This window comes from Rattus norvegicus, chromosome 18 (assembly GCF_021556685.1).
Source record: "Rattus norvegicus strain SHRSP/BbbUtx chromosome 18, alternate assembly SHRSP_T2T, whole genome shotgun sequence".
NCBI classification, from domain to species: Eukaryota; Metazoa; Chordata; class Mammalia; order Rodentia; family Muridae; genus Rattus; species Rattus norvegicus.
The window spans coordinates 60,293,000-60,437,178 of NC_141551.1; the positions used below are offsets into that span (position 1 = coordinate 60,293,000).

General features: G+C 44.1%; 1 protein-coding gene, 1 long non-coding RNA gene and 1 pseudogene across 8 annotated transcripts in view; 2 read left to right on the forward strand and 1 right to left on the reverse strand.

Moving 5' to 3' along the window:
• The first annotated feature begins 8,392 nt into the window (after positions 1 to 8,392).
• Positions 8,393 to 67,225, forward strand: LOC102553083 (uncharacterized). Of its 2 annotated transcripts, none has more exons than XR_015643054.1 (3): positions 8,393 to 8,484; positions 9,549 to 9,655; positions 65,262 to 67,225. It is a non-coding gene; the product is annotated as an uncharacterized LOC102553083 (long non-coding RNA). The 2 variants fall into 2 exon arrangements; XR_015643053.1 differs by lacking the exon at positions 65,262 to 67,225 and adding an exon at positions 37,397 to 37,590.
• Positions 41,056 to 41,153, reverse strand: LOC120098341 (U6 spliceosomal RNA; annotated as a pseudogene).
• Positions 67,226 to 143,333: 76,108 nt separating the features above from the next.
• Positions 143,334 to 144,179, forward strand: part of Nedd4l (NEDD4 like E3 ubiquitin protein ligase) — a 332,826-nt gene continuing 331,980 nt past the window's right edge. For 5 of the 6 annotated variants that reach the window (XM_087592401.1, XM_087592381.1, XM_087592408.1 and 2 more), the window contains exon 1: positions 143,334 to 143,724. Coding sequence is in view for 5 of the 6 variants with exons in the window: in XM_087592381.1 (XP_087448507.1) it covers positions 143,677 to 143,724 (48 nt within the window). In the remaining variant the exon portion in view is untranslated. 6 annotated transcript variants of the gene reach the window in all.

Consider the following 144,179-nt stretch of genomic DNA (forward strand, 5'->3'; position numbering starts at 1 on the left):
CCCTCTACTAGACCATAGCAACCTTACACTGGTTACTACTACCTTAGGAATCCCATAACATTCTCAACCCTCTGCTCCCTTACAACTCTTACCACCATTGGTATCCCATATTGGACTCATAAAATATTTGTTCCCATGTGTCTGGCTTATCTCATTTTAGTGAGGTCATCAAGGTTCATCAATTTCTTAGAATTTTATTGCATTGCAAAGGTGTGTGTGTGTGTGTGTGTGTGTGTGTGTGTGTGTGTGTGTGACATGTATTCATGTATGTGACCAAGCCAGAAGAGGGCATCAGATCCTCTTGGAGCTACAGTTACAGGCAATTGTGAGCTACCTGATGTGGTGGATGCTGATAAATGAATGATAAATGAACTAGGGTTCTCTGGAAGAACAGCAAGTGTTCTCAACCACTGAACCATCTCACTAGCACCAACATTTTATAGCTTTTAAATCCAGAATAATATTCCATTGTGATTACATATCAAGTTTTATTTTTCCATTCATCCTCTGACCGCCACCTGGGTCGTTTTGACCCTTTAATGTATTATAATACTAGAGCTACAACTGTTAGCATGCAGATAACTGCTTGAGTCCATGTTCTTAATTCTTTTGTATAGGTGCTCAAAAACAGATTGTAAGTAATTCTATCTTTGATTTCTTGAGAAATTGTCAACTGTCTTTATAGCAATCCATACAATTTTTTTCTTCTAACAAGGCACAGATGTTACAGTTCTTCCATATCCTTGCTAGAATTTTTATTTTCTGTTTATTATTTTTATCATCATCATCATCATTATTATGTATAAGAGAGAGATTGAGAGAGATAGAGTACACTCAACCAGGTGTGAGTGGTATAGTATGTATATGAAGATAGAGGATACCTTTCACAAATCTGTTTTTACCTTCTATCTTGTTAAAACAACATCTCTCATTTCTGTTGCTGTGTAAACTGGAGCAGAAGCTCCCAGCCAGCTCCTGCCTCAGCTTCCCATCTCAGGATAGGAGTGCTGAGATTACAGATAGGCATGTCACTTATTCTGGCTTCTTACCTGGGTTCCTGTGATATTCAGTCTTGCACAGTTAGCACTTTTACCTGAAGTACCATCTCACCAGTTCATCATTCTGTGTGTTTTTAACAATAGCCATGCAGATGAGTTACACAGGCACATGTCATGATGCATGGATGTGGAGGCCAGATCAATGCTGGGTGTGTTCTTTGTTTGCTCCCTTTTTTTGAAATAGGGTCTCTCACTGAACACAGATCTCAATGAGTTGGCTAAACTGGTTGATCAATACTTGTTCCCTAGGGCTGGACTTTTATATGAGTTCTGGCCAGGTCCTAGAACTTGTGTGGCAAACACTTTACTCATTGATCCATTTCCTCAGCCTCTCACTGTAGTCTTAGAAGACATTTGGGCCTATTCAACAGTTTTATCAATAACTCAGGCAGAGACAAAGAACAGATGTGTTGATCAAAGGAAGAAGGGAACCATAACTGATGTGCTACGTGACACAATTGAGGAACAAAATTACATTGACTATTTACAGAGGGATTGCCAGACTCCAGCATGTAAGTGAATCTATCCCAATAAAGCAACTTGAGTACCTCCATTTGCTTATGCCTGTCTATGGATGCTTCACAATATAATGAAAAAGGTGATTACTTATGACAGACAAACAACCTGCAAAGCCTAAAATATTTACTGTTTTGCTCTTTTCAGAAGATATTTTCTACTCCCCGTGTAATGGAAAAAAGACAAATTAACCAAATTAATTTATAGAAGTATAAGGTATTATTTGCATCCAAGAAATTATCAAACCAAACATACAGCAAGAAACTGGGCATGCATGTTTCTTCCACATGAAAAGACAGTAATTTATTTTCTTAGCAGCGAAGTAAATATGACTGAGCATTGTGATGGATGAGATGAGCAGAAGCTGATTGCAATGGGAGACACCCCTACCAGAGACCAGCATCCTAGCATGCTGAATGCTGGCATTCAACCTCGGCTACCCAGGGGGATCCCCTCAACACTTAGCGACAGCAATGACAGATTCTTGGGGAGTCTGTTGAACCTGGGTAGATGGGTGGATGTCAAAGCTCCCCAGGAGACTGTAACACATAGGCATGACATTCTCATTCTGCTGATCACAGGGTCTCTCCGAATCTAGAGCCTCAGTCCATGTGTCCATATTCAGGGACACGAAGACAAGTTGACTCCTATTCAACGAGGAGTCTGAGTGGTGAGAGAACAAGAGCTCCTTTTGATAAGAACAACTGCAGAAGGCACAAAGCACAAAGCTCTGAGAAGACAACAGGATGTTTTTGACTTGTATGGAGCATGTGAAGGCTGTCTCATGCAAGGTAGTCAGATGTTTGCGTGGTGAGCCCCAGAGTAACAAATAGAGAAAAGAAGTTCCTAGCTCCTATTAATCATCTTTAGTATTATCCTCAAAATGGGGCTACTGAGGGAAAGGGTATCTCCTCTTGAGGGACCCATCCATTGGTCCCTGAACCATGTTAGAGAGCAAACTGGAACAGCCATATCCCGCACAAGCAGTTACTGTGATTTGTTGTAGCAGGAATTGTGCTAAGATCGTCATCATTCATGAGAGCTCATGCCATGCCCACAAGAGGGGAAGTCACCTTTCCAGTTCATGTTTGAGGAACTAGGAGCTCTAAGGTTTGCTCAATGTCACATGTAACGGGGCCCAGGAACACCATACATGGTCTTCTGCCTGGGCTCCTCTGTCACTAGGGTTATGAATAATTAGATCTGAGGCTGTGTGGGGAGTAATGAGGTTGTATTTTAAACAAGTCCTACAGCTCTGGGCTATGTAGAGGAGAGGTTATTCTCAAATGAGTCACCATTGAAACTTTCTCTTTGGAATCATCAAGGGCAAGGCTTCAAGACAACATGGGCCAATCTTGTCCATGCTCTTGCCCAACATACTGATGAAGAAACTAAGGAAAATGTGAGAAGGCATCCTGGGTTGCATATTTAATATCCAGAAAACCTCTAACTGCCTTAACCACTCCTCTCCCTGCTCAATGTATATATAGCTCATCTCAGACAACCACATTCAGAACAAACTCCACAGACATGTGAGAAAAATCAACCCCATTCACTTCATTGATATGTCTTGACTTGGAATCAAAACAGCATGGCTAAATCTCTACACTTGAGTCACACACACCATGCTTTTTAAGAGCTAACTTAGTCCATAAAGAATGTGCACTGACACCATCAGGGGATCACATAAAAAGAGTCTTTTGCTTCGGATTTACTTTGAAAATAATTTCCAGTGGGAAGTTGCCAAAGCTATGCTAAATGGTGTTGGTCCCATTGGCATAGAGGACCACTCAGGGAAATCACAGGGCCAGCTCAGCAGTTCTAGATGAACTCAGTCTGGTCTGTTCACCACTGATACCTACCAAAAAGTCTCTATGCTAGTTGCCTCCAAATCAGGAACTTTTCCTTGGAAAGAGGCTGCCCCACTGGAATGCACCAGTGAATAGGAAGAGAGTAAAATAGGAAGAGAGGGGACATGTGTGACTTCTGAGGAAAGATGATCAGGAGGCAGATAAGCATTCTCTCTACTTGATGGTTTCCTCCCAGGCACCTGGATGCAAATGACTCCCATGGAAGCCACAAGAGGGAAGAACCTGGGTTAGAATAGGTTTGTCTACCTTTAGGCCATTTTTTGGAATACATAATGTCCACCCCCAAAGCCCACACTTGAAGGCTGGTACCATTGGGAAGTGGAACTGGGAGAGTCTTTAAAGGTAGAGCCCAGTAGGAGGGAGTTGTATCATTGTGAGTATAACCTTGAAGGGTCTATTGAGACTCTGCTTCTTTCCGTCTCCTACACGTCCTAGCCTCCATGGATGGAGTGGACAGGTCTCATCTACCCCACACCCATTATGATGTACCCTGCCACTGTGGGCCCAGAGCAATAGGGCCAAGTGACTGTGAACTGAAACATGTAAGTGTGAGTCAAAATCAACCTTTCCTCTTTTTTTTTTTTCTTTTGGTTCTTTTTTTTCGGAGCTGGGGACCGAACCCAGGGCCTTGCGCTTCCTAGGTAAGCGCTCTACCACTGAGCTAAATCCCCAGCCCCCAACCTTTCCTCTTTATAAATCAATAAGCTCAGGTAGCTGTCAGTGACGTGTTACCTGAACAAAAACATTTTTATCTCTTGTTATCTGTCACAGCTCTAATTTAATATGATTGCACCAGAATATAGACACACTGATGCGGAGTACCAGGATACCTGGTGCACTGCATGCTGTACGTTTTGGGTAAATGAGTGAGTTAAAGACATTGTGGCTTAGTGAAGGGATGTTAAAGAAGGTTAGTAAGTGGTCTTTAGGGCGATGAGGATGTTTTCCCTTATGCTGAATCTTGGTGGTGGTTATTGTTGTTATTGTCTCCAACTATACTCAAGAGTAATGAGGGGTGAAGGATTGTAATCGCTTGCAAAAAAGACAGGCATATTATTGTCTGCCTTTCTTTAATCAAATCAGTTTGTCTTCACGGATGTATTGTGCAGGAGACCCAGTAAGCCACCTCTTCTATGAGATGAGTTCGGGATCTCCACTGGATTTTGTATGCTGTCCCATTTGTATTACTGCCATGATGTTCATTCTCTTGGAGACTGGAGATGGCACTGTTGAGCCTGTTCTTTACTTCACAGACAAGCAAGTCTAAGCCCAGGGAGGTAGATGACACACCCAGAGTCCATAGGATATCAGCTGCCCCACACCCAAGGCAGAGGGGCAGGGCCAAGGGTAAAGCAAGGGAACTAACTCTCCCCCTGCCTCTGTTTCCTCATCTTTAAAATGGGGGTGAGTTCAAATAGAACCTGCTTTGTGGGTCTGCCACAAATGTGAGTTCAGATGTTCGCAGTGCCCTGGATGAGCCTTGCTGTGTATGTAGGGACAATAGACCCTAGAAGCAGTAGGAAAGCATTAACAATTGTAGTTGTATGAATTATTTTTGAGCTCCTTTTCTTTTTTTTTTTTTTTTTTTTTTTGGTTCTTTTTTTCGGAGCTGGGGACCGAACCCAGGGCCTTGTGCTTCCTAGGTAAGCGCTCTACCACTGAGCTAAATCCCCAGCCCCTTGAGCTCCTTTTCACGTGTCATCGTCCTCAAGCTTTCCCAGAATGGAGACATTAAACACATATTGAGTGGAGAAGCATAATGAGCCAAAGCATGCCAGGAAGTTCTTATCCCAGATTCTCAGAACGCACAGCCTTAAGAAACTAAAGCTGCCTCATAAACCAAGTGTGAGCGGATATTTGGCACACAGAGATTAATTCATTAAGAGAGGAGGAATTCGGGATTTATTCATGTCTCAGGAACGCTCTAGCGGAGTATAAGCACACCATTGTTCTTTCTTGTGTAAAGGAAAAGAGAATGCAAGTGGTGTAAACTCAGTCCTGCCTGAGAGAGGGGATTAAACCCGAATGAAACATGGTGCTACTCGTCTTGGGTACAATCAAAAGACTTTGACTGTGAGGAGTTAGCCTCACAAAGGGGCTTGTTAGGGAGCTCTGGGAGGCCAAGTTTTCTTGAACTGCTCAGAATCAGTTGAGATTTTGCTGATCAAAGCTCCTATATCCTTCCATCAAGGTTCTCCTGGCCTAGCCATTTCAGGGCAGAATTCCTTAATATAGCCACAGCAGATGGTCACCAACTTCTGCTTGGACACTTGCTTGCCACCCACTCATGCTGGGCATCTTTGACTGTTATAGAATCCTTCCCTTGACTGAACCAACAATCTGTCTTCCTGGAATGTTGGTCTAATGTCCCTACATTTATTTCCTGGTATGAGGTATAATCTATCTTCTTGTTTTCTCCCTCTTGATGGACGGTGGGAGAAAAGAAAAAGCACTAGGTCTTCCTAGAAGGAATATCTATTTAACTATATCTTTTTAGCTATCAAACCTCAGCCAAGTTATCTACAGTCTCATTCTCTTGGTTTCCTTAGCTTTAAAGAGGATCACCTTAATTTTCCTAAGAGTCTTGTGAAAGTTAACTAACCATAATGTTCATGAAACAAGGAAGACAAAGCTTGGAACTATTTAGCCAATCAGTGATAGTAATTCATTGACAGTGTTCATCACCCTGTGCCTCTGTCAGCTAAGTGCCCCATGAGTCTCTTCTTATGGTGCCCCAGCCTGGTGGCCGGACCCAGCCCATTCTGCTTGTCTCTCTCAGAAACTGTCCACTTGCCCATCTACATGGGTTTTCATTCTAGGATGACTCAAAAATGACTGAAACCGACTGGTCACTGAAGTGGGGAAAACTAGAGGGGAGAGTTAAGCTTTCTCTCCCAAACTGCCCAAGTCATCTGTAAGGAACAAGAAGTCAGCTGGCACCAGCCAATACTCTGCCTCCAAGTAAGAAGCTTTGACGTTCGAAGTCACCTCCTGTATCTGTCTTCGGGTGCTGGTATATGAGAAGGAGCCTCTTGACGAGTCATATTTAATTTTCTCTCTTAATGTGGGCCCTATAGATTTATGAAAATAGCCTAGAACACCCATTCAGAGCCTGCCCCACATGTGGCCCATACATATACAGCCACCCAATTAGACAAGATGGATGAAGCAAAGAAGTGCAGACCGACAGGAGCCGGATGTAGATCGCTCCTGAGAGACACAGCCAGAATACAGCAAATATAGAGGCGAATGCCAGCAGCAAACCACTGAACTGAGAATAGGTCCCCTATTGAAGGAATCAGAGAAAGAACTGGAAGAGCTTGAAGGGGCTCGAGACCCCAAAAGTACAACAATGCCAAGCAACCAGAGCTTCCAGGGACTAAGCCACTACCTAAAGACTATACATGGACTGACCCTGGACTCTGACCCCATAGGTAGCAATGAATATCCTAGTAAGAGCACCAGTGGAAGGGGAAGCCCTGGGTCTGCTAAGACTGAACCCCCAGTGAACTAGTCTATGGGGGGAGGGCGGCAATGGGGGGAGGGTTGGGAGGGGAACACCCATAAGGAAGGGGAGGGGGGAGGGGGATGTTTGCCCGGAAACCGGGAAAGGGAATAACACTCGAAATGTATATAAGAAATACTCAAGTTAATAAAAAAAAATAAGTTTTTTGAAAAAAAAAAAAAAAAAAAAAAGAAAATAGCCTAGATTGGAGCTCCTTTCTCAGAGCCATCCCTGTGGTCAATTTTTGTGTAGATGGAGTCAGAATCAAATTGTAGGATATTCTTTGGGCATTGACAGGGAACTTGAGAGGTTTAGGTGTAGGAAAAACTCCTACACAGCTGATGTCAGATGTGATATTGTCGAGAAGTGCTAAGTGCTGTGTGTGTGTGTGTGTGTGTGTGTGTGTGTGTGTGTGTGTGTGTGTATTATGAAGAGACCAATCAGTAAAGAATAGGACACACAAATTTCATATACATCCCACATTTGTCACAGAAAACACTTGTTTTCTTGCTTTGACACAGCCTGTGTTTCCAGGCTCAGTTGGTATCCAATTTGCTATTTATAAGCCATATCCAAGGTGTTTTTATGAAGCTATACAAAACAGCATATTGAGTGGTGGCCACCTCCTCAGATGTATACATCCTAATTCCTAGAAGCATGGCTGTGACCTTTTTAGGGAAAAGTTGTTATAAATAAAGGATCTGAGGTGAGATTTTCCCGCATGGTCCAGGTAAGCCATTAATCCAATGAAAAATACCTTTATCAGAGAAAAATAGATGGGGGTTTAAGACACAGGGATGGGAAAGTCCTATGAAGATGGAGATGGGGGTATCACAGCCAGAAAACCTGAGGAGCTTTGGGGTTTAGCCTCCAGATGCTAAAAAGCAAGGAGGAGTTCTTTTCTTGAGCTTTGGGTCTGCATTCTTTATAGATACTGTGACAGTGTTGTCATATACCAAATTTCTGTGGGAACCACCTAGTAAAGTTATATCTAGAAAAGAAGCAATACTTAAGTCCTATGTTCTAAGCATGCTGAGTTTTGAGTTGGGCCACATTCATATCTGTTCCTGAGGGTTGGACACATCTGTTAGCCAAAACTTGAATGCAGGACTTCAGGCTTCTAGAACTGTGAAAGAATTTCTTTCCTTTGTCTTAAGTCAACATTTGAGCTTATCTGTGACAGTAACTCCAGACAAACACTGAAGGTACACCCTGTGAGGATCTCTGCTTTTTAGAGTCTGAAGGTCTTACCCAGGAACCTGAAACCACTCACAGGTCTGGCTCTCTCAGACCTGTGATGTCATAGGACTGAGGTTGGCAAGCCGGGGAAGGACCTGTGACATCACAGGAGCGAGGGTGGCAAGCAGTAAATGAACCTGTAACATCACAGGAGTGAGGCTGGCAGACAGTGAATACACCTGTGACATCATAGGAGAGAAGTCAGCTAACAGTGAAGGAGCCAGGGACATTACAGGAGCAAGGTTGGCTGGCAGGCGGTAGAGCAACATGAACAAGCTTTTAAGGAATTAATCTGGTGAGCGTGATGCATCTGAGTTCATGACAGTCGGGGAGGCCAGACAACCCTGAGTGTCACCAACAGGGATGGCACCCATACAGAAGTCCACGGGGAGGCAGTTGGAGTACCTGGTGTAGCCATCTTGGATCCCTGTGAGGTAGAAGGTGGCAGCCACTGTGGGAAACAGCTGTGGTGGTTGACTGAGCTTCCTTGTCAGCCCAGAAGGAGACATTTATCTTTCCCACTCCTTAAGAAGCCTAGCTTCTTATTTTGGAAAAAAATAATGATGTTCTAATTCTAAGAAGACTAATGCATGCTAATTTAGTCATGGCTGTGTCACACATAACCCTCCTCTCTTTTTTCTTAAATACAGTCTCTGATGTCACTTTTTATTAGGGCCATAAATATGCACAGATACCTCAAAGAAGCTGTCATTTTGAGCCTTGGTTTGATTGTTTCTTTGTATAAGTCAAGGTAGCCTGGCTTATGCTGTGGGGAAAAACAGCATTCAAGTCTCAGTGGCTTTAAGTACCAAAGATTGTTGTGTGCTGATCCACATCCCCTCAAAATTCATGTGTGGAAGTCTTAATTCCCCAATATGCCATAATGCTTGTCTATGTGGAAACAGTTTTTTAAGAGGTAATTAAGTGAAAATTAAGGCTGGATCCTTTTCCTATTGGACTGGTGTCCTTATGAACAGACATACCAGGGTCAGCGAGGAGAAGACATGGGCAGAAGTGTTCTCTAGTCATCTCATCTTACGAGCCCAAGAAAGAGGCCCCTCTCACAGCCTTGGGAGGAACCAGAGCTATCAACATTCTGATCTGACTTCCAACCTCCAGACTTGACAAACAACCTCATTAGAAGTGGAGGTTAGGGGGTTGTGCTGGGTTTGGCATTGCTTTCTCTAAACTCCCAGAACAAGATAGCATTGTAGATACTTAACATGTACTTGAATACATTTGATAATTTATGTTGAGGTCATAAGATAATAAAATTACGGTTGACACTGAATAGCTATGAGTTAAGAGTTTCTTCAAAAATAATATCTTTAAGCAATTTCTCTGAAATGATCGCTGCAGGTGTGGGAAACTGCTTCCTGGCAGCTCTGAGACTTGGGAGCTGAATATGTTGTTGTCTCTGCCCAGTCTAGAAGCAGATCATCTGTCCTTGTCAGGACTCCTGAGAGGTAAAGTAACAATGCCTAGCCCAATCTAGTTTAGAAATAGAAAGTTGTTTTCTTGTTGTTGTTTAAAGAAAGTTAAATAACCAGGTTCCAACCACAGAAACAACTGGAACCAGAGTTTTGAACAGAGTGAATGAAATAATTCTTTAAATAACATAATGTGTCTTACTCTTTCTGCCTCTCTTTTTCTGCTTCCCTGTCTCTTCTCTCTCTCTCTCTTTTTTTTCTCTCTCCTCTCTCATCTGGACGTCTTACTCCCTCCATAGCAACCTGTGCTGTCTCCTGCTGCACACTGGCATCCTCAGCTTCTTGGAACCTATCTGTTGGGTCCTTTCCTTGGGTCCTATTTGAAGACCCTCAAAGAAGCATTTTTGATTTGGGATAGATGGTCCATTGCCAAGTCAGCTGAGGCTACAGCACCTCATACTATTGCAACTCTTGTTTACTGATGTTTACTCTTGGTCAGGGCTTAAGTTGTATGGCAAAGACATGGCTACCAGCTTCTCAGTATTGTATTATAAGAGGGTTTTGTTTCTCAATAGTATTGATGCTTCCTAGATCCTTGTTCCCACTTCAGACTAGTTGTGTGATCAGCTTTGACAAGTGTCAGTCAATAGCCAGTCTCCTTGATTATTCTGACCCTTGCTAAGACATTTCCTTGACTACTGGAAGTGTCTGGTTCTTTAAAATCTGACCACTTTCAGCAGATCATGGTTTCAGCCTAGCACAAACGAAACAGAATCAAGTGTTTGCAAGGCATGAGATTTGGAGAGCCTGTGCTCGGTGGGCCTCAGTAAGCACAGTATTTTGTGAGAGGCGTCAGGCTTTGGGCAAGAGCAATCCAGAATCTCGTTTCTACAATCGGACCTTTGTTCTCTTGGTAAGTTTTCCTATCATAACTTTAAAAATAGAAACATGAATCATGCTTGAGCTCTGTTGTGCACAGGGTTATTTTGACTGTCCGTTCTTTCCTCTCTACTTGCTGTGCGAGCTCCTCTTTTCCAGCATCTAGCACAATGAATGAGTAAGTGAATGAGATGGGAGTGGCCAGGGCCTGGTGGCATGTAGCAGAGAAGGTATGAACTACACTCAAAGTGAAGGCAGCCTTCCTTTGGGAATGACCAGAACCTGAGTCTCGCTTAGGTGAGAATCATGTGTTAGAAAGGTGGGCACAGAATTACTAAGGAGAAGGAACAGTAGAGGTAAGTCCCCAAGGCAGAGGAGTCACACAGTAAATTTCTGGCTGAGCCAGGTCCCCACCCCCACCCACACCCTTTTTTGGGGGTTGGGGGTCACAGGAGATAACCAGGTTTGGTTCTGTTCTGCAGAGTGTACTAGGCTGATGGTTTTTCAAATGCAACATGGTTATAATCATCATCAGACAGTGCATCCTGCCTGTCAGGCCACTCTTGAGGTGGGAAATTCTAGTGAGATTCAAGAGGAAGGTAGAACTGCCTTTTAGTCATGTTGCCGCTGCTGCCCAATAAAGAGACAGCACATAGTCACGTTGCAGCTGCCGCCCAATCAGGAGAGACAGCACATAGTCACGTTGCAGCTGCCGCCCAATCAGGAGAGACAGCATATAGTCATGTTGCAGCTGCTGCTCAATCAAGAGAGATAGCACATAGTCATGTTGTAGCTGCTGCCCAATCAGTAGGGATGGCACGTAGTCATGTGGCAGCTGCCGCCCAATCAGGAAAGACGTCACCCATTCTTTGTGCACATCTCTCCATGTAATCACAAGGATGGATAAGAAAATGCTGATTGGCTTAGAAGCCAGAGTAAAGAAGAAAGTCAATGATCTTCTATTTGCGTGATATAATTGACTCAGAGTGGACTAAACACCACAAATGGATGCAGTTGATGACCTTGAAGTCCAGAAGAAAATCCTTTATCTGAGCCACCGGTGCTTGCTCAATGGAGTTCAGAGTTCATCTAACATAATGCTAAAGTGCACAAATAGGAACCGACGAATTTTCACAGGAAAGGTAAGGACAGAAGGAAACAATGGACATGCTCACTCCATGTAAGACCTATCCTGTGTGGACGAAGCCCTTCTCTTCTGAGTAGAAGCACAATTGCATTAAGACAGTGTGAATGGATGGGGTTGGAACAATGACTCAGTGGCCAAAGACAAGTGCTGCTCTTGCAGAGACAGCTCTGTTCCCAGCACCAGGTGGCTTACAACTCCCTCTAGTTCCAGCTCCAGAGAGATCCAACATCTCTTCTGACCAATGCAGGTACAGCACGAACGTGCACAAACCCACACTCAGATATACATGCATGCATATAGTTAGAAAAAGAAAGAAAATTAGAGCAGAGTTTACCACATGTCGGCTGGCCGCTGAGATGGCTCTATAGGTAAAGGGACCAATGGCCTGTGCTCTATCCTAGAGACTCACACTGGGGAAGGAAGAACTGACCCCAACAACTTTCCTGGAACCTTCACCTACTTACTGTGCATACCTCCCCCCAGAATAACATTTGTAAATTTTTTCTTAATAGACACTCTTTTGTAGCAGTCCTGAAAGACACCTTCGCATCTAGTTCTTGGACCTTTGGTCAGCTTCTTGAGTAAGAGAACAGTGTGAGTGCAGGTTTTATCCAGATCTCACAGCCCTGCCTTCCTGTTACTTTTTCAAGGGTGTGGAGACATTTAGCACGGCTTCGCGGTCTCCTTGGCTTGTCCCAGATCATTGCTTCTACCTTCTTTATCTTATCACTATTCCAGTTCAAGAAATAGTCTAGATCCCCAGACTAATAGGTATGGTGTTTTTGTTGTTTTTGTTTCTTGAGACAGGGTTTGTCTTAGTTACAATTTTCATTGTTGTGAACAGACATCACAACCAAGACAACATTTAATTGAGGCTGGCTTACAGGTTCAGAGGTTCAGTCCATTTTCATCATGGCAGGGAGTATGGCAGCATCCAGGAAGACACGGTGCTGGAAGAGTCAAGAGTTCTACATCTTGATCTGAAGGCATCCAGGATAAGACTGGTTTCCATTGGCAGCCGGGAAGAGACCCTCTGTCTGGGTAGAGCTTGAGCCTAGGACTTCAGAGCCTGCCTTCACAGTGACACACGTCCTTCAACAAGGCCACATCTACTCCAACATTGCCACAACTCCTAATACTGTTACTTCCTAAGCCAAGCACATTCAAACCACTACAGGTTTTCTCTGTGTAGCCCTGGCTGTCCTGGAATTCACACTGTAAACTAGGCTCCCCTCGAACTCGGACATTAGTCTGCCTCTGGGATTAAAAGGTATGCACCACCATGCCCAGCTTTTGGTACCCTTTAAGACCTTGCAGTCTAAAAACCTGTCCTTCTGAAAGTTCCCTGTGAAAACAGAGGGGCCTGGGGTTTACAAAGCGAAGTCCCTGAAAAGTTCTTACTTGCTTTCCACATATTTGCAGCATCACTACAACCAGGGCAAGTTCTGGAGCCCAAGGCCCTATTCTGTCTATACCGCTCTGTGATAATAAGTGTTAACTGTCAATGGGACACAGCCTAGAATCGGCTGAGAGAAAAGCCCTGCTTTAGGAATTAGACAGGTCAGATTGACTTGTGGGTCTGTAAGGGGTTATCTTGATTATAGTTGCTATAGGGGGGGGCTCAGCCCACTGTGGGCAGCACCATCCCTGGGTAGATTGTCCTGGGTTATGTAAGAAGGCTGATGAAGCAGGAGACTGGGAGCAAAAAGGAGAAAGAAAACCAGGAAGCAATGCTCCTCCACAGTTTCTGCTTCAAGTTACTGCCTTGACATCCTTCATTGATGGACTGTGACTCATGGATGTAAGGCCAGTAAACCCCCTCCTCCTCCAAGTTGCTGGGGGCAGAATGTATTTCTGTAGCAACAGAAAGGAACGTCTAGAGTGGGGTTTCGAAAGTTTTCTCTAAATTTCTGTCTCCAACATCTAGAGTCAAAGAGGCCATTGGGGCGAGTACCATTGGTAGTCGTGGTGATACTATACATTTAAGAGACAAGACCTGGACCAGGCAATACATGTAGATAAATTCCTGTTACTGATGAGAAGCTCATTATAAGCAAGGTGATATCACTTCATCTGGTACGGTGACCTGGATAACAGCTCCCAAAGACACAAGCTTCAATCTCCTGCTGTAAAGAGCACTGAAGACTGGCTAGTTTATAAATAGTGTGAGTCTACTTCACCTCTGAGGCTTCCAAGTTCCAGACTGAGAGGGCTGCTTCCGGTGAGGACTCTCTCCCTGTCATAAATCGGCAGAAGGCTTCATGTGGAGAAACAACCGGGGAAAGAGATATTGTTATATAAACACTGGCCCAATCACTAGGGTACTGTTCTAGTTTCCTTCCTGTTGCTGTGAGAAAATATTCTGACTAAAAGCAATTTAGGGAGGAAAGGGTTTATCCCAGACCACAAGTTATAGTGCACTATTGAAAGAAATCAGAGCAGGAACTCAAGCAGGAATTTGAAGCAGAAACCATGTAGTGATATTGCCTGTTCGCTCAGTCACTGGCTCATGTTTAGATACTTTTCTTACACAGCCCAGGCCTAACTGCCTAGGGATTGTGCCACCTATAGTGGGCTAGGCTCTCCTATATAATTAACAATCAAAATAGTCCCTAACACACATGTCCATAACCCAATCTAATCCAGGTAATTCCTCTATGCAGACTTCTCAGATGACTCGAAGTTGACAGCTGACAGTTAAGATTAATCAGGAAAGGTATTCACCATTATGTTCTAAACACCTTACCATAACCCCATATCCCGATATCATTCATTGGAGATTATTTTACCAACACACTTTCTGGAAGAAGACGTGTTGAAAATACAGCACTTATAAATATAACAGTTTGTGGGGGAATATCACTTATCACAGATGAGAGAACAGGAAGCATACTAAGATGAGGTAATTATCCTGGGCCCTCAAAGAAATCACGTTTATTGTTAGAAGGGGAAGCAGAGGACAATTTGGCACATAAGGGAAGGTGATGGAGAGGAGAAGCAGAGATTGGAGCCATGTGACCGAAAGTCAAAGAAGCAGTGTAGCCCCGAGAAGCTAGAGGAAGCAAGAGTGGACTCTTATACAGGAGCAAGCAGGCCAAACCTTGATGTCAGCTCAGACACTGATTTCCGTTCTGACCTGCAGAACTGAAGTTCTATTGTTCTGAGTCACCCAGTGTGTGCTGTGCTGTTATAGGAGAGGCAGGAAAATAGCGAGCCAGTTGTAGAGCATCAGCCAGGAGAAAGACACACCTTCCTCGTGTGGCCTTTCCCAGAACCAGGCGTGGCTGCTAAATTTTTATCACTTGGTGTCACACATTGAATGCTTGAGAAAGACACTGAGGATCTGTGAGGCTTTGTAAAGTCAACTACTAGACCAGTGGCAAGCAACCTAGGCCAGTCGATTTCTTAGAACGTGTGCTTCAGAAGACAGCCCAGGCAGGCCCGAGAGATGGAATCTCTGTCACTGCACCCCTGCCACTCTGAAGATTTCGTCACAAGTCCCTGGCCAATGACAACTTGTTGTCTGCAGCATTATAAAGACTCTTGTCCAAATTTGGAGCAGAGACTGAAGGAATGGTCATTCAGAGCCTGCCCCACGTGAGTATACAGCCCTTAAATATGCAGTCACCAAAACTAGATAATATTGATGAAGCTAAGGAGTGCATGCTGACAGGAGCCTGATATAGCTGTCTCCTGAGAGGTACAGCCAGAGCTTGTCAAATACAGAGGCAAATGCTAGCAGCAAACCATTGAACTGAGAACGTGGTCCCCGTGGGAGGAGTTAGAGAAAGGATTGAAGGAGCTGAAGGAGCTTGCAACCCCATAAGAACAACAACGTCAACCAACCAGAGCTCTCAGGGACTAAACCACCACCCAAAGAGCACACATGGACAGACCCATGGCTCCAGCTGCATATGTAGCAGAGGATGGCCTTGCTGGGCACCAATGGAAAGAGAAGCCTTTGGTCCTGCCAAGGCTAGAACATCCAGTGTAGGGGAATGTTGGGGGGAGGGCAGAAAGGGGGGGTGGTTGGGGAGGGAGAACACCCTTGTAGAAGAAGTGGAGGCGGTGGGATAAGGGGGCTTATGGCCAGGAAACTGGGAAAGGGAATAACATTTGAAATGTAAATTAAAAAATCCAATAAAAACAAAACAAAAAACTCTTGTCCAAGGGTTTTCTCTTCATCATCATACATCCAATGCATTGTTCAAAGGGTAAGCCTGGAACAGCCTTAAAGACTCAAATATTCAACAATGCAAAACCAAAGGTAAGGCCAACTGCTGATGATTGCTGGAGAAGGGCACAGGGCTGGTGCATCCCTAACAAATGTAGACAGGCAACTGAAGATGTGACTTTGCCTTTGAGTCAGGCATTGCCCTCTTTGGCTACCTATTAGAATCATTTGGGAAACTCTTGGAGAACTCAACATCAAAACCGTTACTCAGGGCCAGTTATGGAAGGGTCTTCTAGAAGTAGATACCTGGCACTGAGTGCTGATATGAAATGTCTCTCTTCCCATTTGACCCCAACTGGTGGCACCAGTTTGGAAGGCTGTGAATCCCTCAGATGGTAGGACTAGCTTGGCACAGTAGGCCAAAGGGGACAGGGCTAACACATCATAACCTGACCTTGCTTCTAGTCCCATCCTACTTCCCAATGCACTGAGCTGTGAGAGTCCCATCACATGTTCCTGCCATCACAGAGATGCTCCACTATTGCCTTCCCCTCTGATGAACTGTTCCCTTGGAAACCATGAGCCAAGAGAAAAACTTTTTCCCTTAAGTTACTTCTGCCAGGTCCTCTATTATAAGAGTCTTCCAAATTTTCCATCATTCTATGCTTATCAGAATATTTATTGAATGACTAGATGGATGAGTGTATATCTGTAACAGAAATGCAAAAGAGGACATAAGATCTAGAGATGGAAGCTGGAAATAGACTTTGTGGGTTACTTGCTCAGCAAACTGGAAGACCTGTGTGTGGATCCTAGCACCCATATTTTAAAAAAAGCCAGGAAGTCTGTATCCCCTATGGGACTTAGAGACAGATGGGAGGAGAGACAGATATATCTCTGGGGCTGGCCTGCTATCAGCCTAGCTCCACTTTCAGTAAGAGACTCTCAAAAGAATGAGATAGAGAGTGACAGAGGAAGACACCTGACATCCTCTTCTGGCCTCTTGTATACACAAGTCCAAGCAGTCATACACCACATGAATATTCCACACAAAGATCCAGAGAGCCTTACTTAGAGTGCGCACTCTTTATTTCTAAACTGGTGTGCAAAGTTTGTGTGTCAAGATTCTCAGCCACAATAAGGGCACAGAGGGCAGACTGCACCTATCTGGTTTTACAGTTTTTAAATTAGGGAGGAGAGTTTAAAGACAGCAGTAGAAAGGTGTCTTAGGGTTTTACTGCTGTGAAGAGACACCAGGACCAAGGCAACTCTTATAAAGGATAACATTTAATTGGAGCTGGCTTACAGGTTTAGAAGTTCAGTCCATTTTCATCATGGCAGGGAGCACGGTGCTGGAGGAGCTGAGAGTTCATCCAAAGGAAGCCAGAAGACTAGCTTCCTGGCAGCTAGGAGAAGGGTCTCCAAACCCACCCCTGCAGTGACATATTTCCTACAACAAGGCCACACCTACTACAACAAGGCCACACCTCCTAATAATGCCACTCCGTGGGCCAAACATATTCAAACCACCACAGAAGGCAAAAGTGGAACACCTTGAAAGTCAACAGAAACCCTAAAAGCAGAGAGACAACTCCATGAATTCTCAGGGTCCATCTCATACCAGGCCAAAATGGCCCAATCATACATATTCCCCTGAATGTGACATTGTTTTAGAACAGCGTAACTATGTCAGTAATAAACAAGACACTATCAAGGTGACATTCTGCTCCCTACACCATCTAAGGAGCCACAAGAGTCCAAGCAAAGCACTAGGCCTGGGTAACCAGGGTATCACAGGCTCTATCTTTGGAAACGCCATTGGGTTTAATAGTTGGCAGAAGCACTCACTATCTTGGAGATAACAGAAAAGCATAACCTATATCCTAGATGTACTTCCTAAGAGGCTCAGGGGAATTGTCTCAGGGAGCAGGCTGTCCCTCCTGTGTGTCTGGAAAGGCCTCCTATGGGGCAGAGCAAAGAAGGAGAACAGACCTCTCTGGAGAGAACATCCAGGTTGAGCAAAATGGTATATGAACAGATTCTTTGAAGAGGCTGGCTTTTCTCCCTTCTTACAAAATGCCAAAGAAAGTACCTTTCATTTGGAAAGGTTTGTTGCTTTCCTAGGGGGAGTTAGATTGCTTTCAAGCTGTATGGTGTTGCTTTGTTCTTGAGATCTGTGCTTGTCTGGGGGAAAGCAGGTCTAGACTTGGATTTCCATGGGAACAGGAATGGGCCAGGGAGGAGTCTGTAGACTTTAAGTTGACCCCACACTGAGGAAAGATTGTATAAAGGAAGTGGACTTACCTCAGATGCAGAGTCATTGAGATCTGGATACGCCAGAATGCAGGGACAACCCTATTACAGGTCCACCACAGGCCTACACAAGGCCTTATTGCAAGTTCTTTGTGGGGAAGGAGGTTTACTGAGTGCAATGGCTATTCCTGTGGGCCAGTCAGGAATCCTACCAGTCAGGAAGTCAAAACCTGAAAGGTAAACTTTAGCCTAAGGAAGGAAGAAAATTTCTTTCCTCTTCCTCTTCTGAGTCTTTGTCAATCTGGATGTAGTGGATGGCAGGATGGGAGCTCACCTGCAGAGGGCAGCGGTGCGCAAAAGAACAGTGAGGGCTCATTGGTTAGTCTCTGAGAGAGAAAGAAGTGGATGGCATCATAAGAAAAAATCTCTCGTCTCTCTCCCCCACTTTGCTCTGTCTGTCTCTGTGGGTGCGTGTGTGGGTGCTTGCATGGGTGCATGTGCGTGCGTGGGTGTGTGTGCATGTGTGTGTGTGTGTGTGTGTGCGTGTGCGTGTGCGTGTGTGTGTGTGTGTGTGTGTGTGTGTGTGTGTGTGTGTGTACATAATCTTGCAAAGCAAAAGCTATGGCAATAGACCCCCAGAACTCTACAAAGGACAAGCAGAAGGGTGTTAAGTCCTGATAATCAACAAATCAGGACTGGAGCCGATGTGATTTTAATATTTTGTGGAAACGATGTCCACAAAACATTGGTCCCTTAATATTTAGAAAACTGATGGTCATTTACAAGTTCTGTGACTCCAGGTAGCCTACTGATGCCTACTTTCATGTGGGACAACATCAAGACATAACTGGTCATAAGTCATAAGTCAGACTTCTGAAGGTCATTTTTTTTAGGATCAAAGCAAGTAACGTTCAAATATGCCTTATAAGTGGTAAATATGTTGACCTGAACGGTTATTTTGCCTTTGAAAGTTTTCCAGCTGAAATGATGAAGCATACCTGAACATATTTTTTTTTATTTTTTTGCTTTTGCAAGTGTGTTTTTAACAAGCACACCAGGGGATTCTGCCTGGCAGGTGTGAGGACCACAGATGGTGCCTATCCTGACTGTCAGTTCACTCTCCTTCCTCTGAGGGAAGGACGGATCCTAGGAGGGGTCAGATGAGGGGACAGTGAATGTAGGTGCCAGTCATCCCTGGTTGACAGGAAGAACAGAAGCTGCTTCTAAAGATAATTAAGTATGGAAGAAATAACCCAAAACCTACACACTCAAGTTAACTGAGCAGAAGAAAATATTATTTAAGTACTAAAATGTCAACTTATATTTCAACATTTTTTGAAGGAAATCAATTGATTCATCAACAAATTCTTATTTAATCAGATTTGTTTGTTTGTTTATCGTGGTGCTACAGAGTAAGCCCAGGTCTTATACAATCTAGACAAGTGTCCTATGACTGAATTACCAGCCTTCAATTTACTTGAATTGGGTAATAATTGGCCAGCAGCTCTTTTAGAGGAGGCACTTTGGAAGTTAAAAGGCCAACCTGTTGTCTGCCTTACCCTTAAGCAGTCACACTCATAGAGAAGGCATGTATCTATGTGAAAGGTGCATATGACAGGCTAGACATCTCCAACTCAAGTGACCGGTATGACTGGTGGCCCTGAACCATGGGTGACTTCTGAGCCCTCATATTGTGGGCACAATGAGAGGGGTCACTTGATGGCCAATCTGGGCTATAAGTGTAACTGGACTAAGAAGTTCTCAGAAGGCTAAATTCATCCATAATACAGCTATGGATGAATCCCTGCGGTTGTTCCAGAGACAATTAGGTCATGAGGTCTCTGGCCTAAAGAGTGGTACCATCAATCAGAATTTGACTAGAGAGTAGGACGTGGTGTAGCTGTGGAAAGAGAGGTCTAGATGGAGACGAAGTTCCCTGGGAACAAACCCCCCAGACTGTACCTTGTCCCAGGTTCCTTGCAGCTCTTCCTGACAGCTGTCTGCCATGAGTAGCTTCTGTCACATGTTCCTTTCACCATGATTGTCTTTCTCACCACAGATCCAGAATCAATGGAGCCAAAGGCTGTGTACCAAAGCTTCTGAAACTATGAGCCGAAATAAAATACTTTCTCTTTCAGAGTGTCTCTCTCAGACATTTAATCACAGCAATGGCCAAGTAACTTATATGGGCTGCATGCCTGTAAATACACACCTAGATGTCAAATGCTTGGGGGAGACCTAATTATTAATGTTTATATATTTATATGTTGTACTAAATTAAAATACTGGGGTGAGGGGGCGTGGAATGGGAATGTGGCTGCACATATTGAATATACATTCTTGGGGCAAAGATTGTAGAAGACTCCAGGAAATGAGGCCAGGCTACAGAACCTCAAGGCCTGCCACTCTCTACTGACCTACTTCCTCCAGCCAAGTCCCGCCTCCCAAAGGCTCCAGAACCTTCCTAAGCTTCACTACTAATTGAGAACCAAGCATTTAAATGTGAGCCTATAGAAGGTATTTCATATTCAGACCACAAACTCAGTGTTAACCACAGCTCTGTCTATAGTCTGTATCCCCTTCCTTTCGTGTGTGTGTGTGTGTGTGTGTGTGTGTGTGTGTGTGTGTGTGTGTGCGCATGCGTGTGTGGCCCTGGCCTGGGAGCTCTTGGAGTTTCTCCCTTTTGCAACACCAACTCATACAAAGCAGGTCTCCAGCAACTCCAGGCACACTCGCTCCCTGTAATTATTAAGCACAAAAGATGTAACTCAAGGAGGCTAGGTCTGAAAGTACAAATTCCACTTCCGCTAAGCACCTTACATCTAGTCTGGCCACTGGGGTGGTGGAGGATGACTCAGTAAATGCATTACTGACAAGAATGTCAAACCAGTAGAATGGCTAAATATTTTGAGCAACTTCTTTAAGTAGATATTTGGCTCCCTGGTGTCATCTCTTATAAACTGTTTGCCCAAGTTGGGCTACTTCAAATTTGCTTCTCTGCATTTTTATTCTTTATTTATAGGCATTTTTTTAAAGATTTATTTATTTTATGTATATGTATACACAGCCACTGTCTTCAGACATACCAGAAGAGGGCATCAGATCCAATTACAGATGGTTGTGAGCCACCACTTGGTTGCTGGGAATTGAACTCAGGACCTCTGGAAGAGCAGTCGGTGCTCTTAACCACTGAGCCATCTCTCAACCCCCTATTTATAGGCATTTTTTTATAGTATTTGTCAGATATATGCCTATTCCTTCTGAAGTGTCTGATGGGGTTGAAGACTAGATAGTCATAGTCTTACTCTAAGCATAAGTAGTTTAGGATTAGAAGATGTTTGTCTAAGAAGATGGTTTTAGGTTGATAATGCAAGTTGGGATAGAAATTGATTTAGATACAGAGCTCTGAACTTACCAGGATAGGATAGATAGTAAAATACTTTCTCCTGAGTTGCTGAACATAAACAAAATGGACTTTTGAATGTAACTCTTCCCTATTTTCATAATTATTCATAATTTTTCCTACTGTATGTTGTTTATTATTTTAAGAGAAAGAGCCTTTTTAGTTAGGAAAAAAGGGGAACTGTTGAGGTTTGGTCTGTTGCTATGTATGTGCACAAAGGGATGCTATGAGCCCTTGTTCCTTAATTTAAAACTTTTGGTTGAATAAAGATGCTTACAGCCTATAGCTAGAGAGGTAGGTAGAATTTCATTTCCTGGGCTTGGATGTCTGAGGCAGGAAACCACAAGAGATGAGGAAGAAGGTAGAGAGAGAAGACAACATGGGGTGGGTGAATTATGAAAACATGGCATGAGGGCTAGCCAAATAGAATAAGAGTAGCCCATGCGGAACTTGGCTAGTCATATTCTCGGGGTTATTGGCAGGGAAGTAGACATAATACCATAGAGGGTAGCTATCTGCTCAGCTTTAAAACTGTCTAAGACTTAGTATAAATAAAAAGGTTTGTGTCTTTTATCTGTGAACTAAATGATCTAAGGAGGGGTAGAAACCCCCAAACTATGGCATTTGCTCCCCCACCCCTTTACAATTTGTCTGGTTCTTTAAAGAGAACATTTCTTTATTTATTTTGGGGACAACATTTCATGCTGAAGTCTAGGCTGGTCTGGTACTCACAGACCTCAACTTCTGTCTGTTTGCCTCAACTTCTGAGTCCTGGAATTCTAGACATAGGTCAGGATGCTTGACTACGCTCTATATTTTTCTTTTCTTTTCCTTTCTTTCCTCCTCCTCCTCCTCCTCCTTCCCTCTTCCTCCTCCTTTCCTCCTCCTCCTCCTTTCCTCCTTTTCCTCCTCCTTCTCTTTCTTCTTTGACAGGGTCTCTCTATTATGTCCTTGAGTGTCCTGGAATTTGCTATGTAGACCAGACTGCCCTCAAACTCACAAAAGTCCACCTACCTCAGCCTCTCAGTTCTGGGATTAAAGACATGAGTCATGATGCCCAGATTTTATTTATTTTTCTTAAGAAAATATCTCCATGAACTGGAATTTTAATTTTCACTTAAAAGATTTAACTTGTTTGGGGGGAGCAGTACTAAGATTGAACCCAAGGCTTCCCATATGCTGGGTAAGCAACCCACCACTGGCCTATACCACAGCCTTCCTTCCTTTTACCTTTTACACGAATGCATACAGTTATCAAATCCCATTCATCTGGACAGCCAAGGGCAACACATTCCATTTTATGCCGCCTACACCTCGGTTTAGATACATGTTCTAAAGGCTGGGACTGTGACCCCTCCCCTACATAGTGAAGCTTCTCCCTTTCTGTGGATGGCTTTGCAATGGAGTGTAGGAGGGAGACAGCATGCCGAGCTCTTGCTCCTCCCCGTTCCTGAGTTTGTGAGATAGATTCCTCCAAAACCTTGGCTGGGAGGTTTGCATTCAAAAACCAACTGAATACATCTTGGGACTTCTGCGGGCACCCCTCCCCCTCTGTTTGGAAAGCATTTTTCCAAACTGTGGTGCATTTTTCCTGAGCACACTGTATTTAGAAGGCAGTCGACATTTGCATAAAATTAGGCCGTAGCCCACCTGCTCAAGGATTGTGTAAGAACCAACACCCACTCATTGGAGTGTGGCATGTGAACTTGTGCACTTAGGTTGTGAGCTCTTCCAAATAACGTTCAATAGCCCTGTGTTTTTGACACTGAGGGGGAAATCACAGGTACTATCCATTTTAGGGGAACTGAGTTGCCTGGGGCTTTAAATTTGCATCCCTGTGGCATCCCGCTGTAGATAAGCAAGGTTGTGTGAATAGTTTCAGGGAGTGTGGGCTAGAAGGAAAGGAGTTTGATTATTTCACCCTGATATCTTCACTACTGAAGACCACTTGTAACAGTGAAGCAGCTGGAGGGGTAACATGATTCATATTAATATATGCATGCAAATGGGTTAGAATGGAATTAGCATAATTCCTGCGCTTTGGTTTTCCCTCGGAAGTTGAGACTATTGGTTTATTTACAGTCTGCAGTGAGACCAGCCAGGCAGTTACGTTGCTGACAGATGGTAGGGAAGAGAAGGCCATGTGCTGTGGCTCAATGGGTGAATGTTAACATTAGAGTGTGTGGGTACAGCTCTTCAAAGAGGCCGGAGCCAGGAGAGAAAGCCTGGGAAAACAAAGGCTCCCTTTGTCTAGAGTTCTCCGCCAGTCCATTGACTCCCTTTCTCATAGTTATCCCTACCAGGGTTTTAGAGAGAAGGGGAGTTGAGAGACACAGGGGTGGGCAGATGGGCAGGGGTGTGCCAGGACCAGGGCAGAATCCTGTATGAGGAAGGAATGGAGAGGAGGGTAGGAACTTTCACCCAGTAAGAAGCTGGGTTCTAAAATGCTGGAAACAAAAGCCAAGCCAGGAGAACAGTTCCCAAGCCCGGCCAGTCAGACACTATTCTGGAGGGAAAGGGTTGAGGAGGCAAAGAGCAGACTGGGAGACAGGACGTGGGGTACCCTGAGAGACTCTGAGATCCCTGATATTGAGAGGAGGCCCTAGCCCATTTGTGAAATACTGTGGCCAGCCAGGGATAGAGAAGCCTGTAGCTAGAAGGTGAGTGCTTAGGCAGGCCTGGGCAGGAAACTCAGGTAGTTTGTAATTGCATTCCCTCTTTGGCCTCCCATCACAACCCATGTCTTCTCAGGCCAAGCTCAACCCCCATAAACAATTTCACACACACAGAAGACAAGTAAACCCCACCCCTCACTCTATTTCTTTGTGTGTCCAGAGGAGGACACACCAGTAAGTACAGAAATAAACCACAAGTGTTACAAGAATGGTTGTCCCCACATTTGGAAACATGGAGTAAGGAGAAAAATAGTTCCAGTAACACCTAATTGTAGGTTCTCAATATGTATTGATACATATTCTGGTGAATGAATGTGCAGTTTAGAAAGTGTGTTTCATTCTTCTGTAATCTGTCTTCATAGTTAGCATGATTTATGACACATATAACCTTTTGCTTCTTACCACAAGTGTATGTGTTATAAGCAACTGCGTGCACAGGCGTGTTTGTCTGTGCACATGTGTATGAAGACCTGAGGTTGAGTTAGGGTATCTTTTTCTACTGTTCTTCACCTTGTGGTTGATAGCTCTCACTGAACTTAGAGCTTGTGGGTTTGCCTAGACTGGAAAACAACCTCTTAGCACCCCCAGTCTGGGGTGGTAGGTATGAGCTACCACATCTGGCTTGTAAGTAGGTTCTAGGGACCCCATTCAGATACACATGATTGTATAGCATACACTTTACCCACGGAATCATCTCGCAGCCCCTCACGATGGTGGTTTAGAATGGTTATAAGCCTCCATTTCTTTGCATGGAACCCATCGGCTTCTCTGAGGCATCAGGAAATGCACAATACTTTGACTTCCTTCACTGAATTTCCCATGACCTTATACTTTCTGTGAGGTTAACTGTATTGGTCAGGAAAACAGGGTGAGTCTTACCAGCTCCGGATGAAACCCTGGGGCCCGGCATTGGTTAGCGAGTCCGTGAGGGCAGAAGATGCAAGATATTTTGCATAAAGCATGGCTATTTTCAGAAGAGGTTATGGAGTCGTGCGTTTCTCTCTGGCCCCAAGTTCTGTGACGGTGCCTGGGCCTGGCCATTCTGAACACAAGTGTTAAGGGCAGTGAACATGCACACATTTGCTCTTACCTCAAAGACTCCAGTGCCACTGACTACCTCCCATGCCAGCCTCCCTCTGCTGACCATCTCCGAAATTCTGCTGTGGTGCTGAGAGTAGACAAGCTTTGCTAGCACTCACAGTGCCCCTAGAGGTTAACGTTAACCTTAGTTTCCACATCAGGAACTTGAGACTCAGGAGGCATCTGAACTAAGATTTTTATTCAAAGCTGCCCTGTTCCAAAGCCCATTCTTTTCGATTACTAAAGCCTTTATGATCCTGGTAGTTTCCCAATAAAGGAAAACCATGTGAAGCAGAATTAAGGGTCATGCTAACATCTTGCCTTTGTTATTGAAATGTGGGTCGGTAGCAATAGAGATTTGATAGACAATTACCCACGAATGGCAGAGGGACCTGCTAATGACAACCAAGAGGACAGAGAGGAACCGTGATTAGACTCTTTGGCTCGCTGTGCAGAAATCTAAGGGGAAAAACAAAAGAAAATAAAAGTGATGTCAGGAGGGTCATTCGTCTTTATTTTTGTAGCTTAGTATCTGACCCGCCTCTTATGTTCGGCATTCCTGAGTTAAGTGCTCTAATTTCCAAGGTAAGATGAACCTCCCAACTTCTCCCTCTCTTTTAAAAATAACAACTATGGGGGCTGAGACATAGCTTGGTGGTTAAGAACAATTACTGCTCATACAGGAAATCTGAGTGGAATCTGCAGCACTGTCGTCAAGGAGCTTACACCTGAGTGTAACGCCAGCTCCAGGGCAGCTAATGAAGTCCTCACTCCATAAGATGGACTCAGAACTACGTATAATTATTTGCTCTGCAACCTTCCAGCCAAGCATCCCTTCCAAGACTGAAGGGAGGAATGCTAGTGGCATCAAGGCCGTCTAGGCCAAGAGTAGCAGTGTGCTTGAGAAAGAATTATATATTGGCCCAGGCCCTGGTGCGCGCTGACCAGGGCAGGTGGTCTCAGAGGACACTTCTGCAGAATGTTCTAGGGCACTCTTCTGAGCTTCCTTACTCTGATCATGGCTCTTCAGTCCCCCTCAGAAATCTCCCAACTGCCCAACCTCCCTCTCTCATTTAAAAATAACAATTATGGGGGCTGAGAAGTGGCTTAGCAGTTAAGGACACATACTGTTCTTGCAGAGAATCTGAGCTCAGTTCTCAACAGTAACATTGGGAAGCTCACAACTACCTGTAACGTCAGCTCCAGGCTACCTGACGATCCCTCTCCTGGTCTCTATCGGCACCCGTCCTTGCATGAATATACCCAGTCACAGGTATATACTCACACATGATTTCAAGAATAAAGCAAATCTTAAACTACTAGCCGTACGAGATCCATAATTCATACCCCAGAGAATCTGGTCTTCAAAGGTAAACAAGTCAAAGTTTCTTGGAATATTTTCAGCATTCCACAACCATCAAGGATATCTACTTATGAAGATATTAGATGTGACTCTGAACCTTTAATGATCTCTCCAGCTCTAGTTACAGATATGAATTTTCACTTCCTGTCCATTCACCTAGAGTATCCATTCACAGACACTTCCCATACCGTTCTCACCACTTCACCCTCACTCTGTGGGAATTGCTAATCTAGTGTCTGTTTCTGTGCATCAGCCTAGTCTAGATATCTTAGTGCATGAATAGAATCATACGCTATGTGACCTTCGTATTTGATTTTCTTTTTCACTTAGCGTAGTATTTTAAAGCGTGGTGAGCGTGAAGTGGCATTTTCTGACCAAGTGACATAGCATTGTGTTGGTAAACTACAATATGTTCCTCAGTTCACCTCTTGATTAACGTTCAGAGCATCGCCAGATGCAGAGGAAGTGAGTCATTGGGGGGTGGGCCTTAAGTATTAAGGCCAAGTTTCATTTCTAGTGCTCTCCCTGCTTCCCTACAGATACAATGTAAACCAGCGGCTCACATTCCTGCACCCGCCTTCCTCACCACAGTAGGCCTCACCCCCTCCAGCTGTAAAGCCAAATTTAAACTGCTTGTCAAGCAGTTTGATGAGAGCAAAAAGAAAAGTAGCTAACACACCTGGTAACTGTATACAACTTTCCAGCAAGGTATCAAGCTGTTTAACATAGGGGCTCACTGATATCCCTGCCAATGGGTGTCCGCACCAACACTTTTTGCATTAAAAATTGTATTCATCATTGTGTGCATGAACTTATATTTCTCTAACAATTAATGATGATGAATATTTTATGGGCTTACTGACCATCTGTTTATTTTATTTGAGGTTTGAGGACACATATGTTTGAATAATTTGCCCATGTAGAAATAGTTTTTATTCTTGAGTTATAAGAATTCACTATAGGGTTGGAGAGATGGCTCAGCGGTTAAGAGCACTGGCTGCCCTTCCAGAAGTCCTGAGTTCAATTCCCATAACCACATAGTGGCTCACAACCATCAGAGCCCTCTTCTGGTGTGTCTGAAGACAGCAACAGAATACTCGTATACATTAAATAAATATTTCTAAAAAGGAATTCATTATATATGGTAGTCTCAAGTCTCTTGTGTATTACTTGCAAATATGTTCTCCCTGTCAGCTGCCTTTTCATAACAGCGTCCTTCAAAGCACACATAGTTTCAATTCTGTTTCCTTGAGCTGCTTGTATTCTGTCTTAAGTAAAAAGCCACTGCCTAAGCCAAAGCCACAAAAATGTAATTCTATACTTTGTTCTAAGGGTTATGTAGATTTACATTTTCCACCCAGGTCCAGGAACCACTTTGAGTTAATTTTGTGTATAATCTGAGATAGAAGTTCTCGTTCATTCTTTTATGTATTGGTATCCAGTTGTTCGAGTGCTAACCAACAAATAGACTAGACTCATGGAATTGTCTTTGTAACCTCACCACAAGTAAATGGACCATATCTACAGTGTTTATTTCTATGATCTCACTTCTATTCACCTACGTGTCTGTCCTTATGCCAGTGTCTTCTTGACACAAACATCGGCGGTTGGGTTCCCACAAGGGACCTGTCAAGAATCATACAGTTTTACCTTTACAAAGCAGGGTTCTTCAGTATCGGTTCATGACCCTGATGGAGCCAGGTGTGGTGCTGAGGCCGATAGACTGTAGATTGTGAGTTTGAAACAAGGGGAGGGAGGGAGGGAAAGAGGGGAGGGAGGGAAGGAGGGGGGGATGGAGGGAGGGAGAGAGAGAGAGAGAGAGAGAGAGAGAGAGAGAGAGAGAATTTCTGGATGCATGATAGGAAAGGAATGGGAGAAGACTTGGAAGGAATTGGAGTCCGTCTGTTTTTTCAGTACTCTGTGCCAACGAGCAGGGAAGCATTTCTCTCAGTAGTTTAGTCTGCCCACTATAGTTGCCTCCTAAGCACAGTACAAGAACGGTCTGGTCACACACAGGATGCATATCATGTATGGTATATATTCTGTACATATTTTACAGCGGTATATGATGTTTTCCAGAGGTACATAGGATCTGACTGTAATCTGTTTCGTTTTGGTTTTTAGGATTGATTGATTGATTGGTTGGTTGATTGATTATAAGTACACTATAGCTGTCTTCAGACACACCAGAAGAGGGCATCAGATCTTATTACAGATGGTTGTGAGCCACCATGGGGTTGCTGGGATTTGAACTCAGGACCTCTGGAAGAGCAGTCAGTGCTCTTAACACTGAGCCATCTCCCCAGCCCGCGTTTTGTTTTTTAACTCTGGCCAGATGTACTCACCTCACTGCTCTGTCTTCTAGCAGATCTCAGACATTCAATCCCTGCCTCTCTAAGCTGGGCACACAACTCAGTTCTATCAGCGGATGTGGTACCCCATCCTCCTCATCCCTCAAGCCCTCCCCCCCGGCCATCTGCAGCCTGATATTCCCAGATGTGTTAGCTTCCTGCGGCTGCTGCAGCAAATGACTGTGAATTCTATGGCTTACAATTGCATAATGTAGCCTCGGGTGGTTCTACAGGTCAGAGCTCTAAATTGATTTCACTGTACTAAAAACCACAGTGTCAACAGGGCTGTGGCCTTCTGGAAGCTCCAAGTAGAATCCGTATCCTAACCTCTGCTTCTAGATGCACATGTGTCCCTTGGCTCATACCCCTCCCTTCTACTGCCAATGCCAGCAGCCTAGCATCTTGCTTCCATGGTTACATTGCCTTCCACTTGCTGTGGTCAAATTCCCCTCTGCCTCCCATTGTGAGAACACCTGTGATTTTATCTAGAGAAAGCCTGGAGGAACCAGGATGATTTTTTATGTCATGAGATCTTTAATCACATCTGAGAGATCTCTTTTGCCATATAATGAACATCTCCACAGGGTCTGTATTTAGCCCCTGTGAACCCCCTATGACTTATGTGGCTAATGAGAGATAGGGTCTGTTGCGACCAGTTGAAGGCTGTTATTTCTTTGTATCTTAACTTTACTTTTGTTCTGACCAGTTTTAAGATATTATAATGGTATCCTTGTAATTAACTTTCTTTACTGAGTTGTTGAATAGATAAAAATGTGTAGGGGTGATTGATTGATGTGTGGTACTCTTCATGGGGAGACATGAACAAACATTTGCTTACCCCAGGTAGGGAACCAACCGAGGACCAAAGTAAAAATACCATCAGAGCCCAACTTGGTGAACCAATGATTTGGATTGAGACTACTTACCAGAATCTGAGTGAGGGGTTACTTGTAAAAGCAGAAATGACTCAAACACACATGCGTCACTGAAGCCCACCCCTGCATCAGTAGCCTGTGAAAGCCAGAAACCTGGAGCCCATTGCAAAGCCCACAGGCAGCTCAGAAGGTTGGAGAGTGTCCTTTCCTGGTAGCTCAGCTGGTCTTAGCCTCTTCCTGGCAGCTCAGCTGGTCTTAGCTTCTTCTGGGCAGCTCTGCTTGTCTAAGAGTGTCTCTCCTGACTGCTCATGTATGCTTGGGGAAGAAGGGGATCAGAGACTGGTTTGTTTCAGGGACTTCCTGAAGTGTACTGAATTGTTTAGTTCCTGGGCTTAAGAAGCTTCCCAGCAGGATGTGGGGAGGGGGAGTGTGTTCAGCTTTCCTTAGAACATTCTATTGTTTTATTGCACTGTAAATATTCTGGCCCTAATGAGCTTTCCCCATAGAAACATCCTATTAGTCCACCACCCTTTTAACATTCATCTTAAAATATTCTGATATTTCACCTACCCTTTAACGCCTGTGCCTTAAGGAGTTTCCCTCTAAGATTCAAGGTTTTAATCTAGACAATGGTATGTGGGTATTTGGGAGTGGGCTTTCATTGATACAGGTCCCTTGTGTCATCTCTACTTCTGTAAGGCACCAGTAAATAAATCCATTGGTTTACTAAGCTAGACATGAATGGATTCAACTCCTTGATTACCAGTACCCTAAATGGGGCTGAAATTGGTAACTAGGGAAAAACAACAAAATATGGAAATGATTTGGTACTGCTATAAAGAAGGTCAAATGCAATTGAGAAGAATTTTTTCAATTAGAAAAGTCCAGCGATGGCAATGAATGTGAAATAACAGAGGCAACTAAGAGAAGTTGCAGGTGAATGAATACCAACACTAAGCAGGTAGTAAGCACCCTGAGGGTGGATTCTGGGTTTTCACTCTGACCTGAACTTCAGGTAGGGAGCTAGCCTAGAACACCCAACAAAAAGGACTGTTTTCTGTAATCAGTTGATCAGTTGAGCAGAGAGCCTAGGCTAGCCTGGAAGTTGGACTCCAAAATGGGCTAAACAAACACCACCTTGTGTAATGCCTTTCTTACACCCAGGTCTCTGGACCTTCTGTGTGACCCTTGCAGTACTGCCTAGAGAGTCGCCCAGGGTCAGCTTGGTAAAAGGTATGGCATGGGCCCATATCACTAGAGTCTTTGGGAAAGGGACCTGGAGTCTAAATTTTTTTTTTTTTTTTTTTTTTGGTTCTTTTTTTCGGAGCTGGGGACCGAACCCAGGGCCTTGCGCTTCCTAGGTAAGCGCTCTACCACTGAGCTAAATCCCCAGCCCCGAGTCTGAATTTTTATAAAAAAGGACAATCCTCACAGGCAGGAGCATGGTGGCTGTGGAGAATGGGAACCGGCAGTTGGGAGAATCCTGTGCAAATCGCTTTGAGTATTTAAAGGAGCACAGCCTGAGAAGGCAGAGAAGCTTCAACCTCATTGGCCAATTATGATTGACTGGCAGTAGCTGCCTAGGTCGTGATGAAGACGTGAATAATGAGGACTTGCCTCGGCTTTCACGAGAATAAAGCCATATTAAATTAGTGACGTTTGCCAAAGTTAGAGATGGTGAATCGTGTTGAATGCCAGTTCCTTTGCTTTTGTTTTCTCCTAGAAAGACCTAACTATACGTCTTCATTTTATGCCGAAGTACAGTGTATGTACAAAAGTGAATATATATATATATATTCAAAATAAAACACATGCTTTAAAAAAAAGTCTTTATATAGCAGGATCCAAAATCCTGGATAGCACACTGCATTGTCTCACAACTTTCTTAATGTCTAATTTAAATAAATCCCTCTTGGCATAATTTAAGCCCTTTCATTCTCTCCCCAGAGGAGAGCACAGCAGCTGCCCCTCCTCCTTTTCCTCCATATGCCTCCCTATTTTTAAGAATTCAGTTCTCCAGAAACACATTAATGAGACACTTCTATTTTAATGAGTTATTTGTTTGGTGGGTTGGCATTCTTCCTCTCTAAAGCTCAAAATTCTTTGTTATGGAGACAAATTGGAATAGGACATGGAGAGCCAATGGAATTCGGAGCCATCCAAGCTTGCTTTTCCTTTCACAGACGGGGCAAGAGGCCCTCAAGAATAAGGCCTGTCGGGGCTAGGGATTTAGCTCAGTGGTAGAGCACTTACCTAGGAAGCGCAAGGCCCTGGGTTCGGTCCCCAGCTCCGAAAAAAAGAACCAAAAAAAAAAGAATAAGGCCTGTCTTACCCACACAGTAGAACCAGAACTGAGTCCCAACCGTCTCACCTCTTACACAGAGTTTCTTCCACCACGCCATGATGGTGGAACTCTGGGGGTGATTTGAAGTGAGAGAACAAGCCCCAAACTAACACTTACCAGATTCTTATACACCAACACCATTTCATTCAAGTTCCTGGTCCTTGTGCCAAGGTTTGAAGCCATGAAACAGTCCAGACCAGAAAGCTAGGGGACTCTTTTAGCAGGAATAACCTTAATCAAGAATGGATGGACATGGGTAGGTAAATGTTCAATTTATCACCCCTTCTTTGATACAACCACTTGTGCTGAGATCTTCGCAGGCAATGACCAAATTAAGGGGACGTTATCCTGTTTTGAAATGGGCTCTGAACACAAACACATGTATTCACAGGATACACATACATATATATACATACATACATACATACATACATACATACGATAAAATTCATGAAGTTACACTTTTATATGGGTTCATTACATTTGAACTATGTCTTTACAAAATTGGCTTAAAAATTTTATTTTGTTGCTGGTATTTTTTTTTTAACCTACAGATAAGATCTCACATAGGCTGGCCTAGATCTCACAATGATGGCGTAGAACTCCTGAGCCTTCCCACCCCCACCCCTACCCCAAGTGCTCACATAGGCATGTGCCACCATGCCTGGCCATTGTTTCATCGTGTGAGTGGTCCTGAGGATCAAAGGCAGGGCCTTGACTATGCTGATTCAGTGCTTTATCACTGACCTTCCTCCGTTGAGTCCCAGGAATGCATTATCTTTGGTTCAGTGATTCTGTTTGCAGGAATTCTTCATGTAGAAAAACTTGCGCAATTGTGCAAAGGTATACGAGTATAATTGCATCTTGCAGGATGGATTGTAGTTGTATAAAAACTGAAAATATGCAAGTATGATCAAAGGCTAAGGGGCTGCTGTAGCCTGCCCTGTAGATTCAACAGGGACATTACTCCATGCACATGGCATAGGGCAACTTATATACAGATGTGGATGGCAGATCAAGACAGTTTAATGAAAAGAAACCACTTGTCAAGTATACATGAGCCCACAGAGAGTAGGGAACTATTTATGCCAGAGGCCGAGCTCATTTCATGACTGAGGTTCTTGTGAGGAGCCTCTGCTCCTGGGTAAGACTGAGACATCTCTAGAGCAGGCAGATGAGGGAAACATGCTCTTTGCTTCAGGGAGGAAGGAAGTCACATGGTGAGGTGAGCACCAATTTTCCTTGTGTAACAGGCATCCACTGGGAGTGCTTGTGATCTATGGCTTTTCTTCAGTCATGGCTTTGTCAGTGCTGAATCCTGGGAGATGGCTTTATATCTGTAAGGTACTGTAACTGTAGTGCTCCGGACCCAGGGCCTCTTGGAACCTCCGAGACACAGGGCTGATAGAAAGGGAAAAGGAATGTGTGTCCTCCTCAGTGGGACCTGGGACTTGTGCTTTGGATCCTGAAGGGATTTCTGTATGGTTCAGTGATTCTGTTTGCAGGAATTCTTCATGTAGAAAAACCAGGCATGGTGGCACATGCCTATGTGAGCACTTGGGGTAGGGGTGGGGGTGGGAAGGCTCAGGAGTTCTACGCCATCATTGTGAGATCTAGGCCAGCCTATGTGAGATCTTATCTGTAGGTTAAAAAAAAAATACCAGCAACAAAATAAAATTTTTAAGCCAATTTTGTAAAGACATAGTTCAAATGTAATGAACCCATATAAAAGTGTAACTTCATGAATTTTATCGTATGTATGTATGTATGCAGAAATCATTCAAGTGAAAACAGAGGTGGACACAGTGGCATTGCCTGATTCCAGCCCCTGCTGGCATAAGTTGCAGCTATTCCCATCTGATAGGCAGATAAAACTTGAAAGCTGTCTAGAGTACACAGCAAGCAGGATAGAGCTTGGCACAAGGACTAGCTTGGCATCCAGCTACAGTGAGGGAACACTAGCATTTAGATGGACTGTAAGACCAAGGGCTGATGCTGTTACAGGAGAAGAAAGTCAAGAAAAACATCAGGAAGAAATACAAGTGACAAGTGACACGGTAACAGAAACGGGAGGATTTGGCAGCCAGTCATGAAATATCAAAGAGGGAACCAAAAAATGAGGATTCCCACCTGCACCTTCGAGAAGGGGGCCCAGCCAAGACTTTGGCCTCCAGAGCTGTAAGAGAATCAGTTGTCGTTCTCAACCCTACTTACGATTCTACTCTACAAAGACCCAAGGAAAGCCATACAACAGTGTTATCTAATAATATTAATATGTTATAATGCAGTGACATGATTCATGCTAAGGTGTAATAACAATCTTGTGATTACATTATTATTTTATTATTATGTAACATTATTAGTAATAATAACAGGAAGGTAAAATGAAGCAATGGCGTGATTGGCACTATTTGGGAGGCAAAAAGGTGAAGCAAGGCTGCACTGTGGGTCGGAGAGATGACTCAGTGGTTAAGAGCTTGCTTCTCTTCCACAGAGCCTGAGTTGGGATCCCAGCACCCACATCTAGTGACTTTCAACTGTCTGTAAGTCAGCTATAGGGAATCCGAGGCCCCTTCCTGTCATCCACAGACACTCACACATATGTGGCATACACACACACACACACACACACATACACACACACACACACACACACACTAGCTTTTTACACAAGATGGTTTGTTTGTTTGTTTGTTTGTTTGTTTGGGGGTTTTTGTTTTGTTTCTTTTTGGGTTTTGATTGGTCTTTCAAGACAGGGTTTCTCTGTGTGGTCCTGGATGTCCTGGAACTCACTCTGTAGACCAGGCTGGCCTAGAAGTCAGAGATCCACCTGCCTCTGCCTCCCAAGTGCTGGGACCAAAGGCGTGCGTCACCACCAGCCAGAAGAGGAACTTTAAGTTAACTAAACTTAGAGGATAAGTAACTTGTCATTTCAGCAACAGGAGAAGATCCTTGGTTCTGGTTATCACTTTCCCACCCGTATAACCTTGGGGACATTGCTTAGCTTTTCTGGTGAATCAGTTTTCTGTTCGATCTTTAATCTCCCTCTCTTCCTTGCTCTGCCTTCACAATCCTGGGGTTACAGGTGAGTACCACCACCTCCAGCTGACGTCCAGCATTCTTTAGACCAGCATGTATGGCTGCTGCTGCTCTGTAGTCAGTCAGATAAGACACGGAGCTACCTCATGCTATTTTTGAGCTCCCTATAACTTGAAGTTGTTGATTGTGCTTCTAAACTGGAAAATGCTTTCCTATTGTCTATTCCGTGCACCGAATAAAGCTCCTTTGTAAGTCTCCCTGATGAGCTATCTCTCAGATGTGACAATGGTGTCACCTTTGCCATCTAGGTGTCTATCTTAGCCAGTGCTCTGTTGCTGGGAAGAGAAATCATGGCTATGGAAACACACATAAAGGAAGTCATTTAATTGGGGCTGGCTTACGGTTTCAGAGCTTCAGCTCATTAGCAGCATGGCACGAAACACGGCAGCAAGCAAGCAGACACGGTGCCAAAGAAGGGGCTGAGAGTTCTACATCTGGGTAGGCAGACAGCAGGAAAAGAGGGTGACTCTGGGTTTAGCATGAGTTTCTGAAACCCCAACACCCATGGTCAGTGACACATTTCCTCCAACAAGGCCACATTTTCTAATCCCTGTTAAGTAGCATTAGTCCGTAATAACCAACCACTCAATATATGAGCCTATGGGGGGGCTTTCCCTTTGAAAACACCAGTGTCTCACTTCTGTCATTAGTTCACAGGGAAGAGCTGGGCTCAGCCCACACCCCACAGATTACCCTCACATGTTCCAACATCTGTATTTATCCTGTGCCTAAATTAATCCAGGGTCTGTTTTAAAGCTCATACATAAGTTCTGGGGAAGATATAGAAAGAAGCTACTTCTTTGTCTTATTGACCAAATACAAGCATATGGATGGTCTCCCCTTCCTCCTCTTATGTGGGAGCAATTAGACTCAAGTGTCAATTACTTGAGATGTGACATGCCAATATCTTTGTTCATTGTCTAAAACTGATTTTACTTTTAAAAGCTTAATTCCCCTCCCACCGTGTGTGTGTGTGTGTGTGTGTCTCTGTGTGTGTCTATGTGTCTGTGCATATGTGTGTATGTGTCTGTGTGTGTGTGTGTCTGTGTATATGTGTAGTGTATGTGACTGTGTCTGTCTGTCTGTCTGTCTCTCCCTCTGTGTGTGTGTGTGTTTGTGTGTGTGTATGTATCTGTTTGTCTGTCTGTCTCTGTGTGAGTGTGTCTGTGTCTGTCTGTCTCTGTGTGTGTGTGTCTGTCTGTCTGTCTGTCTCTCCCTCTCTGTGTGTGTTTGTGTGTGTATGAGTCTGCCTGTCTGTCTGTCTGTCTGTCTGTCTATCTCTCTCTCTCTCTCTTTCTCTGTCTCTGTGTATGTGTGTGTTTGTGTGTGTGTGTGTGTGTGTGTGTGTGTGTGTGTGTGTGTGTGTGTGTGTACATAAAAGCAATCCAAAGTCGGTACTTGGACTTGGACTCCAGTTCTCTGGAAGAGCAGCATGTACACTTACCCAACAAATCCCTTCGCTCTTAACTTTGATACCACATACACACAGCAACAACAAAAACCACCCAACAGTTCGAGTCACAATAGAAGAGGTTTTTTGTTTCTTTGTTTGTTTTGTTTTGTTTTTTGACAGATCCACTGAGCCTAAGGCCCAAAGATTGCATTTATAATCCTACATTACCCTCCAAAGAGATGGCCATATCAATTTAATCCCACAAGACTTGTTTTCCAGTGTAAAATTTTTGTTCAGCAAGGTGTAACTGATTAGGGACTCCGGGCATCAGCAGAGCCTCTCGTTCTGACAACTGTCACATCAGTTGGGATGAAAACCTCTTAACTAGAGAAAGAGAGAGCCAGGCTGCAGTCAAGCTTGCAGTCATACTGGGGAAAGAGACTCAGAGAGCCAAAGGCAGGACAGAAAGAGCGAATGGGAGGAAGCCAGGATCAGGACCACCACAGTGGAAGCTCAGCAGCAGAGAACAGCAAGTAGAGACTTCTCCAAGCCATGCTGGAGGCCTGGCTTCATTAGCCTAAGAACTTTCCTCTGAATAATTCACGCAGCACTCAGCAGGGTGTCACTTTGTTTTTATGCTGGCTTAATAAATATTGATTGTGATGTCAGAAAAGGTAATTAAAAATTAAAGCACTCTTATGTTTAAGACGTTGACCCTCACTCGCTTCTATTGCTTGGCAGATTGTTGGACGTGAACTTGGGTATCGCAGAGCAAATCTTTCAACAATAACAGAACAGAGAGTGAGTTGTAAGGTAGAGCTACTGAGTGAGCAAACTGCTCTATTTCCCTCCACAATGCATCTGTGTGAACACACAGCCTCCCCCCCATCCCGCTCTCTCTTCATCAGAATCCAAATATAAACCTATTCATTTAACCATTTCCCATTAGCAGCTTCTTTTGCTGTGACTAATGCGTAACTATTTCCGGTTGACTACATTCACAAATGACTATAAAAGAAATTCCAGGAAACTCAAGTTTATTTACTATTTACTTTGTAAAAAAAAATTGAAAAAATGTTCCTATTATATACTTACAAACTCTGTGATTCGTGATAAGTCAGCTAGCTATACTCACAAGCCAACCTCTTTAAAATTAGCATCCAATGTGTCTGATATTAAATGTATATAATATTAAAAATGCTGTAGTCAGTACTGGTGAGATGGCTCAGTGGTAAGGGCACTGGCTATACAATTCTGATGATATCCAGTACCCCCATAAAAGTGAAAAGTAGAAACAGGATCCATAAAGTTGTCCTTTCACCTCCACATGCTCGCATGTACCCGACTGTGAAAATGCACATATATAATAATAAATATATCTAAGTTATATAGTCTGCCCTCTGTTCCTACGTGTTCAACTACTGAAGGTTCAAAGGACTGCAGATTGGAAATATTTGAGCCAAGCGTGGGGGGCACTCCTGTAAGCTCCACTTGGGAACAAGAGTCAGGAAGATTATGAGTTCAAGATCATTCTCAGCCACAAAATGGAGTAAAAGCCTGACTGGATGGTGTGAGACCCTGTCTCAAAACAAACAAGCAAACAAAAAGAAGGAAAGGAAATATTTGAAAACAGTACATCTTTATTGACCCTGTCTTGGTTAGGGTTTTACTGCTATGAACAGACACCATGACCAAGACAACTCTTACAAGGAGAACATTTAATTGGGGCTGCTTACAAGTTCAGAAGTTCAGTTCACTATTATCAAGGCATGGCAGTGTCCAGGCAGGCATGGTGCAGGAGGAGCTGAGAGTTCTACATCTTCATCTGAAGGCCGCTCAGAGAAGACTGACTTCCAGGCAGCTAGGATGAGGGTCTTAAAGTTCACATGTACAGTGACATGCCTACTCCAACAAGGCCACACCTCCTAATAGTGCCACTCCAGGGCTAGGCATATTCAAACCCTGACAGACCCTGTGAATATTTTTTAATTGGCTCAATTTCTGGCACTCTAATTGAAGTGGAATTTGTACTATGTAAGGCAGTGGTTCTTAACCTTCCTAATGCTGTGACCCTTTAATACAGTTGCTCATGTTGTGGTGACCCTCAACCGTAAAATAATTTTCATTGCTACTTTATAACTGTAATTTTGCTACTGTTATGAATTGTAATATAAACATCCAATATGCAGAATATCTGGTGTGCAACCCCCAGAAGGCTTGTGACCCACAGATTGAGAACCACTGAGTAATTTAGAGATGACCTAAAGCAGAGAATAAGTGTGGGTTCTATGCAAACAATGCTGTATTTTATTTACAGACCTAAGCATATGTAGATTTCAGTATCCTGGGTATGGGGCGGGCTATGACAGAATCCCCACAGACAGCAGAGGTGGGAGCAGAGGGACTAACATGGTGATCCAAGAGGGACTGACAGGGTCTAGAGAGATGGCTCAGAAATTAAAACCACTTGCTACTCTTCCAGAGGACCCAAGTTCAGTTCCCAGCACCTCACATGGCAATTTACAATAATCTATAATTCTAGTTCCAGGGATCTAAATCCCTCTTTTGGCCTCTGCTGGCCACAGGCATGCATGTGGTACACAGACATACAGGCTGGCAAAACACAAATCACATAAAATAATTTTTTTAATTAAAGACTTACAAAGTTGATAAATTATTTAAAGAAAACAAGAAATCACTCATGGTAAACACAGGTAATCATGAATCCAATTTTAGCACGCTTGCTTCAACTTAACACGTGTACATTTAATAAAATGTTGGGATCACATTGCATGCACAATTTTGCTCTATTTTTCCACTGTTGTTATGTAATAATCATTATATATTGCCAGATATTTAGAATTTAATACTAGAAATATTTGATTATATTGAAGAATCTAGTAATAGAGGTAATAGCAATATGTCCATGCCAGAAATATAACTTCAGATACAACTGTGTAAATGTAGCTTTATTTCCTCAGATGATGGGATGAAAAGAAAGTGGAGCCCAGAACATTTCCTTCTGTGTTCAAACTATCCCTAGGCCTAGGCCTGGAAGCTTCTAGCCTCTGTACAATCTAATCTTCCAAGCTGACTGATTCAATTTGGTGTCTCTCAGCTTCTGACTGAATTACTCACACCACACATCACCACCATATATTCTCATTCTCTCTCTCTCTCTCTCTCTCTCTCTCTCTCTCTCTCTCTCTCTCTTCTGCTGCTACTGCTACTGCTGCTGCTGCTGCTGCTGCTGCTGCTGCTGCTGCTGCTGCTGCTGCTGCTGATGATGATGATGATGATGATGATCTTAAGAAGCCTCTCTTTCCTGCGGTATTTTCATGTGAGTTAGGTGTATCATATCTCTGACTCATTCTATAAATCTTTCTCTGATTCATCACTTTGTCTGCCCCTCAATTAGACGTCACTTACAAACATGGCTGCTTCCTCCACAAATTAACTTTCTTACCTTCACTGTTAAGTATTAAAGGTGTGTACTAGGGGTGTGTCTGTATTCTAGCTGGATAATACAGACCTAGGTGGTCTTTGGATGTGACCCCTTGCCAGAGCGGCCACAGATACAACTGTGTAAATGTAGCTTTATTTCCTCAGATGATGGGATGAAAAGAAAGTTGAGCCCAGAACATTTCCTTCTGTGTTCAAACTATCCCTAGGCCTAGGCCTGGAACTGCTAGGTTAAAATTACAATCGTATTATAGAATACTAAACTCACTCCTTTTTTGAGACTAGGACTCACCATGTAGCTCTGGTAGCCTGGAACTGTCTACACAGGCCAAATTGGCCTTAACCTTCCAAGAGTCCAACTTTCTCTGCCTCCCAAGAACTGGAACTAAAGGCATGTACCACCATACCTGTCTAAACTTGCATCTAGTTATTTGCTATATCATGCGAGGAAAATATGTTTTTAAGAATAATATTTATTTTATTTTTAGTTATGTGTATATGGGTATATGCCCTTGGGTGCAGGCATTGACGGAGCCAGAAGGGTTTCAGATCCCCTAGAGCTGGAGTTGAAGTCTGCTGAGAACCAAATTCTTACCCTCTGGAAGAGCAGAAATCACTCTTGACAGCTGATCTGTCTCTCCAGCTATAGCCTTTACATAAACATCTTTTGCAGCATCTTTGAATGTATGCGATAGATTTTAAAGATTTATTTTATTTTTAAAATTATGCACACATAATTTAAGATATGCATATATTTAAAGTTATAAGTGTCTCTGTGTGCAGCCATGTGCATGTGTGTGTAGGTGTCTGCAGAGTCAAGAAGTATCAGAGTCCCTGGAGCTAGAGTCACAGGCAGTGTAAGTCACCCAGTGCTGGGAAACAAATTTAAGTCCTCCGAAAGAGTACTACCCATTCCTGTCCACGGAATCCTCTCTCCAAAAACTATGGGCCACTTCACAGATTGTCATGTCACCTTTGCACAGAGGCCAGGCTAACTTGTTCTGTCTCCTTCCAATTTTAGGATATGTGCTGTCACGTGTTGTGTTTTGTTTTTATCTGTTTGCTTTGTGTCTTGTTTTGTTTGAAACTGGGTCTTGCTCTGTCTGGCTTAGAACTTACTCTGTAGCTTAGTCTGATCTCAAAGTCTCAGACTTCTGTCTCATCCTCCTGAGCACATGGACTACAGGCTTTCACCATAACTCATGGATTAAACACATTCACTATAACTAACTTGCGGGCCACAGGCACTCATCATAACTCATGGACTATAGACATTCATCATAACTAACTCGTGGACTGTAGGCATTCACTATAACTCAAATGTGTGTCTCTGAGCAGTTCTAGGGCGCATATTTCTAGAAGTTGGATTGTAGGGTCAAAAATTATAGACACATTAAAGACTCTTAACTCTATGTTCTCCCACAGAGATACTTACATATCCATGCTTATTTTTACTCCATTCACAAGAACAAGGATCAGCCAAGATGTTCCTTAACAGATGAATGGGTAATGAAAAACGTTTTGCAAGTATACAGTGACAATTTATTCAGTCATAAAGAAAAATGAAACTCACAGGGAACTGAATGGAACTAGAGATTGTCGTTGAATTAAATGAGGTCTCTTGGACCCAAAGGCACAAATATCACACATTCTCTCTCATATGAGATAACTAGCTTCCCGGTTTTATGAATGTGAATTTGTGGAGGAGTAAGTGTGGGTATAGGTCATAAAATTAGAAGGGGGCCTTGAGGTATGGAAAAGAGGTTTAAAGTTGGGAAGAAGGGGAGTGATAGAACACCTTCCCATGGCTTCCTCAGTTTGTGTTCTTACACAACCCAGTACCAACAGCCTAGGAATGGAACCGCCCACAGTGGATTGGTCCCTGCCACATCAATCAGCCATCAAGAAAATACCTGACAAACTTGCCTACAGTCTGATGGAGATAATTCCTCAGCTAAAAATTCCTTTTCTCAGACATGTCTAGGTTTGTTGACAAAAATCTGACTAGTACAAATATTGATCAACAGCTGCTAAATATAGCTATTAAACAGTTAAATGTTGTAAACTCACCACTAAATAAATTAGTAGAAGCAAGGATGATAAACATTCAAGACTTATCATTTTATAATATTGCTACATTTCAGTATTTTATATTTATGTTTTGTTATATTTATCTTTCAGTTATTTTACATCCACTGTATCTCTATAGGAGCTAAATACAATCCCTTTCCAGCTCTGTGCTCAATGATGTCACCATGGCGGTAGCTTGAAATAGTTACACTAAAGAATTGGCCTATGCTTTAAATTGGTACTTGACTAAACATCTCGTTGTTGTCTAAACTTATAAAAATGATAGAGTTCTGGGATACAGCTCAGTGGGAGATCATTTGCGTAGCGCCAGTTCAATCCTGGATACCACAAGTGTCTTAGTTAGGGTTTTACTGCTAGTACACCATGACCAAGACAATGCTGTAAGGACAACATTTAATTGGGGCTGGCTTACAGCTTCAGAGATTCAGTTCAGTATCTTCAAGGTAAGAGTATGGCAGCATCCAGACAGGCATGGTGCAGGAGGAACTGAGAATTCTACATCTTCTTCTAAAGGTGCTAGCAGAATACTGACTTCTAGGCAACTAAGATGAGGGTCTCAAAGCCCACACCTACAGTGACACACCTACTCCAACAAGGCCACACCTTCTAATAGTGCCATTCCCTGGGCCAAGCATATACAAACCATCACAATAAGGAAAAAAAGGAATTCTGTCCAGTTACTGTGGTGTACACCTATAACCTCAGCCCTTGGAAGGTAGAGAGAGGAGGATCAGGAGTTCAAGGTCAGTCTTGGCTACATAGCAAGTTTAAAGCAATACTGAGCTACATGAGACCCTGACCCAGGAAATAAAAATTAAGCAAGAAAATGACCAAAAATGTTTAACAAATGGTCTTTTTTTTTTTCTTTTTTTCGGAGCTGGGGACTGAACCCAGGACCTTGCGCTTGCTAGGCAAGTGCTCTACCACTGAGCAAAATCCCCAACCCCACAAATGGTCTTTTAAGTTGTCTATGTTGTTAGGGATCAAACCCAGGGCCTCAGACATACTGGGCAAGCACTCTACCAGAGAGCTGGATTTATAACTTGGCTAATGTAGATTAAACTTAATAGTGCATAATCTTGGGGGCTGGAGAGATGGCTCAGCGGTTAAGAGCACCGACTGCTCTTCCAGAGGTCCTGAGTTCAAATCCCAGCAACCACATGGTGGCTCACAACCATCTGTAAAGAGATCTGATGCCCTCTTCTGGTGTGTGTGAAGACAGCTACAGCGTACTTATATATAATAAATGAATAAATCTTTAAAAAAGAAAGAAAGAAAGAAAGAAAGAAAGAAAGAAAGAAAGAAAGAAAACCAAAATATTAAAAAAAAAAGGGGGGGCTGGGGATTTAGCTCAGTGGTAGAGTGCTTGCCTAGCAAACACAAGGCCCTGGGTTCGGTCCCCAGCTCCGAAAAATAGAAAAAAGAAAAAAAAAAAAAAAGAGTTGCCATGGTCATGGTGTCTGTTCACAGCAATGAAAACCCCAACTAAGGCTGCCCCCCTTACGCTTCCTGACAGTTTCTTAACAGATAACTGACCACCATTAATGAATACAGTATGCCAGTGGTTTTCAACCTTCCTAATGCTGTGACCTTTTACAACAGTTCATCATGTTGTGCTGACTCGAATTATTTCATTGCTACTCTATTACTGTAATTTTCCTATTGTTATGAATATAATATATAAATATCTGATATTCATGATAATCTGATCTGTAACCCCCAAAGGGGTCATGACCATTGGTTGAGAACCACTGCAATATGGTTTATATAGTAGAGTATGAATTCATTATAAATTGTGCTAAACACCCATTAAGACAAAAATTTGCAAACAGACACCTATGATTTGTGAGAGATCTATTGAGCAATTCCCAGCACACGGCTACCCCCATGCTATGCTGCCCATCCCATGACATGAATTACCGTCTAGGTTTCCTCCTCAGTTCTGGTCACCTATGGTGCTCTAGGCCCTACCTAAGACCTGTGCTTCAATGTCAAGGTCAGTACATTTGGAGAGAAGCCGTGCACAAGCCTTGGCTCCGCACAGCATCCTTCCCCAGTTGGACTGGGCCCCAGTGTCCCTCAGGTCTCTGGCTACTTTCCCATCACTGCAGAGAGAGCTCTTCTAAGATTCAGCTATCTCCCCTACCAGCCTCAAATCCTTGATGAAATCTGAAATAGTTCTACACTTCGCAGTTCGGGGTTTGTTTGGTTTTTATCCCTGCTCTGGAAGAAGTCGCCAAGTGCATATTCCGTCTCTCTGGGAAGTCTCCTGTTGACACTTTAACTTGTTGAAAAGGCTGCATCCTAAGCGGTTGAGGATGGATTTGTCTGTGGGAGTGAACAGGGTCTGCTCAGCCCACAGAGCAAATACACGGCTGGTTCTCACTGGAGCCAGCATGGTTTTGTCAACTCATTCCCACAGTGGTCTCAACGGGCCTCTGCCAGCTATAACTTCCCTGCCAATCAAAGTGAAGAGGTCCAGGGAAACCAGAAGGGCAGATGAAGATAGTGAGTTGTTATTCAGTGGCTTGTTCTCTGGCGTTAGACTTAGCAAAAGCATTGCCTTAGACAGCCCTGAGCTGTACATGGATTCGTTTCCAGGATCCTGCATCCCCGTGGCAAACTCCAGAGGAACGACTATGTTGGTGTTTTCAGAATTAATTTACGAGCCCCTGAGAGCCTCAGAACAGTCTCCTTTGCTCAGTTGGGTACCACAGGAACTGGCTGAGGGTTTGCACCAGGCAGATGCTGTCTGGAACAAGAACGAAATGCTAATGTGGCAAAGACAGCATAAGGTCTGAGCACACAGAACAGCTTATTATTTTTACTGTCTGAAAAGCCTGGAAGGTGGAGGCAGGGTGCAGCCAGCTTTGGGGCCATAAGTGAGTGAAATTAGCACAGGAATTCGGAATCATTTTTTTTTTAAAAACAGTGTGTACGGAGAGTAACCCCAAGGACATAATTAAATAAATCTTAAATAAATGAACATCTTAAATAAATGAACATTCCTTAGAGATGCTTTCCGTTAGTCCATTATCCTCCCTCACCGGGAAATTCTTGAGGCTGAATAACTTTAGAAAGAAAAGAAGTTTTGTGAGTCTGTCGGGGTCTTTTGTTGTTGTTATTGTCATTTAAAATCTCACAGTTCTAGGGATTTAGGGGACAGAGAGAGTCTCAACAATGGCAGGAACCCCTAGAAGACAGCAAAATCACATCATCAAAAAGAAGGAAGGACCCAGTTCTCCTTTCTTCATTAAAACCCTCTCCTGAGTACCTCTGGGTTCCATAAAAATTCTCTTTGCCCCTTCTGAGGACAGAGATTCCTCTAAGTACTCCACCCTCTCTATCCTCTTCCCACACACAAGCTCTCAGGAATACACTGGAACCCTATCTGTGTCCTAACTTGCTTGGCAGATAAAATTCTGTCTCCTTTTTTCAATTCAAGGTTTCAGAGAAACCTTGGAGGAAGGGTGGTAACTTGAAGCTAGTTTTCCCCCTGAACTTAGTAACAGAGTTTAAAGGGAACACACCTCAAAATACATAACAAACTTTAAGATCAATGCCCAGGAGAACAATATCTTTCTTAAAAAGGAAATCCATAAAACATTTTCATTGAGAAAATTAGCCCGGTTGTAAACAATTACCTCCTAAATCCTTCCTTGTGTAGTTTCTCATTAGCCAGACAAAGATCCACACGCTCCAATTCAGATGCCAAGAAGAGAAAGCAACAGAAGGCTGACGCAAGGCATGTACCCAGTGCAAGCGTTTGCAGGGAGCCTGTTTCCTGCAAACACAATGTCCTGTGAGCCTTTCCAAAGCCCTAAAATAACAGGCCTTCTTGAGGCCAGCAAGCGGCAGGGTGGCCAGCACCTGCCCAGCACTGGAGACTGGGAAACCAGAAATCCTTTTGCCTGGCCCTGAAGTCTCCCTGGCTTTCTTTCAAGCTTGGCTCTACTCGGCATAGATAAGGCCCACCACAGGACAGGCTAACACTTGTCAGGCACCACCCACTCCCCTTGCTTCTGAGTGGGGATTCCTTTCACCTTTGTTGGCCATAAACCACTGGGAAATGACCTAGGGAGGAAGTGCTAAAATCTGGTTTCCGTTTTTTTAAACTTTGTTTCTTTTTGCTTTGAGACAGAAACTTGCTAGGACTGGCTTCAAACTCTTCCTACCTCAGCCTTACAAATGCTAAAATTATAGGTGCACACTACCCTACCTTACCCAGATGCTTATCCAGTTTTTATCATTGCCTAGAATTATGTAAGAAGATGTGAGGCATGCCCATGTGTACCCACATGCCCCCACACACAATATGGGCCTGGAGTGGGGAGACTGGGCTTTCTGCCTCTCCCGACAGTTATAAACGCTCTAATTTAGAACACGCCCATACATTCAAGATGTAGGTTTCTTCTTTTACAAAATGAGAGGGAAAGATTAGATGGTCCCTGGAGACTATCCTAGATGTGACAACTCTTGACACTTGAATGTCAGAGAATTGTTTTAGGGGGATTAAAACCAGCTCCCACCCTTCCCCCACACCCAGGGCCTACACACACAAACAGGGCCTCCACATACACCCAGGAACTACACACACACACACACACACACACAAGCTAAACAAACACCCAGGAACTATACACACACACACACACACACACACACACACACACACAAACAAGCTAAACAAACACCCAGGAACTACACACACACACACACACACACACACACACACACACACACACACACAAACACAAGCTAAACAAACACCCAGGAACTATACACACACACACACACACACACACAAGCTAAACAAACACCCAGGAACTACACACACACACACACACACACACACACACACACACACACACACACAAACACAAGCTAAACAAACACCCAGGAACTACACACACACACACACACACTCACACACACACACACAAACAAGCTAAACAAACACCCAGGAACTATACACACACACACACACACACACACACACACACACACACACACACACACACTCTTAGGGTCTCCACAACGGGGAACAGATGAAGATGTTTATTCAGGACAAGATCTACCCGGTTGTTGAACTGTCATCTTCCCATTTAGAATAGCCTGTAGTTATCACCCAGGAGTGTCTATTGGAATTTTCAAAAGACCCTTCCCGGGTAGAGTGAAGCTCTATCCCCCAATGCCTATGCTGTGCACCTAAGACCAGATGAAGTGACTAGATTGTTGCTGGGGGGAAAGGCAATGTCCTGGGGGAATTCAGAAAAAAAAAAAAAACTGAGGTAAGAAAACAAGGCCTATGGCACACAGAACTATCTAGATGGAATGCTCCAGCTCATGGAAGCCCACAAACTTCTTGGAGGTTTCCCTGTATTCTTATAGATGCCAATGTGAAAACCAACCGAGAGGTTCAGGCATTCCCTTCCCAAACACAGAGAAGCATCTTCTACTGCTCCCATCACCCCCTGCTGCAGAGAGCTGACTTCAAACAGCAGAGGTATTTCTACATTATGTGGTTTGGGCACCAAGGAAGGGTGCGGCTGAGTGATCCTTCTATTCCAGAGGGCATCCTTGGATGTCACTTAGTGACAGCTGGATGGACCACTATGGAGAGCTCACACCCCAGGACACTTCTGTTCTGCCTGACACTTCAGCAGGGTGGGCACTAGACTAGGCTTAGCTGGGGCTGTTGACTGAAGCACCCACAGAAGAGTACTTGGGCACAGGGAAATCTGAGGGTTGCCTGTGCCACTTTGCCCTTCTGCATGGGAGGGTCCTAGGTGAAGGCCCTCTCTCTAGATGCAGAACCCTCAACCTTGAACCTCCAAGAATCAAGAACTGTAAGGAATAAATTGGTTTTCTTTTTTTTTTTATCTTTATAAATTGCCCATTATCTAGGCTATGTGATAATAGGAACATAGAAGACACTTAAACAATAAGCACCTCTCGTAGTTCCAGATGTCACCATGTCCAAGACCAAGGTGCTAGAAAATCCAGTTTCTAGTGGAGGTTTCCTCTCTGATTTGTGTCCATGTGGCTTAGAGAGAAGAAAGAGTGAGTATTAGACTTGAAGTGAATCTTAACTACCGGGATACCCTCCAAGTAAGACACAAGAATGGAGTTCAATGCAAACACAAGAGGTTTATTTTCCCGAGTGTCAGGTCAACCTTCAATCAGCCCCTCGTGGCAAGTGACTGGAAGGCGACCCCAAATGGCTAAAACAAGCAGTTTTTATACTTTTTAGGGGTACAGGTTACATCAGCAAGATTACAGTTTAAACTTATTGGCTAAGAATATTGAATCTATTGTCTGGCAAGCATATGATGTGCATTCGAACTCTATCTGGGACCAGAGGGTCAGGTGACTATCAGTCAGTACATTCTGCAGATTTTCAAGAATGTCCCTGCTCCTCCTAAGAACTGTGGGTGGAGAATGGAACTTGGCCTAGCCTTGACCCAAGGCGGGAAGCTGATACTTGGCCTAATCTTGACCTGAGGCAGTGGGTATAAAGCTAGAGAAAGCCCTTAGGGTCCTTCACAGGAACTCCATAACCTACCTACTTTCTACCAGGCCAAGCCTCTTAATAGCACTTACACTTCAGTAAGAACTAGGGTCCTTCATGAGCATCTGCCCACTGTGTATTCTTTTGAGGCATTAATTTTATTACAGGGACTCCATCCTCATGAACTAATTGTCCTGAAAGGCCCCACATCCCAATACCTTCACACTGAGGCAAAGCTTCAACTGTGAATTTGGACATGGGGAAACCACAAACTACTTTCTGGCTTGTGTGTGTATTTGATTCTTATCCTGCTTCCTTTTCTCTTGGTATTTATTTATTTATTTATTTATTTATTTAAGAATTTCGCATATGAGTACTTACATCACCCCTCCTCTCGCCTCTTCAATAAATAACTCACTGCCATTTTCTCCAGTTATCAAATGCACTTCATGAGCATTCGCCTTGAATGCCCATCTACCGCTCTGTCACACCCAGGGCCATAAGCCATCAGCGTATGGGTTCAGGTTGCTTGCCTTTGGTAAACAAGGATCTGCTCCTTCTCATCCATCAAAATGTGCCCCCAGGTTTACTATCCTGTTAGAAAAATTCAATGAGTAGAATCCCTGAGGACTCTGGGGTAACACTCCTTATTTTGAACTATGTCTTCTTTTAATATATGAGTCACTCTTACTTCTAGGATCTTACTCCTCACATAATTGGTTCTTAACATGACCCTTTTTCTTTTCTTCTGTATGTAGATGCTTATTAAAGTCACATGGCCTGGGAAGATAGGCTAGAAGTATGTAAAGTTCTAGAAAAAGAAATGAAAACATTAATTAACAAACTATTACTATTAATTTTAATGAAAATATTAAGTAATTATTCCTAATGAACCCAAAGAAGTGGGCACAAAAATCAATCAAAGGCTTTTTTCCAATTTTAAGGATAATTTTATTTAAAAACTTTAAAACATATATAAAATACATGACTAAAAGTAAATAAGTATCTGTATGCTATTATAACCAATATTGTTTGAGTAAACTTAGGCACTTCCCTACCCAAATTCAGATTGACTTGTGCAAGTTTAGTAAAGGTTGTCTAAAAGGTCACTAAAACATCTAATTTTGTCTTTTCATTTCAGCATTATATGTAAAGAGAAAATATAATATTTTAATGTTCAGTTAAAAGTAGAAATTTGCCTAAAGAAGTTTCAGAAAAATACCATGATTTTTTTTTTAAAAGATTTATTTATTATATGCAAGGACACTGCAGCTGTCTTCAGACACACAGGAAGAGGGCATCAGATCTCATTACAGGTGGTTGTGAGCCACCATGTGGTTGCTGGGATTTGAACTCAGGACCTCTGGAAGAGCAGTCAATGCTCTTAACCGCTGAGCCATCTCTCCAACCCCCAATATCATGATTTTTAAAGAAGAGAAACATGGTCAAGGTGACAACTCTCTTCAATTAGAAAGCAGAGTTTCAGCAGCGTTGTTGAAGCTAAAATTCTCATCGCTTACTCTATAAAACCTAACACAAGACTAGCATCCCTTCAGAGACATAAGAGAGCACTCATCAAAAGAGCGTCGAGAGATGGCTCTACCCGAAAAATCGACTTTATTTTAGCAGCAAAATAACACATCAGTATCTGCTCTAAAGTACATAGAGTGACGGAGCAGAACAGACACAGAACAAGTTCTCAACCTGTGTGCAAAGATATGATGAGCTGTAAGAAAGCAAGCCAACGAGGGGGCTGGATAGTTGGATTCTCCTAAGGTAAGGCCTCTGGGACTGGATTAGAAGAAAAGTTAGTTGGAACCCATGCTTCTCATGGGCGATGTCACTGAACTAAATACTTTTTAATTTGTAACGATGGATAAAATAGAATCCTGAAAGAGATAAGCAAAGCAAGCCATCTGTACACATTTTTTGAGCAATGAAAGTCCCTGCCAAGACAAAGAACGTTACTAAACAAACTGTTGGGTGCTTGTCCTCACTAAGGAGGAGCTTTGGTTGCATGTTTCAGATTCACATGTTTTTCTTAGTAGGCATTCCTGATGCTCTGTGTAGGTAACAGCTCTTTATGAGGGCGTAGCAGTTCATCTTGGCCGTCATTGCCACAGTAGGGTTTATAATCACCCCGCAGGTAAGACTTGGGGTGCATCAGTCTCCAGGGAAGTTTGAGCATGGAAGGAAGGCCTACTGTGAGTGTGGGCAGACCATCCCCTAGAGGAGTTTCAAACTGAGTAAGCTGAACACAAGTCTCCATCTCTCAATGGTCATGACTGTGGGCATGATGTCACCAGAGTCCTCAAGCTCCTGTTACCATGTTTCCCTCCTGTGATGGACTGCATCCCTCCTAAACCCTGGAGGCAAAATTAGCATTTCCTTCCTTAAGTGGCTCTTGTCCGGTGGCTTGTAATAGCAATGATAGAACTGATTATTACAGAAAGACGTTTTGTTTTAAATACACATAGAGAGCGGGGCATAGGAAGAAGTCCTTTGTGGAAAAAACCCTTCTTACAGTGAGCATTTACTGAACACATCTATCTCTAAATCTGGACTTTCGTATTCTGTTCTCTGTAGGAAGTGCTCTCTACAAATTTATCCTCTGTTCAAATTAGAATTCCTCTGTATTTATGCAGCCTCAAAAATGTCACTTCTAAGGCAAGTCACCAAGTCTATCAGATAAGTCCAATCCATCAAGAATTCTAGCTCATCTGGTCTTTTACCCATACTTTACAAACTAAAGCTCTCTACCTTAGTCAATTCATGCTACCAAAATGGCACACCAATGATTTGGTGGCTAATATACAACAAACATGTTTCTCACTGTTGTGGAAGGTGAATTTCAAGATCAGGGTGTCCTATGGTTGGGATCTGGTAAGAGTCCTCTCTTGATAGACTGCTGCTTTCTCATTGTGCCTTTGCATCATGGGAAAGAGGATAGGGAGTACTATAAGACGGTGTTCATAGGAACAGTAATCACATTGTGAGGGCTCTACTCTCAAGCAGCAGTCACCCCCTAATAGCATGACCTTGCGGGATAGGATCTCAACATGTGGATTTGACGTGATACAAACATTTGGTCCATGATAATGTCACAGGACAGAGAGGTGTCTGGTTTCTTTGTAAAACCTCAAGACAAAAGAGAAGTGCTGCTGCTGATTACTGTGTTAAGAAGAAGCTTTAGGTCACTAGGACTCAGTAGAGAAAGTGGAGAAGATGCACTTGTGTCAGTCACCACCCCAGGGAGGCGTTCATAACATCCGGTGTCAGGGTCTGGGATGTGGTTCAGCAGTGGCACAGTTGCCTAGCTCACACGAGGCCATGGGTTCCATCCTCTAATACTGCAAAATAAAACAAGATATCCCGTGATGTCAACGTGAACAGAGAACTGTCACAACTGAGCAGGCATCTCTGGAGAATAATTTTGAAAATTGTCATAAATTTTTAAGTGCACCTATTTTCTGACCTAGTGATTTCACACTTAGAAGCTTTCAGTACACGGCTGTGCGTGTGCACGAAGACACATATTGAAGGATGGACATTCTGGTTGCTAAAACCGAGAAGCTGAAAGAGGACATATGTTCATTATAGGAAACTGGTCAAGCAAGTAAGGGCCATGCCCTGGAGTAATACCCAACACTTACAAAGGTATCATAATGTGAGCTAGAGAAATGGTGCAGCCATGGACAGTGATAGCTGCCCTACCAGAGGACCAGAATTCGGTTCCCAGCATCCACATCAGATGGATTACAACCTCCTGTAAATCCAGCCTCAGGGAATTAGATGTTTTCTTCTAGCTCTGTGAGTATCTGCATTTCTGTGTGTGCACACACGTCATAAGAAATATAAAATAAACTCTAAAAGAGAGAGAATGTGGTAATGCTACATGTTGAGAAATAAAATAAAGCTCAAAAGGAGAGACTGTTAGCAATAATATAAAGATACGTGTTCTGATTTATAAAGATTTCCAGTAAGGATAAGAAAAAAAAAGTACAAAAGGATACTCATACTCAGTTCTTCTGTTTAAAAACGAAAGCTTAGACCATAGAAGTACAGACGGTGTAGGTTGAGTTTAGACACAATGTATTAGAAGAGTTTGACAGGAATGCATGCACGTTAACATGAGGGATTAACTGTGCACAGCTAAGTTACATGCGAAATAGAACCTGCTTTTTAAGCCCCTTTGATTTAGTTTCATCCTTTAAAAAGGCCCACGCTACGTGGCAATTGCGTGATTTTCAGTTTATAGCTAGCCTAGGACATTTGGGGTGACCTGGATACCCTTCTGATCCTGTCAGTGGAGGAGGGAATGTGCTTTTTCTTCAGACGACCACTTCTCAAGGGAAGCCCCAGCCAGGTTCCCACACTGCAAGGTCAGTCTTTCTTATACCCAGCCTCATCGCTTCTTCTGTAAGGAGGTTTCTGGAAGAGCACCCCCAGCTCTGATACTTTTCTATCCTTGGGGATTTTTTTTTCCTCTTACAAGGCCATAGGAAAGATCATTTAGCCAGACTAGCATATATGTATTGAGTATGTTCAAATGCTGACCTTTCCCTCCATGTCTGTGCATCTTGGACAAGTTCTTTAGACTAAGTTTGAATTTGCTTCCAATAAATGGAGCTAAGAGTGGCGACCACCGCCTGATGCCGCTAAGAGCTAGAAGAGCTTAAACTCATTTCAGTGTCACACAGAGTGGAATCAGTGCCCTCCAGCAGGGCAGTGAGGTTACACACATCATTGTGGGTGGATTTAAAACGTTGAACTCACTTTAAACACTTAGCCACTATTTCCCCACTTATAGAAGCCTGTTCACAAATGCATTTGGTTTCTGAACGACACTGTGCTGCTGTGGGCGGCCATTAGCTTCTCCATTATATAGGGAAGACAGCCAAGGTTTGGGTTGGCAGCTAGGGTCAAATGAACAAAAGTTGTGGAGTCAGAATTTAAGCACACCACCCACTGTTTATTTTACAAACCACTTGAGGACACATTCTGTGTTAAGATACTGAATGTCTTAGCTTGAGCTTTCTTGCTGTGAAGAGACACTCTAACCGGGGCGACTCATGTAAAAGAAAACATTTAATTGGGGCTGACTTACAGTTTAGAGGTTTAATTCATTGTCGCCATGGCAAGAAGCATGGCAGCATCCAGGCAGACATGGTGCTGGAGGAGTCAAGCATTCTACATCTTGATCCAAAGGCAGCCAGAAGAAGGATCTCTTCCACCCTGGGCAGAGCTTAAACATAGGAGACCTTAAAGTCTATCCCTACAGTGACACACTTACCCCCAACAAGGCCATACCTCCTAATAGTGCCACTCGCTATGGGCCAAGCATTCAAACACATGAGTGAATGGGGACCAAACCAATTCAACCCCCCCACACTGTGGTAAGTATAAGGGTGAGAAGATGAATCAGGCCCGTTTGGAGGGACCACCAAGGCTACAAAGGGTACTAGAATAGTTACTGACACCTTGTTGCCTCAGTTTCTCTGTCTACGAGAAAGCAAACACAAAATTTATTTGGAGGTCAGCAATGCAAAAGGACTTCATGGGGACATCACCTCGATAAACCCATCTCTATGAAGGCCAGAGTCCTTAGAACAGAAGGCCTTGAGTTCCAGCTTCTCCAGAAGGATGAGTTCAAGTTTTAAAGCTGACCTCCTAACTAGCTGAGCACAAGGTGTGATGATCTCTGTCACCTCAACCTATAACCCTCAGTGATATAGGAAATCGCAGATGCCTGAACACATCATATTTTCATAAACAAAGCATTTTTGCTCCCTAGTGGTCCAAACCTTACTATTTGATAGACAAGCTTTCTCAGGATGATGCTGGATCCAGATGGCCAAGGTATTTGCATATATCTCTATATTTTCTTGATATTTTATGTTGACTCTGATTGATGTATTTTTTTCAGTAGCATGACTATTTTAACACTATCATTATTACTATGATTTTTAAAAGCATGTCCCATGAAGGCTCATGTGTTGAATGCTTAGTTCAGAGTTGTTGATGTTGTTTGGGGAAATGATTAAAACGGGATGTTGCAGGAATAACCAGGTTTCTAAGGGTGAATCTTTAGAGCAATCCCGTTCCTGTCCCTCTTGAGTATGTGTGTGTGTGTGTGTGTGTGTCTGTGTGTGTGTGTGTGTGTGTGTGTGTGTCTGTGTCTGTGTCTGTGTCTGTGTCTGTGTCTGTGGTGATTTGAATAGGAATAGCTCCCATAGACTCATGTGTTTAAAAGCTTGGCCCATGGGGAGTAGCACTATTGGGAAGTGAGGCCTTGGTGAAGGAAGTGCATTGCTGTGGAGATGGGCTCCTATTCTCAAGTTCTGCCAACATAGTCTCCTTCTGTGGTCTGTAGATCGAGATATACAACTCTCAGCTCCATTTCCAGCACCGTGCCAGCCTGTGTGCCACCAGGTTTCCCACCATGACAATAATGGACTAAACCCTGAAATTGTGAGTCCCAATTAAATCTTCCTTTAAAAGAGTTGCCATGGTCATGTTGTCTCTTCACAGTAACGAAACTCAAACGAAGCCAGTATGTGTGGAAGTGGGTATTTCCTACCCACCATGAGATGAACACCCTTATTCTTCCCACACTGCCACCACCATGATGTTGTGTCTTGTCAGAACCACAGAGCTGTGAGTAACCATGGACTGCAGATCCTGAAACCATAAGCCAAAATAAATTCCTCTCTGTGTGTTATTTCTGTGAGGTATTTCATTACAGCCACAAAAACAGTAGCTGGCATGGAAAATTGGTAACAAAGAAACGGAATTATTGCTTTGACTAAATCTGATCACAGACTTCTTAAGTCTTTTAAGTGATCTGTGGAGGAATTTGAAAGAGTATGAAGGCAGAGGCTGGAGAATGTTGAGATTGTTTTAATCATTAATGAATGATTCACATGTGATCCCAAGGATCTTAACAGGGGTTGGAATAGACATTTGTAGTAGAGCACTTGCCTACCATATGTAAACCCTAAGGTTAATTCCTAGCTCCTATAAAGGGTAGCAGGGACCCAAGTATCAATTGGAATGTGGATAGTGACGTCTAGGCTTATTAAGTTACAGGTGAAAACAAGGACCATATTAGGAGTTGTACTAGAAATATATTCGTATTACATTCAGGAATATTGTGCATATCCTGAAATTTTGGATGAGTTTAAAACTAAAAGTAACGTATAACCTAATGTGGTAGAGGAATATTCGAGACAGCAGAGCATTCCCACTGTGGTGTGATGGTTCCTGGCTGGTTTTATTCAGATTTGTATTGAGAATCAGGAATATAAGACAGAGCATGGAGATTAGAAAATTGTAGTTTGTGCTGAAAAAAAAAAGGAACAAATTTAAAGAGGTAGGTAAGAAATCTCTGGTTGTTAGAGAGTCAGGCCAGTCAAACAATATCAGGTACCTAACACCAGAACAGAAGGAAAGATGAACTAACTGGACCCCACCACAGTGATTGAAAGAGGACCTAGATAAAGGAGGTAGGTCACTGGTACTAGCTCCTTGGAGGCATCTCATCCCTGATCTCTTCCTGTTTGTCTCCCTGCATTCTATCCAATGTGAAGTGAAGAGACTCCATAGTCACCCATCCTTAGCACCACGGTGTTTTTTGTAAGCATATGGGACCAAGCAACTGTGGGATGAACTCTGAAACCATGAACTGTGCAAATCCTTCCTCACTTAGGTAGCTTCTCTCAAAAGGACAATAAAAGTAAAACAGGAATACAATTCTGACCTCACGTAGGGTGTGGCTGAAGGACTCTGCCTTCTGACAATAGGGTGAGAGCAATCACCCCTTCCGCAGGACAGTCCCTAAGGTGTTTCAGACAGCAGCCTCTTCCGTCACTACCCAAAACAATGGGGCACAGACCAACATTCACCAAGGTAGCGGTGCTGGCTGGGTTTTGTTAACTTGGCATAAGCCAGACTCCCCTGGGAAGAAGAAATTTCAGTTGAGGAAATGCCTCTCAGATTGACTATAGGCAACTCTACGGGGATTTCTCTTGATTAATTATTGATGTGGGAGTGCCCAGCCCATTGTTGGTGGTGCCACCCCTGGACAGATGGCTTATTGGAGTCTCATTGGATATAGCAACCACACGTAAGAGTAGATCCTATGCCCAGCAGGAGATGGCAAACACAAAACAAACTCAATGGCATTTTAGTAGACTTCTTGTCTCATATTACTTTGTTAGGACATTTTTCCTATTATTGGTCCTTTGCTTGTATGTTGTGATTTTCGATTATGATATAGGATTTGGGGTTGTTTTTATGGCTGTCATTTATGTGTGTTTCTTTTTTCTTTTTTTTTTTTTTTTTTTTTTTTTGGTTCTTTTTTTCGGAGCTGGGGACAGAACCCAGGGCCTTGCGCTTCCTAGGTAAGCGCTCTACCACTGAGCCAAATCCCCAACCCCTTGTTAATGAGTTTCTTATGTTGTTGGTTTTTCTTAAAAATTCTGATTGTTTGCCTGTTTGCTTTCTAAAGAGAAAGAAAGAATGTGGATTTGGGTGGGTGGGGAGAGAGATCTTGGATGAATTGGAGGTGGGGGACTATGATCTGAATATATTGTACGAAAAATGTTTTCAATAAAAAGCTGTATGGTTAAAAAATAATGTCAGGGGAGAGTTTCAACATCAAGACCCAAAACCCAATGGAAAAGTATCCATTTTCATGAAGACTAGATACGTCTGTAAGTAATGTGTTTGGACCTTGAGGCAATGGTCTGGGGAGAGAGCCCAATCAGATCCGTCTGTTTATCTCATTCTGGCATTTCACAGTGTTTCTTGTTCCTGAGACTGGGACAGAGCCCTGTCCGTGATAAGGGTTGCATATTTTACTGTAAGACACAATAAATGGAAGAATTTCTTCATGGCCAGTCCTACTTACAAAGGGAGAGGAAGAGTTGAATAACATTTCAGTGTTTTGTGATTGACTTTGAGACAAAGGGATTCCAGGTTCCATGCATAGGACAGAAGCTTTGTATAGCATGGTGGTATTTTTGTCACCAACCCCTCTACATATAAAAAAAAGTTCTTCCCAAGGTAACATATTTTAATGTACCCATTAAAAATAGTGTCTGCATTTTTTTCCAGTTTAGACGGAGAGTCACCTCATTAAAGGGCTATAGAAATGCAGTCCCCCTTCTTCTCTATGGTGTGTTCCCGGATGCCTGTCTCTTCCAGATTCGAGTCCTGAGCTAAATCACTAAGGTGGAGAAGACTGACCTCAGGGTACCTCTCACCCCCTTTAAGCAGATCACTGCACAAATAACCTAGCAACAGAGTAGGCAGAGGGCAGCTGAAAAACAAAAGCAATTTTAATTTGTTGAGAAAGAAATCCTATTGGAAACAGGAAGTTCTTAGTGCTCTGCAAAGTTTCACACTGTGGTAAGGCTCAGAGTGCTCCAGAAAGCACTTCGGGATCAGAGCCAGTCCTGTTATTAGTAATCTGTTTGCTTTCTCACATGTGGCAGGTAATGCACGCCTTGGCTCTGTGGTCCAGGGGGCCAGCTCTGCCAGGAGAGATTGAGAAGCATTTTTGCAACGAGTATCATACAGGTGCCTGCAGGGTAGTGAGGAGCTGCCCTGCTGCCTGAGTTAGTAGATCCACTGGGGCGATGGCTTCTCCTAATTTATCTGGACAAAACAGATTTTGAGTCTTAGCTGACAGGAGGGTAGAGCCTGAATCCAAGGCTCACTGGGTACCTCTGGCGATATGCTACGTGCAAATGTCATAGTGAAATCTACTCCTTCCTACAGTCGATTTATGCTAATGAAAAATAATTTCAAGTAGGATAATTAATTGGGCAACGATCCAGAGAAACACAGGAAGGAAAGTAATGAAGTAGTGAAAAGCAGAGAAAACATTCAGTTGGATGGACATTATCAGGGAAGTTACCAATGCATGGACAAGTGGAGTTTCTTTCCTCCAGGGAAATACTCTGAGACAGTATAGACTCTGCACTTTAGAGTGATCTCTCCAAAAGGCAAGGATGCTAGGGAAGCTATATGGGCTTCTAAACACAACCCTGCAATTCTTGATGTCTTGTCACTTCTTCCTTCTGAAAGCTGAGGCGTAGCAGGTCTGACAGCCAAAGAAAACCTGGGTGGGAAAGGTAGGTGCTGGCAACCGGAAGTCTGCTTGCCGGGCACTGATGTGGCCAGTGAACCAAGAGTTTTAAAGTCAATGTCAATTAAAGCCAATGTAAGATAATACATTAAGGGCCACCCTATCGAAAGGGGTGTGATCTTTATGTGTGATTATCAACATACATCACACACGCACATAGGACACATATGTATGACACATACATCATAATGAAACCCTGAAATGCCAGAAGAGAGCAGCAGATGAGGCACCAGACAGATCACAACCAAGCTCGTGGACAGAGCTTTATTGATGCAGGAACATCTTTTAAAGAGACTAAGTCAGTTTCACTAGCAAGCAGCTCCAGTTCCAGAATCTCAACAGAAGAGCTGGACTGGGTGGATGGCCAATGTGTGTCAGAGTTGTTTCTATGGAGACTGCCTGAAGGCTGATCCCGTGGGTTTTCATTGATGTCTACTACAAACTGAGGGGCAAGGAAGGGAGTTGTTTTTCTTATACTCTGTGTTTGCTGCCAGGCTTCCCTGGGACAGAACGGCATGCTCGTGAAGGTGATTTGAAAGTTTATCAATATTCATGAAAGATGAAATTTTTTCAAAGCGTGTCTAACCATCTCAACCCTGAAGGTTACATTGTTCCTTTCTTCCCATATCATGCTTTAATTCTGTGTGTGTGTGTGTGTGTGTGTGTGTGTGTGTGTGTGTGTGTGAGAAAGAGAGAGAGAGAGAGAGAGAGAGAGAGAGAGAGAGATTGATTCAACACAAGCTCTCCAGGCAGTGGTAATGGTAATGACTTTCTTACTTAAGGTATTAATTAATTAGGATCTATTGATTGTCAAATATATGTATACATTTTTTTTTTACTAATTCTACAAAGAAATGGAAGCATTTTCCTGCAAGAATTAAAATAAGTATTCAGTGGTCCCTTCCCTGATTCTTTGGTAGCAATTGGTAAGATATGGGCTAATCAAGGGCCAGCAAGATGGCTGAGAAGAATAAAAAAAATTGTTTAAAGTTATTAATTCGGGTGTGTGTTAGGTACATGCCTAGAGGCAGGGTCTCTCTTGGTTCTTCGAAGCATCACCTAGATGGCCAGAGAACTTCTGGCTAATTCTCTGTCTCTGGTTCCCATCTCACCACAGAAGGGCTCCAACTCCAGACACCTGTCACCACAGCTGGATTTTTTACCTGGGCCTCAGGAACTGAACCAAGGTTGTCAGGCTTACACAGCCAGTGCTTCTGCTAGCTGAGCCATGTCCCTGGTCCTGAAAATATGTTGAAAATAAACATTTTTAGGAACCGTGGGACGTTAGATGAAGGGCTTGAATACCTAAGAAATTTTGGCAGATAATATTAACAAAGAATAATGAAGAGACTTGTAAGAGGAAATAATGAAAGACAATGACTAAGAATGCTGCCCAACTGTAAGTGAAACCTTACATCAAAAGTATCTGCTCTACCAACCATGATTAGACAGAAGCGAAAGGACGCCAAAAATAGCACAAGGAAAGAGCAGACTATAAATTCCACAGGGAAGGATCTCAGGAGCTACCGGCGAGAAGAAGCAATCTGGCTACCTTACCTAAAATGTAATAAACCCATAGTCCCAGGCTTCCCAGAAGCAGGAACAGATGCTAAGGGACCCAGAGAACTCATTTCACAGTGGCAGGGCTGATACAGATGACCAGGGAAGAATGAGGCCCAACCAAGGCCCCAGGAATCCACCGTCCACCAACATTCACGACAAAAGGATGTACCTCGGCAAGAAATGATGGGATCCCAAAGAGAGACCACAAGAAAGGCGGATGAAATCAGTAAACACAGTCTAGAAGTATCATTGGTTTTTACATTTGTATTTTAAGTTTCTAAAAGGCGAAATTAAAATCCTAGCGCTAGGAGGAGCCTACCGGATGGCTTAGCTGATAGAGGCTCTTGAGCTGGGCCAGTGATTTGGGTTTCACCCCCAGGACTCACGTGACAGGAGGAAAGAGCTGAGTCTCATGGGGTGACCTTTGACCTCCACGCACACTGTGATTTACATGTATATAATTTCTAATATGAATGTATGCAGAGGTTCAGTAAGGCCTTATTCACAGTTGTCAAAACTGGAAACAAGGTAGGTGTTACTAAGTAAATGGACAAATAATGCAATATATTCAAGCCATAAGGAATTATTCAGGGGAAAGGGAGGCTGAACCTTTACCAATGCATATGAATGTTGAAGGTTTGTTGAATAGAAAGAGTGAGAACCATGAGAGAATGTAAATAAAGCATGGTTCCATTTATTCACTTATACGAACTTAGAGGATGGGCAAGACTTATTTTTTGCATCAGTAAGTTTTGCCTCAGAGGGGATATTTACTGGGAAAGGTCACAGGGGACCCATGGCATAGGGCAAATGTTCCACCTTGACCTTTTATAATTCATTGAGCTATAGCCTTAAAGTTTTGTGGAAATTATATATCAGTTAAAAAAAACCTCTACCATTACAGAGAAATTACGGAAGAAGTAAAAATTACCCTCGATAAAGGTCCCACGGCTGATTACTTTGAATTTATGGTCACTAATAACCAAATAGCAAAGAGTAGCGATGATGAGGACATGGGGATACAAGAAAAAACAAAAAAAGTGACCTTTATTTTATGTCTTCAGAAGACAGGAAAGAATATTTCAGATTAGAAGCGAAAGCATTAAAATTAAGGAAGCTCCGAGAACAAAGGCGAATCAGTAGACATTTAAAGGAGAACTTCAGAAAGCTCAACCAAAGAATGGAGAGCAAAGGTCATTTCCTGGAAATCAGAGCAAGGAACAAAGAGACACAAAACTGGGAGGACACATACAATTAGAAGACGCTTGTGAAAGAGGTACCATCTGAGTCGGGAACTCTTGGTGCCAAAGGTTCCCAGAGTGTCACGGAGCTTGGAAAGGGAGACGTACATTTTAGTTTTCCTAACTTCTAACTGATACAAAGTGTTGCTCCTCTTAAGATGCAAGCAAAGGCGCAATGTTTGCGACACGGTCACTGGCAGAGTCCACGGATGTTTTAAGCCACTGAGCAGTGATTCCCAGCAATATTTTTATAGCAAGAAGAATCGAACTTTCTGCTGGGCTTATCATTCAAGCACATGTAAGTAATTAGTCTTGTGATAGATCTATATAGATTAGATATAGATATAGATGGATATGGTTATAGATATAGATATGATATAGATACAGATGATACAGGTACAGGTACAGATACAGATATAGATACAGATATAGATACAGATACAGATATAGATATAGATATAGATGGATATGGTTATAGATATAGATATGATATAGATACAGATGATACAGATACAGATATAGATACAGATACAGGTACAGATACAGGTACAGATACAGATACAGATACAGATACAGACAGATATAGATATAGATAGATAATTTTTTAGACAGTCTCATGTAGCCTAGGCTGCCCTCAAACTCACTGTGTTCCCAAGGAAGACTTTGAATTTCTGATCCTCCTACCTCCACCTCCCAGCCACCAGCATCGCAGGCATGTAGTTTTTTTAAACACTTATTTATTTATTATTATATATAAGTACACTGTCGCTGTCTTCAGACACACCAGAGGAGGGCATCAGATCTCATTACAAATGGTTGTGAGCCACCATGTGGTTGCTGGGATTTGAACTCAGGACCCCTGGAAGAGCAGTCCGTGCTCTTAACCACTGAGCCATCTCTCCAGCCCTGCAGGCACGTATTTTTATATCTGCCTGAATTTCTTTTTTTTTTTTTTTTTTTTTTTTTGGAGCTGGGGACCAAACCCAGGGTCTTGGACCAAACCCAGGGCCTTGCGCTTCCTAGGCAAGCGCTCTACCACTGAGCCAAATCCCCAACCCCAGCTCTGAGAATTTAACCCCACGGCTTCGGCTTCCTAAGCGAGGCAAGGACCCCTCAAGAGAGCCACATCTGGCCCTGTCTCTTAATGTCTCCCCTCTTGCATCGCAACAGGGATGTTCTCCTTCACAGACGTGAAGCATCTTGCTTTTTTTTTTTTTTTTTTTTTACTTTGAAAGTAACATGGTGACATCAGGCAAGGTGATGAACGGTGCAACCCTCACCTCACCCACCCCACCCCTATGTGTGAGGCAAGACGATCAAGTACTTAAGCTCAAGAATCCACATGTGAGCAACATGGAAAGACCCTCTCTCTGTAAAAGGTTATTGTTCATAATACAAAAAAAAAATACCCTACAAGAATATTTGCTCTGAAAATTGCAGATTCTAAAGAGAACAGAAGTTATCAGGAAAATTTTGGTTAAGAAGTGAAACTTTCTACAACTGAAGGGCTCAGGTGGGACCTCCGCATGCTCAGGACAATAAGGAAAATATCTACCTCAAACCTGTGTGATAAGGAACCGCCCCCCCCCCGTCCCCGAAAAGAAAGCTGCCCTCAAAGTACAAAAAAATAGCATACAAAGACCAGGACATCATAATATCAGTAGACTCCTCAAACAAGCCCTGGACAAGCCCTGGAAATCAGAGGGAAGGAGAGCAAAGCCTGAGAATTGAGAAGAAACGCTACTCCAGCCTGGGACTTTATTTCAGCCATCAGTCTTAACTACAGTGTGTTTAAAAGAAGAAAAATCCCAAAGAAGCACAGGGCATGGGACCCAGCAGAGCGACAGTGCAGGACAAACAAGCAAAAATAAATCTTAATATTGTTGGTGAGGCTATAGAGTTTTTTCTGTAGTTTTTCCATTTTCATTTTTAAGTGTACAGATATTTGTCCTGCACGTATGTATGTGCACCATATGTATGCCCAGTACCTGAAGAGTCAGGAAGGTTGGATCCCTAGGACCAGAGTCACAGACAATTGTGAGCTGCTGTGTGGGGGTTGGGAATCCAACTCTGGTTCTCCAGGAGAGCAGCCATGCTATAACCCACTAAGCCATTGATCCAGGCCCAGGGAAATTTTTCAGAGATTAAATTTTGAGAGATTAAAAACACAAGCCAAGCATAGTCGCATGAGCCTGTGGTCCCAGCACTCAGGAGGTGTAGGCCAGAGGATCACCTGTTCAAGGTCAGTCTCCATCATGTGGTGAATTTGAGGCCAGACTCGGCTCCATAAGACTTTATCTCAAAAGCCAAACAGAAACTTGAAGAAATCATAAAGCATAAACGAGGCTGGAAATAATCAGTCAATCTTACTAAAATAAAATTTAAGACTTAAAACCAAAGTCACCATATATAGATAAAATCAAGCCGACAGGAATAGAGGGCTCAGGATGTATGTAAGTGGTTCAGGAATAGTCTTCGGTATATTTTAACTCTCACAAATCAATAAGATAAGAATAAACTTCCGATTTTCATGCCCTGATCTCTATCCTCCCTCACGCCCCTGCCAAACCCACAGAAAATGTATTGCAAAATGGAGTACTCCTCGTAAAAATGTTCTGCAAATGACAGGAGATGAAGTTTGCCTTCAGCCCTCACAATCTCATCAAAACATACTGTTCTAGTCAGGCAGACTTTCTATCTATCTATCTATCTATCTATCTATCTATCTATCTATCTATCTATCATCTATCTATCGTCTATCTATCATATATCAACTCTATCATCTATCAACTATCTATCTATCAACTATCTATCTATCTATCATCTATCCATGTACCTTTAAAGATTCATATATATGTGTATATATATGATATATATCTTTATATATTCAACATATATTGATCTTTAAAATAATGACAACCAAACCACAGATGAGATTCTGAGACTCCAGTGCTTGGTCATGGAGGCTGGATGCCTCAACTGTCGGAGTGGTCCCAGAATAGCTTCCCTCAGTCCATACAGTGGATGCCTCAGTAGTAATAACCTGGTGCTGGAGACCAGGAAAGCCGCTCATCCCTATTCCAGGATGAACTCTTGGAAATGCCAACTCTGCTTCCAGTGAAGGAATCAGCAGTGGCAGCACCAACAGGGTAAGCCAAGTCTGTGGTGAAAGGGAAGGCCAAAGGAGAAGGTGAGGATAAATTCCCTTCTGAAGTGCACCTTCCCATTTAGGCTGATACCTGACAGCGCTGCCAGCCATTGAGGTGAACTTTCTGATGTTATAGAGGCAGCAGGACAGTTCCTCAGATGAGGCTCCCCTATGGAAGCAATTCTAATGTGTGCCAATTTAAATTAAAACTAATCATAATTTTTTTTTTGGTTCTTTTTTTTTTCGGAGCTGGAGACCGAACCCAGGGCCTTGCGCTTCTTAGGCAAATGCTCTACCACTGAGCTAAATCCCCAACCCCATCATAATGTTTTTTTAAACTTCCATTCCTCCACCTTCGCTTATTATGAACCAATAGCACCAAAATAATGAATTCCTTCCCTGAAATCCCTTCTCAGATTGCATGGTCATTTTTGCAGCTACCTACGAAATTTCTTGGTCAAAGAAGAAGCCAAGGGTGGGAATGCCTCCCAACAGCAGATGAGCGTGAAGAAGGATACTTTTCCAGTAACTGGCAGCATCCACCACGTGAGCAGCCATGTTTTCCGTACAGCTTCCTACAGAGCCCACCCTGACTGAGATTTAGTGGAACCAGGGAGTGACACCAGCATCTCCACTCGAAGCCACCTTGAGGAAGCTGTCAGGTAGCAGCGTTCATGCTACACTCTGGAAGTATAATGCTAGTGAGTCTCTTCTCAGAGTGAAGAGAAACTTGTTCTCGGTGATGGGCCAGCACTTGATGGGCCAGCATTTGACTACTCACTGCTCTCCTGTTGCCTAACTCCAGGTAGTCTGTCATGGGAAGTTGTGTGGGGTTTCCTGCAACCCCACCCCCCACCCCACCCCCACCCTCCACCAGAGGCAACCATGTGTTACATATTGTGGTGTGCACACGCCTCTGGGGTTGTGTGGGAGAGCCGTCACTACTTTAGTGTATGTGTGCTGCATATGTGTGCATTGCTACGGGACTGTTTACTAGCGCACGGCCAACCTAACAAGGGCCGTAATTGCCCATTCTCCTTAATCAGCACAGTGAGCCAAATCAGTGATGCTTGCCCATTTTTTTTTTAAACACAGGGAAGGTAAACATTGAGAATTTACGTATTTATGCTTGGGATTTATGAAGTGACTTTCCTCCTAGGAGGTCATTTTGATTATCAAATGGAAAACGTCCTGCCCACCCCAAGAACAGAGCAAGATGATAAACCCTTGGAAGACTTTGACCATTAAGACCACTGAATGTGGGAAATGACTGGGTTAGGGGGATGAAGCTTATTTTACAGGACCCTAATGAGATCTTTCCAACCCTTCATATTTAAGGCAAAAGGAATGACCAACTATATGCCCATGAATCTTTCCAAATTCATGATTCTAAGAACACTGTAAATAATATAGGTTGGCTTTGCATTTAGCTTCAAAACACATTCAGGGCATGTGTGTACTCCCCATGTACTGTATGCATGTGTGCAAGGAAGAGCTTTTAATCCAGCCCAGCTGCACTACCGACAATTACTCCAGTATCCTTTCTCCAGGACCATGACTCTGCATCGTTTGATGTCAAAATTTTTAGGTGTCAAAGCAGATTAGCCAACTCCTGTACAAGCTGCATAAAGCAGATAAACTTGGGACTTAGTGATTTTTACACACACACAAACACACACACACACACAAACATGCTCACACACACACAAACACACACACAGATACACACACAAACATGCTCACACACACACATGCTCACACACACATGCACACACACACACACACACACACACACACACACACAAAGCAACCAATGATTAAAGCCAGCTCAATGACTATGGAAACACTACCTCTTTATTTGTAAACTATGTCAAACGGACTAAACGTCGTGTAAACTAAAATAACACAGAACACACTATTGTCTCTGTTACTAAGATCCCCTGCTGTCAACATTGTGCCTCACAGCTTTAACATTTGTTCTCTCTCTCTCTCTCTCTCTCTCTCTCTCTCTCTCTCTCTCTCTCACACACACACACACACACACACACACACACACACACACACACACACACTTACCTCATTATCCATTATTCTCCAGCACTTGAGTGCATATTTCAAAGGGATGGAACAACCCGTTATGTAACTGCAACACAGTTATCAAACTGATACATTTGGGCTGATTCGATATTCCAACCACCCAATGTTCCAATTTTTCATCTAACCCAATAACGTCTTCCATGATGTTTCCTCCCTCTTTTCCTCTGCAGGATCAGTCCAGAGTCTGTTATTTCTTGTCTCCTCTCTGTCTCTCCAGCCTCCTTCAGCCTGGAGTGCCTCTGCACTTGTCCTTTGTCTTTTGGTTGTGACTGCCTTTAAGAATATAGACTCTCCTCCCTTTTGCAAATAGAAGATCCTTCATTTTGGCTCCTGTAATATTTCTTTGGCATTATATTGAGATCGTAAGTACTTTGAGCTGGAATACTGCAGAGGTGTCTATGAGGGATATTCTCGGTTGTTAGCTTGAGAAGACAATACCTCAATTGAAGAATTGCCTCCCATCGAATTGGCCTGGAGATGTGTGTGTGGGGCACTGTCTTCTTAGTTCACTGATGTGTGAGGTCCCATTCCACTGGGGGTGATACTGCCCTGGGCAACTGGCCCTGAGAAGTTGCCAGATAATAATTTTGGCTTTATTACACCAGAGAAGTGCCTAGAAGCCACTCCTGTGTCCTGATGGCAAACTTATGACTTGCTGAACACTTTCTGAGAGGTATTCCAGGCCAACAATGCTCTTAGACCCAGTAAGTTTCATTTTTAGAGCCTCAGGGGGCTGTGTACTTAAAGAGCACCCATCATTCTTATGCTTTCAATACAAGTTCTCCTTGGGCTCCTGGGACCCTCTGCAGCCAAGCAAGTGTGTTATTGGCTGTGTGTCGTGTTTCATTTTCTCCCTTACATTCCCAGATTTAATTGCTTGTTTCTTTATCTTTTGCATAAGATGCTTCTAGCCTGGACCATAAGAGCTAACATGCTCATCTAAGCTAATTTTCATTCATTGTGTAACAGGATGAAGTTAGATCCCTGGGCTACCTACTGTTTACTGTCTGCCTTAAGATTTATAGCCCATGGGTTCCTATGCATTGGCTCTTGCGTATCCACATTAGACCTGTAGTTCAAGGGTCTCAAATATTCCCAAGAGGGCTCTACCATCAAGCTTTCCAAGAGGGAACAATACAGAAGACTGTCCCCATAAACATCAAATTTGAATATATTCAAACCAATTTTAGCTTCTGCCATTCCCTAACAGGACTCAGAATACCCAGAAGACCATTACAGGAGCTATTAGCACGTATTACAGAGGAGGGGTGCACACTGTCACCTCACATGTACAGAGATAATACAGGAAAGAATCAAGACAAGAATCAAGAGCCCTGGCCAGCCTCTCCGCATGGGGCCATGGGTGACATTTGCCACACAGCGGGACACAAAGCGTTGCCAATCCGGAAGGCTCACCCTAACCATTTGGTGTTCAGAATAATTCTTGGGGTGCTTGTTTATATGCCAGATTTTTATCTCTGACTCTTCCAGGGATTGGGGTAACGCTTATGGTCTTCCACAGGTCAGAAATAAAATGGCCAAGTCCCCCATCATAATTCACATCATTGCCTGGAGACAAAGACCAGATCTCAACTTGAACGAAGTTGTTTCTCCACTATATACTTGGCAGCATCATTGAGGACTGCCATTCTGTTATCTCTTGGTTTCTGGATGACAGAAGCAAGAGAAAGAAACATTTCTCCTGTCAACAACACTCTGCCCTCTCCACCCATGAGTTCATCATGCTTTCTCTGGGTCGTTGGTCAGGTCTTTGTAGAAGTACAGCCATCACTGGAAGAGCAAATTCTAGGAAGGCAGTGATACAGGAATGCCAGAGAACACGTGGCTGGAGCTCACAATCTTCCACAATTAGCCTGTAAAATGTCTATGGTGACATGACACAAGTTCTAGTTTACCTGTGCCTGCAGACCTTAAGCTTTAAGTGTCATCGAAATACAGTCGACTGAGTTATTAAAAGTCAAGTGTTCCCTGAGAGCTCTCACGATGAAACAATGCCAGGTGTGAGTGGCATTAGGGAGATGAACAGACAAAAACTTGTCTCCTTTCAGCACAAACAAAAATACTGAGTAAGCTTCCCTGACTGGCAATGCTTTGTGTGTATGGTCCCACAGTGTGTCAAATGCCATCCCTGACTCCATAGAGAGAGGCTGGCTCTCTGTTGTCTGGATGCTCGATGAATCCTTTCCTGTGTAATCTCTGTGCATGTGAGGTGACAGTCTGCACCCCTCCTCTGAAATATGTGCTAATGCCTAGTGTCATGGTATTTCGTGTGTTCTGTGAGTCCTGTCAGGGAATGGCAGAAGCTGAAAGTGGCTTGAGAAAACTCAAATGTAATGATTATGAGAGCAGCCTTCTGTATTGTTTCCTCTTGGAAAGCTTGGGGAGGATCCCTCTAGGGATATTCAAGATCCATAAACTATAGGTCCAACGTGGACATTCGAGAGCTAATGCCTAGGAACACACATGGGATATAAGTCTTAAGGCAGACAGTGAACAGTAGGCTCTTAGGCACAGGCATGGTGAGCCATAACAATTATGAGACATCTCCTCTGGATAGATAGGAACTTGGCCAGGGCCAGCCAGCATTTCTTTTTCTGTCTGTTTTATTTTGTTTCATTGACATGGTCCTGCTGTGTAGCCCAATTCAGCCCTATGCTCACAATTGTTCTGACTCAACTGCTCAAGAGCTAAGATTATAGGCATGCATCTTCTCCGTGCCTGGCAAAAAAAGAACAGGAAGAGGTGGTCCCTGGTCACTGGGTAGATCTTGTTGAACTTGTTTGGACAGCCCCTGTCAGGAAGCAGCTCTTCTCAGTCTAAATCTTTACTGGCAAATTGCTAGAACTCAATGGAAGGAATTTTGAAGTTTATTTTATTTTATTTTTTTAAGATGTATTTATTTGTTTACTTATTTACTTATTATATGTAAGTACACTGTACTGTCTTCAGACACACCAGAAGAGGACATCAGATCTCATTACAGATGGTTGTGAGCCACCATGTGCTTGCTGGGATTTGAACTCAGGACCTTTGGTAGAGTAGTCAGTGCTCCTAACCACTGAGCCATCTCTCCAGCCCTTGAAGTTTATTTTAAAACCAAAACTTTTATCTAAGTAGGAGATTGTATTTATTACTTGTCTCGTTGTCGTGACAAAGTGCCCGACAAAAACAAATTGGGGAAAGGTTGATTTTTGTCTCACGGTTTGAAGGCGCAGCCCATGGTGGTGGGTAGGTCATGTGACTGAGAGTTGGAGGCAGCTGGTGGCATTGTTTCTGCAGTCAGGGAACAGAGATTACTGAATGCTGGTGCTCAGCTCACTTTCTCCCTTCCATTGAGGCCAGTGGTTCTCAACTTTCCTCATGTGGTGACCCTTTAATACAGTTCCTCATGCTGTGGTGACCCCCAACCATAAATACTAATTTAGAAACCACAGTCATATCTCGGCCAGGTTTTCTTCCCTCCTTTAAACCTCTCTGAAAACACCCTCACATGGACCCAGAAGCAGGTCCACCATGTGAATCTAAATCCATTCAAGAGAATCACTGGAACTTAGATTGTTTGCCCAGTGTCCCACAAACACAGGGATATCCTTGTTCTTGGTCCATCATGTACCTCGTTCGACGCCAGTCCTGGAATCAATCTTTCAAAGTGGATTCCATGATACCACAGGCTACTTTGGACTCTTAGACGAGCTTGATGAACACAGGCTGAACCTGTCCTTTATGACTAGCAGTTGTGGTCTTTGATCAGCTCGCTGTAATGGAGACTAGAGTCTTGGGGCAATCCAACCTTCTTTTCTCCCTACTGATACCTGTTGTCTATAGTTAATGGGGAAAAGTAACTGTATCATAAGGAATCAAAAAGGGTCACGTACTCCTTTACCTTACTGCAACAGAGTCACATAATTGTAAGCATTTCCAAAATGTGGTTAGTTAGAGGTAACCTCAGTCACAACCATATACAATGAGATTTTCTCCTTCTGTTCCTGCTGTCCCATTCTGTGGAAAACCTTGGTTTCAGACCATTTCCCAAGATTTACTCATTGATTTCCTGATATCTCCCAACATTCATGCAACACGTCCTGTCTTCTTTTTCCTCTTCTCCGACCCTTGATGATCACCCTTGGGTTTATCTCTTAAAATCATGGATCTAGTCTGTTCACCATGCTATTTATCCCTGGGGCTTGGTTTTATCTTTGGTTGTTTTGCACCCCCCTGAAAAAGAGCAAAAACAAAACCAAAAACTCGCTGTTCACTCTGTTAAACTTTAGAATAGTCGTGATTGCCATTTGGTTTGTGATCTAGGAGTGCATTTGGTTAAAGTCTTCTAGAGCACGAGAGTGGAGTAATAGGAAATCCCTCCTCAACGCCAAAGTGTGCAGAGTATTTAACAAGAGATCACAGCCTCATCGGCAATTGTTTAATTTGTGGTATTAATAAACAGCTTTCAAGGACACTCGAAATTTTTTACTATTCACAGAAAATATTCTCCCAGTGTATCTTATGACATGATGGAATGTTCAGTATTATAAATAAAAAGAAACTGAGAAAAAAAAGTAGGCCCGTTTCAGAAATATTTATTTGAATTTTCAAGACTGCGAAATTCATGTTGTTTGGCAAAATGAGCTTCACTTAAAAATTTTTTTTTATTTTGACCAATATAGAAGAATAGAAGATTTCATTTTATCCTTGTATGCTACCTACACCTGTGAGCCTGGTGTTAAAGATATGAGTTCTTCAATAGGGGAGCTAGTTCTAATTCGCTTTTCTGTTGCTGTCATAAAATATTCTAATAGCAACTCAGGGAAGGAGAGGTTTGGTTCTCTTACTTCCAGGTTACAATGGATTACTTGGAAAAGTCAAGGCAGGAGCCTAAAGCAACGCTGCTTACTGGCATGATCTCTGGCTTGCTCAGATAGCTTTTCTATAAAGCATAGCCTAGGGATGGTGCTACCCACAGTGGACTGAACTCTGGGCCCTCCTCAAGCAATCATCAACCAATCTCTCACAGATATAACCAAAGGCCCAACTGATCAGGGCGATTCGTTCATCGAGGTTCTTTCTCCGAGGTAATCCAGGCAGACAATAAAAATTAACTGGGGCAACTTGTGAAATATCTAGTCATTACACTGTGTTTTCTATTGTTTAAAATTTCTACTCCATTAGAGTACACAGAGGAGCATGTTTCTGCCACTCTAAATAAAATTGTATTTAAAAATGTATAAACAATAAAGCTTAAGATTACAGAACAAGCCCAGTTAGCAAAGTGTTTGCCCTGTCAGTACGAGGGGCTGAGCTGATCTCCAAAAACCCACGGGAAGAAGCCAGGGATGGTGGCTTACACTTGTAATCTCAGCATGGGGTGGTAGAGGCCTACAGACCTTGGGGCTCACTGGAAAGCCTGTCTAGCCAATCTGGCAAGTTTCAGGCCAATAACAGATCCTGTCTCAAAATGGAAGAAATGTGGACAAGAGCAGAAAGTGTCCTTTAGTATACACACGCATTACATATGTGTCACATATGCCCACACTCACACTAAAAGTGTGAATGTGCACTTGGGAGCACATACACATGAACACCCCTTCAAGTGGATGGATGGATGGATGGATGGAGATAGATAGACAGACAGATAGATAGATAGATAGATAGGTAGGTAGGTAGATAGATAGATAGATAGATAGATAGATAGATAGATAGATAGATAGATAGGGTTTGGATAATAAGCTTAGATATTTTAAGTATATTTGAAAACCTTAGCGTTAGTGATATCGGTCTCTTCTGTTCAATGTTCAAAACTTGGACTCTTCTAGATTTGGATAAAGTCTCCCCTCCTTGTCCTCATCTTCCTTATGCCCACCCTAAAGGAAGGCATCTCACAATGCTCCTTCAATGTTTTTGTCTCCTCTGACAGTGAAGCAAGTCATTCTTTTCCCTGACTCTGGAGACTTGTAATTACTTAAATTCATTTTCACAGTCCATGATTTGTTTTCTCAGATAAAATAAGATCCCCGAAGGTATGAGCCACGCAATTTCACAGACACCCGTTACTACACAGACACCCGTCACTTCACGAGGATTAAGTTCTACCCCTGCCCATCAGGCATCCTCGCATCTTCTTGAAGTGAAATGCAAACGTGTCACCTGCTTGCATGGCCTCTATGTCTTAGCTTCAAGCCACAAATAACTATTTTTGTTAGTTTTTTTTCTTTACAAATATCCTCATTTCTTATCTAAATGTGCTTATCTTAATTCCATAAACCTAAGACAGCAATTCTACTGCTTATTAAATTCTAGACTTTGGGTTTGGAGCAGAAGGTTGAAGAGACAGATCATTGAGTGCTAGAAAATTTTCTCCTTAGCTAACTGCAGAAGTCAGGAAGAGTACAATCTTAAACACTTTCCATCCCAACTGGGAGTCAATATCAAGTTATGCACTCACTCTGGGCCACCTCCAGAACAGCATGGATACCAGACACCAGCTAAATTGAGAGGTCCCCACAGAAACTAAGCAGCTGAAAAGGAACCTGTCCGTACCCCAGGTTTTGTTTGGTTGGTTTGCTTTGGTTTGGTCTCTAGCATTCATGCTGCAAACTCTCCTTCACTCTCCTTTCATTAGCCAATCACACAATGCTTACACATATCTGGAGTCTTGCGTTTCTGTAAGATAAGAGATCTGGCCACTCTTCCAGTTCCTTTCAGCCCTAACTTTATGAGAACCACAACCACCTGGTCACTAAAGTAACTCCTTCCTAGAACCCAGACAGGCATCCCAGCCTCCAACATTACCCAGCACTTGCTCACCAGGCTGGTTTTGCCAACTTGACACAAACCTAGACAACCTGGAAAGGGAATCTTGACTGAGGAACTGCCTCTGTCAGATTGGACTGTGGGCGTGTTTGTGGAGCAATTTTCTTGATTACTGATTGATGTGGGTGGACTCAGCTCGATGTGGTTTCTACCTTCCTTGGGGAGATGATCCTGGGGCATCTAAGAAAGCAGGCATTGCAAGCCAGCAAGCAACACTCCTCCATGGTCTCTGCTTCAGTTCCTGCTTCCAGGTTCCTGCCTTAAGTTTCTGTCCTGGTTTCCCCCAGTGATAAATGATAAGCTGGCTATAAAATGAAATGAACCCTTTCCTCCCCAGGTTGGTTTTGGTCAGTGTTTTATCACAGCAAGAAAAAGCAAACTTGAACAGTCATTGTGTCTCAAAAGGCTCAGCCCTGGCTCACAGTATCTTTACCATGGAGGAGGGGCACGGCCACCATCCCCACCTTACAAGGACCAATGTTAAATTCTGGAGAGAATCGTTCTGCCTAGCAAGGCTCAAGTGCATGTGGAGCGTAGAGGTTTGAACTTGACCCCACCACCAGCATTTACATTGTGCTTCTGAGTTCCATCCACTCCTGACATTATTTTACCCATTGGTTTCATAGACAGAAGTGAAACAAGCAGAAGTTAAATATATTTAACATGTAACCCTAGTTTAAATTAAGCAGGGAGTTACAGAGTTACAAAATCCTGCTGTAATCAACTAGAAGTATTTTTAACCAATGCACGAGGGAACCTTGGGTTCCTTGTCCTTTAAACAAAGCCTATGGAACTCACTGAAGATCTTTTCTCCCTCCCCTTCCATTCCCCCTCCCCTTCTCCTCTCCCTCTCCCTCTCCCTCCCCTTCCATTCCCCCTCCCCTTTCCCTCCCCCTCCCCTCTCCCTCTCCCTCCCCCTTTCTCCCTTTCTCCCTCCCCTTCTCCCTTCCTTCCCCTTTTCCCCCTTCCCCCCTCTCCCCTCTCTCTCATGCACCATCAGCTTAATTATTTATGCTCACAGTTCTGAACAACAACAAAAAGCAAAAACCAAATTTGTAGTTGAACCTCAAACCCTTAAATAACGCAAATAAGAGTTAAGATCAGCAAATTGGCCTTTATAAACCAGTTCCCAAAAGTCTTAAGTGATTTAAGTAAAAATACATGAATACATGAAGCTATTTTATATGGTGCTACTTCAGACAGAACATACATTTCATGTAGTGCAGGACTAGCAACCGGAAAGTCTCATCCCAAATACATATATTAGAGAACTGTTATGATCTGACGAACACAGACAGCACATACCCCTGAACAACAGGCCCGTTGGGGAATGTCTTGGATTTCTAAACTCAAGTCAGGTCATCTGCTTAGTCATTTGTTCCCTTAAAAAATTGCCTACTGTACTAGCAAGGGAGACATACAGAATCCGACAAGCTACAAAGCCAATGTGCCCGTCATCCTGGAACATCGTGTTTTATGAGAGTTGGTTCTACTAAGTAAACTTTTGCTAGGAGAGAAGTTTGACTCCTCTTGGCCATTTCCACCGCTGCAGGAACGGTCAGTCCGGGCTCTTGTTAATGAGTCTCCTGTTACAAACTGTTGAAGAAGGCAATTAGGAAAGAGCAGGAGGTATAATTTTCTCTAAGTAGACTCTGTCCCCATGCAGGAACAAATTCAGATCCACCTGAGAACAGGAGTTGTCATTCTCTGGCTCTCATCACAATCTCAGCCTCCGTTTTCTTTAGAAGTGGGAGACAGATGAAGCATTCCCACTGTTTCTACCTGGGGAAAGCCATGCTAGAACACACCTAGTCCTGCTACACTGAGACCACAACTAGGCAGAAATTTCCTTGACCAGTTTTACAGGCTGGGTTTCCCTTGGGAAATACCACAGGCGGAAAGGAGAAGGTAGTCATGTTATTTCTTAAAGAGAAGCAACGTCTTAGCAATTTCTAGTGCTTTCAGGGGGACAGAGAGATACTTCAGTGGTTGAGTATTTACCTGGCATATTTGAAGACCTGGATTTGATCCTCCCCACTTAGAGGGAGGATTTCAAAGCACTCAGAATTTTTTTAAAGGTTTTGGGGGCATAAAAGGAGTTTTAAAAATATTTTATGTATTCTTTGATACTTGCTTACAATGTATTTTGATATAGTCACTCTGATATTCTTCTGCCAATTTTTCTCAGATCTATTCCACATCCATACCAACTCTCCAACTTTATGTACTCTTTTTTAAAAAAACAATCCATCAAGTTCACTGTGTGCTACCCACAATCTCCTAGGTGTCGAGCCATCCACTGGAGCATAGCTGGTTTATGAGGAATGGCCAACCTCTTAAAGAAAACTAACTCTCCCTCAGATGCCATCAACGGTCAATAGTTAGGGAAAGGGGCTTGTAAACCCCTTCTGATTCCATGCTGGAATATTGACTGGCTTGATCCTATGCAGGATTTGTGCATTAACCACCGTCTAGCACAAAATGAAATGTCCTTGATGAGGTCTAAGAGCTGCTCTAATCTATGGATACACAGATACAGATTAGGAAGGCAGCTTGAATATCCCTTTAGCAGAAAAACAGTAGCAGGTTCATCCCTAAAGCTTGTGAGCTTCCCAACTATGGGTTCTTGGCCAGACTCATGGTACCAGGTATGTGTTTCCTCTTTAGAGTGGGCCTTATATCTAATCGGAAGGTGGTTGGTTGCCACGGTCAACTACATGCCACGGTCATACCAATAGGTGTATTTTGTGGTACCAGTCATTATCATTGCAGTTGTCAAGGTTACAATTTAGTAAGACTGTCGATGGCATGCTCCACATTCTCCCACTTCCCCGGCAGCCTACATAGGACCTTCCAGGACCATGAAAGGTAGCCAGACGAGAAGAGGCTTCCTGGTCAGCATCGACCTTATTTTTCCATGCCATGTGATCATGGGTGTCTTCAGTATAGGGACTTACTGTCAAGTTCTGGTGAGTAACCAAGTGCAATGACAGTTGTCTATACTATTTCAGAGGTCTCTGGGGCAATTCTGACCAACATGTCCAGGGAAGAGGGAGGGGGAGCAGAGAGAGGGGAAGGAGGTGGAGGGGGAGGGGGAGGGAGAGGGAAGGAAGAGGGGGAGGGAGAGGGAGAGAAAGCAAATAATAGTAAAACTGATCAATTAAAGATTTCCAACCTTCAAAATTCACTCAGTCTATTAACCGTGGCTTTCTTGCCTTCCAAAGAATCCTGGCTTCTCACTGAGTTTGAGTTTAGACTCATCAGAAATATTCTCAAATTTGCCAGATGTTGCCCAGAGAGCATACACAGAGAGAATATAATCAAAAGAAAGGGTTATGGCTAAGCAATGCATGTTTACAAATCACGCCAGAGTCACACCCAAGCCTCTCCAGAGCACAGTCTCGGCTTTTATTTGGGTATATTTTCTGTTCTCTCTACCTCTCAGGAGCCTTCAGCATAAAGAATTCCGTAAAATGGACTTGAAAAAGTTAAATACTGCTGGGCGGGGGATTGAAGAGAGAGTGAGAAGTCTGGGTAGAACTTCGGGAGGGAGGAAGAAGTAGATGCTGCCTGACAGAGTCTGAATCTGCACAGTCATGGAGGTCTCCTAATGCCTGCCTTAAGCATTCTCTCTACCGCACTTCCTGCAATTGCTGAGGAAGCCGGAAGTGGCGCCCTGGAGCCAAGAGTCGGAATCTCCTGAAGCCCTGCTATGGAGATTAAATAGGTTTGTGAGTGTTTATCTGAGTGTTTCCTCCAGAGATACTCCTTGCATCACTGTGAATAGGGACACAAAATAAAGACACACCCTGCTTCTGCAGTGGGCTAGAAGCTCTGGAAGCCTGGCACCCAGGCTCCAACAGTTAGCTAACGAATCACATGGACTGGAAGTGACTGTTCCTTGACAGCTCTATACCTCTGCTAAAAATAAGGTCTATCTGGAGGTAGCAACGACGGGGGTGCTCCGCAAGGACAGCAGGGCCCTTGCTTCGACTTGAATAGCTACCGTTGCGGCAGTATGGAATCGGGCAGCCACTTAATGGGTGTTCAAAACTAACAATGCCTCCACTCGGTTCTTTCTTTGTGGTAATGGACAAGTGCAAGCCCTATGGCTTCTTAAATAAAACAGCAGCCATTTGTGGCCTCCTGCTTCTCAGCCGCCATCGGAGCTGGCTCAATTATTAGCTCAAAGCTGCAAGGAACAGTTGAGACTTTACTCTGCAGGCTTCGTCATGCATCCCCCAACCCCTCCCCCCGCACTCGGTATAAAAGGAAAAGAATCAGACATTTAAATAATCACGAGTTTTAAAACCATAAAGCAGAACAGACGGTTTTTATTTCAGACCTCCAGGGACAACACGGTAGCATTTTCCCCTGGAATGTATGGAGCCGAGACGAGCGGCTCGCCTGTGGCCTGCTGTTGAAGCCCCGTTTGTTTGTTTTGTTTTGTTTTCTTGAATCCGATCTCTGCATAGTCATCCTTTTTCTCCCCTCCTACCCACTGTGGGGCTGACCCTTCTCCTCTGTTACTAGATTCCAAAGCAAATGTCACCAGGAAAGATGCGAAGCAGACAAGCGTGGCCATCCTGACGTCCCTCCCGAGGAACACTTTCTTTGTGTGTTACTCCCCGTACCCAGTGCTTGCTCGATCCTTGTTCCTGCATTTACCATGGCCTGGACCTCTGCTTTCGGGTCAGTAGCAACCGCTTTCCTTCCTTAGGTCCATCCATTTTTTTTTTTTTTTTTTTTTTTGAGCTGGGGACCGAACCCAGGACCTTGCGTTTGCTAGGCAAGCGCTCTACCGCTGAGCTAAATCCCCAACCCATCCATATTTTTAAAACATTTTTTTTTTACCCAGGACTAAACAGTAACTATTCAGAAATATATCCAACTATAAAAAGCAATGAGTTGATACGAACACACAAGAGAACTGCAGACCATTCTCAGGTTAAAGGAAAATTACTTGCTTTCCTTTCTTTTCTTTTTTCTTTCTTTTTTTTTTTTTTTCTTTTTTTTCGGAGCTGGGGACCGAACCCAGGGCCTTAGCGCTTGCTAGGCAAACGCTCTACCACTGAGCTAAATCCCCAACCCCTTGCTTTCCTTTCTTAAGTTCAGTTCTGTTCCTGGGTGACACGGAAGGGGACTATTGACAATTTTCTCTTTGTAAATCATAGAAAAGGATGCCCCCCAACACACGACTCTAATACTTTCTATTTCTTGATTTGTTTCTTTTAATAGTTGCTATTGACTTTTGCCAACAATAATAATAATATGTACTATTATTATTATTATTATTATTATTATTATTATTATTATTATATTTTTATCTTTGGGTGTTTCTGTGAGTCAACAGGGAGACAAATGGAGACCTAACCAAATGAGACAGGTAAAGACGCCCTTTTAAAAAAACAAAATAGGTACTGGAGAGATGGCTCAGCAGTTAAGAGCACTGACTGCTCTTCCAGAGGTCCTGAGTTCAATTCCCAGCAACCACATGGTGGCTCACAACCATCTGTAATGGGATCCAATGTCCTCTTCTGGTGTGTCTGAAGAGAGCAACAGTGTACTTATATATAATAATAAATAAATCTTAAGAAAAAACAAAATAAAATAAAATAAAAAATCTTAAAAAGAAAAAGATTTTGTTTAAATGTGTATGAGTGTGCCTGTGCATATACATGAATTACATGCGAGCCCAGTACCCGCAGAGACCAGAACAGGGCATATTGCGTCTCCTCCCTGGAACTGGGGTTACAGATGGTTGTGAGATACCGTGTGGGTGCTGGGAACTGAACCTGGGTCCTCGGCAACAGCAACAACCGCTCTTAACCACCGAGCCATCTCTTCTACCCTGCAAAGGGTCTGTATTCTGAGCTTGCTATAGAGCAGGAATCCATGACCCACTGTCACTGCATTTTGGCAGGGACTCAAGGTCAGGCTGAGGCATGATACGTCTCTAGAGGAGAGATGGGGGAGGGCTTACCACTTGGTCTGGCTGAAGGATGATGGTTCCCGGAGCTGTAAGTACCCAGGAGAGGGCATTCTCTGAGGTTGGTTTCATAACTGGTTTCCTCTGGCATTAAGTTGCAACTGGGGACAAAAACTAAGGAAGGTACCACACACTATCTGAGTTGTCTCTATTGGAGTGGATGATCCAGAGGTCATCATTTAGATTCCTGGGTGTTCATAGAGATACCAATCCAGCCTGTCTACAACCTGACTTCCAGTGTCTGTCAGTCTGAATCTCTTTTCTCAGCATCCTAACTACAGGCGTGCACCACCACGCCTGGCTTAATAATTTCATGGCTTTTTCTTCCTAAAACCCCTAGGATTTATGTCTTTTTTCCTTATTGCTCTGGGGTTACATGAGGATATGCACTGTGGACCAAACATGCTTCCCAAAGCTCACATATTGAAAACCTATTCTTTAAGTGGCAGGATTTAACCATGGGACCTTGGGAAGCAATTAAGTGATGAAAGTGGAGGCCAGGTGATGGGACTGAGTCCCTCACAGGAAGAAGCATGAGAAAGTACTTCCTCTCTCTGCCCTCGCTATCTAGTGCTACATAAGGTGATTACCTGTGAACACAAGGAGGGGCCTTGCAGAGAGCTCCACCATGCTGACATCCTGATCTATGGGAAGAAATGTTGTCAGGACCTCATTTTACCTTAATTACCTCTGGAAATATCATATGTTCAAATCTGTTTGCATTCCAAGGCACCATGAGTCCATTACAGCTTCAATGTACAGATGTGGATGAGGCACAGTTTAGCACATAATAAATACTCTAACAAGAGCCCACAGAGACAAAGCCGTACGCTTCTGGAAGTCAGAAGTACAGAAGGGGTGTCTCTGTGATAAAGTCCTTCTGTAGACTCTAGCAAAGGTTTCTGTCTTAGTTAGGGTTTTACTGCTGTGAACAGACACCATGACCAAGGCAACTCTTCTGAGGACAACATTTAATTGGGGCTGGCTTACAGGTTCAGAGGTTCAGTCCAGTATCATCAAGGCAGGAACATGGCAGCATCCAGGCAGGCATGGTGCAGGAGGAGCTGAGAGTTCCACATCTTTATCTGAAGGCTGCTAGCAGAAGACTAACTTCCAGGCAGCTAGGATGAATGAGGGTCTTAAAGCCAGCACCCACAGTGACACACCTACTCCAACAAGGCCACACCTTCTAATAGTGCCACTCCTGGGCTGAGAGTGCACAGATCGTCACAGCTTCCTTTTCTCACAGATTCTGAAGATCTTTTGGTATTCCTTGGATATAAGGCCTTCCTCCACAATTGGAATCCCGGCAACTGGGTCATGTTTTCCTCATTCTGCATCACTCCATCACTGTCCTTGCTGTGAGACAAGGTCTCACAATTCCTAGGCTCCCCTAGAACTCCAGATCCTCTTGCCTCACCACCCCCAGTGCTAGGATTATAAGCATGTGCTACCAGGCATAGCCTAACATTTCCCTTCTATGGTCAAATCTCCCTCTGCCCCAACCAGGGACACACAATGTATTTAAAGCTTTTCTGCTTCTGTGATAAAAATACAATGACAACTTGTCAGAGGGAGGCAGGGGTGGAGAAAAAGGGGTTGCTTTGACTCACAGCTCAAAGGCATAGTCCACCATCTGGGGGGAAGTCAAAGCAGCAGGCTCTTGAAGCAGTCGGTCCCATTACATCTGTAATCAGAAGGCAGAGAGAGACTGACCTTGAAGATGCCCTTTGGTATGTGTCAGCCAACGAGACCACATTTAAAGTATAGAGGCAATGGGGCCAATTGAATTAGTTGTTCTTGATGCTGTGAGGAGATTGCTGTGGCTTGCAGTATGATGGGACACAGTCCTCCCTGATGGGGTAGGAAGGCAGAGTTGTGGGAGTGTAAGGCAGCAGCTCACTTTGCATCCACATGAGAAAGCAGAGAGGAACAATGCCAGTGGCCCTTGCACTTCCTCCTTTTATTCAAGAAGTTTTCTTTTACATTTACTCAACAGGGGTGGGGGCTATGTACCATGGTATGTTTAAGTCAGAGGACAACCTGTGGGAGTTCGTTCTCTCCTTCCACTGGTGTAGATCTTGGGAATCGAACTCAGATCTTCAGGCATGGCAGCAGGCTCCCTAACCCGAGGAATCTTGCAAACTTTCTACTTTTTCCTTTGTGCTCAGGACAGGACACTGAGCCAAAAAGTGGTCACACTGACATCCAAGGTGTTTCTTCCCTCCTCAATTCAAGTTCTCTAGAAACACCTTCACGCACAGCCAGAGGTATGCCTCCTAGATGACTAGATGACGTCAAACTGATAGCCAGGATGAGTCATTACATCAGCGATCCTGAGCTCACACTTTGGTTGGGATACACATAAGGCAATATTATGTCATGCATGGTTTTTAAAGAAAAAAAGCTTGTATTTGAGGAACAATCATCAAATAGGACATAGAAATCTCTGGTCTATCTCCTCAACCACTTGATATTGGGGAATATATAGGAAGGGACTTTCCGCCGACAGGGTGCTCTGTGATCCAGGCTTATGGGAGGTGAGATGGGGGGGTGGGGGTTGTGGAGTCTCTCCCATCTTCATTTACTTTGTCACTAGGAGGTCCTTTCTTGGTTATGCCAGTCAGGAGACGAATTCTCCAGTGCTCCCGTTGCAATCCACCCAGTGGCTGTCATGTTGCCTTTTCCTGTAGCAGTTACCTCCAGGGGTTGCAGAAAGGCTCTCAGCTTTAGGAACCCTCGAACATTGCTGCTTCCCTCACAGCCCGCTATGCTCCAGCCATCTCTCTGGACACATAGTGCCAGCCTCCATTTGCATCCTGGACAGTCTTAGCTCTTAGGAGCTCTGCATCCCTGATATGAGGGAACTTTTCGGGCAGTTCCCACTCACCCTAGCCCTTCCCGAGCCCTACTGGGACCAGCCTTGATTGCTCCTTTATGAGAGGGAAAACAAATCACGCTCTGGCTTTTTCCCTTGTTCAGCTTGCTCTCTTAGAGAAATAGGATAGTTCTTTGGGTTTTGTGTTTTAAATCCTGACTCTTCTCTTTTAGCCCGTTACATGGAAATAGCTTCTAATCCGGTGGTACTCGGCCTTCCTAATGCTCCAACCCTTTAATACAATTCCTCATGTTGTGGTGATCCCTAACCATCAGATTATTTTGTTGTTACTTTACAACTATAATCTTGCTATTGTTATCTATCAAAATGTAAATATCTGATATACAGGATATTTGATATTCAACCCCTGTGGGGTTTGCGACCCACTGGTTGAGAAGCAACAATCTATCCTTTTACCTGGAAGAACAGATCACTCTCTTTTTTTTGTGATACGAGGAACGCAACAAAAGGTGTTCAGAGAAGTTAAGCTACCCTGGGTGGTGCTGTAATGTTGGATGCACACCATGGCACATTTGTCAAAACCCATAGATGGCCACACACACCCCAAACACGCCCTCCTCATGCAAGCTATGAATCTGAGGAGTTGACAAGAGTTCATGGGTGTAATCAGATGTAATCAATGAACCATTATAGCGTGGGATACTGATCGCAGTGGAGGCTGTGCAGATGTGCCTGCCTGGGAGGTGCATGAGAACTTCTGTGACTTCTTAATTTGGGTGTGAGACTAAAACTGTCCTAAAACAGCTTTACTTAATAAAGTCACATGTATCCACAGGATCCCTGAAGGGTCTCGTATGGCTCTTTCGACCGCCATATCTAATTGCACTTTTGAGTTCAAAGCTCATCCTTCCCATAGATGTCTTTATCATCTTATCTCATGGGGCAGTGCCTGTAAAGAGTCAATGATTTGTACAGCCTGGCACGATTTCTAATTTTGTTTTAGCGATATATTCTGCGGATTCTCCTGAAACTTCAGTATTTAAAAATTCAAATTTGCCCAAAGAGTAACAGTGTTTTATTACGTGAAAAAAATCACATGCGTGTGTGAGTACATATGCGTGCGTGTATGTGTGTGTGTGTGTGTGTGTGTGTGTGTGTGTGTGTGTGTATCTGCTTCCCTGCTAAAGGGAGCTAGATAGTTTCCAGCTTTTGTGCCACTGCCAAGAATGTTTCAAAGCATACCACTGCACATTTTCCACTACACTTATTTATTTGCTGCGTGTGAGTCCCTCAGTGCACTCATGGAGATCAAAAGACAACTTATGGAGGTGGCTCTCCTGTAAGTCCCCAGAATAGAATTCAGCGCATCAGAATTATCACCACCAAGTGCCTTCACTCACGGTACCATCTCATCCCCACCCCAGAGGTACTTTTCTCTGTGTGCTATTGATTTCTGGCTTCTGTCACCTGGAAGCAAACATCCAGGGTCATAGGAAGCGTCTTCAACATTAAAGGAGTTGCCAAATCTTCTAATGTGACCTGTCATTTGCAATCCCAACACATGATCATCACTAATACTCTGCTGGGTCACCAACACTTGATATTGGCAATCATTTGAATCTCCATCAGTCTGTTAAAAATACTAAGCCAAACCAAAAAAAAAAAAAAAAAATACTAAGCCAAGCTGACCGTGGCAAGACAGGCCCATCATCCCAACAGGGAGGGTAGAGCAGGAAGATGCTGAGTCTGAGGCTGGCCCGAGTGACGCAATGAGGCCCTGTCTCAAAAGAAACAAAAGCTGAGTGGTAGATCTTCACAGATGTCTGTTTGCAGGACTCGCTCTGTGCCCAGCCTGGCCTGGCCCTTATTACCTTTGCTCTCGAGGGACAAGATTGCAGGCATATGTCTCTATGTCCTGAAGAGTCCTTGACATTTTTAATTTTTTTTGAGAATCTTGTGCATGAGCACACTATATTAAATTATATCAACCTCTCTTCCCTGCTCAACTCCTCTCGTTCCATTCTTCAAATATCCCTTCCGAAAAGCAAGTCTTTTTCTTCAATTAGTGTTGCCCACATGAACATAAATACAGGACCAGCCACTAGCACATGGACAACCTGTCCCGGAAGAAAACTGACTCCCCTCTCAGCAGCCATTGTCTGTCTATGGCTCTTTGACCAGGGGTGGCCTCAGGAAATTTAACCCCCATCTTTGTCAGCTGTCAACCGTTGTGGTTTTAGGCAGGCCTCGTGGAGTCTGTGGACAGTTCATGGGTACAACAGCTTTGTTGTGTCTAAAAGATACCATTTCAGATCAATCCTCCTGGTTTTCTGCCTCTTATAATCGCTCTGGCCCCAATTTAACAATGTTTCTTGACCCTTGAATATAGGAGTTTTGTTACAGATGACTCATTTGTGGATGGGCATGGCACAATCAGTTGTTCCCAAACTTTGACCAGTTATGGGTCTCTAGTATAGTCTATTTTTCTTACTGGGCTTTCTTCCTTTTGTTGTTTTGTTTAAGCTCTTTATATATTGTGAATATCAATCCTGTATCAGCATATTCATTTCAATTATTTTGCCCCATTCAAGGCTTCTCTTCTAACTATGTTTCCTTGGTTTCATAAGGGGTTTTTGCTTGTTTTGTTTGTTTGTTTCTGGATCAAGACCTCGTCATACAGCCCAAGGCAATCGCAAAGTCAATATCCTCCCATGTTAGCCTCCCAAAGTGCTGAGACCACAGGTAAACAGCACCATACATAAACACAGTATCTTTTTTATGTAAAAAAAAAAAAAGACTCTAAACCATCTTTTTTCTATCTGCATGTTTTTGCAGAGCTAAAGAAACCTTTTCTTGATATAATATCTTTTTTAAAATTCTAATTTTTAAAGATGTTTTCAGTTACATCTTAAATCTTTAGAATTGTTTTTTGAGGTATGTTTTATGCTCAGGGTCTCAGTTTTATGTTTTTCATACACATATCCAATGTCTTAAACTTATAACTTAAAGCTGCTTTCCTGATAAGCTTCAACCGATAGGAACAGGAAAAGATTTTCTGAATAGGATTCCAGTAGTACAAGAATTAAGACCAACATTTGATAAAGGGAACCTCATGAGACTCAAACATTTCTGTACAGCAAAGGCTATCATCATTTGAGTGAGGAGACAGCCTACAGAATGAAAAAAGTTACCAGATATACAGAAGACTAAGGTCTAGAATATACAAATGTGTGTATGTATATAAATACACATATATATACACATGTATACATATATACACACATATACATATAATATATAGTATATATACATACATATACACATAGTATAAATACACACATATAATCCAATTAAAAATGTGGCATGAAAGCAAACAGAATTCTTTTTTTTTAATATTTATTTATGTGTTATGTATACATCATACAGCTTTCTGCCTCGGGCCAAAAGAAGGTGCTAGATTTGATTACAGACGGTTGTGAACCACCATGTGGTTGCTGGGACTTGAACTCAGGACCTCTGGAAGAGTAGTCAGTGCTCTTAACCTCTGAGCCATCTCTCCAGCCCCAAACAGAATTCTTAACAGAAGAAATATAGATGACTGAGAAATATATATTTTTAAATTTTCAATCTCCTTAGCCACCAGGAAACTGTAAATTAAAACCACTTTGAAATCTAATTGACCTTAGTCAAAATAGCTAAAATCCCAAATCCAAATACTGGCCTGGTACGGCTGTGGAGAAAAGGAAAGACTTCCTCAGCACCTATGGGAATGCAAACTGATGCAACCACTATGGAAATCAGTGAGAAGGCGCTTCAGAAAGCTAGAAATAGATCCACCCTGTGGCGCAGCTCTGTAACCTCTGGGTGTGCACCCAGGGGATTTTATGACCTGCTCCACAGACATTTGCTCATCCCCGTCCAATGCTGTTCTATGCAGAATAGTCAGAAGACGGAAACAGCCTAGCTGTCCACCAACTGATGAGCAGACAATGAACACGTGGTTCATTAACACCACAGAAAGTTTCTCAGCTGTAAACGAAAGCGAAATTATAAAATTCTCCTGTAAGTGGATCACTTTTGAGTGAGGTGATCCAGGCCCAGAAAGACAAACATCGCATGTTCTTTCAGATGCAGATGCTGGCTTTGACTCTTTGGTTATGTGTGTCTGACTTACGTTACACCTAGAGGTCTCCTTTCTGGGTTAAGTGAACAATAATCTCCTTAGCTGTGAGCTCTGCCAGCTACGGTCACAACGGGCCTGGTACATCTGGAACAGTAGTGGCATGAACACGGTGGAGTAACCAGTCGCTTTTTGGTTGGATTTAATGCCTGCTGCACAGGATGGAGCCTGTCTTAGATTTCTCTTGCTGTGATAAGACGCCATGCCCTAAAGCAACATACAGGAGAGAGTTTATTTCCAATTAAAACTCTCAAGTCAGGGGTTGGGGATTTAGCTCAGTGGTAGAGCGCTTGCCTAGGAAGTGCAAGGCCCTGGGTTCGGTCCCCAGCTCCGAAAAGAAAAGAAAAAAAAAAAAAAAAAAAACCTCTCAAGTCACACTTCATCACCAAGGGAAGAAGTCAGGGCAGGAACTTAAGGCAGGAAACAGGAAACAGGAACTGAAGCAAAAATTCTGAATGAACCTGATTACTGACCAGTCCTAGCTTGCTCAGTCTGCTTCTTTATACAATCCCAAGTCTACATTCCTTGGGGCGGCACCACCCACAAAAATAATTAATCCAGAAAATGCCCCCCCCCACACTGACTTGTCTATAGACAATCTGATATAGAAATTTTCTTATTCGAAGGTTCTCTTCTCAAATAATTCTAGCTTGTATTAAGTTGACAGGAAAACACTATCCAGGGGAGAGCCCATACCTAGTTCTGTTATCTAAGCTAAGATATACCATGGCTAAGTATGACATTGGTCTACAGAAGCACCTACTACTAGTCTTCTGGTAAATGGACACACAATTAAACTGCTCCCCAATTGCTTATTTTCATACTCATAGTTTAGTACGGGGAGGTTGATGTCATTATGCAGGTGAAGGCAGGTACAGGTAGAACGAGACCTGTCATTGGACGAGAAGGAAGGATGGGCGGGAGAAAAGTTTTAGAGAGGAGAGGAGACCGGAGGAGGGGGGAAGCAGCCAAACATGGAGACAGATGTTAAGATTTCTCTCTGCACATTTAGTGCAGACTAAATTTAGTTATGACTACTCTTAAGGGATGGATGTGTACAGGATTTTGTGTGTCTAGACGAGCAAATTATATCTTATCTAGGTGGGCTGTTTCTATCCTTATCAATTGGTTATAAGTTAATCGTGTGGATGTAATTACATATAAATCTGGTTGTTGGGTTGCAGTTTGTTGAGTCATGATTTCACTGGGTTGTTGGGAGTGTGAGCAGGGTCCGTGACAGGAAGCCGTGCTAGTATGGCCCTCAGAACGCAATGTGTGTGTCAGGCATGGTAAGAACCCGCCAAAGGGACAGCGTGTGAAAGCAGCAAACAGAGAAACAGCTAGATTGCGCCGATCCGCACCATGTGGGAACTCGCGAGAACCTTTTCTGCTGCCTTTTCAAATATTACTGCAACGAGTACATCTCTCAACCCTCATTATATAACCTATTTATAGTAGATGACAATTAATACAAAGACTCAAACTGGTCGATGTCAAAGAAAAAGTTATGCAGTAATTGTGCCTAAACTAGACACCCACATCACACCCCTCCCTCAGGAGATCATAAATCAGAGCCAGATGTAGTAGGTGACTCCTGCAAAATCGTGTTTTCCGAGTTGGACACATGAACTCATGATATCTGAGACCCCTTGCACAAGACCTGCACAAGAGCAAGCCAGCCTCAATCACAGCATCGACACTGAAGTTCTACCTCTAGTTGAGAAGCTATTGCCAACCGATGGCTTCTGGAAGAGACAGTTTCCTTCAGGGACAGAGACCCTGAGGGACTAGCCACATTCTAGTAGATGGCCCTACTCTCATGTCGTGCTGGGCAGCACCAAATGGACTTAATGAGTTCAAATAGAGAAAATGAAAGCAGGAAGGAAAGGGTTTGAGGGCTTTTTGTCAACCTGATACAGACCCAGATGTATCTGCTAAGAAGGAATCTGAATTGAGAAAAATACTTCCATAAGATTAACCAGGAGGCAAGTCTGTAGGGCATTTTCTTGATTGATGTGGAAAGGTACCGCCCACTACAAGCAGCACCATTGCTGGGCAGGAGGTCCTGAATAGTATAAGAAAGCAGGCTGCAAGCTCTAAGGAACATGTCAGGGAGCAGCGTCCCTTCACAATTCTGCTTTAGTTCCTGCCTCCAAGTCCGGCACTGAGTTCCTGACCCAGCTTTGTTTGATGATGGACCTCGATATGGACCTGAGCGGCTGAAATAAATCTTTTCCTCCCCAAGTTGCTTTTGGTCACTGTGCTTTATCACAGCAATAGAAGCTCTAGACATGGGTAGGGGGGACCGTTGAAGAGTTCTGCAACATTATGTTTTAAGTTTCCCGTTACTTTGATCACCGCGTCCACCGTTTGCTACATGGCCACTGTGAGTTTGGCTCTGAGATTGTCGCTGTATTCTATTTCTTCAGCCACCTGTGCTTGCTGTCACTGCTGTGGCATTTCAATAGGTCCCCATTAGCTGATAGGGCAAATGCCTGTGATTAATTCTGCGGCTGTAAAATTATAAAAAAGATTTTCTTTTATCCTGCACTAGATCTGGCACCGAAGTGTCCCAAGATATCTGGTAGATAATCTTCATCTCAGTCAGCAAAGCGTCTGACCTGCTCTGCTCCATCCCATATCATGCTGCCAATGACTTCTCTCTGAGCCTGGCAACAATCTCTCTACCCATCTAGTTCCCGAGGCAGGTTGCCACCATGCCAGACATACATGTGTCTACAGTCACTACATACTCTCTTAAATTCAATTAAATCACCACATGAAAGAACACAAAACACAAAAACTCTGATCCAATTGATAAGATATAATTGCCCACCTAGGCATACAAAGCCCCATACACATCCATCCCTTAAGAACATTCATAACAACCTGTACATGTGTAGATAGGAATCTTAACATCTGCCTCCATGGTCTCTCTGCTGCTTCTCCCCGCCGCCGTCCCCCCCACCCCACCCATCACCCCACCCCACCCCGTTCCAGTCTCCTCCTCTCTCTAAAACTTTTCTCCCGCCCATCCTTCCTTCTCGTCCAATGACAGGCCTCGTTCTATCCTGTACCTGCCTTCACCTGCATAACGACATCATCCTACATAGTTCTTCTAAATTTACCCTTAAAAAGAAACCCAATCTTCCCAATAAAACTTGTAATTAATCTGTTAAGGTCTAGAGAGAGGGAAGAAATCTGTTAGAATTTTAAGAATCAATGGGTGGAAATCTGTCATTTGTCTAGAAGGAAAGTGACCCCTTAGCAATACTCCATCTTTGACGTCACTGTGTTGCATTTAGTTTAGTTTTTGAAGCTTATTTCTTTTAACCTGTGTCCAGTCCGTAATCCTTTGTCAGAGTAAGCATGCTTCGGAATTCACAAAGCCTTAACCTTTAAAACATGAGAGGCACTATGATGCAAACATGTAATATGTTATTGTGTCATGGCCTGGTAATCGGTGACATTCATATCTTCTCTTCATTTTGACAGTGCATAACCTCATATATCGAATAGACATTCTTCAGTGCTGATAGTGTTGTTTTTAATTTACATAATTCGTTATTCTCATTAGCAGCATGTAGCTTGGGGAGTCTAAATGTGTGGGTCGTATGACTAAGGATTGAATTTTAAATTTTTATATAATTGTGTCACATATAGTGGTGCATTCTTATAATCCCAGAACTCACAAGTTCAAGGCTCACTTGCTCTAGATAGTGAATTCTACACCAAGCAGCACTGCCTACAGAACAAGCACCTATCTCTTAAAACAAACAGTAACAGCAACAAAACAGTAACGACAGATAAGTCAGTTATAGTAAATGTAAATTTAAACACACAAGGGCAAGTGGCTATCATATTTACAAAATGACACTAATTATTTCCAGAGAAACGGTTCTGGGACTGTAATGGTTTTCACCCCTTACTCTTCAAAACTATCTTGATTTGTTCTCATTGATGATTTGGCTAAGAACAAAATTCTGAGGTTAAAAACAAATTTACCTTCAATTTGTCTATTGATGGTGTGGATCACCTTGACATCCAAGCTGCATTCAAGAACCGTGGTCAGTGACACTGAAATTCCCCACCTTGTCACAGTGAGCAGCATTTTCCCTTTGAACCCAGTGTGTTCTCAACCCTCCTCCTGCTGTAACACTTTAATAGTCCCTCATGCTGTGGTGACCCTCAACCATAAAATTATTTTGTTGCTACTTCATGACTGTAAGTTTGCTATTATCTGATATGTAGGACATGTGATATCTAACTCATGTGAAAGGGTCCGTCACCACCACGCACCACGCACCTCGGGTCCCCTACATCCACTCACACCCCAAAGGAGTCACAGCCCACAGGTTGAGAACTGCTGTTTTAACCCGAAGCACTTTCCTACTCCCTGCCTGGGTGCTTTTGTTGTGGGTTTATTTCCATTCATTGTTGTTGTGGTTTGCCCTGGAGTTATCTGTATTTTGATGCTAATTCCACTGTCCCAGGATAGCAGCCTAGTCACTACTCAGGAATCAGGTGACTTCACCAGAAACTTCTCCCCATTGAATTTGTAAAATACAGGTGAGGGGCAGGTACAGGATAAAAGAAGGCCTGTCATTGGAGGAGACGGAAGGATGGGTGGGAGAGAAATTTGAAGGAGGGGACAGGAACAGAAAGGAGGAGAGGAGAGGGAGAGAGAGAAGACATGGCAGGACAATATGGCAGGTGACTTGAAGATTCCAGGCTGTACCTTTACAGGTTGTTACAAAGGTTCTTAAGGGATGGATGGTACCGGGCTTTGTATGTTTAGGTGGGCAATTGTATCTTACCAATTGGGTCAAAGGTTATTGTGTTGTGTGTTCTTTTATGTGACAGTTTGAGTGTAGCAAAGTGTGCGGCGGCAGGAGACACTGAGCCACCAAGGAGTTGGGATGTGTTTCCGCCAAGATATGTAGCAGATATCTTGGGGCACTGCCATGCGACCAAGCGGGGTAAAAGACAACAATACTTTTTTTTTTTATTTTTTATATTTTTACAACAACACATTGTCTTCTTTTAGACAGCCGATGAGCCCTTTTGAGCAGGAAGTTCATATCCAATAGTTCTGTGAGGTTTTCATTAGTGATTTCTTCGTTGCTTTTCTTCCTGTTCATTTGTTGAGCCGGGATGAAGCCAGGGCTTTCTGCATGCCAGGCAAGCATTTATCATTGAGCGATAACCTGACTCAATGATCTATCTCTTCCTCTTGTTTTCTATTTCTCCCCTCCCCTGAGAACTTCTATTACTTAGACGATGAACATCTTATACTTCTAGTTTTCCTATTTTTTTTTCTCTCCTTTTTATCTATTCCTTTTTGGTCAGCACTTCTGGGAAAGTTTTCAGCCCTATTGAATTTATCATGTATGATCTCATAATTTGAGTATCTAGTAGGTGCTTCTCCGTTCTCTTTTTATCACAATTGGCTCTCATTTGTGGTGCGACTTCTTTATCTCTATGAGTATTTTGCTAGAGATTTGCTTGTTTTACATTTTCCTTTAGGCCTGCCATTCCTGTTGCCTACAGAGCTCCTGTTCCTGTTTCTTTGCTCTGTCCTCTATCTTGTTCGGGGCTTCCCTTGGCACCCAGGCATCCTTGGCTGTCACTCATGTGTAAGTTCTGGAAAATAACATGTTCTTCAAAAGCTTTGGCCAGGTGCCTGGGGTCTGTCAGCAATTCAACTCACCATGAAACGGCCTGGCTGAATCCTTTAGTGGAGAAACCTGAGCTTACCTGTGTTAAGGTATTCCCTTTTTACTCGGTAGCCTGGCCCCTCCTTCTCACAGAACAAAGGGTCAAAGGGATTGGCATCCAATGGAGATCAGTACCCTTTCTCTTCCAACTTCAGTACCTGTCCATTGAGTGTAGAGACTAACTTCAAGGAAATGCCATGAATCTCAAGGGAAGGAATTACAGGGGAAGAGCTATAGACCTATTTTTAAACTTCCAAGCGAGTCTCCCCTGGCTAACAGTGTCTTTTTAACACCTCATGTTTCAAGCCACCTGGAGTCATTGTCTTGGTGCCTTTGGGACCTTGGTCCTGTGTTATTATAAATTAAGCGAGGTCTCTATTTTTCTCAGTTCCACTTACTCTGCTACTCTTTTCTAACTATTTCTCTAAATCACTAACTATCCTCGCTATTGTCTCTTCCCCCCTTGGTCTCTGTTCCTATGGGTTTATATCTTTAAAAATTCTTTTACGGTCATATTTGAGAAGCAAGAGAAACGGTTGTAGTTGTTCCTCGCCCTTTTATAATGGCAGATGGGAAAGTAGCTTCCTTTCCTCTTTCTCCCCTCAAAAGCGGGTTGATTCCAATGTACCTGGCCCTTCGCTGCACAATCAGCTAGTGGACATTTAATATGGGTTAGCCTGCTTTTGTCACTCACATGACACCAAATGAATAGGTGTGGAGTGAGAATGTGCAGAATTGCACTGAAGCTGCATGAGTGGCTGCACTGATTCTGAAGGACCTGCGAGCTGACAGCCCAGGCCCCTACCCCCTGGGCAATTCTTCCCTTTTGCCTTTCGGTACCCATGACTGGCATGTTCTGGGCTTAGAACAAACAGACTGTTTGATCTGATTCTCCTGAATCCTTTGTTCTCAGCGAGCATCAAAATGAAACAGAGTCAACTTTGAATTCTTGCTTTCTAAAACTGTTTTTCCATACATAAACGGAAGAAAAAAAAAACCACCAGAAGCAAAACACATTAACTATAGGCTTATTGAGTCACCCTCATGAGTCACCCAGTCTCTTTATTTCTAACCCCATGGGACGGAACCAGGGCATTCTTAGCCAAGGTAACTCATATGGTGCTAAAGAAGTAGTGTGTGCTTAATTAATAAAGTGTCAGTGATTTCTATGTTTAAATAGCATGTTCAATGTGACAAAAGACAACTAAATCATCGGCCACTCTAAAATTGGTAGGACTTGTCTAAAGTTTATTTTTACACGTTAAAGTTTACGTGTGCTGGGTACTTTTTGAAGTATGTTGTAAATACTGTATTGCCTCAATCGATCTCATAACAGTGCTATGAGAGGACTATCGTGAGCCTCCTTTCCATCTATGAAGCAATAGGCCCAGAAGGCCCATTTAACTACTCAAGGACCCACAATTGGTGGGAGAATCCTCAGCAGTCAAAGATAGGCACCTAGAAAGGTACAGACTGTGCATCTGTGCCACTGGTCTTCTCCCTGGAGCTATTTGTCCTAACTCCTCCAGGGGACCTTTGGGAACATCTGAAAACATTTTTGGTTGACATTGCTTTGGGACACATTTAGGAAGTGAGCTATAGGCATACAGTGGGTAGATCTAGTCAAAGATGTTCTGCTAAATGTTCTACAATATCTAGCAGGGTTCTCCATGAAAAGAAATTTACAGCCAAGGTATTGAGGTTCTGTGAATGAGCAAACTCTAAACTACAGAGACTGCTAGTCATCAGTGTTCATGCCCAGTTTTGCAAGCCTTTAAGTAGGTATTGTTATATATCTTACACTGGCCAGTGTATTGTCACTGGCAATAACATGAGTCACTTCTAGGCAAATTTTAAAGACCAGTGCACGCCACTGAGCTTCCTTCTTTCTTCTTTGGTCCTCTTGAGTCTCTTAATGACATAGAGATGGATTGCTCCTAGCTAGCTGTGCTCTCAGTTAAGGATAAATGAGAACACAGTCCTTTGAATGACCTGTGGCGTAAGTACACCCTGAGCCACAAATGCTCTCTGTAGCTTTTTAAGCTGATAAGCTTTGGGGCTGCTGGTACGTAATTAACACAGACCCTTGTGCCTGATGAGGAGGCCTCCCCTGTAAAGTGCCCATTTCTCTGACTCAGGAAATGGCCGCGGGGCCTTCCATAGTTTCTCATCTGTCCCTAAGTGAAACACAGGATGAAGCCTTTGAGGCTAATGCTACGCCCATATTGAAAGCCTGACTTTGTCGCTGAACTAAACACTTGGAGACTCGTGTTGTTTCACGTCATGGAAAACTTCCAAAAGAAGTTGCCCAGTATTTGTTGCTATAACAACCAGGCAACTCAGTTTCCCCCAGTTAATATACACACTTGCTGGACTCAGTATTCCTCAACTAGTTCTGGTGAGGTTGGAGTCATTACCATCGCAATAGCCAGGATTGCATGAAACCTCAGATCCCAGGAAGTGTGAACAGCCCTGAGTCATAGTGTTCAACTTTATTCCCAGGGCTTCTCAAAGCTTAAGAAGTCTAAACCTGTGACTTTACAACTCGTGGACCTTATTTCCTATGTCAAATTAATCTGCCCGGTGATGAATTGGAATTTCACTGCAGTAAACCTACTACAGATCAAATGGGGTGCTTTTATGATAATCTACCTGTGTTGGTTTAAATAGGAATGGCCCCACAGACTCATGGGTTAGAATGCTTGGCCCACTGGGAGGTGTGGCCTAGGTGTGGAGTAGGTGTGGCCTAGGTGTGGCCTAGGTGTGGCCTTGTTGGAGTGGGTGTGACCTAGGTGTGGAGTGGGTGTGGCCTAGGTGTGGAGTAGGTGTGGCCTAGGTGTGGAGTAGGTGTGGAGTGGGTGTGGCCTAGATGTGGAGTGGGTGTGGAGTGGGTGTGGCCTAGGTGTGGAGTGGGTGTGGCCTAGGTGTGGAGGTAGGCTTTAAGGTCTCAGAAGCTCAAGCCTGGACTAGTATAGCATACAGTCACCTGCTGCCTACAGATCAAGACGCAGGACTCACGGCCTTATAATTTGTGGACTCCAGCACCACGTCTGCCTGCATGCCGCCCATGGTGCTAATCAACTAAACCTGTTTTCCTTTATAAGAGTTGCCATGGTCATGGTGTGTCTTCACAGCAATAGAACCCTAACCGAGAAGATTATCTATGTGATTCCTCTTGTTTCAACTCATGTAAAATCTGGAGACTCAAACGTGGTCTAGACAGAAGAGCCAGAGCAAAGCAGAAAAGAAGGAATTTTTGGAACCCAGGAGTTACAAAGTCAGAGATGTAGCAGGTCACTGCTGCTACTCCCCCCCTCCCCAAAGAAAAACAAACAGACAAAAAAACCAAACACCTCTTCCCAGAGCATCTCCACCCTTCAAATGCCAGGCTTCCCTCTCTGAACATCCCATAACTTCACCACACTGTTCTTATGGTTGAAACGCCTTCCCTTCAGTTTTCACTCAACTCAAACACAACAAATCCTTCTTTAAAATCAAGTTCACAGTTCCCTCCTCTGAAAACTTCCAATGCAATGCTACCTTCTAAAGCTAGACTTTTTAACCCGGGCTTTTTCTTCACTAGAAAATGTGTCCCTTAAAGGCAAATGTGTGCCTATAGCAAAATGGCGGAGCTATTCAAGAACGGAGCGATGATTTCCAGATTGTAGAGGCACGTTGTAGCTGCTTGTATTCTAATACTAATTGAGTTCCCCGAAACTGTTTGCCGGAGGAGGTGTGCGCGTAGCTGCTGGGGACCTGCCCCTCGTTAGTTCTGATTGGTAAATAAAGATGCTAGCAGCCAATAGCTGGGGAGAAGAGAGAGGCGGGATTTAGGATCCCTGTGTTTGGGACCTCTAAGAAGCAGGACGTAGGGAGAGGTGCCATGCTTTAGAAGCCAGCAGGACAGAGACAAGAGCTGCCATGGGGTAGAGAAGCAAGGTGAGCACCCTGGGCTCTGGGCCAAGAAAACGTGGCCCAGAGGGCTGACTAATTGGAGTTAAGAGCAGCCAAGATAGACCATAGAAATTAGTTAGTAGTAACTCAGAGTTATCTGTGGGAGGTAGATTTTCACAGCATAGAGGTTAGGCAGTTACCCAGCTTGTTGTGCTGCACTGGGCATCTTAAAATATAAAGAGTGTGTGTGTGTGTGTGTGTGTGTGTGTGTGTGTGTGTGTGTGTGTGTGTCTTTTGTTCAGGAACATAAATGTTCTAAGGTGGGTAGTAACCCCGCACCAGGATTTATTAACATGTTAATACTATAGCACGTGAAATGGAGGAAGCCATGATCTCATAGAACGAGTAAACGAGAAAATATACAAGCACGTGACGGCCTAAATTATACCTGTGCTCCAGGGATGGCTTTGTTAGTTATGATAAATTAGAATACAATATGAGAGGTACAGAGAAGACTAGAAGATAGGTACCCAAAATTCCTAAGTCAGAAGCAAGAACTGAGAGAGGAGGGCGTGTAAGCTTCCAAGGTAGGAAAGCAGCCAAGAGTTCTACCCAGCCATGATGCCAATGAACCGCAACGGCAACCACGGTGGCGTGATAACCGTAAGGACACAAAGGGGCACAGATCCCTTGGCAGTAACCGACAGCTCTCTAATTGGACTTAAGGCCTGCTCGATAAGATGGAAAACGTTATTCCTGGTCCTGGAAATTTCTGGTCCAGCCAAATGTCTGGGGCTGGTGAAGTCATGAGTATTGGAGGGGAATTTACAGCCTTCACTTTACTAAACCAGCATAACCCCTAACCGCATTCTAATTATTTATTCTTACACCCACAGAGAGGTGTAGTTCTCACTCTTCATCAAGAAAACCTTTGCAACAGATGGAGACCATTACAGAGAACCACAACAAATCAATCTATGGAAAGACCAGCTGACCGTGGCTGCTGGGTCTAAATGGACACAGCTACAACTCAAGTCCTGCACCTAAGGCTCAGGAATTACCACAGAAGCAAAGAGCAGAAAGTTTGTCAGGACCGGAGGGAGAGGAAGTTTACTGTGAGCTAGAAACATGAGAGAAGCTATACCTAGGATGCTTTATCAACATGGCTGCCTACAGAAGACCTGGACAATGATGATACCAATAGGCATGCTAACACGTTAGGGGAACTGGTGAATGCTGAGAGTGGTAGGAACAGTCTTCCCCAGGAAAAAGGCCCCAAACTGGTTGTGCGATGCTAGCCAATGTTTGTTCTGAGTTCACATACATACAAGTAGCATTATATGGATTAATCATGTTGTATTTATATATTTAGGAATATATATATATATAGATATAGATAGATAGATAGATAGATAGATAGAGATAGATGGACAGATAGATTAAACAACAATTAAAGAAATGTGGACCATGAATTTGAAAGAGAACAAGGGAGAAAGTATATTGAGAAGTGCTAGAAGGATGAAAGAGAAGGAAATTAATATAATTATATAAAAATATATTTTTGTCGGGGTTGGTATATATATTGTCATAAGATATATACATATGTATATGCATTCATATACGTGTGTGTGTGTGTGTGTGTGTGTGTGTTTTGATTTTTTGTTCGAGGCAGGTTCTCTCTATTCTGTACCTAGCTGTCCTGGAACTTGATATTTAGACCAGGCTGCCCCACAGAAATCCACCTCCCTGTGTCTTGCAAGTGTTGAGATGAAAGGTGTGTGCCACTATACTTGACAACATAATTGTGTTTCAATTTTGAACAAATTAAAAACTCAAATAAAAAAGAGCTGAGAGAGATCAGTGCCAGAGTTATCAGTACCATTAAAACGTATTAAATGTCATTAAATGCCCTTAATCCTGGCACTTGGGAGACAGAGACAGGCAAATCTCTGAGTTCAAGGTCAGCCTGGTGTACAGAGTAAATTCCAGGACAGCCAGGGCTACACAGAGAAACTACAAACAACCAAACAAAAACAAAAACAAAACCTTATTGGATGTCAAGGAAATACCTCAGGAAAGCAAGTCAAAATACAGGGGATATTGCCGGTACTTGATCTAATGACTATGGCTATAAGAATTACCCCAACATGTAGTTGTTTCAAACCATAACTTAAATTTTTCTTTAAAATCTCTGATTCGGACATGGCTCAGCGGGCATAGCTTGTCTGCAGTCTGTTGGCCATCATCTGAGGACTCTGCAGGCTGGAATTGGAGGTCTCCATAAGCCTCCTTATGATAGTTAATCTCAACTCGCAGTTTGAGGAGATGCAGAGTCTGTTGGGGGTTATCTTAACCAGGTTACCGAGGCTGGAGAGATTCGCTCACCGTGGGTGGTACCATTCCCTGGGCTGGACTGCAAAAAGACAAAAGAAAAGAGAAAGTGAGCAGAGCCCACTCGCTGGTCTCTATCTCGATTATGAATGCAGCGCTACCAGCTGCCTCAAGCTCCAGCCACTGTAACTTTCTAATCTATCTCGATTAACTGTAACCGCAAACCGTGAGCTGAAACAAGCCCTTTCTCCCTGAAGTTGCTTTTGTTGTATTCTATCACACAAAAAGAAAATTAAGACACCTCCTTAATTTGTCTGAAGTGGATGTGTGAAAGGCTCAGATACCTAGGAGCTGAATTGAACGCTCCGCTTTCCGGAACTGTTTGTCCCCTTTATTGCTGTGTGACCTTTCAAGCATAGAGCCTCGACAGTGGCCGGGTATGTCACGGTCACCGTGTCTTTAGGTTAGGCTTCAAACATGACTGTTCGTTGATGGGATCATCAGCCTAGGGTCTCCCGGGACTACTGTTAAAATGTCAATTAGGCTGTGCACTCATCTGGAGACTGAACTGGGACACCTTGCCCTGGGGTTGTTCAGGTTAAGCAGAGCTTGTTCCCCAGGGCTACAAGGCTCAACTTCAGGCCAACTCTATTCTGTTTCTATGTCTACGGGCTGTCAATCTTAGCTCCTGCCCGTAGTCATAGAAACAGAATAGAGATCCCACGTCTTAGAAAAATGTGTATACATCACATTAGAAGGAAAAACATGTAGGAATGGGACTCTGCTTCTGTTTGAGTTCTGGTCACAACCTACAGCATGCGCACATGCAGAATCCATTTATTTCCTTTCTCCCCAGGTGGAATTGCTTTCTGAGATGTGGACCAAGTTTGGCCAAGTCAGAGGGAAACTCCTCATGTGGTTTGGGAGAAGACATTTTAAAAAATAAGTCTTGTCATCCGAGCTGACTTGGGAGAAGGGAAATGTGTTGGTACTCTGTAGGAACTTGTTAAACAAATGATATTCACTTCAACAACACAGGCTGAAGGCCCACTGTAGCTTTCTGTTCTAGCTGTGTGTTTCAAGCTCCCAGACAAGAGTATAAACTTTAAGAAAACAGAAATATTGATTGTTTTATCTTCTGTGTTCTTTGAGTACTGCTAGTCTTGGGGGAGAGACTCAGATCATCTGGACCGAAGACAGGAATTCTTCGATTCCCACGAGAACTCAGTGTGCACACTGCTGTCAATCTGTGAAAAGGGATGGAGGGAAACAAAGCTTGTTTATCAGCCTTACCATCTCAATAGCCCTTGGCATCAATAAACAGGATGAACTGGGCATGGAGGCGCCTGCTAATGATCCCAGCACCTAGGAGGCTGAGCAGGATGGTATTGAATTCAAGACTAGCCTGAGTTATCTGGGTGAGTGTAAGCCAGCCTGGGGTATGCAGCATGGCGCTGTCTTGAAGGAGGAGGAAGAGGGGGAGACACAACAGTAGAACCACACGATTTTATGAAGGCAGCTGGCTGTCCAAGAACATTTCTTTCTCTTCGGAATCTATCTCCACCTGACTGAAGGGCATAGGAAGGATAAACACGCAGAGGCATCTGGCTGTTCTCACAGACACATGCCTAGGTCACCGGAAGGTCTGGTCTTGGAAAATGTCTCCAAGTGCCTTCCTCTCCCCACCTCACCCTCAGTGGAATGGAACTAGAGAGAAGGGAACGGTTAAAGGACAGTTCTGTCTCCGTGCTACAGGGAAACACATTACAGGAGATGTTTTGATTCTGTGTTTGCTTCTAAAATGTCGTAAAAACCCAGGCTTACCCTGTGCAGAGAGCTCGGATACAAACCTTCCTACCACAGCACCCCCCCCCACCCCACCATTTGTGCCATTTTTCATTCTAATTCAATCTTCCCCAGAACCATTACGAAATACCCTCCTGTGTTTAATCACGGGTTTTCCTCCTCCCTTGGCTTAGAAGCATACCATCTGTGATAAGGAAAGAAACTAAAATTTACTCAGGTGCAAGTGGAAATGACTGTAAATTGCTCTGGGCTTAATCCTCAAGTTTAATGAATATCTAAGGACCACCATGCAGATGCCTGGCCTGGTCCCAGGCCCTTGTGTGAGAACAAGGGCTCCAGAGTCTGCATTCCTAAACGCTACACTACACAGTGGGAGGGAGGCTGGGCAGAACCCCAGAGCCAGCAGCCAGTCTGATGGCAGTGGCTTCCCACATAGGGAGTCTTTCTCTCCCTTCTCTACCTGCCAAGCTTGTCTTCAAGAACAGAAATCAGAGGGCAGGCTTCACTGATGAGGATCCTTCCTGGTTTATCATTTATGACACTATTAATTACATCTGTTCATATCCTATATATTCCCAGTTGGCCATAGACTCCCTTTGAGACTGGATATTTTTCTTTTGAAATCAAATTAAGCATTTACTTATCAATTTCATTTACTTATCAATATCAATTTCAACTTCCCAAGTTCTGTTCCCTGTGGAAATACTTCTGATTTAAATCCAATTCCCAAGTGAAACTAAAACTTCGCATTGGAGATTGACACCTGAAGAAGATCCCCAATCTGTTTCTTTGCTCCAGGCTTTCAAGGCACCATTTTGCTTTTGCTAATTGTGCCTTTTTCTGATTTATCTTGCCTTCGTGGTTTGAATTCGAGACAAGTCTGAGCTACTTAAGTGAGCTCAAAACCAGTCTAGGCTTCACAATATAATCTTGTCTTGAAGAAAGAGGAGGAGAAAGAAGAAGAGAACTGAAGTTCTCCAGAGAGAAGTCTCAGAGGCTAAGAACATTGGCTGTTCTTCCAGAGGACCAGGATTCAATTCTCAGTACCAATGTGGTGGCTCAGAACTCTCTGTAACTCCAGTTTCCAGAGGATCCAATGCTTGTGAGGTCTCCAAGCACACATGTGGAACACAGACATATGTACAGAGAAAACCTCCATAAACATAAAAGAAACAAACTTTTTTAAAAGAAGAATTCAGAGGCTAACTACCTCCTACAACCCCTCGAACCACCAGCTTCTGTGCCATCAGCTGGAGATCATGGTCATAGCTCCTGAAAGACCTGAGCACCTCTGACCTCTGTCTGTGGGACTGCTTCTAATGTATCTTGTAAAGGCATCTCTCATTCATTCATTATAATATTCAAAGAGCCACGGGGCACGGGGGGAAGGCTGACATAAATGAGATGTTCTACAGGAGTTCTTGTGGTTCTATGGATGAAGACATAAGGTTTGGTTAGGGACCCACTCCCTTCACCACAGGTGGGATCAAGGGATCAATGAGAAAGAAAACTAGGTTAAAGACTTTGTAGCTGTATTTCCAGTATATGGATGGTAGAGTGCTGGTGCCATCATTCTTCAGGTAATGACACAGGCTTACAGGATGCCCACCATTCTACATGTAATGACACAGACTTATGGGATGCTATTTGATGACTACTATGCATCCTGTCTGTTGTCTTCTAACCCAGGACTCTTCAGACCTCAGCAAAAAGCAAGCTGAAAGAAACAAAAATAGCTTATGTCTGTTGCCATTTTTGTTTAAAGAAATTTTTCCTGGTTGCACAAATGGGGAAACTTTCAATCTCTGTGTGTGCGTGTTGTGTGTGTTCATGTGTGTATGCAGGCATGTGTGTACTTACGAGTACTATAGGTCTGAGCTCAGGTTCTTATGCCAGTGTGGCAAGCATTTTACACGCTGAGTCATATCCCAGCCCCCACTTTTCTGTTTCCTCAGTAAAAACACACGCTTGTGAAAGTCACAGGACTTCCTCAATTGCTGTCCATCTTGTTTTGTTTGGTTTGGTTTGTTCGTTTGTTTGTTTGAGACAGGGTCTCTCTGTGTAACCCTGTGTGTTCGGGAACTCACTCTGTAGACCAGGCTGGCGCTAAACTAAGAGGATCAGGACAACTGGTCACGTAACATAGAAACCCAGAGTTCTCCATGCTAATGAGGTACGGTCCCTGAAGGTTTAGCCAATAAGTTTCCGTTCCTGGGCGTTCCTTCCTGCAAAGGTATTAATCTCTGGTCTGTCCTGAGTAAGTCATGAGCATCTTTTTCTGCTGCCACGCCTAAGTCTCTCACAGAGACTCTCCACATCCTGGCACTCACCCTGAGCTAAGTAGGTTCCCCTACCCTTCTGCCCCAGGGATTATCTCAGGCCCAAGGGCCTCCCATTCTCAACTCTTCTCAGTTCCCAGGGGGTGTTTTGTTGTCCACAAGCTTGAGAACCACAGCCTCTATCCCAGCCTGTGTCAGCCCGAGAAACACAGGTTAGGACTCCTATCTTAGGCTGCATTTCTTTTCTCCTGAGTAGCCTGTTGGTGTCCCTCAGGCTCCGCACTCCAATGGGGAGAAAGGAATGTAGCTTAGCATCCCTGTGTTTTGCCTCCTCAAGCAGTGTTCTGACACCCATCCATGAAGCAAAACTCAGAACCACATCTGGTGCTGATTGTGGGGGGCTGTTCTGAATCCTAGGGCAGATAGTGAAGGTATAAGCTGATCTTTGGGTTGGGGTGTGTGTGGAAGAATCCCCCCCATATTAAGATGTCATCCTTATAATGATATGTAGTGAGTCCTTTGTCTAAATAAGGATTTAAAGCAGTGGCCACAGCCTCCTGACCACATGGTTTGACTGTTAGCCATTCCCTGCGAGAGGACAGTCCATTCATATCATGAGGCAGGACCAGAGTTGTTAATGGAGGTACTGAGAATGCAAAGCATTCAAAGTCTCGGGGGTAGAGAGGGATGGGGAAAAAATCAGTCTTTTATATCTATTGCTAATAAAAGGACATTGTCAGGATGCCTGGGATGCAGGGCAGCACCCTTTGAGGGGAGCCCCAGACTTGCAGTTTTGTTAATTGCCCTCAAATCATGTATTAGTCTCCATCCTCCTGAGCTCTTTTTTATATCAAACATAAGGCTGTTCCATGACTTGAGGAGGGGAGGATGTGTTGTAGTAGAAGCTGTTCTACCACTTGTGTGAAGGCTTTAAGCTTCTCCCTTGATAGAGGCCACTGTGTACGCCAAATAACTTCATTGGAGATCCAATCAAGGCAGGAAGTATCAAATCTAACAGTGGGCCTTAGAAATGGGGGTGATTTGGAGGACGATTTTTAGGGTCTCCTTGGGTATAACTTTCCTTATGTTGTCATCCATTTTGATGTGATCTCTTTCTGATTGGCTGCTGAGAACTGCCTCTAAGGCTTGTAAGATATCTCTCCCTGGAGGACTGGTGGCTACTTGTGCTACAAGGGGGCATATGAGGCTGGTAGCTCCGTCAGGGTCCTCCCACCTGTAGGCCTGTTTGGTGATAAATGCATGAGAGGAACTCCCTGTGCCTAGGAGCTGAGGCCCAGAGTTTAGCTGCCAGTCATGTGGGACCTTGGTCTCAAAGTTGTCTCGTCTGCTCCAGTATCACTAAGGCACTTAAATGGCTTGGTATCTATTTTAATGGTAAAAATAGATAATTCTGAAATGCTGGACACCCATAAGGCTTCTGTGGGGGTAGTTGTCTCTCTTACTGTTACTCTCTTACTTAAGAGGGCTTACTTAAGTCTAAAGGCTCCAGTCATACCATCCATGTCATATAGGGAGTCTTTTCTCCAATGGAAACCTTCGTGTCATCGGGGAGAGATTGTCTTAGGGGCATCAGGATATGTTATCGGGAGGGAGTTTTGTGGCATTCTTTTTGCCAATGTCCTGTCTCTCCACATTTAAAGCAGATTTTTTTTTCTTCTTTAACTGCTCCCACTAATGCCTGAGCCACTGGTAATCTGTGTGATATGGTTCCTATATCCTGGGTTGCCACAACCCACCTATCATAATGTTCCTCCTAGAGACCCTGCAGGCCAGTCTGGGTCCAGAGAAGTCATACCTTCTCAGATGATGTTTTTTAGAAGGAGATCTCTGGCTGTGAGGTTGGGAATTTCTCTTTCTAGGCTGGTTCTAGTTTTGAGAATAAAATCAGATGGAGTTTCCCCCAGCTTTTGACTCAGATGGGGGTTCCCCCGGCTTTTGACGGAGAATTAGTAGGGAGGAAGCAGGGTCTTCTAAGCCTGAGGACGGAGTGAACCTGTCCCAAGCTTGGGTTGCACAGAGGCAGACCTGTTCATAGTAACCTGCTGGCTGGGTTGCCTGCTGTGCTCCAGTGAAAAAGTCTTCCTGGCCAAAGAGTTCGTTAAATCCCCGGGGAGTATCATCACCTCCGTCCTGATTTCTGCTGACTTGTTGGAGGCTTTCATCTTGAAATAGGGCCTCCCATTGTAAAAATGTCAGGCTGGGCAGGGAGGAGCGGCAAATATCTCTCTAATCTTGGGGCGTGTTTAGGTTGGCTGTGCGGCAGTAGTGAGATTTACAGAACAGGGCAAATGGAAGCCTTAGCAATGCCAAATTCTACCATTGTAGAACCCACACTTTCTCCAGGTATGAGCCCTGACTGAGCAGGCTGGTATATGATGAATTGCTGGCAGATTCTTTTTTTTCTTTTTTTAGTCCACACTGAATAGGATAGTTTGTGTGATGAGTAGCATGCATACCACACATTCGGTATGTTTAATGAATGCTATTAATAAAAGTGTGACTAACCAGCATTCCTCCCATTGGTTTCCCCTGGCTAGGAAGAAACTCTGCATTACATAATTCACTGAATTGGGCAGCCAAAGTCTGTTTCCTTCTGAGGAAAAAAAAAAAAAAAATCACGCAAGGCAGGCCTGGCTTCCTTGGCTTCACCAGGAATCCTGACTCAGATTTTGCATATAAAATGGTTGCCTGTGAAAGGTAACATGTTATATTTTTTTGGCACTTCCTTGTTACATTGTTTGAGTTCCTCCCTGTCTGAAGCCTCTTTAATCTGCAGGTTTTGGGTTCCGCCTTGAAAGTTTTGACTCATATTATTGATTCCAAAGTAAATACTGACTAAGGTGGTGGCAAAGTCAACATATTCTTTGAAAGGCAATTAATCTTACTGTTGAGTGAAACCAGATGCCAGAAGTATACACCACGCAGCTACAGTTCTGTTGTACAATTGAGCTTACAAGAACCCCTCTTTCCACATACCAGTTACTTCATACCAACTGTTGTGAGGAAGGATGGCATCTACTTCTGTCAAGGACCAAGGAATATTTGATTACAGGAATCTGTAACTAGTCTCAAGACCACTACTGACCTCTGATCCACACATCAGACAGCAAGAAGAGATCGTGGCAGTTACATTGCTGATAAAATGCAAACCTGCTGGTTAATCATTTGCCAAAAGGTAGCTAGTGATGCCTGATTTGAGAGAGAGAGAGAGAGAGAGAGAGAGAGAGAGAGAGAGAGAGCGAGCTGCGGAATATCAGAGGAAACAGGTGTCTGACCCAACACACCCTAGAGGAAGATTTCTCTTCACTAAGGGATGGGCAGATACTCCTTTCTCTGACTCTCTCAACTAGCAAAAGGATTCCATGCAGTGAAACTGGAAGGGTATTTCAGTGGAATCTGTACTGGAAGGGTATTTCAAGTGTAGCTACATTTTGGAATGTTCTGGTGAAGTTGTTCCATTACCAACTGCCTCCTAAAAGGGGGCTGTGATACTTCTCTTATTTTTTCATCCTTTCAATGCCTGCAGTCATGTTCTGCACCTCATAAATACATTAAAGCGAGTAAAGTGTTATTTCCACTGGGCTTCAACTGTACATTGCACAATCATCTACTTGAACCCTTCCTAGATCCCGTCTCATGGTTCATTTAAAGCACCTATTTCCTGTCTGCTGCTACATCTTTTAAACAATATTTTGCCGCGTTGTTTCTTCGTCATGTGGTATAGGACCCGATAACTATAGGTTCAACTCTCGTTTTCACCCTTTCCAAGAAAGTGAGGCAGCAGGTAAGATGGGAAGATAACACTTCACAGGAGGAAACTCATACCTGATGTGCTAAAGAAGCTGAGGCTGGGGAATCCCGGCCTTGGGAATGAGCCTACAGCTGTTAATTTGTTAAATCAACACAGTATGAAACTACCATCTAAATATGTATATCTGTATTCGTAGGTTAGTGTAGCTCTCAGTCTTTATCAGAGCAGTATCTGTGCAGAGACACAACTGGTCAAAGTGGGGAGAACCAGTGTCCATGGAGTGCTTAGTCACAATGGGACATCTGTCCCATACCTTCTCCTTCCAGGGCTCAGGGAACATCATGAAACAGGGGGATGGAAAGTACAAGTGTCAGGGAAGGTTGGGGTGAAACAGTGTCCTCTGTACAAGACAGGACCACTGCAATCATCAACTGGCAGCCACTGTGGTTGCCCCCACAAGATCTCTACAAGATCAAGCCAGTCAGCACTCCAGGATGGATGGAGGAGAGGCATAACTTCCGCACCCGGCTGAGAAGTTACTGACAGTTAATGGCTACCCGAAGTGAAAGGCAAGTTCGCTTTAGACATGGGGCCCTTGGCAGATGGCTCCTCGCCCATTCATACATGGGCAGCGCTAATTGGATTCATGGGTTGGTTTTGCTTTGTGTGGTTTTTGTAAGAGAGCACGAAGCTGAGAGGACACATGGAGGGTGTCTGGGAGAAGTTAAGGGAGAGGGGTAAATAAAAATGTATTCTTTTTAGAGAGTAGGATAATCCTGCTTAGAAATATCTTGCTGATAGATTTGACAATCCTTAAATCTAAATACAAAAAAAAAAAAAAAAGCTATCGCTGAGCTGAAATAGTAAGATCTGGATTCGCCTCATCAAAGATAAATCGAGAGGCTAAGGACTTTCATCTGCATGGTGAAACAAGGGTTGGACTGCAGCATTTACAGTGATTTGATGAAAGCCTTTATTAATATTTTCTGTGTTGGCTGAAGGAAAATGAGCAGCTGAGGGCACACTAAATAAGAAAACACCAGTGATGCACTGCACATCTTTAATTAGTGTTAATGGTGCTGTGTAATTAATTCAATTTGCCATCCCTTCTTCGGCAGAAACATTTCTTCCCCGCAGTTTCCGCGAGATGCTGGAGACGAGAAGTGATCTTCCGCAGAGATGCTGCTTCTCTTCTTGACAGTGACTATGCCGTGCAAATGCATACTGCCTTTCTGATCTGATAAGCTGGGGTCACACACAGGTGATCCTTTCTGGGTTTGTCTGTCCTGTGCCCTGCATGTGCTTGTTTGTGTGTGTGTGTGTGTGTGTGTGTGCGTGTACATGCACTTAGAGACTCGAGATCAATTTCAGATATCTTTCTCCATGTGCTCCACCTTATTTATTTAGTGTGTGTGTGTGTGTGTGTGTGTGTGTGTGTGTGTGTGTGTGTGATGGTTTGTATGTGCTCAGCCCAGGGAGTAGCACAATTAGAAGGTGTGGCCCTGTTGGAGTAGGCGTGTCACAGTGGGCATGGGCTATAAGACCCTCATCCTAGTTGCCTAAAAGCCAGTATTCTGCTAGCAGCCTTCAGATGAAGATGTAGAACTCTCAGCTCCTCCTGCACCATGCCTGCCTGGATGCTGCCAAGTTCCTGTCTTTGTGATACTGGACTGGATCTCTGAACCTGTAAGCCAGCCCCAATTAAATGTCCTTTATAAGACTTGCCTTGCCTAGGACATGGTGTCTGTTCACAGCAGTAAAACTCTAAGTCTCTCTCTCTCTCTCTCTCTCTCTCTCTCTCTCTCTCTCTCTCTCTCTCTCTCTGTGTGTGTGTGTGTGTATGTGTGTGTGTACAGTTGGAAAACAAAAGGTGTCTTCTTCATCAGTTGCTCTCTACTCTCCACCTTATATATTGAGGCAGGGTCTCTTGGACTCAGAGGTTATTTTCATACAGCAGTCTGGGGATAGTGTGTCTCTCCCTCCTGACATTCCAGTGCTGAGATTACTGGATGCCTGCTCCATACACGGCATGACATTATATGAATACCTTCTTAGCAAACACTATACCCATTGAGCCCCTGCCCTTTGTGCCTATGAGCATAGGTACCTGTAAAAGCCAGGAAAGGATTACAGTGAGTGGCCTAGTATTGGTGTTAGGAATCAAACTTCAGACTTCTACAAGAGCCGCAAGTGTTCTTAACCCCAACGCTGGGCTTACAGAGACGCTCTCCAACAAGTCAACTTTTTACATAGGCACTGGGTATCTGAACTCTGATCCTTGCACTTGCCTGACAGGTACTTACATGCTAAGCCATCTCCCCAGCTTCAACTTGCTAGTCTTTTACACGATCTTTGCAGATCTTTTGGAAGTTTGAAGTCATTTTCCCTTTCTTGTTGGTCTAGCTCAGCTGAATCCTCACAAGCACTGTCCCTAAGACCCATGACTCTTCTGTTGTAACCCTATCCCTGAAAGTTCAAGTCCAAATACAGAGATCCTGGTTTGCTTACTCCACCCCTGCTCCTGCCTTTTGACACCGGAGTGACCTCAACTTCAGCCTTATTTCTCGTCAGCGAGTAATTAGCACTTCATAAGAGACCTTGTTTCCTGCTACTAATTCCTTTTCGGTAAGTTGTAAATGATCTCACCTCTACCCTCTGTCATATTTCAAGGTGAGTTATTAGCAAACTGTCAACCTTCATCCTCAGGAACTCATGTGACATTGGACTGCCCTTCTGATGAGGGACTTCAGCTAATACACAAAGACACAGGCAGTGACCATCTTTTGGACATGCCAGAGGAAATATCTTAAATACCGAGGAACGCAAAGCAAGGCGTGTATTAAATAACACACACCACTAAGGTGAAATAGAAGATGAAATTCTGGAAGGACGGGAAAGAAAAGAACTGCAAAGCAAGACAGAAGCCACCCTCTGCATAAGGCCAGATCCCGAACTAAAATTGGCTATAATCAATGCCACGTGAGGCAGACACACAGGGGTGTGCGCTGGGTTCCACAGTAGTGCTCCCTGCTGCTGGAAAATTGACCTTTGGAAGCATAGATGACAATCAGATCTGATAGCACTGCTCTCTGGGAAAGCCATTTCTATTTCATACTCCAAGAGCCATTGTGCCGGGGCCAGAGCTGTTGCCGTCTACCCTTCTATAGGAATTCGAAGTGTCCCTCTGCCCAAGCAGCCCACTGCCTACCACACAGGCCGTGTTGGTTCTGCCGTCCTCTGCCAAGTACTTTGAAGCAGCAAAAATGTCCCATCGTCTTGTGTAGCAGCCTTGCCTGTGCCCCACTTAAGCTCTTTCCTTGGCTTGTTATTGTTCTCGGTATACAATTTACATTCCATATTTTAGCTCGGCTTTCTTCTTCATCTTCTTCTGTTTCCTTGCCCCAGTGCTAGAGAGTTGAACCCAGAGCCTCACTTAAGCCAAGTACATTCTCCACAGCCAAGCAACGACCCCCTTTTGTGTCTTTTAACATTTTTTTATGTTTTTCCTCACTACGTGTCCTGAGTTCTGTAAAAAATTTTCTCCAGATCTATTCTACTTCACTAATTCTCTCACTGGCCATGCCTGAAACCGTGCTGAGCCTGCCCATTGAGCCCCCCATTACAATCACAGAGAGTCCTCATTATGTTATCACTTAGAAATACATCTTCTAGGGGTTGGGGATTTAGCTCAGTGGTAGAGCGCTTGCTTAGGAAGCGCAAGGCCCTGGGTTCGATCCCCAGCTCCAGAAAAAAAAAAAAAAAAGAAATACATCTTCTCTTGTGTTTGTATTTTATTTTTCAAACTTACCTATTTGTTGACTTGATTTTGATCTTGCAAAAAAAATTTCTTTTTAAAAAAAATAATTTCTGGATAATTTTAGGACTGAGGGTCTGTTATGTCTTGTTTTCCTCTTCCTTCTCTTTCACTCTGAAGAACCTTGTCTCCTTCGGTGCTGCATTGCTGATTCATTCCTATGCTCTTACCTTAGGGAGCAGTTTGGTGGAATTGTGTGAGATAAGGGCTGCTGTTCCCAGCAGCACTTCTGGTCTGGGAACTCGAAATAAGCTTCTGACTTAAGGTCTTCTGGGCTGCTCAGGATGTAAACTGTGAATTCAGCTGCAGGTGTACAAGTTGATTTATTTCTAGTATAGTGTCTCTGAGCCAGGAGTTTGGTGAACCCTTGACGTTTCAGATCCCAGCAGACTTCCTTTTGGGGTACATACATTTCTGTCTGATTCATTATTAGACATTATAAGAATGGAGCCCTGCAGGATCTCAACTTCACAGGTAGAGGATATACCTTAGACTTTTGCCTACTAGTACTCAATTATCACGCCAACTCTTAAATGGTTTCAAGGATTTTTTTTTTTAAGTACGTGTGTGAGCTTAAGCTAATTGTAATTTTTTCTAACAAGATGACCAATCAGAGCCTCTAGTTCACCTCAGCACGGGGAGCAGAAGTCTTATCTGGGAGGTAATCAAGGCCAGGTTACCCATCTCAGCAATATCCAGTCTGTCTCTCTGTAAAATGGACCACCGGAAGCACTCCGGAGTCCACCCGGGCCACCGGAAGCACTCTGGAGTCCACGCGGGCCACCGGAAGCACTCTGGAGTCCACCCGGGCCACAAGAAGCACTCTAAAGTCCACCCGGGCCACGGGAAGCACTCTGGAGTGCACCCAGCTTTCTGGGCCTGCTATCAACTCCCACCTGTCAGCTGCTCTTGCTTTGTGTGTCTATTTTAGAGTTTTTTGTGTCCTAGTTAGGCTGTGATCTGTGGGGAGCGAGGGATGGTGTGAGCCTTACCAACTCCATAGCCCTCCTTCCTATCTTATAACACAGCGTATTAGGTATTCACCAGGCATTGGGAACAAGCACATATATTTCTACACTGTTAAGTGATTACAGAGGTGGGGATGATATCCCAGTGAATAAAGTACTTGGCATACAAGTGTGAGGACCAAGGTTTGGATCCCTAGAACCTACATAAAAGCTGGGCAGGTGCGGCAGCCTTTGTACTCCCAGCACTTGGGAGACAGAGTAGAGGAGTCCAGGGCTAGACTATGGACAAGCTGGAACTGGTGACCTCCAGGTTGAGCCAGAGACCCTGCCTCATTAATAAAATAGAGTAATTGAACAAAACACTAAGTATCCACTGCAGGTCGATATACATGTGAATATGTACCACACACATATGAACATGTATATAGATATACATGCATGCCACATACACATAGGCATACATGCCAAAAAAAAAAAAAAGAGATCACAAGCAGGATGTAGCTATCCCTTGGTAGGAGAAACAAATTGATGGGTAATCCCCAATGTGATTGTTAACTTGTTGCTTTAAACATTTTATTGATTCTTTATGAATTCAATATCATGCACCCCAATGCCCCTTGCAGCCTTTCTGCCCAGAGAAAATAGTAAATTGATTTTTAAAAATCTCATCGTGGAAGCTACATTATACTGTATGTCACATGATATAGCCTTTTGTCCATACATCTTTACTTGCAAATGCTCATTGCAATGAACCATTGGTCTGGTTTAAGGCCTCTGGCTTCTGCTACATTATCAATACTGCATCCTTACCAGGACTCCTCCCAGATACCCTGGTGTTGCGGCTGGGTCATGGAGTTTCTGCAGCTTTGGATCTGCAGGGCTGGCCCCCATCATGTGTTCCAGCAGTTCATAGATGGGGTAGAAGTTGGGGTGGGTCAACCCAAATCCCTGACTCTGGGCCTGAATGGTGGCAGAGTTGATCAACTAGCCAGCTTGCTGGCCAGGCGAGGTGCAGGGCTCACTCTCCTGCTCTCATGAGAGATTGGTAGTTTGGGGTGTCGACTTGACTTGCCATAGAGCCCTTTGAGAAGAAGGTCTCGAGGAGGAATTGAATAGAAATGCTTGACCTGCAGGCAAGCTTGCAAGGAATTTTCTTAGATGAGATAACTAAATAAGAAGACCCACCCCAGACCTGCTCGCCCACGACCTGCCCCTGCTATTGGAGAGGCTGAAGATAAAGAAATCAGCAAGCAGCCAATGGTCCAAACCAGCCATCTGCCCACCGTGGATTCCGACGCCCCTACAACTACAGGCGCCGTCCCCGTCCCCTCAACGCTGTTTCACAAGATGGCAAAGAGACCAAGGCAGGTGAAGCACCAACTGAGAATCCGGCTCCAGCCACCGAACAGAGCAGTGCCGAGTGACCCTGGCTCCCAGGCACCTTCACCACCAGCAGGGTGACCTTACGAATTAATGACCATTCAAAAACAAGGCAAAAAGCACACCCACGACCTTACCAACACCAAAGAAACATCTAAGCAATAAAACGGAAAACTAACCAAGATTTGGACATTAGAATGTTTACTGCTATTCTCTACGAAACTAACAACTGCAAAGGGAAGGAGCCCGCACTGTCCATCAAGCTGCGTCCCGGGAACCTGCACAGGCAGGAGAGCAGCCTCCCCATTTCAGCAATCTAGTGCTTTATATTTTTTTCCTGGTTTTTACTGTTTTGGTAATATGAATTAAAAGAAGAAATATTAATACCACATGGGGATTGCCCCAACCAAAGAAATCTGAAAGATATAGTAAATGCTCTTTTTCCTTTGTTGTTCATTTTGGATACTGGTGCTAAACTTTCAAGTGTCATGATTTAAGAAGAAATTTTATGCCCTTATTTATTCCTAGGATGAGGGGAGAACATTTTTGCTTTCTTACATAGCTCTCTCTGAAATGTGCAGTAACAAGTTCCTCAAAAATAAAATTTTTACCTTCAAAAAAAAAAAGAAGAAGACCCACCCTGAACATGGGTGACATAATTTCCCCAGCTGAACCCTGGCTTAAGAAAGGGTAGAGAAAGCAAGCTGGGCCTCTGAATGTGTGCGTCTCTTCTCCTTCTGCTCTTTACTGGAGATGTGACTGGCTGCTTCAAGTCGCTGTCACCCCAACTTCCTGCAAAGACTGACTGTAACCTAGAACCGTGAGCCAAGTAGACTCTTACCCCTCGTTAACCTTCGTCAGAATAGTTTATCATGGCGACAGAAATGAAACCGCCGGGCAAGTTTGGAAATCGGTCCAGGTGCAAAGACATCCACTGTCTACCTCTGTTTCCTTTTCTGTCAGCAGGAATAGCAGCGCTATCTGTGTGGTAGCCGTGAATATAGGGTAAGAACAGGTCTGTAAAGCTCTCAGTGTAGTAGCCAGAGTGTGGGGGAGCTCGGAGACCTCCAGCTGCTGATACTGAGAATGTGGGTCGAAGAGCCACCTGGTAAGAGGAGAATGTGGTGCTTTCCTTGTTTCAGAAAATATGTATGACATGGTGTTTAGATGAAATACAGGAGCAACCTTCGATGTGCCTTCCCACTTAGCATTTAACTACACAAATGTACACAGTTACACAAAGCGCCCCATATCCCACCACTCTCTGCCTTTTGATTTACATAGAGAGGGATGGCTTGTAAACATTTGTCACAAGTCACCAGAGCAAAGAGTGGAAAATGTGTCCTGCAGAATGGCAGGAAGGGAATTAATCTCTGAGGCTGAGAATCCATACGACCAGGCATCTGGGAAAATAAAATCCAAATGGCTCCTGAGTACAGGTGGAAAACACGGGCTGGCCTTGAGTCTCAGCCTTCTATGCACAGTTGGAAGCACCTAGGCCTAGATTTTGGGTGCTTTTTAGTCATAGAACTTAGCATAATTTCCAGGGTTGTCTTTACTACCCATTGCTGCCTTACAGATAGAGTATCAGGTGTGTGGCACAGGTATGCTATGGAAGTTAAGTTTGAACCTCAAGTGTGTATTTCAGGCCAGTGTTTTTCTCCCACATCTGAAATAAAGAAGAGAGATAACGTTGTAAAATGAGTACCAGCCCCCACTACGGAGGCTGGTGTCGGGGGAGGAGAGGGAGGTTTAGATAACTGAAAATAAATTGCAATAAAACCAACTGAAAACATCTCTTGTTCCTATCAGAATGATGCCTTCACACTGTCAGCCCACTCGGGGCAGCCTTCCTAACTGCCAGTATGCTGTCAGTCATAGCTAAAAGGGGAAGAAGCGTGTGTGCCTTTATTTGCATAATTTTTTAACAGGCTAGCTTAAATCGAGGAATTATCATAGCCTAACCGAGTGAGAACTAAAGGTCCTTAAAATTAATTGACAGGTCGTTGCACCGACCTGTCCATACGAATCACATAGTGAATTTTAAAGGTATTATGGAATAGAGTATTCTGATGTCATGTTACTGTTGTTTTGTTTCTTTTTAGTTTTTCCAGGTTGCTACAGTGCTGCACTTTTGAAAACTGAGAACTGGTGCATGGGGTCTGGCCTCTTGATATTGTGGAGTTGCTCTGAACAGCACTGAGGATAAGGAAAGTGTGTTCCCAATCAACGACAGAGGTGCCACTGTTTCTGATTCACAGATAGGCAAACCAAAGCCTAAATCATTCAAGGGTTTGTTTGAGGTCTAGGCCTATCACCGCTCAATGAACAAAGTACAGACCCTCAGCTCCCTCCCTCCTCTTCAATAAACAAGCAATTTAATACACTATCTGTTCTCAGACCTAGGGAAGATAGCAGATGTCAAATGGGAACAAGAAAACAAAAGCTTGTTGTCCCTGTCTGTGTCCATGAATTTCTGATTCAATGTCCTTCCCCCTTAAGGTTTGTTTGGTGGTTTGAATGAGAATGGCCCCCATAGGCTTATGTACTTGAATACTTGGTCTCCAGTTGATGTTTGGGAAGGATTAGGAGGTGGGGCCTTCTTGGAGCAGACACATCACTGAGGGCCAGCTTTGAGGTTTCTAAAAGGCCTTGCCATTCCCAGTTAGCCTCATGCTTGTGGATCAAGATATGAGCCCTCAGTTACTGCCCCAGCGCTAGGCCAGCCTGCAGCCACACTCCCTATCTGAATAGTCATGACTCTAAACTTCCATAAGCCTCAAATAACCTCTTATTATAGATTGCCTTGACAGTGGCTTCTTATCACATCAATAGAAAAGTAACTAAAAATAATAATAATCGTCTACTAACTGGCAGAAAACACAACGATCAAGTTCACACACCTTTGTCCCTGCCTTCCAGTACTACACTTCTACAATTGGGCCTCATGTGGAGAGAACAGGTCGCCTCCTACTATGTCCTCTGGTTGAGTCAATTGTTTGAAGTGGGACTCCCCCTTCAAAAAAAAAAAAGTTTACCTTTCAGGCTTATAGTACTCGTTTTCTACTCTGGTGAAAAAAATACCTGACAATAACAACTTAGGAAGAGAGTGACACACCTCACAGTTTAAGGGAAATAGTCTTTCATGGGGAAGAAAGCATGGCCCCTTGCGCTCCATTGGAGAGCTTGAACAGTAGCTGGGCTAGCTTAGTCTCTCGAGCTTCACCCCCTACGTCTGACAGCTAGGTCTCACACCTGTAATGATCCTCTCAAAACAGTGTCAGCGTCTGGAACCAAGTATTCAAGAACCAGTGGGGAACATTTCACACTCAAACTGTAATGATTTTCAAGTTTGGAAAAACTCAGTAGCAATCTGAAGAACAGAAAAATCTTGTCATGGAATCAGAGGTCTAAATTCCCATCATTCGTACCTCTCTCTGTCTCTCTGTGTCTCTGTCTCTGTCTCTCCATGTCTCTGTCTCTGTCTCTCTGTGTCTCTGTCTCTGTCTCTCTGTGTCTCTGTCTCTGTCTCTCTGTGTCTCTGTCTCTGTCTCTCTGTGTCTCTGTCTCTGTCTCTCTGTGTCTCTGTCTCTCTGTGTCTCTGTCTCTGTCTCTCTGTGTCTCTGTCTCTGTCTCTCTGTGTCTCTGTCTCTGTCTCTCTGTGTCTCTGTCTCTGTCTCTCTGTGTCTCTGTCTCTGTCTCTCTGTGTCTCTGTCTCTGTCTCTCCGTGTCTCTGTCTCTCTCTCTGTGTCTCTGTCTCTGTCTCTCTGTGTCTCTGTCTCTGTCTCTCTGTGTCTCTGTATCTCTGTGTCTCTATGTCTCTGTGTCTCTGTCTCTGTCTCTGTCTCTCCGTGTCTCTGTCTCTGTGTCTCTGTGTCTCTGTCTCTGTCTCTGTCTCTGTGTCTCTGTCTCTGTGTCTCTGTCTCTGTCTCTCTCTCTCTCTCTCTCTCTCTCTGTTGCTATCTAACTTTTCCCTCCTTTTCTTTTCCCCCTTTCCTTTCTCTTCCCTCTTGCCTTTTCTCTTCCCTTCACCCACCCCCTTTAAGTGCGGTGTACAGGGTCTTGTTACGTAGCCCAGGGCTGGGCAAACGTGAACTATGACTATTCCGCTTCACCCTTCTTTGTGTGAGATCACAAGTGTGAGTCACCTGACACTTTAAAGCTACAGGAAGAGTCTCCTTCATGTTAGCTTCCTGCTTCACGAAGCACTTTGATGAGGTGGGGCTCTTCAGATAGGCATCGACTCTCTGTTTATAAGTTGGTTGTCTGCCCACCTTGTCATGTTTTCTTCACCTCCTCCCTGCCCTCTCAGTCCCCCATCCCGGGCTCTAGTACAGTCTGAGGCATGGCTTCAATGCTGGTCTTCCTTTTTTTTTTTTTTTCTTCTTCTTTTTTCTTTTTTTTTCGGAGCTGGGGACCGAACCCAGGGCCTTGCGCTTGCTAGGCAAGTGCTCTACCACTGAGCTAAATCCTCAACCCCAACGCTGGTCTTCCACAATCCACCCTCTCACTTCATCCCACTTCATTTGTCTGAAGCTGGAATGGGTGAGACTGGGCCTGGAACTCGTGACGGGAAATGGGGTTTCATGATCCAGAACTGTGGAAAGACTGACGTGTGACAGACAGACAATAAGCAGGAGAGAGCCTGAGTCTGTGAGGTGCTAAAGGACTTGCTGGAGTATTCTGTTGTTGCCATGGAGTATGTGCCCTTCGGTAGGGAACTGTGGGGTGTGTAAATAGTCTGATGCCTACACAGCCATAGTGTCAGTTTAGGAAGAGCCTGCTTGGGGTTGGGGATTTAGCTCAGTGGTAGAGCACTTGCCTAGGAAGCGCAAGGCCCTGGGTTCGGTCCCCAGCTCCGGAAAAAAAGAACCAAAAAAAAAAAAAAAAAAAAAGGAAGAGCCTGCTTATCATAGGGCCCAAAAGACAACGGGAGTTTTATGTTGGCAAACCCAAGCTTGGAGGGAGGACTCAACACTAAGAAACTCTTCACAGTGTCATATGTACTGGTGGCGAGAGGACTGCTTGGGTGCCTGGCACACAAGCTCTAGGAACTGTTGGAGAACGAGCGTGTCCATATAGTGATACCAATTAGACACAGAGATGGGCACAGTCGTGCTGTGGACCATACTGAATTCAGCTCGTCTGCATCCCTGGCTGAGTTTGCTGAGAAGACATCTATGGGCCTGTGTTTTCTTACTTAAATACTGTCTACTGTAGAGAGCAATGTGCTTGCTATTATCTTACACCAAAAAATGCATTAAGTGCCCTGCGTGTGGAGTTTTATACTTGGTATGAGACTAGCAAAAGATATCTATGAAAGTTTTAACAAAAGACAAAGTAAGCTTTCTCTAACTATACAATCTATATTTCAATGGAAATGCCCAACATGGAATGTAAAGATGATTAATATTAAATATGATCCTAGAAAAGTATTTTCTGAAAGTCAATATATTGAATATAAGCAATATATCGAGTGTAAGTTTCTAGTTACATCTCTAATGAATTTTCATTTTAAGAAAATTAACATAGCAGAGGTGCTATATGACATCGGCCTGCTTACCTGAATATTTAATTAAGCAGAAGGTCAAATTCCAGCACCATGTAATTGCAAATGTAGCCTCATCCTACATCAGTGGAAGATTGGAATGGAAAGGAAGCATGAAATCAGAATCGGGGCCTAATGGAACAGGTCTATAAGCCCAGAGCCCTAACAGGCAGAGTCAGCCGAAGGCTCACTTGGCTACAGAGTAAGTTCAAGGCTAGCCGGGATAGCTCAGTGAAATCCTCAAAAAAAAGGTAAACTAATTAAAAAATAAAATTAGCAGGGGCCCCACCTATGGGTAGATAAAAGGCTTCCTGAGTCATGTGTTCTCGTCCCATTTCTGTCATTGTGATAAACATCCCCGCCACTCCCGCCCCCACCCCTACCCCCAAAAGCAACCTAGGGAGAAGGGAGACTGTTTGACCTACAAGTCTAGGTTGTAGAATGACATCACTTAAAGAAGTCAAGGGAGGAATCCCAGACAGCTACTCACATTGCCTCCAAGAGCAGAGAGGGGATGAATGCTTGCATGTAATGCACTCAGCTAGTTTTCTTGTAGAAAGCTACAAGATTCCTACAGAGTCCAGGACTGCAGACTAAGTGTTGCTGAAATTCCTTCCCAGGAAGAGACCTGAGTGACATCTACTGCTCTCCTAAGGTCTCAACAACAAACCAAGGCACAATTCCACCAAAGTTCACTCTGAGGAACCAAAGAGTTTATTGGGCTTCCCTCCAAGGCGTAGGTGAGGGGATACCTAGAGGAGTGTGGGTGCCCCTCCTTCTAACAGACTAGACCTAGAAAGTCCTTACACAACAAGGATAAGGACACTCCTTGTCCTTCATCTAAATCCTCTGACCCTACCAATGACTCTACTACCCCCAACCCCATGACCACATGCAGCTAGAGTAATATTGTATCCAACTAGTTGGGAAGGGAGAGTGGATACTCAGGTGAGGGTTCTCACCACCTCCTTCCCAGAGTCAACAAACCTAGTCATGATGACTCCTGAAGATGGCCGCAGTTTGGCTCAGAAGATAGTCCTATACAGTTCCAGGGAATGACTGTCGTCCACTATCACACTGAGTCTTCCCATATCAACTAAGGCAGTTAAAACAACTATCATGCTCACAAGCTCATCTGATCTAGACAGTCCCTTACTGTAGCTCTCTTCTCAGCTGATTCTGGAGTGTAGCAACTTGACAAGTTAACTACCACATCACAGATCATTATGTGCAAACACCAGAACCCAATGTGGGTTACCTCCACTACCAAGAGTTGTTGGTCAGGAAAGCACCTGAGTCCCCCAAAACAATACAGGCAATTCCCCCTGCGGTTGGCTTCCCATCAGAACTAGATGGTAAGACCCTATTGCTGAAGGTTTCAGGACATCGATAAATACAAGCTCTAACTAGGTTGACTAGCTCTTAAGTTGCCGGAAGGTGCTGTGCAGACTGCTGGGGAAGGATCGTCGTCAATACTCTGATGTAGCTGTGAACACTGTGTGCAATAAGCCAACTGACTGTGCGAGATGTACCCACTGGGGCAGTCATGGAAGATCTGTCAAGGGCTGAGTACTTTCTAGTTGGCACTGGAGCCTGTTCCAGAGGACGAGATTCACAGACTGCAAACCTGCCCCCAAATCCCAGGGCTAAGAAGGTCATCTACCCTAGGGGGCAAATTACAGCTGCTGCTTTGCTAAGTGGGTATTCTGTACCCAGAAAATTGTCTTCCAAGTGATTATGTTTGTCTGTGTGGGTTAGCGCTGCTCTCAGCTTTAGTCAGAGAAGTTTCTTTTTCGGTGGGCAGTAGCAAGTGCAGAGTGTCATGACTTATCAACGTGCCGAGAATAAGGGACCTCTGAATGCCCAGTCATCAATGGGACATCTATATTACCACACCCAAGTCTTGGATAACATTGAGGGACGGGGGGTCAACAAAAGTTAAGGTCTGGAGGATAGGAGGAAATGTCGTGGAATACTGACTTCCAGATATGATGTGGCCATTGTCTTTAAAAAAAAATGTGGGGTTGGGGATTTAGCTCAGCGGTACAGTGCTTGCCTAGCAAGCACAAGGCCCTGGGTTCGCTCCCCAGCTCTGAAAAAAAGAAAAGAAAAAAATGTATATAATTTATTTAATTTTATTTTTATGTGCCTTCGTGTGAGGGTTTCAGATGCCCTGGGGCTTCACGTCTAGACAGTTGTGAGCTGCCATATGGGTGCTTGGAATTGAACCCTGATCCTCTGGAGGAGCAACCAGTGCTCTTAACTGCTGAAGCATCGCTCCATCCTGCCGTCTTAAACTCACAACCTGCTGTGAGCATCTACACAAAGTCTGAATAAGACTGGGCCCATTGGAATCTTGTCATGGAGGAGGAGGGGGCTGAGGATCTATAGGCAGTTGATGATTGCTGGAGCGGAAGAGACATTTTCTACAGCACTGTAAGTTACTGGAGAGGTGTCCATGATCCTGTAGACAGTGCGCCTTGCTCCTATTCATTGGTCACAGAGAAACAAAGTAAAAGACAGACTAGCTGGGAAGAGAAAGAGGATGAATAGGAGTTAATGGAGGTTGAATATAAGAAAGGTAAGTCCTGTACATGAGTGGAAATGTCCTACCACACCCATTTTGCATAACTAATATATGGTAACAAAAAGTAATTTTTTAAAAAAAGTAATAAAGGACTAGGAATAGTTTGTGGTGGAACTTGCACTTGTCTAGCTTGTGCAAGACCCTAGGATCGGTACCCAGCACCATGGAGAGAGAGAGAGAGCATGAAGGGAAGAGAAGGGAGAAGAGACAGAGGATTCCAATGGAACTCTGGCCATGGGGCATCCTTTGTGTTTTGCGCCTTGGTGAGTCACCGGCTGTTTTTGTATGTCTCCTGAATGATGATTCATGAGATTCTAAAAAGCAAAAATAAAAATAAATTATAACTACTCAATTTTAGAAATAAGAGCCAAGTCTCATATACTTCATGAACATGTTTGCTTTTAAAAAATGATGACATTATACAATTTATGATATTTCCCCCTTACTATTCCAAAACACACTTTATGAGCATGAGTTAATTAATCTTAAAAACTACCCTTATGATGATGATGATGATCTTTATTCCTCACAGAGAGGAAGGAAGATCGTGTGATTAAATTATATGTTTCATTGGGTTCCAAGGGTCTTGGTACTAGTGCTCAGTTTTAACTAATCATTATAACATGTGGGCTACAAAAAAAATATTAGATAACCTTTTATGGCCAATTATTCACTTCAGAACAGTCTGGTCATAAAAAGAATTTTCTTCTCTTAATAAACCCCTGTTGTCATGGAAATGTTTCCGGTCCCTCTGTCCTCCAATTGGCTGCCTCAGAACAGCCATAAACAAGCAGATTAGTTGTGGCCCAAAAAAATTCTTTCACGATGGATGCAAGGTTCTTAACAGGCTTCATTACAGCTTGGCTAAAGTCCATCTCTCAGGCTAAGGACCACGAGACGAAGCACTGCTAGTCTGTGGGACAATGGGTGCTTATCCCAACCTGCTTAACACTCTTCCCTCTTTCTAAGTCATTCACACACAATACACCCATTACTGTCCACTGTGCAGAAATCCCATTTTATCTTGTTCAGCTAACTAGCATGAAATTCTCTTTACTAGGAATGCTACAGTATCTCTCAGAAACTACTTTCCCCTAAAAATCTCAAAACAGTCCAGGTCTGCTGGTTTCTTTTCATTTGATGGGTGTCCTTTGTCAACCGAGAGACCATTCCTTTCATCTGGGCCGCGGAACCTGCCTGATGTATGTATGGTTTTATATTTACAAGAAAAGAAAATACTCCACTTAAATCGCATAATAGAAAAGCCCTGCACTGCATTCCATAATGCATTTACACATGGAGGTTCTAGATTATGAAATCATAAACGTTTACTCTGGCATGGTCTGTTATTTATTGCCTCAAAGGAGCGATGGAAATGTTATGAAGTATCCATCAGCGAAGACTGCTCTGACATGGGTTTAAGTCAATAGAAAGCCTTTATCAGCTCAATGTCCAGGTATCCTGGGTGTCCAGGATCCAAGTATAACCCTAAACCTTTCTCTGAGTGATCTTTTAAGTGTGCATGCACACAAACACACACCGTATCCCTGGTTGACATACTTCAGTAAACAAGAACAGTTAGCCAGAAGCAGAACTATAGAAGCCCAAAAGCAAGGTCAGTACATTTAGAGACCTTGACACAACTGCAGACTTTGATGGATTAAGTCTTTGATTTATTTTTGGCAGGCCGGTCTGTTTATATAATGAATCTTACGGCCTGAAAGGTACTTGCACCATGGAGTCAGTTGCGCTAAGGTCTGGAGGCCGCCTAAGTACCGGGTACCTGTTACAGAGGGAGGGTTCGTTTGGACTCAAAGTTCCAAGGTGCAGCCTATTGTGGTGGGCAAGTAATTGTAGCAGGGCTTGGGATAGCCCTAACATTGCTTCTGTAATCAAGAAGCAGAGAGGGATGAACACTTGTACAGCTTTTCCCTTTTCCTTCAGTGTGGGAGCTGCGTCAGAAATGGTACCAAGCACATTTAGGGTGGTGTTTCCACCTTAGTTAACCTAAACTAAGAAATCCCTCAAATGCCTGCCTAGAGATTTGTTTCCATAGTGAGTCTAAATCTCAAGTTGACCCTCAAATTAACCTTAACGCATAGTGACATACCCCAGAAATTCCACCACTCAGGGGGTAGATACAGGAAGTTGTAAGTGTGAGGCCAAACAACAACAAATTTCAAAAGGTATGTTACATGGAATTCCTAATGTCTCTAAATGAGCTTAAAACTCCCTAAAACATGTTAGTTTGGACATCACAAACTAGAGGCCTTCTACTTTCTTCATACAGGGGTTTTTGTCTGTCTTCTCAGTAACTCGGTTTTATTTTCCCTTGACGATATCTTCCAACGCTCAGATTTTCACATCCTAGATATTTCAAACCCCAGCTTCGTCCTGTCCAAGACCACCTCTGTCAAGTCATTCTTCCTGTATTTCTTCTCCCAGGAATGACAATCGCCTGCTCAGCAGACATCCACTAAACTGAGAGCTGTCTTTTACAAGTCTCTGTCCCTCCCTCTACTATCAATTGCACCCTCTTCTTGTGAACCTGACTCCCAGATTCCTTTTCAAAGGTATCTCTCCTTTTCTGTTTCGGCACTGCTCTATCAATCACTCTCTTAGGTCAAGCTCTTATCTGGTTTATTCTAAGTACTTGGTTTTAGGGACACGCAAGCATAGGGATAGCTTAGTAGCCATGCCCCTGCTTTGCTTGAGCCACATGTACAATACCTTTCCTGAGCAATGCAATTAGCAACCTAGTATGCCACCTGCATTAAACTGCGCATGCACCCCTCCCCACCCCCCCACACATGCACGCACAAGCATGTACAAGTGAACACACACAGACATACCAACACATAAGTACACACACATGCACGTGAAGAGAGGGGGGGTGAGGAGGGGAGAGGGACCTTCTTTAAACAAAATCAATCTGTTCACTCTGACTTAGAGCTTCCCAGGAAGCCTGGTAACTTCACCCACTTTGTAGCCAAGTACACCCCAGGAAATGCCAGGAACTAGGAGCAGCGGTCTTGTGCTAGTTTATTTCCTGTTGCGGTGATAAACATTGACCAAAACCAACTTGGAGAAAGCACGGTTTATTACATCTTACATTTCCCAGGGTAAAATCTAACACAGGGAAGTCAGGATAGGAGCTCAGGGAAGGGACCTGGAGGCAGGAGTTCAAGGCAGAGAGAGCATGGAGGAGTGCTGATTACTGGCTTGGTTTCTGACTCACGCACTTTTCGTATATAGCCTAGGCTGACCTACTAAAAATGGCACCACAACCCCTGAAGTGGGCTGGTCCTTTCTCTATCAGTCAGCAATCAAGAAAATGCTCCCATGGTCATGTCCACAAGACGATCTGATTGATAAAGGCATGTAGGATGATGTCACAGGTGAGACAGGTACAGGAGATAAGGAGGCCTGTCATTGGAGGAGAAGGAAGGATGGGCGGGAGAGAAGTTTGAAGGAAGAGGAGGAGACTAAGGGAGAGAGGAAGGGACAGAGGAGAGAGAGAGGAGAGAAGCTGTGGCAGGACAAGATGGCAGGTGAGGTTAAGATTATGCTCTGTATATTTACAGGTTGTTATTAATGTTCTCAAGGGATGGATGGTACTGGGCTTTGTATGTTTAAGTGGCCAATTATATCTTATCAATTGGATCTAAGATTATTGTGTTGTGTGTTCTTTTATGTGAGGGTTTGAATGTAGGAAAGTGTGTGGCTGGGATGTGTTTCCACCAAGATATCTAGCAGATATCTTGGGGCACTGAGGTGTAGACCCAGCGGGATAAAAGACAACTTCTCAATTTTACTTTTATATATTTTTTACAACAACAGAGGCAATTCTTCAATTGAGCTTCTCTCTCCCCGGGTATGGAACGTTAAAAACCAAGATTAGTCAAGTTGACAACCAATCCACCCTCTACTGGTTTTGGATGCATGTGCAGTTAGGCCAACTGTCTTCTGCATGGATATGTAGGGGAAACTTCTCTTTATAATCTGATGTCTATGCATGATTGGGCCTGCAGCCATATTAAAATAAGGTGTTTCTTCAGAAGGGAAGTAAGTGGTGGACACAGGCTTACATAACTAAAGCCCATCAATACAAACAGAAACCTGTCCATTGACCAACTTCTCATTGACCAACATGAGCCCTGGGCAGTAATCAGACACTTCTGAAAGGTCCTCTGCTCTCTTGATTGCTTCTGAAGAACGCCCCCTTGCTGCTGTACTGTTGGCACACACTTCAGTTCTTAGAACAAGAAGCCAAGAACCTGGAAACACCAACTAGACTGCACTCACTTTTAACAGCCTCGCTGTCTTCACTGATGAATGTCGCTGCTTCAATTAACTTTACTTTTCTTGTTGTTGCGTGAAAACATCGGACAGCGACAACATAAGGGAGGGAAGGCTTGCCTTGACTCGTGGTCTCAGAGCGGTTTTACTTCCATATGCAGGGAAGGTAGGCAGGAGGACTGGCTTTGTCCATGGTGACAAGACTACATGGCAAGGTCTTTTCTCATTGTGGGAGTGCAGGAAGTGGAGAGAGAAGAGGTGGAGAGAGAATCTTTACATTATCTTATCCAAAAGACTGAGAAGCAGTGATTCTTCAAAGGTCCGTCCCCAGCGAGCCACTCATGCAGCCAGTCCTCACCTCTTGTATTAGTCAGAGATTTCTAAAGGCACAGAATTTATAGAGTGAATACATATATATGTATTTATACGAGTGGCTTACAAGAGTGTGGTCTGGTTAGTCCAACAATGGCTGTCTCCTGACAGAAAGGTCAAGAATCAGTCTGTGAGACTGTATCTCAGCATACGGTGCTGGGCTCCCAGAGGATTCCTACAGAGCTGTTGGTCTTCACTCTATATTGGGATCCCAAGGAGCTTAGTTCTGATACCAGCAAAGGCGATCCAGCAACGGCATGCTGAACTTCCCAATGAGGGAAGGCAAGCAGGCAGAGAATAGAAGCTTCCTGCTTCCACCAGAAGGTGTGGCCCAGATTTAGGATGGGTCTCCCACCTCCATTGATCCAAGAGAGAAAATTCCTCACAGCTATGCCCAGCTGTTTGGGTTTTAATTGATCCAGATGTGGTGAGTTGACCACCAAGGTTAACCATCTCGAGTTCGCGTCTTGTCAATCTGACACACAACCATACATCATGCTTCACATGTCCACACCAGATGACAATAACAAGCAGGTCTTAATTCTGCCTGACATGATATAACTCTCCCATGTAAAGCTGGATCCTTTATGTATTTTGGAATAGATGGCAACATCCCTTGAGGATGCCTTAGTCTTCGAGTGTCTCATAACCAAACTATGATATTATCTCAGTCTATAGTACATTACACGAGAGAGAGATAGAGGAAAGAAAAAGTATCTGCTTAATGTGAGTATGTGTGTGTGTATGTGTATGTGTGTATGTGTATGTGTGTATGTATGTGTGTTTGTGTATGTGTGTATGCGTGTGTATGTATGTGTGTTTGTGTATGTGTGTGTGTATGTATGTGTGTTTGTGTATGTGTGTTTGTGTATGTGTGTATGTGTGTGTATGTGTGTATGTGTGTATGTGTGTGTGTTTGTGTGTGTGAATGTGTGTATGTGTGTGTATGTGTGTGTTTGTGTGTATGTATGTGTGTGTTTGTATGTGTGTGTTTGTGTGTGTGTCTGTGTGTGTGTTTGTGTGTATGTATGTGTGTGTTTGTATGTGTGTGTTTGTATGTGTGTGTTTGTGTGTATGTGTTTGTATGTGTGTGTTTGTGTGTGTGTCTGTGTGTGTGTTTGTGTGTGTATATATGTGTGTGTTTGTATGTGTGTGTTTGTATGTGTGTGCTTGTGTGTGTACGTGTGTATGTATATGTGTGTATGTGTGTGTATGTGTGTGTATGTGTGTGTGTGTTGTACACAGTCTCAACAAAATGGTGCTCTGCATGTTTGTCTGTTATAACCTTGGTTTCTGCCTCTAGTCACAAGGCCTTAGCTAGTATCTATACCAGCTCTGCCCGGTTCTTCCCGTATTTCCAAATCCATTCTGTATTTCCCACATTCTCAGCAAGCATCTAAGCAGGTCTTAGTTCGTTTCCTCGAGGAGTGACCCATACCTGCTTTCTTGAAGGATCTGAGCCCTTTGTCATCCTGCCTGAACTGGATTTCTGTAGTTTCTCGTTGACTTTGATCATATGACACCATAGCACCATAGGATCTCTTATAGTCCAGGCACACTTTTCTTTACCTCCATTGTGGAGAAGCAATCCTCCTGGTAATCTATCTAGATTACACACGCATGCACACGCACGCACGCGCACACACACACACACACACACGCACACCAACACTGTTATTCTTTCCTTATTCTGTTGTTTCAGGGCAGTGATTCTTATCCTCCCTAATGCTGAACCTTTAATACAGTTCCTATGTTGTGGTGACCCCCCCCCCCATAAAATTACTTTGTAACTGTAATTTTGCTAGTGTTATGAATCATGATGTAAATATCTGTGTTATGTGATGATCTTAGGTGACCCTGTCAAAGGGTCATCTGATCCCATGGGGGTTGCCACCCATAGGTTGAGACTCCCTAATTTAAGGGGATCTGAAGCCTAAAGTGACGGGGGGGGGGGGAAAGTCTGAGCTTCAATGGATTTTTTTTCTTTTTTCTTTTTTTCTTTCTTTCTTTTTTTTTTTTTTGGTTCCTCTGTCTGGAACCAAACTTCTAGGTCAGCAGAACGAACTTAAGATCTTGGGAACAGGAACCAAAATGTTTCCTTGTGAGTCACTAGGAGATAATGAGTGGAACAATTCCTATTTCTACCATTTGATTTCTGGACCTATGTTCTGCCTATGGTGGAAACTGTACATTAATTCAAAGTACATACTTCATTCTGGAGAACCCTGCCCCAGCCCCCTGTCCCCCACAGGCTACTGCCACCTAACTGGTGACAGAACTGTGCCTTCAAAAGGCCATTCCACTGTCCCCTCAAGTCAGCTGTTCTAGAATGGCGGGGGAACATGTGTAAGGGCTGTGAATTCCTTGATTATGAGCCCACAGTCTTACTTTTCTAGCTGTGAGCTGAGTTCCTGGGTCAGAAGCAATGCTGTGGAATATCATGACAGTGGATAAGGCATTCTGTGCACAGATGGTAATGTTGGCAGAAGCATTATATGTAGGAAAGTCAACTCCGTAACCAGAATAAGTATCTCATCCAGTAAGAACAAACTGTTGCCCTTTCTATAAAGGATATGGTCTAGTGTTGGCAACCTGTCATCAAGTTACTGGCTGGTCACCCCTGGGACCAAGTGTTCATCACATGAATCGCCTGGAGACTGTCAGACTCAAACAACAGCATGGTACTAGGCTACTTCCTATTGTCACGACTCCATAACTGAGAAAATAAGCTAAAAGGAGGAAATCTCTCCTTGGGCTCGCAGTTTCAGAGATTTTTATCCTTGGCTAGCTGTCTGTGTGTTTAGAGACAGAGTATCATCGTGGGGAGCAAAGACAGAGAGAGGAAAGGACCTGACTCTTAACACCACTTCCCATATGCCTACTGCCAATGACCTAACTCCTTTCCACAAGGTTCCATTCTTCAAGGCTCTCCTCTGTCTCAGTAGGGCCAAGGCTGGGGAGTCAATCTTCAATGCTTTGCCTATAGGTGGCCTTAAAAATCCAAACCAACTCAGAATGGTGGCAACACCCCTGTAATCTCAGCACTTGGGGGCTGAAGCAGGGGAATCCCAGGTTAAATATCAGCCTGGACCAAATAGCAAAATCAGTCTCAGATTAAAAAGAGAATCCAAGTACTAACATTGTGCTTAGAGGCAGAGCATGGCTTTACTCTTCCTATGTCTTTCTCCTTCCACCCACGGGGTGCTGAAAGTTTTATTTACCTCTAACTTGCACCTACAGCTAAAGTAAGTTCTCTAAAGTCCAAATTAGATTTCCTTTTTCTGACAGTACCTTCCTAAGGAGGAAATGGTAAAGATGGCCCTGGCAACTGTAGACTCATAGCCTATTACGTTGTCTTAGGAGCCCCACTTGGGTCATGTGACCATCCCTGAACTAATCATGTGGTTGGGAGTTCTGACTCTTGCGCTAAGTCTGGGTCCACTGTAGATACCTTTAGGGGATGGAGACAGCCATATAAATCAGAGAACTGAGAAAGATTGGACCCCCCTTACGCAAAGAGGAACTTGGCTTTCGATGGAGTAATGAAGCAAGGGTAAGCAAGCACTTCAGATACTGGTTAAAACCTTTATTTTAAATACTTTTTTTTTTTAAGATTTATTTATTTATTCTATATGAGCACACTGTCGCTGTCTTCAGACACACCAGAAGATGGCATCAGATCCCATTACAGATGGTTATGAGCCGCCATGCAGTTGCTGGGATTTGAACTCAAGACCTCTGGGAGAGCAGTCGGTGCTCTAACCGCTGAGCCATCTCTCCACCCCCTGGTTAAAACCTTTTATCTCGCTTTTCCCTTTCTTTTTTTAAAACCTATTTGTCAGCATTCCCAGCATCTACCTTCATTCCTACGTAGAGCTTTGCCTCTGTCTCTCATCATATTGGCTGTTCCACTTGGAGTTTGTTTGAAAGCAGGTGGGTGGAAGAGGTGACGTATCCAGTGGACAGCATACTGACCTGGGAGAGAAGGTTTCAATGGACAGCATACTGTGTCCTGGAGTGGTTACTATGTGGCCAGGTAGATCTAGACATTCATGCAGACTGAAACTCAGAAGGGAGCTGGGTGAAGATATGTCAGGATTGCTGGGGAAGAGGTCACTGAAGCAAGAGGGCAGAAAACAAAGGAGAAAGTGGGAGGGGCTTGCAACAAGACTCTCAGATCTCAGAGGACATGGAGTGGGAGTGTGTGTGGGGGCGGGGAGGGAGGAATGGAGTAATATGGTGACTGGGATGTGCACCGGCTGGGATCAGAGGGACCCTGCCAGCATTACTGGACTGGGAGAAGGTACAGTAGATTGGAGAATGGATAAATTAGAGGGTGTGTGTAGAGAGGAGGAGGAGGAGGTCATCAGAAAGAAAAGTGAAAAGCACAGTGCTATAAGCCCATAATGCCAGCAGCACTCGGGAGCCCAAGAGAGAAAGTACAAGAGTTCATACCAGCCTGGGTTAGATAGAGAAACCTTGTCTGGAACAAACAAGGAAACAGAGGAGGAGGGTGTGGGGGTGGGGTGGGGCACAAGAACCTGAGAAGCCTGGAGTCAGAGGAACACCCCGATATAGATTCATTATTGTACCCCGGGAGCTGGGTGAGCAGAGCAGGGGTGGTCAGTCACTCAGTGTGTGTGGGCGAGAGGTGCTCTGTGGTATTTAAAATCTATTCTAAATATCAAATAAGAAGGATGAATTTTTAATGTCTGGCAGTACCCACACAGAGTAACCGGAGCTATAAAACACAGTGGACTTCTGATTTGTTAAAGGACCCGAGTCTATGTGACTGTGGGAAATTTCCATTGTCATAATTGGAGAGGTCTGTTTGTTGCATAGTAATTGGAGGTGAGGCCTCTCCTAGCAGTTCCAGGGGACCCCATGGTGTAAGTGGCTATTTGCCAGCAGGGTTGCTGGGAATTGCCTACCACAAGGTTACTTCTCCTGGCTCAGTTTCAACTGCAGGAAGCAGAAGATTCCCCTAGCTCTGGTCAAAGGTGTTTGGTTTTAGGAGAAAGAAAAAAAGGAGAAATGGCTTCTGTAAAAACAGGTGCCAGCATCTGGCCTTACAAGTCTGTGCTGAAACATGTAGGAAGTCCCCAGAGAACCCCAGTACCCTGAGCCATCCTCAGCCTTTTTGGATATGCTAAGACTGGTGTGGTGTGATGTGGTGTGGTGTGGTGTGGTGTGGTGTGGTGTGTGTGTGTGTGTGTTGGCCGGAAACATCTTCCAAGGTCATTAGCTCCTTCTGGTAAGTGCCACCCACTCATCCCACTCTGGTCTCCATTACAACCACTCAAGGGAGTTCCAGCGAGGCCACACCAGGGAACCAGGGCAGGGCTACTTGGTAGGAAACAAAATGCCAGCCAGCCAGTACTGATTTTTATATTCTATCTTTGCAGTCCAGATTTCAAATCCAGAGCGAGAGGCAGAGGCCACACAACAGAGAGTAGAAAGAGTAGAAAATGCTCACAAAAACAGTTGTTCTAGCAAGGACATGAGGGTTGGACGCGCTCACCTGCTTCCTTAGAAGACCATTTCACTATACGTCCGTCTTGCAGCATTCTGTCACTAAAAATTGAGTTAGCGAAATAGAAAGCCCAGGAGTCAATTATCATATACTCTCCCATATTAATTAAATTTGGAACACTGAATAATGGTACAGAAACATCTTTAAAATGCTAATCCATGCTTAATATTCACTGCCGGCACAGCGGGGGTGGGGGTGGGGTGGCATCTTGGATCGCACATATTTGGAATTCTGAAGATTAGACATCATCTTTGTGCATGGTCTCATTTGTGTAAGTCTGAGTGTGCGGTGGCTTCCTTTTCCTCTTGGGGTCCCCCCTTTCCTCAGTGGATCTTTCCCCTCTTCCTGTCACCTAGTCCAGTGGATGGGGCTCTCAGCTATTCTACGGTGCCTTCTCCATATCTCATGCATAGGAGTGGACCAGTAACCGAGGCTGGGATTTCCATCGGATAGACTAGTTTGCAAAGGACCAGTTCTTTCTAACTTCCTTCCACTTTACCGAAGTCTTAGAAACAGAAGCTCTATTGTTGTGGTTTGCCTTGGAGTTCTCTCTGAATTTGTAAAATAAAGGCAAGAGCTCGAGATTTGGGCAGAGGGAGGAGTCGGGAGCAAGAGGGGAGGAGATAGGAGGGGGAGGAGTCAGGAGGGAGGAGTCAGAAGGGGAGGAGTCAGGAGGAAGAGGAGTCAGGGGGAGGAGTCAGGGGAGGAGAAAGGAAAGAAGCAAGGAGAGAGTTGTCATGGGAGAAGGAGAAGCTGGAGACCTGGCAAATAAAAGGTGCAAGGAATGAGGGATTTGGGAGCTAGGAATAGGACAGTGTAGGGTGGATCTGCCCAATCTAGACGCTAGATTGTTTTCATATTAATTGAGTTGCGTTTTCTTTGTACTGGCCGATTCGGGTTGGAGAGGAAACTGCAACAAACTGCAACACTCTATCAAGAGGACAAGAGGGGTTGGGGATTTAGCTCAGTGGTAGAGCACTTGCCTAGCAAGTGCAAGGCCCTGGGTTCGGTCCCCAGCTCCGGAAAAAAAAAAAAAAAGAGGACAAGAGGCCTTAGGTTACTTACTCTGTGAAAGTCCCAACCTTCAGAAGAAGCCAGGCTGAAACACTCAGCCAACTGACAGATTCCTGACCGTATAATCTGTACTTCTAAACCAAGGTAAGTCTACTCATTGGCACACAAATAGTGTCCCAGTGTAAACATGGCTGTGCTTGTGGGTTTGTCTCCTTAGCCTTTCCTTGGGCTTCCTCTGCATCAGTATAGAGCCCATTCTCATTCATTTTTATAGCTCCTTGGTGCTCCACTGGACAGACGTACCAATGATAGTTTCTATTGATGGCCATTTGGGACAGATCCCAATCTTTTGAAATACACGTGCCGCTTCCTATTTTGCAGGGCAGATAGTCTCAGAAGCAGATTTCTGGGTTAAGTACACAGCTAGACACGTGATCTGCTAGACACGGGCTCTCCACAGAGAGCAGTGTGTCAAAGCCTTGGCTTCCTTACTGGCTTCCAGCAGCTTCTCTAGTTGTCTTAGTCACTGTTCTATTCCCGAGGAGAGACACATCACCAAGGCAAATCTTACAAAAGGAAGCATTTAACTGGGGGCTTGCTTATGGTTTCAGAGGCTAGTCCATTATTATTATGGTATGGAATAAGGTGACAAGCATGGTGCCGGAGAAGTAGCTAAAGCAGCAGCAGCATCAGAGAGAGAGAGAGAGAGAGAGAGAGAATGAGAATATGAGCACCTGAACCTGGCATATTTTCAAACCTCAAGCCCCACCCCCAGTGACACACTTCCTTTAACAAGTCCACACTTCACAGTCCTCTCAAGGAGCGCCTCCCTGGTGACTAAGCATCCAAACATGTGAGCCTATGAGGACCATTCTTACTCAATCCTTGGTTCACTTTCTCTCCTGTGTTTTAACCCTGCCCTCCTTCAGAAGGTGTGTAGGGACTGAAGGTCGCTCTCGAAGGATGCAAATTAACGGGAGATGCTGCCAACCACATCTGGGGCTATGAGAAATCATCTGTCTTAACATCGCCACAAGGAGAGAAAAGCCCACAGGACCAGAAGACCTCCCACATGCAAAGGAGCAAGTGTGGGCTGCAGGTGGCGATCTCATGGGGTTGCGTTTGAGGCTGGAGATGGGAAAACTCACTGAGAGAAACAAGACTCTTGTCACCCGCTATTAGCCGGAGGGTGGCTTAGGCTTGTCGGGTGATAAGAAGGCGTTTCAAATACGTGAATTGAATAACTCTAGTGTGCCTTCCTCCCCTTCACTCACACCCTACCTGCACAGCAGAAACCTGTTTGACTTTGTTGGGGGCATCTTCAGAACTGTTAGGTGAGTCGTTTAAGCACTTTTCCTTGGTCATTCTGCATCTAATAAGAATGATACATACAGAGAGCATCCTGAACTATATACATTCAACATTTTTTATTAGTGGATTAGTGGGGTTTTTTTCAGGTTACTAAAGAAATTACTATATTTAAAAATTAGTGAGTTTAGTAAAATTGTTCCTTAAAGCATCTGTTTTAGAATTCTTACTATAGAGTTGAAGGAACTACTAATTTTTTCGCCTCTGGAAAAAGAAAATACAAAAAAAAAAAAGAGTAAGATTTAAAAAAAATCCATGTAATTTGCTCTTATCTCCCCCAACCACTAGACTCAAATCACAAAGCAAGGATGGAGGAGTATGGCCATCCCTCTTTTTGTTGGGAGGACTTATCAGGTGCCCCTAAGAATCTTGAAACTGAGGGTGGTGCCACAGACCTGCAATCCCACACCTGATGCAGCAGGACTGAGTTTCAGGCCAGCCTGGGCTATTTAGCAAGACCCTGGTAGAAAGAAATAATAGGGAGAAAGGAAAGGAAAGGAGAGGGGAGGAGAGGAGAGGAGAGGAGAGGAGAGGAGAGGAGAGGAGAGGAGAGGAGAGGACAAGACAAGACAGGACAATGTTTGGTGAGATGGAGAGGTTACTCCCAGATAGGAGGCAAAGAAAGTCTGACTGTGAACAGAATAACAGTGGGTAAGGTTGTGCCCAGCAGAGAGGAACTTGAAGATGCCACTGGCTTCCAACAGGGCTGGCAGCCAACAAATACTGCAGTTCACCTGGAAAAATCAGAAGGCTAAATCACAGATTCTTCCCTACACACCCAGAAGAGGTCACAGCATCTTGGTTTGGGTCCAGATCTTTTACATAAGTTTTTATTTCATTAATTACTATTTTGTATGGGTGTGTGTGTGTGTGGTGTGTGTGTGTGTATGGGTGTGTGTGTGTGGTGTGTGTGTGTGTGTGGTGTGTGTGTGTATGTGTGTGTGTGTGTGTGTGTGTGTGTGTGTGTGTGTGTGTAGTTGCAGCAGGGAATGTGGAGGGTAGACTGCACATGTCCACAGCGTTCCTGTGAGGGTCAGAGAACAACTGTTGCTAAAATTCCTTCCCAGGGGGAGACATTAACATACCTACCCCTGTTTCCCTCCGAGGTCCCAAAGGCACCATTCCACCAAACTTCACTCTAGGGAACCAATGAGTTTATTGGGTTTCCTTACAGAGCAAAGTGAGGTGTTATCTACAAGGGTGTGGGCATTTCTCCCCACAAAAGGCTGAAGTAAAAGGCCTTACCCATCAGAAAGGAGGACTTCTCTACAGTCACATGGATGGAGTTCCCCTCAGTCTTCCCATTTCCAGCCTGTATACTCTAGGCCCTCCTTGAGGCCACATGTACATGACAGGTAGTAGGGAGTGGCTACATAGTCAGATAAGGGTCTCAAGACCCTTCCCACCACTCTAAGGGGGACTGTGAACAGTCAGTGAGCCTAGCTGGGGTGATCTGCTATAAGCAGGCACATCTAGATGCTTCAAGTTGGTGATTATTTGATTTATAGGATAGTCCTGTACAACACCTAATGACTCTCAGAAAGTCATTTCTTTCCCTTCACCCTAGGCTGCAGAAATGGATCTCAGGACAGCAGGCCTGCAAAACAAGTTTTGCCCAATAGACCATCTAGCTGGCTCTCTTTGTTTTGATGCAGTCTCAGGTAGCCCCGGTTGGCCAGGTAGTATCTGATGCCAAGGATGACTGTGAACTTCTGGTCCTCCTCACTCTCATGCCCTGGAGTGCTGAGGTTCCAGGCCTATAGGCCATGACTCCATTTTACCAGACGCAGGGGGGCAAACCTGGGGTCTCTGGAATGCTAAACCAGTACTCTATCTACTGGGCCACATTCCCAGCTACTTTGGTTGGCCCAGAAATACTGATTTTGAGCCCCTTTCCCTCTAGAATGTTGAAATGTATTTCTGCTATTTCAACCACCAAGCTTTTAGTCATTTGCTACCATGGCAAATTACCAGAAAAATTAATTAGCAGACTTTCTGATACTGTGATTATTATTATTATGGGGGTTTGCTACACCCCCTTGCTGCCTTTAAATATCTACTAGGGGTTTCTCCTCCACTTCCCTGTTCCCAGATAAAGGACACAGAAACCTTTAGATTTACAATCAGCTTAAAAGCACCAGAGCTAGGCAGATATCAACCCTCTGTGCGACTTTGTCTACTTCCCCGTGGTGATCCCCAAGATATCACTTACCACGTTCCACTCACGTGGTACTGTCCGTCCTGGCAGAGAGGGTGCGGTGGTGGAGCGGCTCAGGCTGTGGTGGCAGGAGCATGAGGCAGCTGGCCACATTCTATTCGTCGAGGACGCTGGGAGATGTGTGCTGGTGCTCAGCTGAACGTCTCCTTTCCCCTTCTTACCCGGTCTAGGATGGCAGCCCGAGGATGGTGCTGCCTACATTCAGGCTGGGTCTCCTATGTAAACCTGTCTGGGAACACCCAGGGCTATGTCTCTTAGGCGATCCCGGGTCCTACCATGTTGGCATTGAGTATCCACCATCACAGGCTAAAATATGCTTTGAAAATAATGTACCTCCTCATCCAGGCTTGAGGTACAGCTTCCTCCGGGCTTCAGAGTCCTGCAGGTGGGAGGCAGGAGCTCTGAAGAGGTGGCACGAACTTGTATGGCTAACAGTCTCTGCTTTGAGCTGGCCCCACGGCCACTTCTTACAGTAAGCCTATGTAAAATACATGGCCAAGTGCGGAATCCCCCGGGGCAGCAACACTAGAGAGATAGGGAGATGAAAACCAATGGACCAAGATGCCATGTCCCCATTCCCTGAAAAAAGATAGCTAGTCTCAAAAAAGTAGTAAGTAAAAGCTCCCCATGCCAGGACTGCTGAAGAGGCGAGAGCTAATCCTTCAGCTAGTGGCTAAACTGATACTTATGTATTGAATGGGGACTCTCAAGTGGACCTAGGGAGGTCTTGTTCCTTTGTTGGTTGCAGAAGTAAACCTAAAATCTACTTTTGATTTCAGGGGACTGGCACTAAATAAGATGATGACCCAATGAATTCACAATAGTCAAATATGAAATAGAGTTACTGTGAGTGAGAGCCAGCAGAAACACTGGTCAGTACTACTCAAATGTTTAGATGTTAAAATTGACACACTGTATAGTAGTTAGTTAAGACAATGGGCAAGGTTAAGACAATGGGCGGTGATACATATCTTTAGTTGCAACATTCAGGAGGCAGCGGCAAGAGGGTTGCTGTAAGTTCAAAGCCAGCCTGGTATACATAGTGAATGCTAAGCCAACCAGGGGTACACAGAGCAAGACCCTCTCTCAACAAATATAACAAGAAATTAAAAATTAATTATGAGACGTTTGATCAAGAGGCTGGGATATAACTCAGCGGTAGTGGGCTTGCTTAGTACATGTAGGGCCGTAGGACTTAGTCCTCAGCAGTGTTAAGAAATAGATAATAAAATAAACGATAGAAACAGAGCCAGAAACTATCAAGAATGATGACCGCCCCCATCCCCTGTTAAAACAAGCAAAAAGAATGATAGAATTGTTTTGGAAAAGAGTTTTTTTTTTTAAAGCTTATAATTGTTCAATCAAAACTCAGTTGCTGAGTTAAACGGAAAATTAGACTCAATGAAATAATTCTTTAATAAAGTGGGGGGGGGGGAGTTGAAGAATTCATTGGAAATTTAGCAGAGAGAAAGGAGCTAGAGTCCGTGAAGGCAGCTGACAGAAGGAAGGGAACCGAAAGACGCAATTAGCTGAGTTCCAGAAGAACAGAACATAGAGAGTGGGCAAGAGGTCTAAATGAAGACATAAGAGCCAAGTGTTCTCCAGGGTTTATAAAAGATTTAAATCCACATAAGTGCAAGGGGTTTGAGGCAAAGAAAAACAAAAGTCCCAGGTGTGGAAATAATAGAGTTTGGAACACCAAGATCCTGAAAGCAGATATGGCAACCTAATTAGACCAAGAGCAGGCATTTCATCTCCAACAATGGGAGCTTGACTGGAGAGGCATAGCTCCAACCCGCTGAGACTGGGACACATTCCACAAGGACTTTGAGTCATGCACCATCTCGTCATGTGTCAAGGAAGGGCTAGGGGAGATGTTTTCAGATGAATGAAGCTTGAGTTTATCTCTCTTGATTCTTCACAAAGTCATTTAAAAGGACCAACTTCTAGAAAAGATGACCCTAGAGAAACATATAAAAAACGAGGAAGCTAAATGTGGAAAAGGCACCGACAAACTATATTGGCAAAGCTTTAAAGGTTGTATAATAATAATGTCCGATTTGCAGTAAGAGAGAGGGTGGGTCAGTGGGGAGGAGGGAGTGTAGCTCTCTTGCCTTGCTCTCCTGTGGCTCCAGGTGTAATGTTTCATCATCACAAATATAATTCAGAATGAAACTTAATATCAATACTGAATAAGGGATTTAAAAAAAGTAATACTAAGCATAACCCAACAACAGTGTTTTACCTAGTCATGGTGGCACATGCATTTAATCCCAGCACTTGGGAGGCTTGGTGAACTTCTGGTTCAAAGCCAGCCTGATCTATAGCCTGAGTTCCAGGAGAGCCAGAATGACACAGAGAATCCCTGACTGGGAAAAATGAAACCAAAATCAGCCAAATAGATAAAAGCAAAACCCAGCGTTTTTTTTTTTCTCAGAAGTGGGGACATAACTCTGACTTATTACCTTAGGCACAGGTAAAGAGTCAAGTGCAACCTGTGAAAGAATAGAAATGCGGGCTTGCTTGTCAATCAGGAGAAGCAGCACAGTAGGAAGGCAATAAGCAGAACACTCCTTAATACAAACTCTCAGAGGAGGAGAAGGGTACACAGTAACATGGGGCAGGTGTGTATCTTAGACATGATGATTTTTGAAGGAGGAAGTCACTCACACAGCCAGTCAGAGGGCAGATGCTTTGTCAATTGAGCGAATAAGGCATCATACGTTTAAATCTTGGTATTTTGTTATTTTTAGAGTGCCAGAATCGATGGGTCTTCAAAATATATTTTTGGAAGGTCTTCAAAAAAAAAAAAAAGTACAGGTCTTCAAAATGTACTTTGTAAAAACCTCATAAAATCTTAGCTCCTTTTATATAAAAGTAGTTATCTGCAAGTCATATGCTGTTATCTACATCTGTAACTGTCAAAAACCCAACGTTAGTCTAGTGCCAGGGAAGTTTCAGTGATCTCCCAAAACAGAGACAGGAGCCAATCTGATGCAACTCACAGAAGGGTCTTTATTCTATTCCAGCTAGCTTGCCCCCCTACTCCCCAACCGCACCATCGTCACACAGGGGATGGGCTGGTAACCTGGGGGTGGGCTTGTAACCTGGCAGTGCAGGTTTGTTGGGGGAATAACCTGGAAATGCTGGTCTTGTGGAGGTGTAACCTGGAGACACCGGTCTTCTTGAGGATTAGCCTAGAGACTGGGGCTAGGCTCGGGTTTTGTTGTGGGGTAACTTGGAAACTAATGCTAGGAACCAGCGTGTTTAGTTTACCTGAGTTCAAACTTAAGTCAGGTTCTCTACAATGGAGTCTGAACTTAAAAGATTTGGCCTCTCACTAGTTATTTTTTTTTTTTTCATATAATCACAAACACCTTGATTTTTCAAGGTTTTCTGGGACTCGAGGAATGTTGCTAAACTCCACGGTGACACCAGCCTTTCCCAGCTTTTCCTGGTCTGTCACCATTTTCAACATGTCTTCCTAGGAAAACATGGGTTTTCCCACTTGGGGAAAAAAATCAGCTTTAACTGATGAACCCATGCAAATTTGTGGTATACCACATTATTCTATACTATGGTTTTCCCAGATGGGATTAAGACTCCCAGAATTTGGGGCTGGGGATTTAGCTCAGTGGTAGAGCGCTTACCTAGGAAGCACAAGGCCCTGGGTTCGGTCCCCAGCTCCGAAAAAAAGAACCAAAAAAAAAAAAATGTAAAAAAGACTCCCAGAATTCTACTAGACAACTCGGTAACCTGCACACCGGCAGCTCAGCCTTAACCCGTCACCTGTTTGTGACTACCTTTCTCATTTGAAACGTGTGCTTGCTAAAACTTCATTTTTGATGATCCCACTGAGGATCATCTGCCAAACACCCCTCAAATATCAAGTCTAAAGTGTCTAAGACAAAACACAACAGCTTTCAGAAGAGAAGCCACTGCGTGGTCTCTGAATAGACGTGAAGCTGATGGGGGAGAACTGATTGTTTTACCTGATAACGTTGTGTAGTTTCTCTTAGCTATCCTTTTCCACCAACCCTGCCCATAACAACCCCGAGATCCCTGGGCAACGCTGATGGATATCCCCCCACGAAAGGGTAGATGTTCACATCCTAGCTTACTCTACAAAAGATCTGTGCGTGCTTGTAATATATAGTTTCTTCTCAAGTGAAAAAAAGAAGGGAATTGGAGCTATCAAAATGTACAAGTGCAAAAATAAGGCCCCGCTCCAGGGGCCCCTAACCCTTGCCGTGTTTTAGAATCATCTGGAGAGCCTTAAAACCAACCCCAGTATTAGTTACATTCTGGGTTGGTGGATCCTCAGGTGTTTCTCTGTGTAGCAGTCTGGGAGCTGTTGGCTTAGGATCCGGGTCTCAAGTTAACCTGCATGTGAGGGTCACCTGGGCTGCTACGGTAATCACTGACCCCTGCCCTCCTCCACTGACCCCTCCCCCTCCCCATGAGGACAACCCGACCTTTGGTCTATTGTTAAAGCTCCCCAGATGCCCTTTAATGTGCATCAAGTGTACAAGACCATCGGTGTGGGGAAGCTGATAACCAGCCGCCGCCAAGGAGACGATAGTTTTAAGTGGGTTCTTTTATGGCTTAATGCTCTACATCTCTGGGAAGCCAAAGTAACTAGGAAAAAAAAATCACAATCAAGTAAAACTTTTCGGTCATCCACAATGCAAAAACTCATCAGTTCCTTAAAAGACAATAAGGTTTCTTTATTATCCATATAGTAAATATCCACATAGTAAATAAATGTTCTGTTTGAGCCTGTTCACAGAGGACCTTGAACGATGTCGCAGATTATGATTTCGTAAACATGTCGTAAACGATATGTGTAGTTCAATATGAACGGTTGCTGACTCTTCCTTTGAGAATGTAACACATGCATACACTATTTTGATCACAGTCATGCCCCACTTCTACTATCTGCCCCTCAGTGACTGTCAAGGGCGTGACCCACACTGCAGGTGGCACTGGCTGTGATGGGAGCGGGAGGGAGCAGGATGACAAGAGGTTGGATGAGAAAGTTTGACAGCCCTCTACAGTATCTGGATGACTGTGCCTGTTGTCTGACTTTACCCGGAGAGATGAACAGATGTGTCTTCATCTCAGATAGGACACGATGAAACAGTTCCTCCTGACATAGCTTGGGGAACCGATGAGTTTATCGGGATTACTCAAAGGAACTTGAGTGACTCAAAGTCAGCTGCACCTCGGAAAAGCCCATCTATACTATCAGAAGGCAGCGTCCCTACAGCTCCCTGCCCAACTTGCAGGCACTGCTGGTCTTCCCTTCGGGAACTTACTGTTCTCAGTAAGCCTTGCAGCTGTCTGAGCCAGTCTGAGGAGCCTCCCTCCCGGAGAGAATGTTTCGGTTTAGAGAGAATAGTTATTTAAGTCGGCCTCACCTCTAGAATGACAATGATAATTTTTCTTAAAATTTGTTTTATTTATACGTATGTCTGCATGGCTGGACGTGTGTGAAGACAGAGGAGCTCATTTGATCCCTTGGATCTGGAGTTGCAGGCATCGCAGGAGGATGGGCTTGTTACCGAATCATCTCTCAAGCCCCTGGAAACAGTTTCCTTTCAGGAAATTTAAAGAGTTCATCGCCCTTGCCCCATAACACAACGTGAACTGCAAATTTGACAAAGGCCTGCTCGTATATGTTGAGAAGCAATGACTTTCATTTATGTGGGTCATAGACACATAGAAGGTCGTCTGAAATTGTGTGTGTGTGTGTGTGTGTGTGTGTGTGTGTGTGTGTGTGTGTGTACCTTTTATTAAAAAGAAAAATAACATAGGTTTCATGGAAATCCTTGGCATGAAAAAGCCCAGGACAGCATTGGTCTATGACATGTGTGCTTTCACAATTTTTATTTCTTAGTAGGGATTGAGGGGCTCATGTTAGGGCTCATGTTAGGTCTCAAACCCAGGACAGATGGCTGAGGTGCCCATTTAACATATCAAAGTCAATGGGGGGGACAGGTTCTCTGGTCTCCCAGCATCCCTCAGTCCCTACTTGTTACAGGGTATGGTTAGCACACCCCCACTCAGTACCCTAAAGTTTTCCAGCCCAGGGGCTGGGCTTCCTTTCCCCCAACTACCCGGTTTTTTCATCTACTCCTTTGGCCCTGGCTGTCTTGGCTGGAAGTTGCTCCCTGTGTCCCCACCCCGTCCCCCATCTCAGGGTCATGTCCACTCCGGACTCTCCCAGATGTCCCTGTCTTTGGCCATGCTCTCCCACATATTTATAGTAAACTTTCTCCACCATACTTAGGAGCTTTTCTCCCCCACCCCCGTGCCTCCCTCCCCCTCCTTCCTTCCCCCCTTCCCTCTCTGAGCAGTGTGCTGATTCCATGGGGCTGACTTCAAAGGAAAGTCATCACATTGGGACACATTGCAATGGAGAAAAGAGAGGACTTATGTTTGGGGCTGGTGCAACATCCTTCGTTTTGATTTGCAGGTGCACAGCAAGTACTTGGCCGCTTAGCAGGGACAGGCGAGCTGAGTCAGTTGATCTTGTGAGTTCTCTCTTCCTTCAGTGAAAATCCTAAGCACCCAGACAATACCAGACACTCTGGTGCTTTCTATTTAAAGACAAACAAAATGTTCTTCCTGTTTTCTTTTCTAATTTACCACTGCACTCAACATTTAAATTTAAGGAGCAAACGGCTTCCTTTTTTTTTTTTTTTTTTTTTTTTTTGGGACAGTGTCTCTCTGTATAGCTGATTGTCCTGAATTTACCATGCAGACCTAGCTGTTCCTCGAACACACTAAGATCCGGTCTGCCTCTGCCTCCCGGGTGCTGGGATTAAAGGCACGCCCCGCCACGCCCCTCTCCTAGGAAAGACTTCTTGAAAAAAGTAGAGTGACGAATTCCTAAACATCGAAGGATTAAATGAAGGGCTTGCTAGAGAAACTCCCTATCTGGAACGTGGGAAGATTCCTACGGTGGCTAATAAGACATCTCCATCGTTTGCGTTTGTAAAGGACAAACTTAAACTTGAATTTGGTATTTCGCGTTGTGCCTCACAAAACGAGCTTTTATCAAAGAACTAGGCAGCCGGTTTCAAGTGGGTGGGTGTGTACTTAGCGCGGGCGCAGAGTTGGTTTTGTTCCCAGTTGAGTTGACACCAGCAATGGCGACTCACGGCCACACCGGGGCAGCCTCTCCAAGGCTGGCCGCCCGGCCAGGAAAATCGCTTTGGTGAGCTGAAGCTCTTAGCCAAGTCTGGCCTGCCATAGCTGCCAAGAATTTAAAGGGGGTCTAGAAACATGCATCTTCGCTCTTTTTTAGAGCTCCTGGAGACTCTGTGTTAAAAAGGAAAAAAGAAAAAGAGAAAAAGACGGGCATAGTGGTTTTGTTGTTGTTTCACGGTGTCTTCACGGTCCCCTAAGGTCCACTCTACGGGTACCCAAAACAGAAAGAAGCGGGGCAAGAGGAGGGTCAACCCGGCAGGCCCAGCCCGCCAGGGCGCGCCCCAGCTCAGCACTGTGCGCCGGGTGACCCAGGAGGCGCGGGGGTGGGGTGGGCGTGGGGCGAAACACCACCACCCCCGCGGCCCGCCCCCCAGCCCGGCCTGTGATTGGCTTGGGGGGCGCGAGTGCCCGCCCCGGCGAGCGGGAGGGTCCCCTTGGGCGCCGGGCGGCGCAGGCGGGGCGGGGAGAGCCGGCCGGGCGGAGCAGGCGAGGGGCGGGCGCGCGGGTCCCGGGGATCGCCGAGCGGGCTTGGGGGAGGCCGGGAGAGCCATCAACCGGGGCGGGAGCCCGGCGGGCTCAGCACAGAGAGGGGAGAGCTCCGGGCCAGCTGCCGTTCGGCGCGCTCTCGGAGCCGCCAGTCCGCGCGTCTCCGCAGCCTTCCGGGAGGAAGCGGCGCCGCGGCCGGGTGCAGCCTCACCTGCCGGCCCTTCCCCGCCGGGCGGCGCAGAAGGACAGAGGGTCGCGGCCCCGCGACGCACTTCAGCCCGTCGCAGCGTCTAGGACCCCGCGCGGGACGCCGGCTCCATGGCGACCGGGCTCGGGGAGCCTATCTACGGACTTTCGGAAGAGGAGGTGAGTTCCTGCCCAGAGCGCTGTGAGGAGGGGACAGGGCCCACTCTGCTGTGAGCGTCCCCCGCCAGCAGGGGCTTCGGGACTACGGGTGATCCCGAGCGGTCCCGGGCAGTGGGTGGCTTGGTCCTCCCTCTTCACCCGGGCGGTGCGCTTCGCCCGTGGCTCTCGGGGTGGGCGGAGGCCGCGTGCGCCGCTGCCCCGCGGGTCCCTTTCCTCTGCAAGCTGTCTCTCGGGGCGGTTGGGCAACTTTTCTGGACTACGCTCCTGCAACCCGGAGTCCGTGACGTGTGTCACGTCTAGGTGGCCGCAGGGGTCTTTGCGTGGTGCCGGCGATCTGGGGGCTGCTAAGGAGCCTAGTGGTGTCTTCCCCCGGGACTTTTCTTGCTAATGGGCGCTCCGTAGCGGATGTGTGCAGATCCCGGCAAGAGTGAGGGACACCGGAGAGTTGCGTGCGG